Raw genomic sequence first — 135644 nt, forward strand, 5'->3', positions numbered from 1 at the left:
CCCTGGTTCGAACTATTTTGGTACTGTCTGACTTGTTTCTGTATTTGTTTCTTGGTTTTGCTTCCTCTTTTTATGATTGTAACCCCTTACTGTGGTTGATTCTATTTTTTCAGAGATGTCAAAAAACAATGATTCTATGAAGGCCTTAAAAAAGGCAAGAAAGGCTGCTGCTGCTCAAAATATCTTGGCCAAGGCAACGAAAAAGGGATCTTCTCAAGTTCAGATGAAGCCGCCCATGCCGAGTTCTCCTGGGCCGAGGAAGGTGATTCCCACTCCTCGGGTTCGCCTGGCTGACCCTCCGCAGTCTTCTGTTGCTGCTTCTGGTGCTCCTCCCAACAAGAAACAAAAAACAATTGAGCCTTTCAACCTTGATGCCCCTTATTTTGACGCGGTCGAGTTCGTTGATCAGCAGATCGGTCCTTACGGTGTCCTCCCTATGGATGATGTATCGCTCCTTCGTCATTTGGATTTTATAACTCGGAGTAGTGTAAAAATGGCACATATGGGAGCTGCCTTGTACCGAACTGCTCAAAATCTTCCTTTCCATGCCACCAAAGCTTTTATGGAGGAGGCAAAACAGGAGTTCGATCAGATGAAGGGCTTGAAAGAGGAGCTTGAGGTAAAGGTGGCTAAACTGGAGAAGGATCTGAAGAATAAGAAGGCAAGTTCCCTTGCTCTGGCGGCTTCTGTGCGGTTGGCCGAGGACACTGCATTGAGGCATAAAGACAGCTACGTCACATCCTATTGGGAGGGAATGCGTTTGAAGGAGGAGTTGGAGAATGCCCGAGCTGATTACTCTGAGCTCCAGGGTCATCTTGTTGGCAGTGTGAATGCTGTTTACGAGAACTTGAAGGAGCAGGTTCGAATTATTGCTCCCGAGGCCGATCTTACTCTTTTTAGCCTGGACAATATTGTGAGGGATGGTAAGATTGTCCCTGATGACCAGGATAATAACGACGTCGAACCTCCCCCTGTGCCTTCTGCCAAAGTGTTAACTTCCACAGTTCCCCTAGTTGAGGTCGGTCAATCCGTTTCTGACCCGGACTGTCAGATCTTGAACCGGGATGATGGTACCGTGGATGCTGTGCCTATTCAGACTCGCCCTCCTTCTCCTCGTATTGATGCTGCCGAGAAGGCTCTTGATCTTAGCTGATTTTTCTTGGATGTTTGTGTAGATAGCCCGACTTGTGGGCTTTTAAACTCTTTATCTTGTAGTTTGAATATTTTGCTGATTGTTGATACTCCTTCTGGTTGCTTGTTTAGCAACTTTTTATTTTGAAAAAACAACTAGTAGCTTTCAAGCTTTTGGGCTTGGCCCTGAGGCTTGTTATAATATCGTATTTTATATCATGCTTGTTTGCACTTGTCTTGGCATCTTTCTGGGTTTTGAGAATGCTGGAGCCTTGATGCTCAGCCTCTTTGGATTGCTTTGTACTTATTGCTTGTAGCTTAGATCCTTTGAGGTCGTGGATGTGTGGCTCCAACTTGTATTTCGGTTCTCTTACTTGTATTTATTTCTAGCAATCCCTAACCGATTTCTTTACGTTGGTCCTCTTTCCAGTTATTTTTGTAGTCCTCTTTTTTGGACCTTTGTCGGGTCTCTTTCAGGGACTACTTTTATAACTTCTTTGTGGGAGACCGACTTCTTTGCGTCGTCTTCTCCAAGTTATTTTTGTAATCCTCTTTCTTGGACCCTTGTCAGGTCTCTTTCAGGGATTACTTTTATAACTTGTTTGTAGGAGATCGACTTCTTTATGTCAATCTCTTCTAAGTTATTTTGTAATCCTCTTTCTTGGACCCTTGTCAGGTCTCTTTCAGGGATTACTTTTATAAATTGTTTGTTTGTAGGAGACCGACTTCGTCATGTCGATCTCTTCTAAGTTATTTTGTAATCCTCTTTCTTGGACCCTGTTCAGGTCTCTTTCAGGGATTACTTTTATAACTTGTTTGTTTGTAGGAGACCGACTTCGTCATGTCGATCTCTTCTAAGTTATTTTGTAATCCTCTTTCTTGGACCTTGTTCAGGTCTCTTTCAGGGATTACTTTTATAACTTCATGTTTTGGGCCGACTTTGTCCTATCGGGCCCTTCTAAGTTAAAGTAATCCTCTTTAATAGGGTTGGCCAGACCTCTTTCCAGGGTTTACTTATAACTTGGGTTGACTTGGTCCGACTTCTTAACGTCGGCCAGTCTTTTAAGTTATTATTTAGCAATCCGTAAGACCTCGTTAGGTTCTTTTTCCGGATCACTTTCGATAACTTCTTGCATTATTCTACTTTCATATTTGCCGATTTGTAGAAGGTGGTTTCTATCTTTATTTGGTCGACCTTTAGATGAATCACGCTTTCATCTCTATTGGTCTTTATCGTGATCGTGCTGTGAATATGTTTTTCACTTTCTGCCGATCTGTTGCCTTATAATCAGACGATGAATGCTTTAGATTAATGCGTCTTGAGAATTTGTAAAATATCTGAAATATATTTCATTCAAAGGAAAAGTGCAAATATATACATGCGGGAGTTTTTCATCCCTGTAATTCGGATGGTTTGTAGGTCTTAGCTTGGTACCTCATTAAAAAACCTTTTCAGGAAAAAGAGTGTACCTTATACCAAGATCCTTTATCATTCCTAACTATAGTACCTTCTTAGGTTGCAGGCGTGCCATGATCTGGGAAGCTCTCGTCCATCGAGTTCGGACAGTCTGTAGTAGCCCTTTCTAAGTACTTCTATGACTCGGTAGGGTCCTTTCCAGTTTGCTGCCAGCTTTCCTTCTCCAGGTCGAGTTGTTCCGATATCATTTCGAATTAGAGTGAGGTCGTTTTTTGCAAAACCTCACGGCACTATCTTTTGATTATATCTCGAAGCCATTCGATGTTTTAGTGCTTCTTCCCTGATCCGAGCTCTTTCCTGGACTTCCGGGAGTAGGTCGAGTTCTTCCCTTTGTAGTTGGGAGTTGGCTTCTTCATGGTAGTGTACTACTCTAGGCGACCCTTCCTCAATTTCTACCGGGATCATTGCCTCTACTCCGTATGCTAGTCGGAAGGGTAATTCCTTTGTGGTGGAATGTGGCATTGTTTGATATACCCATAGGACTTGTGGGAGTTCCTCAGCCCAAGCTCTTTTTGCATCCTGTAATCTCCGTTTTAACCCGGCCAATATGACTTTGTTGGCAGCTTCAGCTTGTCCATTGGCTTGGGGATGTTCGACGGAGGTGAACTGGTGCTTTATGTTCAAATCGGCTGCTAATTTTCTGAAGCCTGCATCTGTGAATTGGGTGCCATTGTCTGTGGTGATGGAGTATGGGACCCCGAACCTTGTGACAATGTTTCTATATAGGAATTTTTGACTTCTTTGAGAAGTAGCATTAGCTAGGGATTCTGCCTCGATCCACTTTGTAAAGTAGTCTACCCCTACTATGAGGAATTTAACTTGTCCCGATCCCTGAGAAAAGGGTCTGAGAAGGTCGAGTTCCCATTTTGCAAATGGCCAAGGTGAGGTTATGCTGATGAGCTCTTCTGGCGGGGCGATGTGAAAGTTGGCATGTTTCTGGCATGGTGAGCATGTCCTTACAAACTCTGTAGCTTCCTTTTGTAGAGTTGGCCAATAAAATCCCGCCTAGAGTACTTTTTTGGTGAGAGCTTGTGCTCCGAGATGATTACCACAAATGCCACTGTGTACTTCCTCTAAAACTTCCCTTATGTTGGAGGTCGGCACACATTTTAATAGTGGTATTGAAATACCTCTTTTATATAGGGTGTTGTTTATGATAGTGTAGTACTGAGCCTCCCGTTTTAACCTCTTTGCCTCCTTTTCATCTGTGGGGAGTGTTTCTGTTTTGAGGTAATTAATTATGGGGGTCATCCATCCTTGATCCTGACTTGTTATGGATAGGACTTTTTCCTCTTCCGAGATTGATAGGTTCTGTAGCATTTCCTGGATGAGGCTTCTATTGTTGCCCCCTGGTTTGGTGCTGACTAGTTTTGAGAGTGCGTCAGCTCGGGCATTTTGTTCACGGGGTATGTGGCAGATCCTATATTTCCCGAGTTATCCCAGTTGTTCCTTGGTTTTATCCAAATACTTTTTTATGGTGGGATCTTTGGCCTGGTAGCTCCTTGTTATTTGTGAGGTGACTACTTGTGAATCACTGAAGATGTTGAGTTTTTGAGCTCCAACCTCCTTAGCCAGCTTCAAACCAGCTAGTAACGCTTCATATTCCGCCTGATTATTTGAGGCTGGGAACCCAAATTTGAGGAAAAGCTCAACTTGGGTTCCTTGGTTGCTTTCTATTATCATACCTGCGCCGCTTCCAATCTTATTCGAGGAACCATCCATGTAGAGATTCCATTCTGTGGGGGTTTCCAGGGTATCTGTGAATTCTGCAATGAAGTCGGCTAAGTACTGTGATTTGATGGCTGTCTCAGCTTCATATTGGAGGTCAAACTCGGATAATTCGACTGCCCATTGTAAAATTCTGCCTGCTAGATCTGTTTTCTGCAATATCCCTTTTAGGGGCTGGTTGGTCCGAACCTTAATGGTGTGAGCCTGGAAGTACGGGCGAAGTCATCGAGATGTCAGTATGAGAGTATAGGCAAACTTTTCTATTTTTTGGTAGTTCAGCTCGGATCCCTGTAGCGCTTTACTAATGAAGTATACATGTTGTTGCCCTTTGTCGTCCTCTCGAACCAGTGCTAAGGCTACTGCCCGACTTCCTACCACAAGGTACAATACGAGTGGTTCTTCCTCTCGTGGTTGAGTTAGGATAGGTGGTCGTCCCAGGAAACTTTTGAAATCCTGGAAGGCTTGCTCGCATTCCATTGTCCATTCGAACTTCTTTTCTTTCCTTAAATTGGCAAAAAGGGGGAGAGATCTTATTGCTGATCCTGCTAAGAATCTGGATAATGCTGCCAATCTCCCGTTGAGTTGTTGTACCTCTCTGTCACAAGTTGGACTCTTCATGTTGAGTATGGCCTGTCATTTCTCTGGATTTGCTTCAATTCCCCTTTGTGTGAGCATGAACCCTAAGAATTTACCCGCTTCTACTGCAAAGGTGCATTTTGCGGGATTGAGTCGCATGTCATGCTTCCTTATAGTGTCGAACACTTGGGCCAGGTCAGACAATAATGTCTCTTCACTTTGTGTCTTTATTAACATGTCGTCCACGTAGACTTCCATGATTTTTCCGATATGATTTGAAAAGACTTTATTCATTAGCCTTTGATAAGTAGCTCCTGCATTCTTGAGATCGAAAGACATCACAATGTATCAGTAATTTGCTTTTGGTGTTAAAAACGAGGTCTTTTCTTGATCTGGCAGATACATGGGGATTTGATTGTATCCAGAATATGCATCCATAAATGAGAGGTATCTATATCTGGAGGAAGCATCTACCAGAGCGTCGATACTTGGGAGTGGGTAAGGATCTTTTGGGCAGGCTTTGTTGAGATCGGTGTAGTAGTCGGTGCACATTCGCCACTTCCCATTTGATTTTTTCACCAAGACGACGTTAGCTAGCCATAGTGGGTACTTTACTTCTCTTATGAATCCTGCCTCCAGTAGTGCTTGTACCTGTTCTTCCACAGATTGGGATCGTTCTGGCCCAAGTTTTCTTCGTCTCTGCTGTACCGGCCGAGATCCTGGATAGACCGCTAACTCGTGACACATTAGCTTGGGGTCTATGCCTGGCATGTCTGCAGCTTTCCATGCGAAGAGGTCAACATTATCTCGTAAGAACTGTATTAGTGATTCTTTTGCGTCTCCCTTCAGGATCGTGCCAATATTAGTTGTTTTGTCCGAGGTGTCTCCGATCTAAACTTTCTCTACTTCACCTTCGGGCTGTGGACGGAGTTCTTCTCGTCTCTGAACTCCGCCAAGCTCAATTGTATGGAACTCTTCTCTTCTGCCTCTAAGGTTTAGACTTTCGTTATAACAGCGGCGTGCCATCTTTTGATCTACTTTTGTCGTAGCTATCCCTTCTGTAGTTGGAAATTTCATGCATAGATGTGGAGTTGAGACTATTGCGCCGAGTTGATTTAGTGTTGTCTGACCTATTAAGGCATTGTAGGCTGGACTCACGTCGACCACGATGTAGTCTATCTTGAGTGTTCTGGATTGGTTCCCTTTTCCGAAGGTTGTATGTAGTGACACGTATCCCAGTGGTTGTACTGGGGTATCTCCCAGTCCGAACAGGCTGTTCGGGTATGCTCTAAGCTCCCTTTCTTCTAAGCCGAGCTTGTCGAAGGCAGTTTTGAATAAGATGTCGGCGGAGCTCCCTTGGTCTATTAATGTACGGTGGAGATTGGCGTTTACCAGTATGATGGTGATGACCACGGGATCCTCGTGTCCTGAGATGATACCGGATGCGTCTTCTTTGGTGAATGTGATTGCAGGGATGTCGGATGCTTCCTTCTTCCCTTCGACATGATATACTTCTTTGAGATATCTTTTGCGGGATGATTTGGAGATTCCTCCTCCTGAAAATCCTCCGTGTATCATATGGACATATCTTTCTGACATACGAGGTGATCGCTCAGTTCGTCTGACATCTTCATCCCTTCTTCTCTTTCTTTGTTCATCATCTCGGGTGGCCAGAAACCGATCTAGTTTTCCTTTTCTCACTAGTTTTTCTATGACATTTTTTAAGTCGAAGAATTTGTTGGTGGAATGCCCTCGGACTCAATGATATTCAAAGTATTCGTTCCGATTTCCTCCTCCTCTTTTGCCTTTGAGTGGTCGAGCTGGGGTATCTTTTCTGTGTTACAGACTTCTTTGTATAAATCCACAAGGGACACCTGAAGAGGGGTGTAATTATGATACTTTTTTATTTTTTCCCCTGTTCGATCTTCCTTCCTCTTGGATTCTTTATCTTTATCTCGGTAGGTGAAACCGGATCTCGAGGCTTCTCCAAGTCGGGAATTTTCTTCCATGTTGATGTACTTCTCCGCCCGCTCTTGCACCTCATCCAGAGATGTGGGGTATTTCTTTGATATAGATTGGCTAAAAGGCCCCTCTCATAGGCCGTTGATGAGGCCCATGATAGCGGCCTCTGTTGGCAAGCTTTGTATATCTAGGCACGTTTTGTTGAATTTTTCCATGTAGTTGTGAAGACTTTTCCGGTCTCCTTGCTTGATTCTTAATAGACAGGGGGCGTGCTTAGCCTTGTCTTTTTGGATGGAGAATCTGGCCAAAAATTTTTTGGCTAGGTCGTCAAAGCTTGAGATGGACTTAGGAGGTAAATTGTCGAACCACCTAATTGCTGTCTTCGTGAGAGTCGTTGGAAAAGCTTTGCAGCGAACAGCGTCTGAGGCGTCGGTGAGGTACATTCTGCTTCTGAAGTTGCTGAGGTGATGGTTGGGATCTGTAGTGCCATCGTACAAAGTCATATTTGGGAGTTTGAAATCCTTAGAAATTTTAGTTTTCATGATTTCCCTAGTGAATGGATCTTGATCTTTGCGTGATTTGTCCTCAGGGGTGGTCCGGGTAGCCTTTGCTTTGAGATCGGCTTCGAGTTGTAGGAGTTTATCTTCTAATTCTCGACGTCGCCTTACCTCTCTTTGTAGATCCTTGCCAATTTCTCGTTGATGCTGGCTTTCTTTTTCAAGTTGCTTTAAACGATCTTGAAGCGCTTCTATTACTCCTGAATTTGATGAGTTTTTGTCTCCGTTAAATTTCAGAGTATCTTTTGGTGTAGCATCCGCGTTTTTGTGCGACGTTCTGTCCTCTAGATCTGAATCATGGTCGTTGTCATGGTTGTCCGCCATGGTGATGGGACGACTTCCAGGATCCCCGGCAACGGCGCCAATGTTCCGAGGGTTACCTGTAATTGGAGGTCGATCTCGGACGAGATCTTCTGTACTGGTCGGTGCTGACGTGTTCGGCTGGTGAGTGACGGCCAGAGCTGTCATGTCCGACTTGTTGATCTAGCTGCACTACTGATCCTTTGTCACTGGAGGGTGGGGGGTACCTGCAAGAGACTCCGATGCTTAAGTTAGCATGGGTATTAAGCAGATTTTTAGTAGAATAAGAGTATGAGTTATACCTAGGTGTCCCAGTGTATTTATAATGGTGTAGAGTGACCTTCTTAGATAAGATAAGTTAGTTATCTTATCTTATCTTCGAGTGAGGTCAGCTTATCTTCAAGGAAACCGCCCTTATCTCTATAGGCTTGGACTTCCTTTGGATTTGGGTCGTGTTCCTCTATTTGGGCCATTTACTGAGCTTTTCTGTAGATTCGTCCAAGCTCTTTTAAGAAGAGGTCGGATAGCCTGACCTGAAGAAGTCGGTCGCTTTGTCGCCAATCATCCCGGGTCAGATAGCTCGACCCAGGGTATGAACACCTTTAAAGTTCTACTTTATAGTACAAAAGTAGTTGAAGATCAACAATAATACCATCTAATGTCAGTTTACAAACATAACTTATTATTATTATTATTATTATTATTATAAAAATAAAGGGACATAAATAAATACTTCACTAGGTACCAAACGTTTAAGAATTAAGATGATGATTCAAAGTTAAAGATGCAATTGTAGTCCAAGTAAGCAAACAAAATATCTTTGTCAACACACCAATGTCCCTAATTTATAATGTTAAATAGTATAAGTATAATTAAACTACCCCAAATCTTAGATTTCACGCACAGAGAATATTTATGGTTGAATTTTACTTAAATAATAATACTTATTGTTACGGCCTGGCCCAAACTATTTGCGGGCCAGCCCGATCCGAGCACCACCCGACTCGAACGGTCAAGAGTGAGGCGCTCAGTCGTCGACCCGGATACGTGTCCCTGATAGCTTTGCTACAGCTATACGAAGGAAGCCTCGAAGAAGGTGGGCCTGTCCTTGTAGGACCCACCTCTGACACGGTATATATGGGGAAGGTCCTACCCTTCCCCCAAGGTACGACACATACCTTTTTCTCACATTTTCACCTGCACACTTGACTGACTAGAGCGTCAGAGTGTCCTTGCAGGTGACACCCCCCTCCTCCACACAAAGAGCTCAGGACGTCGGTTACTCAGGTTTTGCCCCACACGACTCGCATCCAGGCCACGCCTCATCACACGATCCAGAGATCCTTTCGAACCGTCCGGTACACGACCTACCGAACATTGGCGCTGTCTGTAGAGATCCCAACAGCGCCTGAATGGAGACCGCAAGGGGCCCCGGCGGCACAGGCCACGAGGCCGACCACAGGGGGGAGACCTCGATGGCTTCCACCGAGGAACGCACGAGATCCCGATCTCGCGAAGGACGCCCTTTCGGGGGACCTGGCGACAACCAAGCCAGAATAATGTAAGAGCTGCGCCACAGGATGCAGCACCTGGACCGCCAACTGGCGAATCAGGAGCATCGCCGAAGCTCTGAACCAAGCCGCTCCCGATCTCTTTCGAGAAGCCACTCCCGAGAAACGCTCGTCCCACGAACGAAGTCCGAAAGCTCCCGGGAGGAAGAGGAACAGCTGAGAAGGCACCGTGACCCCTTCATATATGCACGACGTGAAAGGAGGCGTACCACGGAGCGAGGTCGGGGAAATGGCGAGGAGAGACCAAGAAGAACATGGCGACCCGTGATAATGGGCGCCACCCCATTCCATCGTTCCATCTTCGAGGTCCGGTTGCCAAAGCATTTTGACAAACCAATGGAAATGAGGTACGACAGAACCCAAGACCCACAAGAACACCTCACGGCCTTTGAGGTCAGGATGAACCTGGAGGGAGTGGGAGACGAAGTGAGGTGCCGCGCCTTCCCGGTTACCCTAGCCGGGCCTGTGATACAGTGGTTTAACAACCTCCCCCAAGGCTCAGTGGCCAGGTTCTCGGACATCAGCCGCGCTTTTCTGGCCCAATTTACAACCAGAATCGCAAAGGCAAAACACCCGATCAATTTGCTCGGGGTGACTCAGAGGCCCGGCGAACCGACCAGAAAATATTTAGACCAGTTTAACGACGAGTTCTTAGAGATCGACGGACTAACCGACTCGGTAGCTAGTCTGTGTCTGACGAACAGACTCCAAAACGAGGACTTCAAAAAGCACCTAACCATGAAGCCGGTGTGGACAATGCAGGAGATCCAAAGTGTAGCCAGAGAATACATCAATGATGAAGAAGTCAGTCAAGTCGTGGCTGCCAACAAGCGGCAGCCCTTTTACAACCAACCCAGGCAGCACGGTAGCGGGGAGAAACAGAAGGAACACGCCAGAGACGGCGGTCCGAGCAAGACGTCCAGACAGTTTCCTCGGATTGGAAAGTTCACCAATTACACCCCCTCACTGCACCAATCATGGAAGTTTACCAACAAATAGCTGAGAAGGAAATTTTGTCGAAGCCCCGACCTTTGAAGGACTGAACAGGGGGGAACAAGAGCCTCTACTGTGATTACTATAAGGGCTACGGGCACAAGACACAGGACTGCTTCAACCTGAAGGATGCGCTGGAGCAAGCGATCAAGGATGGAAAGCTAGCCGAATTCTCCCACCTCATTAGGGAGCCGAGGAGGCAGAACCGCGACCACGAGGGGGAGGACAAGTCCCGGGCAGTAAAGCGATGACACGAGCCGGAGGACAACGACCATGGCCTTACCATAGTGAATGTAGTAACAGCAAGAAACGCGGCACCTAGGTCGAAGTCGGCACACAAGAAAGATGCCAAAGTCCTGGCAGTCTCCTCATCCTCTGCGCGAAGCCCCAAGAAACTTCCATCCGTTTCGTTTGGCCCGGAGGACCAATAGTTTGACGAGGTCGCGGAAAGCCCTCCCATGGTCATCATGGCCAGAGTGGGAACCGGCCTCGTCAAGCGGATCCTTGTAGATACTGGGGCAGACTCGAACATCATGTTCCGTAATGTGTTCGACGCCTTGGGCCTGCGGGACACTGACTTAAAGACCCACCAGCACGGCATTGTAGGGCTTGGCGACCACTTCATCAAGCCGGATGGGATAATCTCCCTGCCGATCTCGGTGGGGGCAAGGCCAGGGAAAAGAACGGTAATGGCTGAGTTCGTGATCCTACGAGACTCCACCGCCTACAACGTTATCCTAGGGAGGAAGACCATCAACGACCTAGGGGCAGTCATCAGCACAAGGATGCTGATAATGAAGTTTGTAGCTGAAGATGGATCGGTAGGGTCTGTAAAAGGAGACCTGGAAACGGCAGTCGCTTGCGACAATGCCAGTCTCTCATTAAGAAAGAAATCCAAAAAAGCATCAGGAGTGTTCCTCGCCGACTTGGATGCCAGAGTCAGCGACAAGCCGAGACCCGAACCAGAAGGGAACCTGGAGAAGTTTAGAGTTGGCGACACGGAGGAGAAGTTCACCTTCGTGAACAGAAACCTCCCTCACGAGCTGAAGGAACCTTTAGTGAAATGATCAGGGCCAATGGCAACCTATTTGCCTAGACACCAGCCGACATGCCGGGGATAGACCTCAACTCATGTCGCACCATTTGGCCGTCAAGCCAGAAGCCAGACCAGTGGCTCAGAGGAGGAGGAAGATGTCACAGGAAAGAGTAGAGGAGGTGGCCAAGCAGACGGCCAGCCTCCTCGAAGCAGGATTTATCCAGGAACTTGACTACTCGACCTGGCTGTCGAACATAGTCCTGGTAAGAAAGCACAATGGAAAATGGAGGATGTGCGTGGATTATTCTGATCTCAACAAAGCATGTCCCAAGAATTGCTACCCCCTACCCAACATTGATGCACTTGTCAACGCGGCGGCGGGGTACCGGTATCTGAGCTTTATGGATGCTTATTCCGTCTACAATCAGATACCGATGCACCGGCCAGACGAAGAAAAAACAGCATTCATAACGCCAGGAGGAATCTATTGCTACAAGGTAATGCCCTTTGGCTTGAAGAACGCGGGGGCCACATACCAAAGGTTGATGAACATGATATTCAGCGATCTCATTGGAAAAACGGTGGAAGTCTACGTGGACGACATCCTATCCAAGACCACCCGGCCCGAAGACCTCCTAAGCGACCTGAGAAACGTGTTTGCGGCCCTCCAACGACACGGCATGAGGCTTAACCCTCTCAAATGTGCCTTTGCCATGGAGGCCGGGAAGTTCCTAGGATTTATGATAACCCAAAGCGGGATGGAGGCCAATTCTAGAAAATGCCAAGCAATACTCCAAATGAAGAGTCCGGGCTGCGTCAAAGACGTCCAAAGACTGGTGGGAAGGCGCACTGCGCTATCTCACTTCCTTGGGGCGTCGGCAGCAAAGGCCCTGCCTTTCTTCAACCTTATGAGAAAGGGGATAGTATTTGAATGGACCCCGGCATGCAAGGAAGCGTTCAATCATTTCAAAGAGATCCTTGCAACACCACCTGTACTCGGTAAGCCCGTGGTCGGAGAACCACTCTACCTGTACCTAGCCATAACGGAGGAAGCGCTGGCAGCGGTCTTGGTGCGGGAAGAAGGGAAAGTTCAGCAACCAATTTACTTTATGAGTAAAGCGGTGCAAGGAGCAGAACTTTGGTACAGCAAGTTGGAGAAACTGGCACTAGCACTCCTGACCTCTTCCCACAGACTACGGCAATACTTCCAAGGTCACCAAGTGGTCGTGAGAACAGATCAGGGAATTCGTCAAGTGCTCCAAAAACCCGACCTAGCGGGAAGGATGATGACCTGGGCCATCGAGCTATCCCAGTACGATTTAAGATATGAGCCTCGACATGCGATTAAGGCACAAGCAATGGCAGACTTCCTGGTGGAAGTAACCGGGGATCCAACCGAGGACGCGGGCACACGGTGGAAGCTCCATGTGGGCGGAGCCTCCAACTAGAAAGTCCAACCGGAGTCATCTACGAACAATCGGTCAAGTTCGAGTTTCCCATATCGAACAACCAAGCGGAATATGAAGCCCTTCTAGGGGGCTTGATCTTAGCTCGGAAAGTCGGGGTCATGAGGCTGGAAGTATGCAGCGACTCACAGGTCGTCACCTCGCAAGTAAACGGAAGCTACCAAGCCAGAGACTCGCTGCTGCAGAAGTACTTGGAGAAGGTCAAAGAACTGAGCAAACAGTTTGAGGAGGTCATGGTCTAACACGTTCCGAGGGAAAGAAACACACGGGCAGACCTCCTATCCAAGCTAGCAAGCATGAAACCTGGAGCCGGCAACTGGTCCCTCATTCAAGGCATGGTAAAAGAACTAGCAGTTGCCCTCCACCTGAAAAAGATAAGCCCCTCCTGGATGGACTCCATCACTGATTTCTTGCAGAATGGCAAACTCCCTGAAGATGAGAAGGAAGCTAAAGCGTTGAGAAGGGAGGCAGCCAAATATACAATAATACAAGACCAACTGTTCAAAAAGGGACTAGCCAACCCTTGCTGAAGTGCCTGCATCCCAACCAGATGGACTACGTACTCAGAGAAGTCCATGAGGGGTGCTGTGGTCACCACATCGGGGGCAAAGCCCTAGCAAGGAAGCTCATCCAAGCCGGATATTACTGGCCATCAATGATGGAGGACTCCAAGGAGTTCGTGAAAAAATGCGTCAAGTGTCAAGAGAATGCCAACTTCCACAGAGCACCGGCCACCAAACTGAGCCTACTGATGTCCTCCCGACCCTCCGCCCAATGGGGAGTCGACCTCTTGGGACCTCTCCCGGTTGGCCCGGGGCAAATCAAATATCTCATAGTCGCCATCGACCATTACACCAAATGGATAGAGGCCAAGCCACTGGCCACTATCTCCTCATCCAATTGTAGAAAGTTCATGTGGAGACAGGTGATAACTCGGTTCGGCATCCCAGAAGTCGTCATCTCAGACAACGGGACGCAATTCACTGACAAGAAGTTTGTAAAGTTTCTCACTGGTTTGGGCATCAAACAGAAGTTCTCCTCGGTAGAGCACCCCCAGACAAACGGGCAAGTCGAGTCCGCAAATAAGGTCATCTTGCTGGGCCTCAAGAAGCGGCTGGACAATAAAAAAAGGTGCATGGGCCGACGAGCTTGCCTCAGTCCTCTGGTCTTACCGTACAACCGAGCAGTTTGCCACGGGAGAAACCCCCTTCCACCTGACATACGGGGTAGACGCAATGATACCCGTAGAGATCGGCAAGCCGAGCCCACGGTTACTTCTCAAGGGGGTGGAAGAAGCGGTAGAGAAGGACCTAGTAGATGAGACCAGGGAGATGCCCCATTTGTCAGAAGTAGTACTAAAGCAAAGAATGGCCTTGCGCTACAACACCAAAGTGCTCAAGAGGGAATTCGAGCCAAACGACCTCGTCCTACAGTGCAACGATATCGGGCTACCGACTCAGGGAGAAGGCAAACTGGCGGCGAATTGAGAAGGCCCTTACAAAGTCAAAGAAGTGATTGGTAAAGGCGCCTACAAATTGGAGAAGCTCGATGGAAGGGAGGTCCCGAGAACTTGGAATGCAGGTAACCTGAGAAGGTTTTACTCCTAGCTCAAGCACGCGGGCCAGGCGATCTAACGAGCTTAATTATTTACCTTTGTACTCGCCATGGTAATAGACTTGTTTAATTACCGATTATTGCTTACTTGTCAAAAATTACCTCTCTATTATTTTTTTTCCTTTCTTTCTTCCCTACTTACATATCACACGACAATGAGTTCCACAACGCATTAAACGGAACCGCGATACGGCACCCCGGGACTGATCATCCCGGGAACCACCTAAATCAAAGCCATAACAAACGGCTACAACGATAGCAAGGCCACGACCTGGCCTTGCCGAATTACCAACACGACGGTAAATAAACATGAGCGAAAGCTCACGCTGACATAACGGTAACAAAACAAAACGAAAATGCTACCAGATAAGCAAAGAAGACGATAATCAAAAGTCGACCAAGCAACTCAAAGTATAACAAAGTAAGCTTCACAAGTTCTACAACAAAACCACAAATCCATACAAAAGCATAAGGTACAAGAGCACATTTCCTAGGCATCTCAACAATCTTGCCATCCTTGATCGTCTTGAAAACTCTAATTGCCGACGTGTCGAAGTCGGGAGCCACGATCTTCACCCGGGCCTTAAGGGCCTCATTAGTCATGAAGATTGCGCTCTTCCCCTGCTCTCTGGTCTCCTTATGCTTCTTTTTGAGCTCCTCAACCTCAGCTTGAGAGGCCTTAGCCGACGAGATGGCCACGTCGCGTTCTTTCTCCAAAGCCACCACCCGACCTTGCGCGGCACTGAGTTGACTCTCCAGAGTCATCTCCCGCTCGGTCAAACGGGACACGGTGGCATCGGAGGTCTTCATCTTCTCCTCGGCAGACGCAGCTTTCTCCTCGGCAGCCTTAAGCTTTTTCCCCGTCTCGGACAGCTGCTCCTGAAGTGTTTCAACTTGAGCTTTGAATTCATTGTTGGCCTTGGCAGCAGTCTCGAGTTTCCTGCGTAGTGACTGCATCCCCGACAACTCGAACTCGGCCTTCCGAGCTATTACAGCTCCGCGGAGAAGCGTACGGTACATCCACCTCGCCTGCCCCGCAAGCTCGGTGCCGAGGAAGTGATCTTCCATGTCGGGGATCAGTTGGGAGTCTATGAAAGCCCCAGCATCGAAGTTTCTCTCCATCGCGGTGAGAGCTCCTTCAGGACTGAAGGATGCCCTCTGTCTTTTGGGAGTGGGGATAAGCTTCAAGTCATCATCCTCTTGTTGGGTGGAGGACAAATGCCCAACGCCGGCCGTCTCCTCGGGAATAGGGGAAGCATGCGCCCCGACAGAGTTTTTGTCGGACATCTCAGCGTCACGAGTTGAAGGCACCGTCTGATCTTTCTTCTCCTCAGAAGGGTTCTCCGGCTTCCCATCAACCTTTTCGTCGGCCTTCTCCTCATCACTGTTCTCCAAGAAGGTCTTGTACAAGCCCTCAAGCCCTGTCACCGAAGCAGACATCTCCGCTGAAACAAATAAGCAACCAAGTTAGTCATGAAACCGGCATGAGCAAGTAAAGCAATAGCAAAAAACACAAACCGGCATGAGCAAGCAATAACAATGCAAAAACACAAGGCAGAGTAACTCACAAACATAATTCCTGGCGACCTCCCGGTCACCCATAAGGAGGTGGGAATTCACATGGTTCTTCCCAAAAACGGCCCACAACACGTGTAAAATCCCTATAATACCCTTCTCTTTTTCTTTTCCAAACCAAAATTCTAACCCTAATTTTGACATAACACACTTCCTCACACACTCACCAAAACCCTAGCCGCCCTTACCCCTTCCAACAGCAAAACAAAAGAACAACAAGGGGAAAAGAGAAGAGGGGGAGAACCGGAGAGGGAAGAGAAGAGGAAGGAAGGGAGGTGGCGCCGGTGGGCGTTACTGCCACCGTCGCTGCCGTCGTGTCGTCGCGAGGAAGGCCAGAACCGAGGGAGAGAGAGAGCCGCACAAGGAGAAGGAGGCGTCATCGTCCCGTGTCGCTGTCGTCATCGTCGAGGTCTTCATCGTTGTCATCCATGGAGGTTGGCAAACAGAGGGAAGACGCGCCGTTCAACCCAGAGCCGCCACGGGAAAGGTCGTCGCCATCAAGCCCAGCCACCATCGCCGCCGTTCGTGCCTCTATTTCACGCCGCCAGATCTGTCGTCGGGAGAGAAACAGAACGCGCGTGGAGAGAGATGTGGTCGCAGGGAGGTTCTGCCACCGTTGGATCTCCGCTGCTGCTGCTGCCATGGCCGCCGCGCCTCTGCCGCCAAGAAATGCCAAGGAGGGACCGTCCGCTGCTGCGTTGTTCCTGTCGCCATTCGGATGTACCTGAACCAAGTTGTTGTTGCCACCGAAGCTGAACTGTTCCTGTCATTATCCCGATCCAGCCTTTTTCCTTGATTCTGCTCTAACTTTCATGTCCTATTATGCCACCATTTAATTTGTCTTGTCCTTGTATTAATTCGATTTTAGTTTTGCCTGTTTTAGATTTTTGGGACTATCGCCAGCTCCATTTTGTTGCTACTCCGGTCCAAATTTTGCACTCATTCGTTTTATTCTACTTCAATCCTCCTTATCTTGAATTCGATACTCCGGGTTGGGTCTCTTCGGTCCGTTAGGACCATGCTGTGAGTAGGCTTTACATTTATAATCGTTAAGCTCTTAGCTTATGCTATTATCAGTTTTTAATTATATTTATAAAACTATTATTGAAGAACTTTGATTTGATTATAACAATTGATTTATTATAGCTGAATAATTCTTCTTATGAAATTTATATATTAGAAATTTTTACATGAGACTATATATATGTTTGATAAAGCTTTATATTATTTTAGAATATTGATTTATTCAAATATATACTTTTGAAGTATTAAAGTATTTGTTGGCACTCACTTAGAAATTATGAAATATGTTTCTATGATTGAAAAAGTATGATTTGAAAATATTTCTGATAAGAAAGTATTATCTGATTGATTTGATTCGATACTTTATATATTTGAGAGATTAAAGATTTATTGTATTTGAAACTATATGTTTTGAATTGGTTTGGGAGGCTCGTATTAGAAAACCGTAGTTAACGGCGGTTATGACGTTAACTTAGATGCATCTGACTCAGACTCCAGCTAGCAGGGGTGTTGCTAGCCTAACGTGTAGGCCACACGTTAGATCTGTTATTCTATTAGGACACACAAGAGGAAAGGGCTACCCATAGAGGTGGAGCCGCCCATGTGTGGACTTTTGATTTAATTTCTGTATGAGAACTCCCTTATTGATTCACCTATTATTATCAACTATTACTTTCTAATTAATATTACTTTGATAATAATATTTATATGGTATCATGTGGATTATAGATGTATTGTCTAGTCACTGAGTTGCAAAACTCACCCCGTTTTCTAAAAATATTTTTCAGGAACAAATATTTGACTATGTGAGACTTTCTATTCAAGAGTAACGGTCTACAATGAGTACCTATTCTTTGTCGAATTCCTAGAAGTGTATGCTCCATATGTCACAGGCAGGATCCAATCATTTTTAGTTATTTTAATTTTTTTTGTCAAAAATATATAATTATTTATTTTAGAACTTGTAAAATATTTGTAACTTGCTTATTCAACTTATATTTGAGTATGTTAGGTTTGCTATAGGTTTATTTTCCTGAGCTCCGGTCATGACTCATTTTGGGGTCGTGACAACACGTCGGCAATCCTCTTATCCACGACAGACATTCCCTTATAAGTCACCTTAATAAAGGTGTTAGACCCCACCCCGAAACTCCAGTACGTCGGGATGAGGCGCTCCCCCTCCAACGACAACAAGAAGGGATGGCGACCTTTAACCGGATGCACCTTAAAATACTTGTCTTTGAACCCATGATAAGAGTCCTCGAACAAGCCAAAGATCTTCCGACCCTGGGCAGATCGGAAGGACATGAACCCCTTCCTCGCTTTCCCCTCCTTGGAAGGATTCGTGAGGTTGAAGAAAAAGAGAAAAATATCAACAGACACCAGCAGTTCTAGATATTCACATACCATCTCGAAACAGCGGATGGAAGCCCAACTGTTCGGATGCAGCTGCGACGGCGACACGGATATCCGGTTAAGGAGCGCCATTTGAAAGGCAAAAAACGGGATGCGAACCCCCACCTGGGTGAACATGGTCTTGTAAAACCAGATCCAGTCAGCAACCCGGGGGGAATGGAAATTAATTTCGTATAATCGTTCGCTGGGGAAAGGAACAAAGACGTCGTAATTGGCTTCCTCGTCTGTTCCTCCGCACAAGTACTCACCTTGGCAGAACTCCGTTAGCTCCTCCTCGCCCATCTGGTTTGGGGAGTCCTTCACGTCGGAAGTTACCCAGGCGTATGGGTCATAATTCATGGCGGAGGGAGAAACTCGAGAAACGACGCGAGGCATACCTACAGTGGGGATACCACTCGGTTAGTCTATGAGGTCAGGAGTCCGGAAAAACCCAGAAACTACATTTAAGCCTATTCAATAGCTAAGATCAAGCATGGTTAAGGCAAAACTCAAACAAAAGCCTACCCTGGAATGGTAACTCCCTTTACGCACCTACTTGACACTAAAGACTATCTAGCATATAAATCAAACAAGCAGCAAACACGTAGCAACAAGCACGCAGAAAAACCAATAAAAAAGATAAGAGAACCTTGAAGCAGAAAGAGAAGGGATTAATGTTTACCTAGACTAGTTGTGAAGACTTGAAAGGGAAAGAAATGCACAAAGATGCAGAAATGATGCTTTGGGATATTGGGAGAGAAGAAGATGAAGATAGGAGAAGCGAGAATGGGAGAGGAAAACAAACGCAAACTGTTTAAAACTGCTACGCAAAGCGCAAAAGGACTGGGGGCAAAATGGTCTTTGTGCACAGGTTTTTCCAACCCATTATGAGCATTTAATGCTCAGTGTGAGGAACGAGGCGACAAACGGTCACCTCAGCAACGAACAGACACGCGCGTAAGAGGCACGTCTCCTCCACGGGCGGCCGACCTGACGACAACACACGAAAAGAGATAACACGCCACCAACAACCCTCACGACTATTGCTGGCGAGTTGGGGGCATTGTTACGGCCTGGACCAAACCATTTGCGGGCCGGCCCGACCCGAGCACCACCCGACCCGAACGGTCAGGAGTGAGGCGCTCAGTAGCTGACCCGGACACGTGTCCCTGACAGCTTTGCTACAGCTGTACGAAGGAAGCCTCGAAGAAGGTGGGCCTGTCCTTGCAGGGCCCACCTCTGACACGGTATATATGGGGAAGGTCCTACCCTTCCCCCCAAGGTACGACACATACCTTTTTCTCACCTTTTCACCTGCACACTTGACTGACTAGAGCGTCAGAGTGTCCTTGCAGGTGACACCCCCTCCTCCACACGAAGAGCTCAGGACGTCGGTTACTCAGGTTTTGCCCCACACGACTCGCATCCAGGCCACGCCCCATCACACGATCCGGAGATCCTTCCGAACCGTCCAGTACACGACCTACCGAACACTTATATATTCTGTCTCTTCAATATTAATTACCCATTACTGATTATTATTTTACATCCCTCAATAATAAAACCAATAATTCCCAAGTTTGGGGATTCTTGTGGTTGTGTTATTTTTTTCTTAATTATTATATGTATAATTTTTTATATTTAAAATTTAAATATTTTCTTTTAATTTGTTCTTTTGTATACAATATAAATAATTTTTATTTATTTTCTTAAAAATATTATTTTTTTTTGTTTAAGGATAATTTTTTTGTGGTTATAAAATTTGTCTAACTTGTCCAAAAATAGAGATAGAGTGCAAAGTAGAACTCACTCTTTTATTTTTGAATCTTATATGTAAATGTTAGGCACTATAAAAGATACCTCTATTTATAAATACTCTTAATTTATCAATTAATTAATATCTATTATCTATTATATATTCTAATTTTATAACCAAAATGTGTCATATATTATTTTTTATTGTAGTTAAAATCAAAACTTTTTCTCCAAAATTAAAGAATTCTCCTTTTCTTCTTACTAATTTTACAACCAAAATATATCACATGTCACTCCCTCATTATAACTGAAATTAAATTTTTCCTTCCAAAATTAAAGAATTCTTCATTCCTCCCTACTAATTTTACAACCAAAATGACATGTCACTCCCTCATTGCAATTGAAATCAAAATTTTCTCTCCAAAATTAAAGAGTTCTCCCATCCTTCCTCTTTCTTTCTCTATCTCTCTCATTCCTTTAAGCACTTTATCTATTTTATATATAATTATCAATATTAATGACTAATTACTAATTTGACAATTAAAATGTGTAACATGACATTCTTTAATTGCATTAAAATGAAAATTAAGGATAAAAAACTATATTAAATCAAATGGAAAAAGAATTTACACGATTCTACCAAAACCAAAAATGTGACATGGATACAATTCGAACTAGCTAAAGCAATAGTAATTCGAATCATCTAAATTCGAATTAGTCCTCATCAAAGTAATTCGAATGGATACAATTTGAATTATGCATGATTAATTCAAGGAGTAATTCGAATCATATTAATTCAAACTACATGTGACCCACACTAGTTCGAATTAAGCTGATTCGAACTAGCCACCATTTTGACAGCCATAGTAATTTGAAACAGGTTGATTCGAATTATATATGCATGAGTATTAAGCGAGTTTGAATCAAATTAATTCGAATTATACATGCATATAGTATTAGGGTAATTCGAATCAGAGTGACATAATTTAAATAAATTTATTAAAAAAATTAATAATTTAAAAATAAAAAAATATATATTTTATTCTATGCATTAAAAATAAAACTATCAACATATTTAATTACGAGTCTTCTTCAAAATATTTATGAGCTATCAATTCGAATTTCATACAATACTCTTTCGCCCATTCTTGATAGTTCATAAATATTTTAAAAAAAATTTGTAATTAAATATTTACATTATGATGATCACATGACAGCAGCATATTGTTGCAACTTGCAAAGGTAAAATGAAATTAAAAAAAAATATGGACTCTGTCAATATTAATAAAAAGCGAGAATATTAAAGTTTACTATTATTTGTTATGATCCCAAGTTCATACTGAGAGAAATAATGATAAAAAATTATTCGATATTTCATTAATATGATCGTGATGCGTTATTAATAATTTTTTATCCTTAATATATCTAACTAGAGTATCAAAAACTCTATTGCATTTTTTCTTAGAAAACAATTACGATGTTAATATAATTTAATGTAACATTAAGCACATTATAGTCTGAAATAGATAAGTCTTATAATTTGAGTTTAATATAGTTTTTTTATTTAAATAAAAATTTAAAATTAAAAATAGACTCTTTTATGTTAAGAAAATTATAAAATAATTGCATCTAAAAATTTAATAGATTTTAAAATAAAACAATAATAAAATACTACAAAATTAAGCGAGCAACAAGAAAAGATTGTTTGATATAATGTATTACCAAATATAAAGTTTTTTTTTATGCAATAAAAAATATATCTGTGAAAAAAAAAAAACAAAAAATGATTGTTTATTTTTTAAAAGAGTAAAGAATTAAAATTTGAACGTTGTATTTAACTACGCAAAAGAGTATTTTTAAAGGAATGAAAATGATGAATTGTTTTAGTAGAAATTTTGAACTTAAGGATAGTAATGGAAAGTTACAAAAATGACGTATTGTTTTAGTTGCATGTGTTATTATTATATTAACCTTGTTCAGAAGAAAATTTTGAAAAAAGATTAATTGAAATTTTTTGTCTTTTTCAATCTCTAACTTCTATATATACCTCAATCTCCTTCTTTTCTCTCAACCAACCTTATTGTAATTATCTCTACTATAAGCTTCATTAACTGAATTATTTTTTTAATTTATTTATTTATTATTGTTATCTAGATTTTTTTTTATCAATAGTATATGTAGGCTTATTTGTTATAATTTTTTTAGTAAGAGTACATAAAGAGTACATAATATATAAAGTGTAATAATTTAATAGATATTTTTAAGAAGATTGTAGAACAATGGCTAATTTGTTGGTAGAGATTTCAGGGACTTGGCCTTAAATTATAAAGTCACAACCACTACCGAAGTATACGAGGTGAAATATGTCGTAGCAACAATATACTCCTACAGATAAGAAGATTAAAGAGGTTAGTTGAAGGCTAAGAATGATCCACATTCTTTCACCCCAGCACCAAATGATCAACTATCCAATTTCTAACTATGCAATTCTATCTGCTATAAGCATCGAATTGTTTTCTTTTTTTTTTAATTAATTTATTTATTATTGTTACCAAGATTTTTTTTTTATGAACAGTACATGTAGGCTTATTTGTTATAATTTTTTAGTAGGAGTACATAAAGAGTACATAGTATATAAAGTGTAATACTCAAAAGATATTTTTAAAAAGATTGCAGAACAATGGCTAATTTGTTAGTGGAGATTTCAGGGGACTTGACCTTAAATTATAAAGTCACAACCACTACCGAAGTACACGAGGTGAAATATGTTGTAGCAACAATACGCTCCTATAGACAAGAAGATTTTAGAGGTTGGTTGAAGGCTAAGAATGATCCACATTCTTTTACCCAGCACCAGATGATCAGAAGCTGCTTTAGACTGCTTCACGGGGTCAATATATTTTGCATTTCGAGCTGACTACTAGACAGCCCATCCTGGACCCCAAATTTAGGGGGATCACTCTAGGTAACCACGATATATATGTGGTGATAACAGAGATGATAAATGATGTAGAATACCAGAAAAATACAGTGAGTATAGTCCGCAATTATAACTTAGAAGTTCTGAGAGGATCGTTTGTGGACGTGATGTTGAGGAGGCACCAGCTAGAGATTGCTTCAGCAGGTGAATGGGCTCTGCGTTTCGAATTTAACCCCCTTACTTGTATCTCTTTGTTTCCTCCCAACCAAATTTACTGCAATTCTCTCTACTATAAGCTTTATTAACTGAATTATTTTGTTTCTTTTAATTTATTTATTTATTATTGTTACCAAGATTTTTTTATCAATAGTAGATGTAGGCTTATTTGTTATAATTTTTTTAGTAGGAGTACATAAGGAGTACATAGTATATAAAGTGTAATACTCAAAAGATATTTTTAAAAAGATTGCAGAACAATGGCTAATTTGTTGGTGGAGAACAATGGCTAATTTATAAAGTCACAACCACTGCCGAAGTATACGAGGTGAAATATGTCATAGCAACAATACGCTCTTATAGACAAGAAGATTTAAGAGGTTGGTTGAAGACTAAGAATGATCCACATTCTTTTACCCCAGCACCAGATGATCAGAGGCTGCTTCAGATCTTCACGGGGTCAACACATTTTGCATTTCGAGCTGATTGCTAGACAGCCCATCCCGGGCCCCAAACTTAGGGTGATCACTTCAAATAACCACGATATATATATGGTGATAACAGAGATGATAAAGGATGTAGAATACCTGAAAAATATAGTGGGTATAGTCCGCAATTATAGCATAAAAAGTTTTGAGAGGATCGTTTGTAGACGTGATAGAAGCACCAAATAATTTACCATATACTTAGTGTGTGTTTGGATTTCAGTTTGTAAACGAGAGTTTGTATAAAATTGATTTTGCAAACTTGATTTTGATGAAAAGTAAGTTTGTGTTAAAGTGATTTATGTTTGGTAATTTTTATATCAAAATAGATTATAGTAAAGTAAATATTGTTTGGATTACACTATTTAAAATTACTTTTAGATAAAAATTACTAAAATAGACATCAACTTAAATAAATTTTTATATTATTCTATTATTTTAATTTAGATATTTAAATAGATATTATTAATTAATTTTATAAAAAAATTAATATTTACTTACTAAAATAAAAATAATATATAAAAATTGGTAAAATATATTTTTATATCAAAAGCAAAAATAATATATGAAAAATATATCAAAATATATTTTATTATATTATATTACTTATAAATTTTTAGTACTCTTGGTACTCTTTTATTTAATATTATTTTAAACTATAAATTTTAATTATTTATAATTTTATTCTTAGTTATAATTAATATTTTATTTATTTTATTCTTTTTAATGGGATTAATAATTTATATTATAACAAAATTATAATAATAAATTAATATACAAGAATTATATTTACAAATTTTAATAGTCAAACAAAAAATAATTTTTTTATACAAACTCAAAAGTAAAAATTTAATAAAAAATATAATTATATATTTAAAATATTTGAATACTAAAGAGATTACAAGTAAAGAAATAAAGGGTAGAATTGATAAAAAAAATAAATTCAACACTAACGTGATTTTGTAAACGCAGAAGCTACAATTTTTAGCTTCTTGTAAACGCAGGTTAAGAGGCAAAATCACTTATGGGTTCAGAGTTTTAAAGAGTTGCCAAACATAAAGATGATACGTTCAAAGCACCTAAACGAGCTTTTCTCTTCTCCAACGTGAACCCCAAACACACCCTTACTTGTTGGAGATTGCTTCAGCTGATAAATGAACTCTGCGTTTCGAATTTAACCCCCTCCCCCTCTCCCTCCCCCACCCCCACCCCCACTCCCACTCCCACCTCTACAAAGATGATTTATCATATACTTGTTGGAGATTGCTTCAGCGGGTAAATGAACTCTGCGTTTCGCCCCTCCCCCTCCCCCAACTCTACAAAGAACACTTCCTCAAGCTCTCAGGGGGAGAACACCCTCCCTAACTTTTCGGAGAACCCCCCCCCCCGGGGCTCTCCAGATTACAATTAATGGTCAAGAAAGAAGCCCAGCTAACAATTCATGGTCAAGAAAGAAGCCCCCAAGAAAGTACAATACCACTTAGTGTATTTACATATTATGTATTCATGGCATGCATCTCATATAGAATATAAAATATAAAATTTATCAAATTATGTATGCATTATCATTATCATATATTATATTAATGCAGTGTGCTTTTTTTTTTTTTCATTTATTTCGCTTCATCTCATATCATAAGATCGTTTCTTTATTAATTTGTTCTAAAAAAGATAAAGTACACATTTAATAATAGTAATAATTTGTTCATCAAAAAATAAGAATGATTCTAAATGAAACTATATTATCTGCTTGTTTAAAATTTTTAGCCCTTGATGGATGGGAAATTGGAAACACTGAACAAGCTCAATTTACCAATATGTAACAATATCTACCAATAGCTACAAGAAAATATCAGAGGCATTCAAATCGCTGCTTTGGTGATGAATAAAAAGGAATATATTCATACATCAACCAACAAAATCACGAGGATAATATTTCATAAGAAGAGTTCTAGGATAATATTTCATAAGAAGAGTTCTAGCATCAACAAACAAAGTTCCAACATCCACTTAAAAATAAGTAAAAAAGTTCATTTCTAAAGCTTGTTTAGTTTTTCTCAACGGGAATGTTAATGTTGTGTCTCCTGCAAGCTCATGTTCTCCAATGCCAAATTTGGTGCCTCCCAGGTTGCATTGGCCACAAGATTTCCATCCTTAATCTTGACAGGGCTAACCTCAGAGAGAAGGTCCAAGCATGGTGCTTCACAAAACACTCCAAGCAGGGAGTGAGCCTTCCAATACCCTAAAAGAATCTGTTCGGTGACATCACTCGATGGATCATAAGTTGAAGCCTGCATCATTTCAATCAAACAAAACAAATCAAGATTGACATTAGTCAATCGTACAATGAAAAGATCAACTGAAAAGGTAGATGATTATACATACAGGGTATCCAGCTAATGATGATACATCAGATTGGGGATGACAAAACTTCAATTTCAACTTGTCAATCTCATTGTTTATCATACTGGTGTATTGTTGGGACAAGTCAAACGTGCCAGATACATTGTTAGAATTCAACCACAGTCGAAAGATCCAAGTTAAAGCATCCATGGCAAGGCGATGGCCATGGTTGGTGGTGAGATCGCAGGAGAGAGCAATGTGGGTGCAGAGGGCTACCAGGTTGAAGAGAACAGAGGCCTTCTCCAAATGGATGTTATGTTGAGAAGAGTCCTGTTGCGGGTCAATTGCATTGTACCAAACAAAGATAGGTGGGTTGGGTGAGCCATTCATAGGAAAGAAAGGCTCAATCATGCAAAGGCATTTGAAATAACGGATGAGGCAGTCACGGCGAAAGGGCAGAGAAAGGTCATCACGCAGCATCTGATTGTGCAATTTGTGTACCATTGCGACAAGGCCTTCTACTCTCTTTGCCATGCTCTCAGAGTATTTGAGGACAAAGTAACTGCGCAGGGACTCGGAGAGATTCAAGGGCTCACTCTTCTTCAAAGGAAGGAGTGCATGAATATGTGAGAACGGCGAAGAAGACAACGAAGATGAGAGAATTGCCGAATTTGTTGGATAAGGAGGAGGCATGTCCCATGGGTAAGCCACCAGCTTTCCATCCTTCATAAGCTTGAAAGGATTGTACTCTGAGAGGATGAGGTCAATGCATATTTGTTCATTTTCTGGTAGCACGGGCATCATCGAGCCCCTGCAAAACCCTCTAACTAATATCTCAGTGACACATTCTGCATCATGATCAGGAGCACATGATGTGACCCATGAGTATACATCAGGTCCCTCGGATTCGGGTAGGAATGATGATTTCCTCCTCTCAGGAACCTCCGCCTGAAAAGAATTTCATCTTCTGCCGAAGATGAGTTACCCAGGTTTGGTCAAAAGAGTAGACATGTTTCCGTACAGCCGCACCCAAAACCTTAGATATCACTAAACATGCACTCAAATAAAGCCCATGAACCTACATCATCATCATCATCATCATCATCATCATCATCATCATCAAAATTAAAAATAAATGTAAAATCAATCAAGCGTCAAGACTGACCGATACAAACTCCCTGGCACATTCGTGTTTTTGGAAAGCGTTACTGGCGTCGTCGTTGTTGAGTTGTGCTGTAATTCGAGCTCGGAAGCCTGAGCGGGGAAGAGGTAGTGCAGAAACTGCGCGAAGAGGGGAGTCAAATCGAGGGTGGCGGTGACCACGTCCTTGGCAAAATCCTTCCAGAGTATGTCGAAGAAATTGGCGGCAACTCTGAAGGCGTCCATTGCAAGGTGACGGCCAAGGGCGGTGGTTCGGTCGCAAGAGGCAGCAATCTGGCTGTGGCTGGCTCCAAGGTTGAATAAGAATAAAGGCAGCAATCTCCCCTTTGTGGGTTTTATTAACAACAATCTAAAGAAAGATGAGAACAAGTAACTTGGTCGCAACATATAGTTTTATAGGAACACACACATATAACAAGGGTGTTAAATACTATGTTACACAACAGTTTTATTTATATAAGATAAATCATTAGTTAAGCAACATAACAATCATGACAACACAATTACCGAGGGTATTGCAGTAATGATGCTTGGCACACATTGATACAGTCATACAATGGCTTTGACAATAAGGGAAGGGTACTGGAAACATGTTTGTCAGAACTAGAAGACAAAAGAGGGAGAATGTCATCAGAAAATACCCTTCCCACGTCTTTAAGATGATAACAGCAAACGAATACATGAACCGTGAACACACGCGGCACTTATCAGTGATCACTACTTTCAGACACGTTTCTTTCACAAAAAAGCGAAAATGAACTGAAGATATTACAGAAACTAGAGAGTCAAACGGAGCAGTAAGTAAAATCACAAATTACATTTACGTCTCATACACATGAATTAGCTAAGAAAATTAAAAATTGCCACTAAATCCTATAAAAGATTTATCTCGCTATCCTTTTTAAAAAAGGGAGAGTGAAAGGGGACTCTACAGAAAGCAGTTTCAGTTCAGACAGTGTACACAGACTTGTTAAAGTCTTTGCTTCACCCGCCTCCCATTTATGTCGCTGCCATCAAGGAGTACATCATTCCTGTGCTTGAACATGAAGTCCGAATGCTCAGTGAATCTAGCCACATACTCCAATAGCTCTGTCAGAACAGAAGGGCAACTTTCCTTCAAGTAATCAAACCCATCAGTTTGCATCACGGCTGAAAATCCCAAACGGGGGAAATACTTAGTTGATGAAGAAATAAAGGTGAATCAATATTTCTATTCAAACCAATCCAGGTTTACTAAACATAAGAATTTCCAGCACTAGGCACTTACTATTTACAATCCCTAATAACCATATTTATCTATTCTAATATTTCGTGAGCAAAGAAGTAGAAATCCAGGGAAGAAAAGCACACCTCTGAGGTTTTCGGTGGTTGCAATAAACTTGAGACAGACTGCTTTTAGCTGAAAACAATGGTGCTGCTCTGCTAAAGCTAAAGTCGTAGCAACAGTGTTTATTGCAACATCTTCACATAGACTCGCTTCACACATCATCCTAAGCCTCTCTAAGGCATACCGATCGGCTGCTGCTAGAAGATGTTGAGCCATCAAGGTTGTTGCCCATTTTGTGTTCAACCCAGTGAGTTCGTGCAGATCAGGTAGAGTGTCCCAGTACATAAAATGAAGCAATGCCTGCAGAAAACATTTCACAAATCACAACAATAAACAAACCCCGAGTCCCAGATAGCCAGACTATAGCCCAGAGCATATGTACACCCAATCTCCCCCCCCCCCCCCTCCCCTCCTTCTCCCTTTTCTCTTGTTTACAGGAAAAAAAAAACAATGCACACAAAAACACACAACGCCCAACAAAAAATATAAGAAAAATGCTACTTGTCCGTTAAAATTCAGTCTTTTAGTCAGCCTTTTTAAGGATTTATTATTATTTAATTAATTTGAATACCCACTTTCACGTACTAATTTAAAAAAAAATCAGGTAAGTTACTTGTTTTTTATTTTCTCTCTCTTCTAAAAGATGAATAAAGGAGAATATTTAAAGGATACCTAGTTGCACTGAAAATATAATAAATATGCTAATGCCCAAAACCCCAAGCATTCGGAAACACAAAGCAAATTGAAAAAGAATCACAAAAAGCATTTAATCATACCTTAAAGACTGGAGCCTCCATATCTTCAACTTTTATACAATCGGTATTCTGATCTTTCATAGGACCAAAAAGTTGGGCTCTGAAAACGGGTGATCGTGCAGCTATTACCAATTTATGGGCTGCAAAAATTTCTCCATTCACTTCGAAACTCACATCAGTTCCTCTTCCGCTTTGCAGTAGTTGACCAAATTGCTCACCAATGTTGGATGGTGGAATTGCTATAGAATAGATTCTAGGGCCTTCTGTGCGTGATCTCACAACACCAACACTACAATTCACAGATAGACAATCGTCTTTAACGTAGTCAGATGTCTCTAGAGCCATTCTCTTAAAGAACCGTTTGTAACCCCTGAAACACACAATGCCAAACTCTCAATCAGCATTTCCCAAACTCTTTCGACTGGCTTAGAACAAGCACTTGTGTGTGCATGGGTGCACATAAACCACAAATGAGACAAATAAGGATCTGGTTGTTTTTATTTCATTTTTAGTGTTGTCTATTTCAAAATTTTGTAAGCTAAACAGGAAGAACACAGTAAAAGAAATATAAAAAAAAATGTTTTCACTGCCTCCTTCATAAAAAACAAACCCCAAAGGCGGAGAAAATTTAGAAACATGAAATGAAAATAAAAACCAATTAGGCCACAAATGTTCCTGTTACATCATGCCCACAAAAAATCATACCAACATAATTGATTTAGTGACAAATTTGCACATTATTGAAGTAATTGTTTTGCATGCAATTACTCCTAAACAACATGCGAATCACCTCTTCCTCGAATTAGTATTCCATTAACCATTTCCATAACATCAACACAGATAGCCCGGTCACACAGCTGAACCATCCCCATAAACATATGAAACGCATACCAAATGATCAGATCACGTAAAATGGTAACCCAACAGCATCATTCAAAACAAAATAGATGGGTGATTTCCCAAGGAAGAAGTACTCAAATTACTTAAAATCAACATAATAATTCACTTATTGTAAATAAACATAACAGCTATCAGTCACAGTTAAACACCACAAGTTAACATACATGCACAGTGATCGAAACCAATTCAAACGCCACACATACCGAAAACATACTTCCAAACAATAATTACAGGAACCACAGGTATAAAATCGATATAAATCCACAACTATATAAATGAAAACAAAGGCTGAGGTAAATAAATCAAGACTAAAACCTTTTTTCTAAATCGCCAAACCCCAAACAAAAAAGACATAAAATTGAACATACCACATGCTCCCCCGGTACTTCAACGTGTACGGCCCGCTTTCAAGCGTCCTCTCGAAATGGCTATGGACCTTATGCCTCTCCTTCCCACTCTGATCCAAAAGGGTCAGCTCAAAGAGCGCCCTAACGTCGGTGCCGTCGCTGGCGAGAGCGATGAATAGAGAAACATAGGTGGCATTGTCCTCAACGCTCTTTCCATCAGGGTAAAAGTAGATCGCCCAATCGTACCCACCAACCGAGAACGTATCCGAGGCCACGTACTTCCCAATCCCAATCCCCTTCGAGAGAGAATACCCCGTGATCTTGAAATGATGAGACCCCCTAACTGTTTCGGTGACGGAAGTAGACGACGTCGTTACCGGAGCTGAAGACGAAGACGGCGATGCGGACTTGGAGGACGGCTTCGCGGTTTCTCGGAAAATCTTACCCATGCGCGAGAGCCACCGTAGCTAAATCGATCGAATTGTTCGGAAATTGACGCCGATCGAGGGTTTTGGGACGAAGTGGGAATGGGAAATTCGGGGCGCGGATTACAGTATGTGAGTTTGATTGAGTGAGTAATTGGACGAACTTGGTGAGAAAATCTCGGGTTCCAATAGAGGAATTGTCAGATTCTGGAAGCTGAATTTCTAGGGTTTCGAATTTGGGTTCACGGAACCGAAGAGAGGGGGAAGACAGAGAAGGAAAGAATAGAGAGAGAAACACGAAACTCAGAAATGAAATGACGAATAAAGGCTTCACTCAGCATGGCCTTAAATAATAATAGCTTTTTTTTTTTATTTCTTGCAGGGATAATAAAAATGAATTATTGGGAACTAGGAAGACGCGCATCTACACGACTCACGTGTTTATTTTAAACGTTATTAGTAGTAATCATTTTTGTTTAAGCTCATTTCTTACGTAGTGAATACTGAATAGTGCATCTTTCTTTATAATGCTACAATTCCTTTGTTTTTTACTTTCTCTTATGTTTGCTCTATTTTCCCGTGGTAGGTTAACAAATTAGAAATTGTTAATACGGTATTAAACATATTTAATATATATTTTAAAATTTAATATAATTGTCCATTCCAATATTTAATTAATTTTAATTATTACAAAGAAAAATTAATAACATATATGGTACAAAATAAAAATATAAATCAAAGTATATAAGAATTTTTTTTTTCCATACAAATAAGTTGAAATGTGTATATAGGGATTTAGAGTTAGTTTGGTAAAGTTTTTAGTTTTTGAAAATAATTTATTTGAGTTATCTATTAAATATAGTGTTTTAAAAGTGATAGTATTATGTTGTAATTTAAATTAAATATAATTTTTTAAAAAGAATACATAAATAAATATTCTTTTTAATAAGTATAAGTAATAATAATTATGTTTAGTAAAATGGTTCTTAAAATTTAAATAAATTATAATAGATCTAAGTATAATAATAAATTTTAAATATTTATTAATATATAAAATTATATTAGATTTTTCATTTTTTGTTAAACATCAATTATCTTTAAGAAATATATCCAACTTTTAAAAGCTTGTAAATATAAACATATGATTTTTTATTTACTAAATACAAAATAAAATACTTGTATTTTTTAAAATGATAAATATTTTTTTGTAAAATTGTTATCAAATCAAGCCCTAATCTATAATAAGAATTATGTAATATTTTGTTGTGATAGGATTATGAATTACTTCTTTCATTTTAAATTAATTGTCTTTTTAATTTAATTTCATTTTAAATTAATTATTCTTTAAAATTTTAATATTTATTAATTAATTTATAATTATTTTACTCTCACATGTTTATTGAAAAATGAATACTAATAGAAATTATAATCATAAAAGAGAAAATATATAATGATTAATAAACAAAGAATACTAATAGAAAAAATATAATGATTAATAAAATATGCTTTTATCTTTGCATTTAAATTTGTAACTTTTAACTATTAATCAATTCGAAAAAAGATTTTTTAAAACTAGAAAATTAGTAAAGTGAGAGAAATAATTTTATTATATATGAGTTATACAAAAAAATCTTTCGCAAAATTAAAAATGAGAATTTAATTACTATTAAACTTATATATATTCTTATTTTTTATATTTCATTTTCATTACTTTAGTGAAATTTAGTCCGTATCATATTACCTTTTGATTGAAGAATAATGAAAAAAATTTTACTTGCTTCTCATCTTACCAACCTTTCAATTTTAATTTATCTAACCCAATTTAATTATATCTTTGCTTAAGGAAAATATATAAATAATGAGCGGCAGAGAGAAAGAGTAATGAGAGTTGTCATTTACTGAGTCCAATTTGGATTATGACGCTCTTCAATGCCATTGGTTCTCTCGTTTTTGGAAGTTTCTGGAATAAATAAGTGGATCTCTCGCCTTCATTTATTTTATTTTATTTATTACTGTTTATTTTGGTCAATACAATTTTTGTGCAGCTGATTGGTCTGATGTCACCAAAAAACGAACTTGCATAAAATCTCCGGAGATTTGAGGTGGAGGAAGCGATAGAGCAGATGGGGTTCTGACGGAGAAACCAAAGGAGGGAGCTTTTGGATTCTTAGACCACCAAATGCTTCAGAGACTCTGTTTGATGGCTTCTCATGGTTACCTTCCAGGCCTTGTATTGCACCCAGAATTTTCCTTCTCCTCCACTAATACCAAAGTAAACATCCATTTTATGACCTTAGAATTTCTTCAAGTTTTGAAATTTTGATGGTGGTTGTGAATTTTTTGAGCTGTTTTGTTTTAAAATCTCTGTAAACTTTGTATGAATTCTTTTGGTATGTTTGGTATTTTGGATGGAAGGGACACGTGGGAGGGTAATTATTTTAATTTCAAATAATTTCAAGTTTGATTAATTATAAGAAGTTTTACTATGATGAATGATTGGATGATTGATTTGGAGGCTACATGATAAGTTTTCTCTAGGTTCATATGATTTTAAACAATTGTTTACTCAAAGCAAACAAATTTATGCTCCAAACTCCTCCATCCAAATTTGGTTGTAGTTATGATTGTGTTAGAAGTTGTATACAGCTGTAGATAATGAATCATAACTGATGTATGGGATAAAAATTTGGGGTTGAAATTTCATGGATGACTCTAAGATGCCATTACTCCGGAAAATTGCATATGCATGACCATTTAGTTGTGTGCTTGTGTATAGTTATTCATCTGTTTATCTTCTTTTTATGGTAGGTTTGTCAAACATCCTTGCCTGCATTAGGAGCTGCACCCGACATTATCACATATCGATATCCTTGTCTTAAGTCGCATCCAAATGAGGAGTCACGGAAATCTAGAAGTGAGCTGCTGGATTACAATCAGCTTATCAATGTTGAGTTCTCAGCTCAAAGGCCGATATTTATTGACATCCAACGTATGATATATCCAGCCATTTTTACCGTTTGCTGTTTCTTTGATGATGTATAGTTATTTGAGTGTTAGCAGGACTTTGTTCCCACCTTGTGTTGCAACTGCTCACTGCTGTTTAATCTTTTATTTTATTATTCTATCTCATTTTGTATAGACTAATTATGTGGCGAAATCGACTGTTGGCTTGCCACAATGCCTAAAGTCCTATTTGTTGATGTACTTGTCCAGTAAACACATCAAATTTCAACATCTCTGATTGGTTCTTGTGATTTGATGACCCCCAATATTTGATTGAATGTGTCATTGACCATCAGGGATGGAGTGTATCATCTTTATTTCAATTTACCAATGAGATGTTAAATCCAATGATCAATAGATTAGACATTAGAGTGATAACTACAGATTAGATATCAGAGTTACAAGATTGGTTTGTTCTCTCGGTTATTATGTATTTTGCACTATATTGCAGATGATAAAAATTCAGTTGATAACCATGCATGTACTCTCTTCAGATGCTAAAGATGATTTATGCTGCTAATTTTTCTAGTATTATCTTATTATTCTGACTTCTGAGTAAGATCATTTGTCAATGGTTGCAGCGAGCTGCCCAAATCCAGTACTTCTCAGCTCTGGCATTGTCGAACAATGCACAAAGCGTGATAAGATCTTGCAGGTTCTACAGTCCAGGACTGCTGAACAAGGCATAGATGGAGAAAATTTATCTCTGTTATTGGACTTGACAAAATTGCAATTGCCAGGCATTGATAAAGCGCAACGATTGTCATCTCCTTTCTGGCCAAATAGTGAATTCTACATCCCAAAGCCTTTACTGGAATTTGTTCAAGATTCAGCTATTACTTCAAAGATTACAGTTCATCCAGATGGTCAAGTCACATTTATGGGTTCTGCGATTGAGATGAAAGATTTTCTTGCTGCAGTGGCTGAGTCATACATATTGGAAAATTCGCATAAGGGGGAAAAGAAGTCTATGCTTGTTCCATACTTTAGTAGGTATAAAATTCAACTTGTTTAATCTTAAAATATTATCCTTTCAAATGTTGATAGGTACCGGTCTTTGCATGTTGAAGTCATAATGTTGTTAACTCTATTGTGTATAAATTACAACCAGTTGAAAAATTATGTCCATTAATGTGTAAAATTGTGTGGCTTAATGATGAAGGATAAAAATCCTAGCATCAAATCCATAGCACTCATATAAATTTATTATGGAGTATTGGTGTTTCATATCACTGCATGTTCGATAATGAATACTAATTAGTTTAAACCAATTTCTTTACTTTATGTTCAATCTCTGGATTTGATGGCCTATCATTGCTAGTTTCATACTGATAAGCTGACTTTTGCTGATATTCAATATTATTGACAGGGGCCAATTCTCCTTGAAGATTGAGTCTGCCTTAACTGCTCCATTAAAGAGGTATGTAAAATATACTTTTCCTAGCACCTGTTTTCTGACTTTGGAAGGGGTTTGATTTTTTCCAATAGGCAAACCATCAATCTCTATCGTCCAACCTTGGAAGTTTAGCATTTAAATTTAAACTACTGAGATAGTTTGACTATTAAAAGTTAACTCAAGAAAACAGAAGTATGTTTCACACAATGATTAAATAATTTCTAAGGTTCTTCAACTTATGATTTAGCCATATGGTGAATTGTTGATGAAGAAATATTTACATTTAATGGTTGTCTTTTGCTTAGCAGTCCTGAGAAAGTCAAAATGAAGCCATCTCAGAAAAAGAAAAAGAAGCTTAGCACCGAGAGGGATCTCTACAAGAGGAACGGCATGCATGCATGCGAGAGCCTTCTGTCATTGATGGTAGACAAGAAGCAACGCCGGCAAACAGCAATGCTCTCTTTGAAGAAATCTGGCCCTGAGCTTTCCGAGCTGCTGACACAATTCTCTGCTGGTATTGCTGGGACCGGCCTCGCTGTCCTGCTATCTGTTATGTGTGAGCTTGCATGTGGAAGGATCCCCATTTCTGCATCTAAGATGTTCAATACAGTGTTTGGATTTGCATTGGTTTGGCTTTCTTGGGCAGTAAATAAGCTAAGGGCTACAGTAGTCAGCATTAGCAAGAATGCAGGGAAGTCAGGATCAAAAGAAGAGGACATGTTTCAGAAACTGGACAAGAGCATACAGGGAATCTACTGGAGCGCCGCAGCATTGCTAGCGGTTGCAGTGCTGAGGCTTGCTTGAATTGACCGACTACCATTGCCAGATACATGAAGAGTAGTTTGGACAAGTTTTACTGCCAAAGCTAGGTGGCTAATGCAGTTATGTATATTTCTGGTTTGATGTTTATGCCTAGCTGTGAAGGTTGAAGCTAATAAGCTAAAGCCTTAGCTCGATTTTTAAGTTAGTTCTAGCAAGAGATCTTCAAGGAACAATGTATATGAACACTTAGTTGTTATTGTTGATGTTATATGTAACATACAATTTTGGAACGTAATCAGTGTTAATAGAACCATGTTTGATAAATGCTAGTTTGCACAGCCAATTAAAATCAAGTCTTTGAATCTACTTGTGTTATATTGTTACTCCTTCTGGTATATCAATTCTCAAATTTTCATACAAAAAGGAGCACGTCTTGTAATGGAATGACTTAAAAGGCACAAAATTTGACTTGGAGTATGACGAATTAAAATTCAACGGTATTGTCTAACAAAAATGATTAACATAAAATGATGCTAAAATATATGCTAACAGATTATTTTTGTGCTGTATTATGCAAACCACCACTTACAAATTGAGAATGATGGCACAAGTGAAAGCTATACTTTCTTAGTTTATGATGAATTTAGTCAATTAACCAAAATATAGGACATCAATATATTCATCCAGTTTTGTAAACAAAATCTGTTACTAATGAGCATTATTGTAAAAGAGAGAGAAATGATTCACAAATTATTTTTAATGAAGCAGGAGCAGTCTGCAGCAACCAAGAGAACGTTGACAAAATTTAAACTACAAAAATGAACAATTAAGGTGAGCTTCTCTAAAATTTACTCAATTTCATCCAAAACAACTGCTAAATATTTTAATTCATTGCGACGTCGTCGTAATTTGAAGATAATAGTCAAGTCTCAGGGCTTCCAACCCTTTTTGAAGAATTGAAGAACGGCATGCATATTAAGTCAGTACTTTTGACACCACACCTGCACCAACTGTTCTGCCTCCTTCTCTCAAAGCAAATCTTTGTCCTGAAAAAACAAACAGCAATTGGCAAAGCAAAGTTTTAACGCTCCCACCATAAAATACACTAGATTATTCAATGGGGAAATAAACGAGCTACAAAGGCTAAAGTAAAAGAAAAGGCAAGGATAACATTGTATAGCATGTGGATAATGTGGTTAGGTAGCAACAGGAACAGGTTGCGATGATAAATTCCTCTTGAGCTACAGTTTTACTGACCTTGTTCAAGTGGAACAGCTGAAATCAATTCGAACACAGCAGTCACGTTGTCTCCAGGCATAACCATCTTAACATTTCCGGGCAATTCTACTTTTCCAGTGACATCAGCAGTTCTCAAGTAAAACTGAGGTCTGTAGTTAGAGAAGAAAGCAGTATGTCTCCCACCCTCATCTTTTGTGAGTACATATATCTCCGCCTCAAACTTTTTGTATGTTTTTACAGAACCAGGCTTGGCAATAACCTTTTTTTTAATACAAATACATTGTCAGATATGTGGTTGAATGTGGGGTTTCACGTTGCATACACAAGCACTAAGAAAGGGAAAAGTTTGATAATTGCAACTAACCTGACCACGTTGAATGTCCTCACGCTTCAGACCTCGAAGAAGAAGACCAACATTGTCACCAGCCTATGAAAATATAAAAAGACACATTGGTTTCACAAATGCCATGTGAGAAGTCATTGTGGATAAATATGCAAATCACTAACCTGTCCTTGGTCTAAAATCTTCTTGAACATCTCAACTCCAGTAACTGTTGTTTTAAGAGGGCCACCCTGAACAGAAAAACTCAGTTTTAGGACCCACCACTACATAGGGCCATCTAAGAAAAAACCATTACATCACTAAATTTGCAAATAAAGAATATTAAGACAAAAATTCAGCAATTGTCGTTTTAACAAAAAGGAATGCATTAGAATTAAAAGAATGTCAAAACCCAGGAAAAGCCTCGGTAAACATACCTGCATTAGACCCAAAACCTCCACTTCATCACCAACTTTTATGATTCCTTGCTCAACACGGCCGGTGGCAACTGTTCCTCGTCCCTTCATGAAAAAATAAATTATAAGGAAGCTGAAGTAACATTCTGGAAATCATAGCTTAAATCACAATGTGACTTTCAAATGTTCAAGAGCAAACCAAAGAAGATTTTCATGAGCACTAAACAGCATTGATAAAAAATGTATAAGTAAATTTTGACACTGATTAAAAAAAAAAAGGGGGGGGGGGGGGGGGGGACAAAGAATCAACATTTAACTATCGGCCTATCGGGTTAGTGCTCAAAATGGTTCCTAAAAGATCACACATAAATCAATTTGGTCCTTCAAAGATTCTAATTTGTACTCTCAAAGATATCCACAAGCATACTCGGTTTGTTCATTAACTTCTTGTTGATGTGTCACTAATAACTATTGACATGTAACGTAAAGCTTGCCATGTATTACGTTCTTAACGTGCCACATGACACTTAACAGTGACAAGTCAGCAGCAAGTTAATCAAAGGATCAACCTGACTCACATTAGTATCTTTCAAAGATCAAATTGAAGCATTGAATCTTTTAGGAACCAAATTAACTCATCTATAATCTTTCAAGGACCAATTTGAACATTAACCCCTTAACTATCATATCCAATATTCCAATTGAAAAAAGAGATATGCAAAAAGTGTTCCACCAACAAGAAGGTTAAACTAGCCATGACTAAAATACCAAAGAATCAAATATTGAAAGAATATTATTACATGTTCTTCCCATATTCAATTTATTCGGCTTAAAAAATCCATAGGAACTTTAAGTTCATTCCCATATACCTGAATTGAAAAAACATCTTCAATGGGCATAAGGAAAGGCTTGTCAAGTTGGCGAACTGGGTCAGGAATGTATTCATCTACAGCATCCATTAATTTTAGAATGGCCTTTCTTCCAATTTCGTCATTTGTACCCTGTAAAGCAGACAATGCTGAGCCTCTGATGATGGGGATTTCATCTCCAGGGAACTTGTAGAAGCTTAGAAGCTCTGCCAGATTCATAATTAACATAAGCAAACGTTCGAAGACATGGAAAACAGAAATCTATGCACGCATACTATTTACAAATAAGGCAAAATCCTAGAAAATCACCCTACCCCGGAGCTCCATTTCTACAAGTTCTAACAACTCTGGATCATCGACAGCATCAACTTTATTCAAAAAGCACACCAGAGAAGGCACACCGACCTGCACATATCATGTCAAGATATTAATATGGCAGAAGGTAACTCAGTAGCTAAAAGTTTACTTGGATTATGTACAAACCACTTCAGTAGGGTACCTACTTGGCGAGCAAGAAGAATGTGCTCCTTGGTTTGGGGCATTGGTCCATCAGGAGCAGATACAACAAGTATTCCACCATCCATTTGTGCAGCTCCTGTAATCATATTCTGCACGATGGCTAGTTGTTATATATGTGCATAGTCCCACATGCACAAAATTGCAGAAGCATAACTTATGCATTAAAATCAAGTCAGGATAAAAATTATCTTGTGATCCACACTTAAATAAATAAATAAGAATCATCTCATTCCACCACCTTGTCATACTAGTAGAAGTGTGGAACAATCCTAGGTAACAACTCAATCACTCTTTTACAACTTAGTTGCGCAATTTCTGTTGGGCAATACTAATTATAATTAACATTTTTCCATTAAGCAAACGTTTTAAGCTTACTTTGACATAATCAGCATGTCCAGGGCAGTCAACATGTGCATAGTGTCGTTTAGCAGTCTCATACTCAACGTGTGCCTGAAAATTTAAACATTGAGCAAGTACATATCATAAGGGCAGGAATTGTAAAATGAACTAAATTCACTGCATGGCCACAATGGCCTGCCAAAATGAACAACGTTATGTCCCAACCGTTGCAATTGTAATTCCTCTCTTCTTCTCTTCAGGAGCCTTATCAATTTCATCAAAGGCTATAGCCTTAGCTTTTCCTTCATCGGCTAAAACCTGATCAAAGGTAAGACGAAATAACTCCATAAGATAATCCTTTTTTTTTCAAATTTAAATTACTATAGCATCGTGGGAATGGAAAAGGACTAGCTAGACAAAACTTGAGTAAGATGAACAGCATGATGATAATGAAAATGTAGAGTAAGATGGAACTGAAACCTTGGTAATTGCTGCGGTGAGTGTAGTCTTCCCATGATCAACGTGCCCAATAGTTCCAACATTAACATGGGGTTTTCTGTCAGCAAAAGAAACCTCAGAGCAATAAGAGGAAATGTAAAAGGCAACTATTTGAGACTTCTGACATGAAGTAACCAAAAGGCTCTTTACAATCACAGAATCACATACTATCCAAACAAATCCAAGAACCCATTCATCGAAGTTCAAATCACACCATAACTCTACTTTCACAAGTAAAAATCTAATTTTTCCTTTCATAAAGCATTAAGTTAGAAACCAAGCACAATGTTGGGAACACCATGAGAGGTGAAATTGAAGTATTAAAACTTACGTTCTGGTGAAGGTGGCCATGGATCTCCACCAAGGATTGGAAGAAGAATAAGAAGAAGAAGAAGGAGAGAAGTTGTCATTTGAAAAAGGGGATTCAGAGAGAGGGGGGAAGGGTCTGCAACAAGAAGAGTAGATTTGAGAAGAAAATGGGAAGATTCGCCTAGAACTTGAATTCCTGAGAGCAATAGTAGCCATTGGAGCTTGATGAGGATTTTGACTTGTGAGTGACGAGAGGGAGAAGCCCTAAAAGAAGAAGGGGGAAGAACAGAGAGGCGAGGGTTTTAGGAGAGAGAGTGAGTAGTGAGTAGTGAGCAGAGAGGTGAAGTTGCAGGGTTTTAGTTTTTAATGGGCTTCCGACACCGACCCGAAATTTTCGTGTGGCCCAAATCTTGCAACTGTGTTTTTTTTCGGACATGGACAGAGAAAAACTACTAACAACCGTTTAGTTAGTTGGGTCACAGCACTCTTTCTTTCTTTCCAAAGTCAAAATCAGGCTTCTGCAGTCCGCTTTTTAATTTGCATATGGATGCACATATAGTGTAGGATTCTAATATAAGGGTGGGAAGTGTTTCACAAGTTTGTGGTGTCAGAGGAGAAACAATTCGGATCCTCCGAATTCTCAGCACAACACGGACTCTTTGAAAAACGTTGCTTCACAAGTTTTTGGTTCAGGGGAGATTAGAACTCGGATCCTCTGAGTTCCATACAGTTCACGGACCCTCCGATTTGCATTGCACCAATCGCATGGTCCGAGTTAAGGAACCCTGCACACGCGTCGCGCTGTTGTTGCTCCCCGAAATGGTGCCCTGAAACCAAACAAATACCCTTCAACCCTCTCTCACCATCCGATTACAATTCACTCTCACATTTCACTCTCAACTTGACATTCTTCTTCCTTTCTCTCTGTATCTGCGTGGAGCTTTGCATGGTAGATGAGAAATAATCATGCCAAAAAAATATAAAATTAAAGATGTTGATCGATCTGAGCTTCATATTATTCATTATCTCAGTGATTCTGATTATGTAAGTTTTTTTTTTATTTTTAAAATTTTATAAATTTTTTATATTTATAATTAATTATTATTGTTAAAAATTTAATTATTAAGATTGTTGTTAGAAATGCAATTTAAGAATATAAATAGAATGATAATTATTACTATTTTTCAATATTTGTTAGATTATTCTAAAATTTTTTTTACAGGTTTTTAATTATAAATATTATTATTAGAAAATTCATTATTATTATTATTCTTGTTAGTTTTCGAATATAAAAAAGTAAACAGAATGATAAGGTCTTTTAGTAAAGAATATAATTTTGTTTTTAATTTTTTATTAATTTTTAGTATAATTATGTTTAAAGAACGTTAATCATTTTTAAATATTTTTTAAAAAATTAATTATAACTGTTATGGATGAAGTTAAATGTTATTATTATTGTGAGAAATTGTTAGTACTGAATGATTAGTAGGATTATTTTTATTAAGGCACGTTAGATTTTTTATTATGAGAATATTTAAATTTTTTTAATTGTAGTCATCATTATTAGTAAGTTAATTGTTACCGTTGTTAGAATATGAATGATGGCATATACTGATTACTAATATTTTTTATTATTGATGATGATAAGTTAGTAATTGTTAATTATCTTACTAATAATTTGTTATATTTTTTGTAGAAATTAAGAATGTTGACATATAACCATCCAGTTCCTCCGGATCGGTACAACGATAGGGTGGAGAAGCATTTACGACTTACCGGTTTCTATCATGTATCTCAGATTGGGATAGTGCAGTGTCAGAAAGCATTGGTAAATGCTCTAATCGAACGTTGGCACCCAGACACACATACGTTTCACCTTCCCATTGGTGAATGTGCCGTGACTCTTGAAGATGTGGCTCTAATTCTTGGTCTTCCCACAGATGCTCTAATTTTTTATTTTATTAATATTTTAAAATTTGTATTAAAAAATATAATAATAAATTTATAATATTAATGTGAAAAACAGTTAATTTATCATAATAAAAACACTCATTTAATTTACTCTCTCAGCACTTAAAAATTTCTCCAATTTTCATAGCTATAAAGTTGCCATTGAGTATTATATTTGAGACTAACATATAAAAAAAATATATGGAAAAATTTGTTTGCTTATGAAAAATATAGATAGAGAGACACTTTTTTACCAACTAGCAGATATAATATCACTGTTCATCAAATTGTATCATTTTCTAAAAGCTACTAAAATAAATAATAAAAACGTCTAATAATAAGGAGATTAGAAAATTTGTGCTTGAAATTCTAAACAATTATGTTTCGTCTACATAAATGTTTTAGTAGTCTCTGTGCCTTATATTTGGTCAAAATTCTCTATATTGGATAATAATCAAGAAAATAATGATTATGATTATTAAGCGCAATAATAGTCTCTAGAATCCGGAAAATACATCTATATATATTCTCTTAACTTACAAGTATGGTAATAAACATTAATCAACGGTGGAAGACTCCAAAGCAGAACAGAATCTTTGGAAATTGGAAATGCTTTGTTATGTTTCTACGAAATGACTTCTTCTTTTCTTGAATTAGAGCTAGAGAAACATACATTTGCATGTTACATTTATATATAATAATAATAACTTCATTTGATTTAAAACATGTGGTAAAACATTTTTAGTCAAAGAGGCCACTCAGATAAACACGCCTAAAACGTCTTTTTTTAAAGATGTTTTCATATTGTGTTTTAATTGGTTTCTGTATAATTTATTCGGTGTTCCTCATCACATATTATTAAATTTCTCAAAAGATTTTCTTTCCAAAAATACTAAAAAATATTTAATTTGGACTAAAACAAAAAAAGTAATAGATTAATTATTAGATTTTTTTAAAAGATTATTTACATAAAAAATATATCACATTCATAAATATATATATATATATATATATATATATATATAAAACAAGCTCAAGCGTTTAAAAATTTTTATAAATAAAAAAAATAATTAATTTATATTCGTACAATATATAAAATAATTACTATATTATTATTATATTATAGATTAAGATTCACTAATTTAATTTTTTTTATTTTTAATATAAGTATTAGAAATAAATAAATTTTTTATAATTAAATGTAGTGTAACAAAATATATATAATATTAATTAGTTCTTAAAAATTTTAAAAAAATAGTTTCTCATTTTAGTAAAATAACTATTTATTAAAATAGACAAATTAATTATTTTCTTTTCATATACGGTTTTTTTAAGACATAAAAGTAATTAATTAGGACATTGATTAAGATAATTAAAGTCACTATTTCATTAAATTTTTAATTTAAAGAAAAATCCTAGTTAATTTTGGTATAGAAATTTCGAATTTAAAAACATTGATAAAAATTATGTTGAATTTTGATTTATTTGATTTTCATTTAAATTAATCACTACATAAGTTAAAGTTCTGTTTTGAAGTTATATTCGAGCTTTAATCTGATTTTTAAAGTTTCAATTTACTTAGTTTGATTTTTTAACTTAGGTATCCGTGACTCATATTAGGGTTTTAAGTGTTTAGTTGAAAATAAAAAATAAGGTAAAAAAATTTCAATTGTCACATCAAATAGTCGCTAGAATGTATAATGTAGTAGTCGTTAGTCCATTTTAGCATGTCGTTAACGATTTTGTGAGACAGTGACAAAAATAAGATTAGGAACCAATGTGAGTCATAACTATTAAGTTGGGAGACATAATTGTTAGAACTGATTAGGAACCAATTGGGAGACATAATTTGTTGTTGCTTGATTAGGAACCAATTGTGAGTCATAACTATTAAATTGAGTAAATCGAAATTTTTGAAATTAGATTGAAATATAATTGTTAGAACTGAACCAGTGATCGAACCGATCAAGCTATTGGTTCACTAATTTATTGGTTCAACTGATAAATCACTGGTTGAACCGATAAAACTGGTCCCACGTAAATATAAAATATAAAATAGTTAAAAATTTAAAATTAAAATTTGAAATACATATCTTCACTAACATTTTATGAAGAATCAAGTCTCAACTTCTAAAAATAACTAATATAAAAAAAATTATAAAATTTTAATACTACAATAATGTCTTATTTTGACACAATAAAAAAATAATTAATTCACAAAGCCTATCATCTAACTATAATATCAGTAGATTTTAACACTAACATCAAAACAAATAACCTTAATCACAATACTAGCAATAAAATAGATCAAGTAAATTAATAAATTTTTAGTGAAATTTATATTTATATTAATAATGGTATATAATTAAAATATAATTAATTTTAAAAATAGAAAAAATAAAAATTAAATTAAATTAGATATTTATGTATACTATATAATTAGTATTTGTCAAATATAGTACTTAGAAGTGCAATGGCTAAGTGGCAAGTAGAGGTTACTTTTGCTCCAAGGTTCTTGGTTCGAGACCGGTTTGGTTAGACCGGTTTGCACCGGTTCTTACCAGTTCACACCGATTTTATTCCTTATCGGTTTTTACAACTATGGATATAATAATGGTAATTAAGTTGACAATTCAGTTGTTTTAATGGTAATTAAAATCTAATAATAGTTTATAATAAAAGAAACATTCTTTTGCAACAATGAACCTATAGTAATAGTTAGGGGTGTTCATAAATTAGATCATATCCATATAAATCCATAGTATTTATCCGTATATGATCTGTAATTTGAGAATATGATCTGATCTGTAAGATGATCGGATTGGATCGAATCGGATCCACACTCTAATCAGATAGAAATAAATATGTTTAAATTAGATCATATCCATATAAATCCATAGTATTTATCCGTATCTGATCTGTAATTTGAGAATATGATCTGATCTGTAAGATGATCGGATTGGATCGAATCAGATCCACACTCTAATCAGATAGAAATAAATATGTTTAAAAAAGTAAACAAAAAAAATTATTGACTTTTTTTTATAAAAATAAATTTTTTTATATTTTTTATTTTATGGATATATTTGATATCTGATCCAAACATAAAAAGTGCGAATATCGAATTTGATCTAATGAGTTTAGTGTGGATTGGATCGAAATTTCAGCCATATCCCATCTGTAAACACCCCTAGCAATAATAACTAAAAAATTATAATGATTATATTTTTAACTAAGAGGAAGTGCAAAAAAAAGTACTAAATACAAGAACATTTAATCAAATATTAAAAAAAATTTACTTTAAAACATACGGTTGGACTTTTTTTGCTCATATATAATAATAATAATAATAATAATAATAATAATAATAATATGATAATTGCTTTGTATATCACACAAATATAAACGTTTTTTTTTCTATGACCTTAAGAAAGGTTTTGTAAGTCTCTAACTTTGTTGTCGATTTTTGTAGTGTTAGCTCTCATATTATCAATTTGATTCATATATAATTCGGATGATAAATTATTTGGTGACGTGCTTTCTTTTTTACTGTGATATACTTGTTTATTATTATTATTATTATTATTATTATTATTATTATTATTATTATTATTATTATTATTATTATGTACATTAAAAAATAACAGGCCAAATTATTGCCATAACATAATAGAAGTATGGAAGTTTATCATTCTTCTCTAATAGAGGAAACAAAATTCTTTTCAATAATTTATTTAACGTTTAGTAGAATAAAAATAATTTTTATTAGAATAAATTTTAGTATGAGTTTAATATTTTTATTCATCATAAAATATTTATAGAATTACTCGTAGATAAATTTTGGAAAAAAGAAAAAAACCATGATTTTTAATTTTATTTTTAAATAAACTTTATTTTTAATTTTAAAATAAATTTTATTTTTATTTTTTAATAATATTAATTTTTTACCGTATATAATTATTCAATTATTTTTTAATCATATATAAATAAATTACTCTTAATAAGACTTTTTTGTGTTATTCAATTATCTTTTTTTAAAAAATAATTAATTATTAAAATAATTAAATTTTTCACAACAAAAATAATAAAAAATTATGAATGAAAAAAATTAACCATCTTGATACTTTTTTGTATTTTTATTCATATTTTAAGTATAAACATAAATATAATTTAATTATATTATTTATGAAATGTGACTATAGAAGTAGATAAAATTTAGTTATATTACTTATATATAGTTTCATTGTATTGTATTGCTTATAAAGTTAGATTATAATTATGACAATAGAATTGTTCTTGTATTTTTATATGTGTGACTAATTGGTGGTGTTAAAACATTACTCTTAATTATAAATAAGGTTTATAATTTAAAAAATCAAAGACTCAATTAAAAAGATACGAAAAAAATGATATTAAAATATTCTAACTCTTTAAAATAAAAATATTTGAAATTTAATTAAAAATTATTTAAAATTTAAACTCAATAAAAATTTATATTCAATGTGTTTTGTATTAAATATATTTAATAACCTATTATATCATATTATATCATATTGGTTGAAATTAGTTTTTATAATGTTAATTTTTTAATAATACTTTATTAGAAAAAATCATCTTTTCAGAATTTTTTAAAAACTAATTAATATTATATATATTTTATTACAATATATCTTGTTATAAAAAAATTATTTATTTCTAATGCTTATATTAAAAATAAAAACAAAATTTAAATTAGTAAATTTTAATCTATAATATAATAATAATATAGTAATTATTTTATATATTATACGAATAAAAATTAATTATTTTTTTATTTATAAAATTTTTTAAGAGCTTTTATATATATATATATATATATATATATATTGATGAATGTGATATATTTTTTTATGTAAATAATCTTTTAAAAAAAATCTAATAGTTAATCTATTACCTTTTTTGTTTTAGTCCAAATTAAATGTTTTTTATTGTTTTTGGAAAGAAAATCTTTTGAGGAATTTAATAATATGTGATGAGGAACACCGAATAAATTATACCAAAACCAATTAAAACACAACATAAAGACATCTTTAAAAAAAGACGTTTTAGGCATGTTTATCTGAGTGGCCTCCTTTTAGTCAATTAAACTCAGCATCTATTAGTGCTTATTACTGTATACTACTACTCATGCACCAAGACAAAAATTAACTAGCTATAAACTTTATAACATCTATTAAAAAAAAATATATCATTATTATATATGAGAATATATATGATGTTGACAAACAAGTACTCTTAAAAACCGGTCCGGTTGAGTGCTGTAACCGGATAAGGAAGAGAGCCGTTTCGAACCGGGTTGAACCGGCCGGTTTTGATAAAAACCGGAAAACCGGCGGTTTCTGGTTAACCGACCGGTTCGGAAATGTTTTTTTTTTATTTTTTTTTCTTTTCCAAAACGACGTCGTTTTGGTTTATTTTAAAAAAAAAAAAAAAAAAAAAAAAAGAAAAGTCCTACGGCGCCTAAGCCCCCCACCCCAGTTTTCAGTTTTCACTTTCCCCTTTTCCCCCCAAGGCCCCAACCCTAACGGCGCCTAAGCCCCCCTCAGTCCCTCACCTCACTCACCCAGCCCCCAGCCCCCAGCCGCCCGCCGTCATCCTCGTCGTCTCACCGCCGGGCGCCGGTCTGAACTCTGAAGGAACCAACTCAACCAAGGGAGTAGGAACAGGACAGAGACAGAGACAGATACAGACCCGCGACGGCGCCACCCGCGAACTCGCCGTTGCCGCGAAGTCGCCGTTGCCGCCCAGTCGAAGTCGCCGTTCCATCGCCGTCGCCCTCGCCCAGTCGAACTCGCCGTTCCAGCGCCGTCGCCCTCGCCCAGTCGCAGTCGCCGTTCCAGCGCCGTCGCCCTCGCCCAGTCGAAGTCGCCGTTCCAGCGCCGTCGCCCTCGCCCAGTCGCCGTTGCTTTTCCGGTCGAACTCGCCGTTGCCTCACCCTTCTGCTCTGTGACTCTGTGAAACAGGTAAGCTCCAGTTGATTGTTCTGTAATATGCTTCTGCTAATCTGCTCTGTTCTGTAATATTTCTGTAATATTTCTGTAATATGCTTCTGCTCTGTTCTGCGCTAGAAGTTTAATGATTGTTTCTGTGAAAAATGCATTACACCCGCTCTGTTCTGTGAAAAACTTACTTTGTTTCTACACTTCTTGCTGACTTGCTGTTATGAATATGAATATGCTTGTTGAAATTGTTAAGCTGAATATCCTTGTTGAAACTTGAAAGCTTGAAATATGAAATTGTTGAATATGCTTATTGAAATTGTTAAGCTGAATATCGTTGCTGACTTGTAAGTTGTAAATTTGTTGTTTACTTGTTTTGTTGATTTGTACTGGAAATATGAAACTGTTGAATTATATGCTTGATTTGAAATTTGAATCTATGAAATATGAATATGTTTGTCTTGCTGAATAGGGAATTTAACTATTTAAGCATTTAAGGTTGCTGTCTTGGTGAATAGGGAATAGGAACTAGGGAATTTACTAATTTAGGATTGTTATTGTTTTATAATTTTGCGGTTTTGCTACTCCATATTCTTTTAGAATGTCTGCTGCGAATACACCATCAGAAACACCATCTTCGCAAGAACAAGGATCAACTGCTGATGCATCAATCGGAACCCAAAAAAACAATAATAGAGCAAAAAACGATCCTGCATGGGGTCATTGTAAACAAGTTGTGGAGTCTGGAAAAACAATTCTGCTATGCATATATTGTGAGAAGCTTATTAGGGGTGGAGGAATTCATCGGTTTAAGCTTCATTTGGCTGGAAAAGGAGGAGATGTTGAGTCTTGTCGAAAGGTGCCAGCTGCAGTGAGACACCAATTCCATGAAAGTATTGAAGAGCTTCGAAGCAAGAAAAGAAAAACTCAAGAACAATATGCCGAAAGTTATAATGCTTGTGATGATGTTGAAAGAGAATTTGACGAGATCGAACGTAATGAGATGCAACAACAACAAAAATCCAGGGTTCCAACACCTAACTCTAGAAAAGGAAAACAAGTCAAAGGTTTACAATCCTATTTTCCACCGGCAACAACACCCGGAGCTCAACCAAGTATCAAAAGCGTTCTTCAAAGCAAAGAAATTGTGGAGAAGTGTGATATTGCTATTGCGAAATGGATGGTGGATGCCTCTGTTCCATTTAATGCGGTTAATTCAGCTTACTATCAGCCAATGATTGATGCTATTGCAAGCATGGGTGCAGGGTATAAAGGGCCAAGTTATCCAAGAGTCCGTGGGTATTTGTTGAGTAAATTAGTTGAGGATGTGAGGAAAATGATTGATGGTTATCGTGAGATTTGGAAGCAAACTGGATGCACTATTATGGCCGATGGATGGACTGATCGTTGTAGGCGTACTTTGATTAATTTTTTAGTTTATTGTCCTAAAGGAACTGTTTTTCTAAAGTCGGTTGATGCTTCTAATATCTCAAAAACTGCTGAAAATTTGTTTAAGTTGTTTAGGGATGTTGTATTGTTTGTTGGTCCTGAAAATGTTGTGCATATTGTAACGGACAATGCTGCAAACTATGTTGCTGCGGGAAGGTTGTTGGAGGCTGAGTTTCCTAAATTATATTGGTCCCCTTGTGCAGCTCATTGTGTTAATCTGATGTTTCAAGATATTGGGAAGTTGCAAGAAGTGAGTCAAACTGTGTCACAAGCTTCACTGATCACTAAGTATATCTATAATCATTGCTATCCACTGTTCTTGATGAGAAAGTTTACAGGTGGGCGGGAAATACTTCGTCCAGCTCCAACTCGGTTTGCTACTAATTTCATTGCTTTGCAAAGTATTTTAGCTCAAAAGGATCCTTTGAGAGCTATGGTGACTTCTAGAGAATTTACAAGCTCGGCTTACTCCAAAGAAGCCAAAGCTAAGAAATTCGTGGATCAAGTCTTGGATTCTAAATTTTGGAGTCAATGCACTGATATTGTTAAGCTTACTGAGCCACTTGTTCGTGTTTTACGTATTGTGGATAGTGAAGACAGACCTGCCATGGGTTTTCTTTATCAAGCTATTTATAAGGCTAGAGAAGAAATGGTGAAGAGGTTTCAGAAAAGAAAGAAGGTTGTTGATCCTTATTTGAAGATTTTGGATACCCGTTGGGATGCACAACTTAAGAAAAATCTTCATGCCGCTGGTTATTGGTTAAATCCAGTTATCCAGCTTTTCGATTTAATGCTGGAGAATTTGAAAAGCACAAAGAAACGATTTCTGGCTTGTTGGATGTCATTGAGAAATATGCTTATGATGATCCTGTACTGAATTCTAAGCTGACAAGTGAGAAGAGGATCTTTAAGAATGCTGAGAAAGATTTTGGAAGACCCTCTGCAATACGTGAACGAACCACTGTTATGCCAGGTGAAATTTCTTCATAAATTTGGTCTTTTACTATTGTGATGTATTAATTATGTGATATTATGATTGTGATAAATTATTTATCTGTTTTTTTATGTTAAGATCAATGGTGGGAATCTTATGGTTGTGGAGCCCCAAATTTGCAAAAGTTGGCTATTCGTGTTTTAAGCCAGACTTGTAGCTCTTCAGGTTGTGAGCGTAACTGGAGTATTTTTGAACACATTCACTCAAAGAAGAGGAATCGGTTAGAGCATCAAAAACTTAATGATCTTGTTTATGTTCATTACAACTTAAGGTTACAACAAAGGTACTTTTTTTATTGTTTTAAGTTGAAAGCATTATTTTAAAATCTTAATCATCACATGAGTAACGAAATATATTGATAACATAGGAACCAAATGAGAAACCAAGTTTATGATCCAATTTGTCTTGATGCATTTGAGGATCATTCGGAATGGATACTGGAAGATTCACCACCATTTTTAACTCCTGAAGAAATTGATGCTTTACGAAATGATCTTGCAAATATGTCTCTTCAATCACCTTTAGATGATTTAGGTATGCTTTTATTTATTTATGAATTTTGATCAACTATGATTTTTGTATGCCTTATAACATGTTTTATATTATTTTTTATCTTGATTTGTGAAACATTATCTATAATGCTAGATCAATTGGATTTGGAAGATGATCGGGATGAAGATGGAGCTAATAATTCTGTGGAAAATGCAAATCAAAATGAAACCAATCAGGATGTAGCTCCACATTTGTCAGATGAAGAGCAACTTGCCGACTTTGAAATCACTCCTTGGATTTAGTTTATGAATTGTTATCCATATTGTGTTTAATTAAGATACTAATGTACTAGTACTAACTACTTTCATGTTTATCTTTGTATTAGTTATATTTAGACTTTGAAACTTGGTTGTTTTTAAAATGTTGGTGAAGAACTAACGATATGTATTTTGAATTTATTAATTTTATGACTATTTTTAGTATTTTATATTTTTTATTTATGTGAAACCGGTTTTATCGGTTCAACTAGCGGTTTATCGGTTGAACCAATAAACCAGTGAACCAGTGACCTGACCGGTTCGATTACCGGTCCGGTTCTTACAACTATGTTTAAGAGACAACAAAGTTATAGAATTTTCGGGTGCTCTCCACACAACATCTATTATATACACATAAATAGAAATTAATTAAGAATCAAGGTTGGGCATATTTGCACAATCAAAAACCAAAACCTAAAAACAAACATAATATAATGTATATACATTATTAGCTGTTATAGGGAACAATAAAAATCAGGCCATTAATTTTTAATTATCATATTTGGTATAGCTACGTTAAAAATTCACATAAAAATGTTTAGAATTATTTTTACATGAATATATAAATTTGAATATTAACAGGGCAGGTGTCATCTAATTAAATTCAATAAAAAGATATTCAAATAATTCTTTTTACAAACAATTTTTATCGTTTTTTCCTTTTATTTTATATTATTTAGATTTAACTAAACCAAATATTTAGTTGAATCAAATATATATAAAACATGTATTAATATTTTATCTTGAATATTTATGTGAAAATTACTTTAAACATTTTAGGTTTTTTATAAATAAGTATAATGTCAAAATTAGAAAAATATGATATACAAAAATCTTACCACATACAGTAAAATAAGAAGAAAATAATTATATACTAAAATAAACACAAAATATGATAATATTTTGACGAATAATATTAATACACATTCAAATTTTTTATGAAATAAGTTTAATCAAATTAAATAATAAAACTTGAAATAATAATATTTATAATTTACCTATTAATTCATTTTTATTAATATTACACTAATTTAATTATATTTAATTAACAAAAATATTTAAATATATAGAATTACTTCTTATAAGCAGAAGTTTAAAATCATAAAGTCCAAAATTCCCATTTTCACCGTAGATTTAATTCATTTTGTTAGGTTGTTCAAGAGGAAGGAAAATGATATGAGCGATTCTTTGAGGGAGATCTACCGAAAGAATTGGAACCCTGCTGAAACAAAATGCACCAGAGACATAGGATTCAGGGATACTTAGACAACCTAGTCGCATTGAAAGTATATATATAACAAATAAACTTATATCTATCGTTGATAAAAAAAAATTAGATAACAAGTTATTACACCTTATATATTATGTACTTTTTATGTACTCCTATTAAAAAAAATTACAATAAATAAACCTATATCTACTATTAATAAAAAAAAAAGTTAATTTAAGTAGCATACATCCTAATAAATACAATCAAATCTAAAAATAAAGAGTTAGGGTTTATTTAACTCGAACTTGAGGTATTTGAAATTCTTTCACCTATACTATTTTTTATTTTTTTATTCTTCTATTAGGGGATAACAAATACCTCCTTATATCTATTATATGAGTTCGTGTTCTTTTACATTCTAGCAAATAAACTTAACTCCGAGTGAAATAGGAAGTTTCATCTGCTTTATTTTTTGTATGACTCTCTAGTGTTCAGCATTTTAGCTTAATTAAAGATAATGTCCAAGAATGTTTAACAAGCATTCTCCAAGAAACTTGAAAAGAGAAGAAGAGGTTTTAACAAGCAGAAAAGGGGATAACAAAGAGAAGAATAAAAGAATAAAAAGTAATATAGGTGAAAGAAGTGTTACTTAGATTATTTTTTATCAATAAAAAATATAGGCTTATTTGTAATTTTTTTAATGAGAGTACATAACGAGTACATAGTATATAAGGTGTAATAACTCAATAAATTTTTAAAAAAAACAAGTTTTATTATTTTCAAAATGAAAAGAACTTATTTTACTCGCTCTTAATCCCTTAGCAACCATTAAACCATTAACTCTCTCTCTTATTGTTTGGAAAAGAAGTGTTATTTAGATTTTTTTTTCTCTTAATCCCTTCGCAACCATTAAACCATTAACTCTCTCTCTTATTGTTTAGAAAAGAAGTGTTATTTAGATTTTTTTTATTAACAGGAGATATAAATTTACTTGTTGTAATTTTTTTAATGAAAGTACATAAGGAGTACATAATATATAAGGTGTAATAATTTAACAAATATTTTTTAAAAAATTTTTTATGTGAAAATTACTTTAAACATTTTAGGTTTTTTATAAATAAGTATAATGTCTAAATTAGAAAAATATGATATACAAAAATCTTACAACATACAGTAAAAATAAGAAGAAAACAACTATATATTAAGATAAATACAAAATACGATAATATTTTGACGAATAATATTAATACACATTCAATTTTTTATGAATTAAATTTAATCAAATTAAATAATAAAATTTGAAATAATAATATTCATAATTTACCTATTAACTCATTTTTATTAATATTAAACTCACTTAATTAGATTTAATTAACAAAAATATTTGAATATATAGCATTTCTCATTATAAGGATACCATCTTAAACCTTTTAATTAATAGTGAGTTGTTTTCCACCTGAAAGTCATTTGTGTTTTTGTCTTCTATATATATACATGCATTTAGTTTGGTTGATGCAAGTGCAATGCAAGTGGAACCAAGCTTCCTAAACTTTCCCATTATGTGATTATTCTTCGCAACTAACCTTTGTTTATTTAATTTCTCCAATTAAATTTATATCAAACCCTCTCTTTTTCTTGGAATCAGATGCTATTAGCTGCCCCCTTTGAAAACCTTAACTAGTGTGTGTGTTTTTGTTTTTTCCATCTCAAGAACTTCGCCGCCAAAATTGCCTTTAACAATTCCTATCATACAAAAATAATAGGTAATAGTAGTTAAAGTAGTGTCTGTCAATTTCTACCACATCACATTCCATTGGAAAAGTTCTATATATAATTATATATGATTAGTCGCTGTTAGGAATCTTATAATTAATTAATATATATAATTAAAGACAACATATAGTTTCTGCTTATTACACGTTAGATTCCAAGGATCACAATTGAAAACGTGTTTTCTTTTCAAGTAATGTTATAACGTGTATTTACTTTCCATATACACCAATTAAATTAACTTACATATTTAATTATTTGATTGATGATTAATATATTGATTTAAATACAGTTTTACTATAACAACAAATAGACTTATATGAGTGTGACTAATTGGTGTTGTGACTTGTGAGTTAGCTCGGAATATATTATATTAAATTGGTTAGGTAGACATTACCAACATTAATTGTACACACCAAATTAAAAAAAAAAAAAAGTGTCTACTTATGTATACTTTAGATATTATTATATATTATCAGTATAAAAATTTTACACAAATAATTAAGAGAAAATCTAGGGCCAATATTTTTATCAAAATTTAGTCAGCATTTAACCACTAAAAGAAAAGTGAATAATTTTACATTGTTTGATAAAATCTCATACCATTAAAAATATCAATAATAATTAATTAATGACTACAAATTATAAAATTTGTTGGCCATAAACTCTAGCACTCCTCAATAATCAATTATATATTGTCGTACATAAATAAAAATAATTAATTTTTTAAATTATTATTTAAAATTTTACATCTAAATAAACAAATATAATTGGATAATCTTATAGACTTTAATTTTTTATCCTCCAAACATATCCAAATTACACTCATATATATTTTATTTGGTTTTTAAAAGTGTCTAACCAGACACATTAACATAGTACTTTTTGCTTGACAATATTTGTATTTCCTCTTTATTTTTTGTTATCTCATTCTTTTTTCTTCTTTGAAGCTCCTAAGATCTTTCCACCACCATCTTTAATTTCAAATATTATAGACCCCATCTAACACTATAAAAGCACCTCATTATGCACCTTCTTGTATTACAATCAAGTCACACTACTACAATTAACCCATAATCATCACTAATTAAACACTTCCAAGCACCAAACACTACCATTAACCATGGGTTGTGGAAACTCCAAAAGTTCATCAATGTCCAATAATAAGGTGCATGGCCATAGTAGTACTAGTACAACAAAATATGGTTATTCATCAACTCAAGCATATGATGATCCATCAATAACAACCACCAAAACCAATTATGTTCACAAACCAAGAGTGATGTACTACTCTGAAGAACAAAATGATGATGACACTTTCAATGAGTACATTCAACGTGCTGGCCAAAAGATTAGAACTGGTGGCTCCAAGAAGATTATTGATCCGGAATTTATTAGCAACACTTCTTCATCACCAACTACTACTACTGATGAACAAGATGTGGCTAATAATACCAATTATTATTATTTTGATAAGGAAAAGGAAAATGATCAGCAGTTTTCTGACTTCATTCAGATTGCTAAGAAAAAGCTGAGAACTACTTCAAGAGTTGGAAGGAATAATAATGGTTCTTTCAAAAGAGGCTAAAGATATTTTTGTCCAAGATATTATTATTATTATTTAGTGGAGTAGTAATGTGGCCTAGCTACTAGGGCATATACAGTAGATACTTTAATTTATTCTTCTTCATTCTTCTTAGCTTCTTATTAATAAATTGGTGAGTTGTGGGGAATATATAATTTGGATTTGATTTTTGTGTGTGTTTGGGGGAAGAGAAAAGAGGGGGGGGGGGGGGGGGTTTATATATAAGATTATTGTTTAGGAAGATTTCCTATTTATTTTGTATGAAATATGTACACCTACTGTGTTGTTGATTGATTATTGGGACTTTAATTTATATATTTTACCTTTGAATAATAATATAATCATATTATTTTAATAAAATTGAGTTAGTTTGTGATTAGCTCACTAATTTACTTAAGGAGTCACTTAAATAAAGACGTTAAAAACATCTTTTTTTAAAGATATTTTTTAAAATTAAAATTTAACACATAAAATAAATTAAATTGTATTATTTTTATTAAAATTAGACCGGACAAATCAATTTAAAAAAAATTAATAAATTAAATTTTGAATCGGTATAAATTAATATTTTTTATAAAAAATTACTATAATATCCCTATTATAAAACACAACTAAAATATTCCTATTATATATATATATATATATATATATATATATATATATATATATATATATATATATATATATATATATATTCATTTTGAAAACTTTAATTCTAACCCTATAACGATAGAGAAGAAAAGGGCTAGAATTTAGAATTTTCAAAATTAATATATATAATAAGAGTATTTTAGTCATTTTATATAATAGAGATATTGTAGTCATTTTTTATAAAAAATAATATTAATTTAGACGGATTAAAAATTTGATTCACTATTTTTCATTCGATCAAATTAATTTGTCTCACCTAATTTTAACAAAAATAATATAATTTTAAGTGATTATATATGTTAAATTTTAATTATTAAAAAACATCTTTAAAAAAAAGATGTTTTCTACATCTTTATGAGAACATTCCTTTACTTAAATAATAAATATTAAAAATTTAAATTTTGTCTTATATATATAATAATTTATTCCGACAAATTAATCTTTATTTTTAGACAGTGGATATCATGGAAAACAAATCATGGTATTATTTCTACTTTTCTGCATAATTGAAGCTGTCAATTGATTGTAAAGGTTTTGATGATGTTTGATGTAACGCTCGGAAAATGAATCTTATTTAAAAAATAAATAAATAAAATAAAGAAAGGTTGCTTCGGGTAAAGATCTAAAAAGTTCGAAAAACTAATAATAATATAATAAGGTTTATATGCATGCATGCATGTTCCATTGATAGAGACTCAAGGGAACATGGCTAATATAAATGTATGTTATAAAAAAGTGAGAACTTTGTCTAACATTTTTCTCCGGTGCTCCTTAATTTCATCGCACATATAACTAGCTAATGGGAATTATTGAGTTTTGTTAAAAAAAATCCGGAAAATAAAAGAAAATTAGTCCAAAGCAGTTTAAAAAATTACTTTATTTTGTTTTCAGTCATTTATTTTGCATTTTTTTATTATTATTTGAATAATTAAATAATATTATATTAAATATAATAGATGTATAATTATAAATATTATATATGAATAAAATTATGAAGGTAAATTAAATAACATTTACGTCTTTTTTTTATTGATGTTCACAGTATTCTATTTTTAATTTGACAAGTTAAAAATTAATTTATCATAGATCTAAATTATATTTAAGAGTTTATTACTGAACAATGAATTGTATGTACAAAATAGATCAGAAGTCGAACTTTTGATATTTATCTAAGCGAATGAATCAATCGATCAATTTAAATTGGTTTATATTAATTTCTTGTTAGTATTACTGAAAATTTATATAAGAGAAGAGAACAAGAAGAAACTCCGAAAATTTTGTATCAATTACACATATACGTATTGGAAGGGAGCCATTTAAATAAAGACATCTAAAATATTTTTAAAAAAAATATTTTTTATTAATTAAAGTTTAATACATATAATCGATTAAATCATATTATTTTTTATCAAAATTAGGACAGATAAATTAATTTGACCGAAAAAATAATGAATCAAATTTTGAATCGATTTAAATTAATATTATTTTTTATAAAAAATAACTATAATATCCTTATTATAGAAAATAACTAAAATATTCTAATTATATATATATATATATATATATATATATATATATTAATTTTGAAAACGCTAAATCCTAAATCTATGACGATAGAGAAGTAAAGGGTTAGAATTTAGGATGTTCAAAATTAATATATATAATAGGAATATTTTAATTATTTTTTATAATAAAGATATTGTAATAATTTTCTATAAAAAATAATATTAATTTAGATCAGTTTAAGATTTGATTCATTATTTTTTTAGTTAAATTAATTTGTTTGACCAAATTTTGACAAAAATAATATAATTTAATTAAATTATATGTATTAAATTTTAATTATTAAAAAATATATTTAAAAAAAAATATTTTAAATATCTTTATGTGAGTAACTCCCAAGTCCCAATTGAAAGTGCTATGTCATTTATTTATAGCTCTGAGGAATGGATGTGAGCGAATATGTTAAGACAAATTAAACTAAATTTCCTTTAATTTCGCTAAGATTCCTTCACCCATATATGCCTATGATAGCTACGATCACATATAATTTAATCACATTATTACTACAGCTACAGTATATTCTGTACATCCTTGTTTTTTCATTAGCCACAACAAAATCATTATTACGACCTCGTTACTAAAGCTTGAGAGTTGGGATATTTAATTTGCTATAATCCAAACTTTATAAATAAACATTTGATTTGTGGATGGCCGGCCTATTTAATTTCTGAACAATACACTGATATATCCTCTTATAGCTAGGCCTCTCCTTTGATAATAAACGTTATCCACTTTATAGTTCCCTTTTTCATATATGGGTATATATGGTATAAATAACGTATCACTTTTCAACACAAGTGCATCGTATAATATAAGAAAGAAATTATTAAATAAATGCAAGTACGCAACCTATAACGTATATTGAACGTGATGCTTGGAAAAAAGTTAAACTACTTATCCTCCTAAACTACCAATTAGAACATAATTGTTACACAAAACATACGTTCTTTTTTCTTTGTGCAAACATAGAAATTATTATTATTATAATTATGATTCCGTTTGTTTTCTCGCACGCAATATTATTAGAGCCAGATTAAAAAAAATAAAAAAGAATAATATTTATAGATTCTTATGTTCTTTTTTGGTTGTATAGGGGAGATTAATATAATTATAAAATTGTGGCCGTAATTTCAACACTAGTGAGTTGTTGTCCATACCAGAAAGTTGGTATTATTATTACTTGTTTGTGTGGAAACACGTTAACTACGTGGAAGACTCGCATAAATGTGATTCTTGCAACTAAGCTTTCTTTAATTTCTTGGTTTAAATAATTTTTCTCCAATACTGCGAGTCTTTGTTGAATTTGAATCTGATACCATCCAGGTGTCACTATGAAGAAAACACTAATTATATTTCCTCTTTAAATTTCTTTTTCATATAGAGGACCAGACCAAACTAACTAAACAAAAAATGGCAACAAGAACATGAGATGTATGGAAAATTCCATAAGGGAATAGTTGTACTTAGCTTGTTTAGTTAGGAGTGTAGTTAGGGACAAGAAGGAATTGATCCCTGCCATCCCATCTCTTGGAAATTTAAGAGCAAAGAAAATAAGAGAGTTCTCTCATTAGTCAATTGAGAATCTTATTTCAAAAATATAATTATATGCTTGTTTGTCCTATGAACTTAGTTTAATAGAAAAAAAAATAGAGCAATGATAGATGTTCAGTTAATATTATTATTTTTTATCAGTATTTAGTCAGTAATAATTTATATATATATTTATAGATATTTTACATACAAAAAATATAACTAAAATTTTGTATACACAAATTAATATAGTTTATATTCATATTTTTTAGAGTTTGTATATATAAATAAGTAAAATTTATCTGTTAAAAGATAATTTAATGTTTGTGTTGACCAAATGATAATAAAAAATATTAAAAATTAGTGACCCCAAAAATTTCTAAAAAAATTTATGAATGATTGTATATTAATTATGACATTTCTTTGTGTAAGAGTCTTTTTTTTATATTTACATAAATTTTGCATTAGATGATAAAAATTATAATAATATATTATAAAATTATTTATCCTAAAAATTTAGATAGAAAAGAAAATATATAAATAATGTTATATATGTATATAAGATTCTTTCACAAAATATCATGAAAGAAGAATGGGAATTTGTGACAACTATTTAAAGTATGATATGTTTGTTCATTAATAAACAAAAGGGGTATGTTAAGTAATCAATGACTTTTTTGAATAACATGAACAACCACCAATCAAATAAAAATACACTATACTTTTAAATTACCCACCTAAAGTTTAATATTAGAATAACCATCCGTACACCTAGTGAAATAAACATCCGATATATCTATTGTTCACATTGTTTAGTATTTTCATTATCTACCTATAATTTTTCTAAACGGAATGAATATATAATCTCCTATCATGTAGTGGATTTGATTATTTTTATTTTTGTAGAGTTGATTCAAAAGATGAGTATTATTCTTTCTATACTTAGCCCTTTAATAAAATCTATAAAACTGTGCTATAAAATAACACCTCAACCTCTTCCAATATCCACACACAAAAAAATCATTGCATACTTCTTCTTCTTCTTCTTATTCTTCCATGGAAAAGAACAACACCAAATCAAGCACTAGCACCATATGTAGCAAAATCAGGGAAGCACTTTCAAGCTACCCTGCTTTCAGAGCCATTCATCATCGCCTCAACAATAATCAGAATAATAAGCATCAACACAACCACCGTTCATCAGCACCAAACTCCATCACAATCACAAAAAAACATGCAAATAATAGTAGAAAGATGAACAAAGAAGGAGGAAGAGGAGATCAACAAGGTTCATTAATCCCCATCAACTATGATTACTCTAATAATAATCATAACAAGGTTGTTGTTGAACCTCCAAAGCAAGTAGCAGCAGCAGGGAAGAACCAACCTGCTTCATCAACAAACAACAACAACAACAAAGGAGTAATGAAGATTCAACAAGAGACACTCGATCTTAATGGTGCTTTCAAAGAGTTCATTGATCGTGTTAGGAACGGAATTAACGGAGCTGAGCACACTAATAACAATAATAATGCTGCTGGATCCGCATTATCATCAAATCATGAGGCTAATAAGAAGATGGAAAACCAGAAAGATCACCATTTTTCTGAGTTCATTCAGAGTTCTAGGAAGAAGCTCAGAACAACATCAAATATTGCTTCCTTCAAAAGAGGGTAACTATATATTATACCATGTTTCACTAGTGTATGTGCATGTAATAATTAATGTAATTAATGTTGAGTTTGGCATAAAAAAAATATATAAGATTCGTTAGTTGTTGAGTGGATTCAAAATAAGCTAAGGGCCCTCTTGCTTGTAAGTTCTATTGGATTATATGTTTTCTATATGAAGTTTTCTATTTTTCTTACAATTTCTCATCCTCTTCATATTTCAAAGGATAATGCTCATTACATTGTTACTGATGATGATAATAATAATTTGGATTTAGTGTTTTCATTCTCTATATGATTAACATCTATATGTTAGTGTTGAGGAGTGTTGAAATTAGTCATACATAAAAAAAGTAAGAAAGAGTGAGGAGTTTATAAAATGAGAGACTCATTAACTTAATATCTTAAGGTTTTGAGTTGGATGTGATATCTTCTCATCTTATATTCTCTCACTTAATTCCTCCCCGCGGTTAGTCCAACACTATCATATTCGTTTTTCTTTCTTTTTCTCTTATATTTACCCTATAAAAAAAATACTACATGATGACCAATATTTTCCGGTTATAATTCATAAGCTTATTTGAGTCTCTTCAAAATTTTAACCTATAGTGTGGATAAATTTTTTTTATAATAGCATTATTTATTTATTGATGGTGAAAAGTAGTTATATTTATTGATGTGATAATATGTAATTAATTGTATGCACAATAATTTTTGAAATATTAGTGTTTTTAAATTAAAATTATTTAATTAATTAATTTTATAGATAGCAATATTTTGTAAAACTACATTCATTATTAAACCGGTGTATTTAGAAGTTCAATGATTTTAGGCACCAAATTACATTAATTTTTTTTTTCTTTTTGGCAGAGCATCACACACTTACACATACCACATACACTCACATACATTTAAGGATTTTATCATTACTTAATCATATTCGAATTCAGATGTAAGACGTGTTTAGCCACTTAACTAAAACTTTATAATATGTAGGTAGGAATGATAAATGGGTTGAAATTTATCGCGTTGATTCGCGTAATCTGCCAAAAAAGATGGGTTAAACTAGAAATTTGAAACCACCAAACTTAAAAAGTCCGTCTAACTTGCACCGTTTATGGGCTTTAGCAGATTTTGGCGGAATAGGATGGACTTTTCCGATGAGTCTGGCATTTTTTTGTCAAGACCTTTTTTTTTTTAGGGTAAATACCCTTTTCGACCCCTGAGCATTTTAAGTTGGGACATGTCGCACCTTTATCATCTAGAAACCTCAACCAGGTCCTCAACCATCAACATTAGTGGACGTATCGACCCCTATGACTGGTTGCCAACAGGTTGCCCGGATGATGTGTCAGGTGGAGGCTGAGTTGTCAAATGCAGGTGCCACGTGTCACTAGAAGTTGTTGCAGGGACTAAAAACCCCTCCCTGCCCAAACTGTTCTCAGCCCCATCGGCAACACCCTCCACTCACCACCCCCTCCCCAGCACTCCTCCATCACCGCCACCGCCGCCACCATTACAACCGCCTCACAACCTTCGTAACTCATGCGAGTCCTCCACCTCTTCTTCTTCCACCACAACCTCCCAAAGCTTCACCCAATGGAGGTTCTCTCTCCCGATAACACCTTCCACCACCACTACCACTACTCCTCCGCCACAACAACCACCACCAACGCCACCACTGCTTCTACTTCCCAACAATTTTGAAGAACTCTTTCACCTCTCCGAGCTTTAACTCACTACCACCGCCTCACAACCTTCGCAACTTATACAAGTCCTCCACCTCTCCCCGACAACACCTTCCACCACCACTACCACTACTCCTCTGCCACAACAACCACCACCAACGCCACCACCGCTTCTACTTTCCAACAATCTCGAAGAACTCTTTCACCTCTCCGAGCTTCAACTCACTACTACCGCCTCACAACCTTCGCAACTCATGCGAGTCTTCCACCCTCCCTGCAACTGAAACGGCATCGTATGTGCTAGGGTAAGGTGTTCATATGTGCTGTTGAGGAGGGTTTGGGACAAGAGAACGTTCTAGAAGGTCGATAGTTACGGCGCGGTCGGATTCGGAGCCGGTTGTGAATTGAAGCTCGGAGAGGTGAAAGAGTTCTTCGAGATTGTTGGGAAGTAGAAGCGGTGGTGGCGTTGGTGGTGGTTGTTGTGGCGAAGGAGTAGTGGTGGTGGTGGTGGAAGGTGTTGTCGGGAGAGGTGGAGGACTTGCATGAGTTGCGAAGGTTGTGAGGCGGTGGTAGTGAGTTGAAGCTCGAAGAGGTGAAAGAGTTCTTCAAAATTGTTGGGAAGTAGAAGCGGTGGTGGCGTTGGTGGTGGTTGTTGTGGCGGAGGAGTAGTGGTAGTGGTGGTGGAAGGTGTTGTCGGGAGAGAGAACCTCCATTGGATGAAGCTTTGGGAGGTTGTGGAGGAAGAAGAAGAGGTGGAGGACTCGCATGAGTTGCGAAGGTTGTGAGGCGGTTGTAGTGGTGGCGGCGGTGGCGGTGGTGGAGGAGTGCTGGGGAGGGGTGGTGAGTGGAGGGTGTTGCCGGTGGGTTGAGAACAGTTTGGGCAAGGAGGGGGTTTTTAGTCCCTACAACAACTTCTAGTGACACGTGGCACCTGCATTTGACAACTCAGCCTCCACCTGACACGTCATCCAGGCAACCTGTTGGCAACCGGTCACAGGGGTCGATACGTCCACTAATGTTGATGGTTGAGGACCTGGTTGAGGTTTCTGGATGATAAAGGTGCGACATGTTCCAATTTAAAATGCTCAGGGGCCGGAAAGGGTATTTACTCTTTTTTTTATAAATTTCTATGACGTTATTAATCTATAAGAGGATGAAACTGATCTAAGTTATATTTTGGATTATATTTTATGTTTGATTGATTATAAACTTAAAGATGTTTAATTATATGTTTTTGACAATGTTTGTTTTGTTTTGGACAATAATAATTTTATTATTTTGTTTTAAAAATTTTGGTTTAAAATTATATTTATTACATATTTATAATTATAAAAACTTTAATATTTATGAGTTAAGAAATTATAATTTTTTTATATCTTTAGAAATTATAAATTTATTAAAATAATTATAAAATTATATATATTATTTAATATTTAATGGTTTATAAAAAAATAAAAAGATTTGGCGGAGTTGACCCGCCGGTCAGTCAGCCCACCGTTAGGCCGAGCGGAAAAGGAATTCAGGACTTTTTTTTTTTTTTTTTTTGGTCATGCAATTCAAGACCGTTTGTCACCCTTAGTTTGAGTGTGGATGACTGCCCCCCTTTTGTTTTTTGGTCTGGGTGGACTCTCCACTTGTATGCTTGATTTTTGTACAACCCGTTAAGCCCATTTCACTCGCGGATATAAACCCTTCAAATGACCTTCAATCCTGACCAAAAATATGACTTCCAATGTAAGGTCCAAAAAACAAAAAAAAAACATTTAATTTGATTCATGACAGGGCGCAAAAGCGCCATTTGATCCATGTCTATCTACGGTTTTGTTGTTATATTTAGCAAAAATGATTTGGAGGGTCACATAACCTTTCAAAAAATTAGCATTTTTCAAACCTTTTGTTTATCAAGTATAAAATACATTCTAAAAAAAAAATTGCCCATATATCCGTGTAAGACATTCTGATATTGATATATAATTTGGTATATACTAAAAATTAAAAATAAACCCTGAGGAGACAACAACTTTTAGCATTGAATTAATGGCTTAATATTTTGGCCCCATTTATAAGAATATACCTAAGGTGAAGAAGTTGATTCCTCTAGAAGTGTTAGATTTTTCCATAGTGAACTGAAAAGGGGAGAAAAAACTCACATTTGTCTTATACTGTTATACAGCCATGAGACAACCACCCTTCGCTTCCTAATTATAATGATCATATGTTTTATGCATATTAAGAGCAGAAGTATGACTTTGGTAAGTGCTTCCAAGTTCCAACATTTTTTACCACAAAAAAAGTTATTATTGTTATAAAATAACTAAATAAATAAATAAATAAGAGGTAACAAATATAAGATAAAGAAATATAAAGAGAGAGGAATAAGTATTGCAACATAAAGAGAGAGAGAGGGAATTGTTTATTGCTTGTGTGTATATTGCATGAGAATTAGCCTCTTATTTATAGGCATACAAAAGGTAACATTTTCAACCTTTATTAAATTCAATCTCTCTTGAGAATGGACATCCACCTATTCAATCTTATCACAACACTCCTCCTTGGATGTCCATTTAGGATTATGCCTCGTTAAAACCTTACTAAAAAAACCCAATGGGAAAAAACTTTAGTGAAAGAAAAAGAGTACAATATCCTTTGTGATGGGATTGCCTCATTAAAAACCTTGTCAAGAAAAACCCAATGGGAAAAAAAACCTGACCAAGGAAAAAAGAGTACAGTCTCCCCCTCTTGCCGACATTATTTTATATCTCGAAAACGGCGCATCCCAATCTGATGTACCAATCTTTCAAAAGAAGATTTTGGGAGTGACTTTGTGAATAAATCTGCCAGATTATCACTTTAGCGGATCTGTTGGACATCAATTGTCCCTTGATTTTGAAGATCATGAGTGAAGAAGAATTTGGGAGAAATATGCTTTGTTCTATCACCTTTGATATATCCGCCTTTAAGTTGAGCAATACATGCTGTATTATCTTCAAACAGGACAGTTGGAGCTATCTTCTGATCAATCAGTCCATATGAAGACAGAATATATTGGATCACACTCCTCAGCCAAAAACACTCGCGACTAGCTTCATGTATCGCTAGTATTTCAGCATGATTAGAGGAGGTTGCTGCTATCGTCTGTTTCGTGGACCTCCATGATATAGCTGTACCACCATACGTGAATAGGTATCCTGTTTGAGATCTCCTTTTATGTGGATCAGACAAATATCCAACATCTGCATAGCCAACTAATTGTGACTTGGATCCATAGGGATAAAACAATCCCATATCAACCGTTCCATGAAGATATCGAAAGATCTGTTTGATTTCACTCCAATGTCTTCTGGTTGGAGAGGAACTATATCTTGCTAGTAAATTCACTGCGAATGATATGTCAGGTCGCATATTATTGGCAAGATACATTAGCGCTCCAATGGCACTAAGATATGGTACTTCAGGACCAAGGATATCTTCATTCTCTTCTTTAGGACGGAATTGATCCTTTTCCACATCTAAAGATCTTACAATCATTGGGGTACTTAATGGATGTGACTTATCCATATAAAATCTTTTCAAGATCTTCTCTGTGTATGTCGCTTGATGAATAAAAATTCCATTTTTTGTATGCTCAATCTGCAGGCCGAGACAAAATTTAGTCCTTCCAAGATCTTTCATCTCAAACTCTTCCTTTAGAGTTTTTATAATTGTTGGAATCTCTTCAGGAGTTCCAATGATATTTAAATCATCAACGTACACAACAATTATAATGAATCCAGATGCAGATTTCTTTATGAAAACACGTGGACAAATATCATCATTTTTGAATCCATTTTTGGCCAGATACTCAGTAAGACGATTATACCACATTCGTTCAGATTGCTTTAAACCGTATAAAGATCTTTACAATTTAACTGAGTATAACCCCTGTGAATATTCATTGGATGGTTTAGATATCTTTAGTCCTTCAGGGACTTTCATATAGATATCCCGATCTAATGAGCCGTATAAATAGGCTGTTACCACATCCATTAAATGCATATGCAGTTTATGATATGCACATAAACTGACCAAATAACGCAATGTTATTGCATCCACTACAGGGGAATACGTTTCTTCATAATCTATACCGGGCCTTTGTGAAAAACCTTGTGCCACAAGTCGGGCTTTATAGCGCACAACTTCATTTTTCTCATTTCGTTTTCTCACAAATACCCACCGATATCCAACAGGTTTTACATCTTCTGGTGTACGGACTACAGGTCCAAAGACTTCACGTTTTGCAAGTGAGTCTAATTCAGCCTTCATGGCTTCTTTCCATTTTGGCCAATAATTTCTTTGTCGACATTCTTCAACTGATCTTGGCTCAAGATCCTTACATTCATGCATGATATTCAATGCCACATTATATGCAAATATTTCATTGACAATTATCTTATTTCGGTCCCATTTCTCTCCTGTAAAGATATAATTTATCGAGATCTTGTCATTTTCACAATTTTCAGGTACCTGAACGTCTTTTGGCGTTATATCTGAATTTTGGACAACTGCAGGTGTCTTTACAATGTCTTTTTCAACAGGAATATTTACCTCTTTTCTCTTTCGAGGATTTTTATCTTTGGAACCGACAGGCCTGCCACGCTTCTGGCGTGTATTTGCTTCAGTGGCTATTTATCCTACTGGGACATCAATTCGAATTGGGGCATTTTCCGCCCTGCCACGCTTCTGGCGTGAATTTGCTTCAGTGGCTACTTGTCCTACTGGGACATCAATTCGAATTGGGGCATTTTCCGCTGGTATATAAGATTTAGTTATCCTCTTTGTATCGGAAAATGCATAAGACAATTAATTTGCTATTCTTTGCAAATGTATAATCTTTTGAACTTCTAGTTCACATTGCCCTGATCGAGGATCTAAATGCATCAACGATGATGCATTCCAATTAAGTTCCTTTTCAGGAAGCTTATTCTCTCCCCCTAATGTTGGAAATTTTGATTCATCAAAATGACAATCCGCAAACCGGGCTTTAAATACATCTCCCGTTTGTATCTCAAGATACCTCACTATAGAGGGAGAATCATATCCAACATATATCCCCAATTTTTTTTGGAGTCCCATTTTGGTACGATTAGGTGGTGCAATGGGAACATATATCGCACACCAAAATATTCTTAAATGGGAGACATTTGGCTGCTGGCCAAAAGCTAATTGCATAGGAGAGAACTGATGGTAACTCGTTGGCCTCAAACGAATAAGTGTTGCAGCATGTGAAATAGCATGCCCCCAAACCGAGGTTGGGAGATTTGTTCTCATAAGTAAGGGTCTAGCAATTAATTGGAGGCGTTTAATAAGTGATTTTGCTAACCCATTTTGTGTGTGAACATAAGCTACTGGATGTTCAACACTTATTCCATTAACCATACAATAAGCATCAAAAGTTTGGGAAGTAAATTCACCAGCATTATCAAGACGGATTGCTTTGATTGGATTTTCTGAAAATTGTGCTTTTAATCGAATAATTTGAGCTAGTAATCTCGCAAACGCCAGGTTGCAAGAAGATAATAAGCACACATGTGACCATCTCGAAGATGCGTCTATTAGGACCATAAAATATCTAAAAGATCCACATGGTGGATGAATAGGTCCACATATATCACCTTGAATCCTTTCTAGGAATTCAGGGGACCCAAATCCAATCTTTACTGGTGATGGCCTTAAAATTAACTTCCCTTGAGAACATGCAGCACAACAAAATTCACTAGATTTAAGAATCTTCTGGTTCTTTAGTGAATGTCCATGAGAGTTTTCAATAATTCTCCTCATCATGGTTGTTCCCGGATGACCCAATCTATCATGCCAAGTTATGAATTCATTTGGGCTAGTAAACTTCTGGTTTACAATGGCATGTGATTCAATTGCACTAATCTTGGTATAATACAATCCAGATGAAAGTGAGGGTAACTTTTCTAATATAATCTTTTTATTTAAATCATGAGTTGTAATACATAAATACTCATGATTTTCCTCATTCATTGTCTCAATATGATATCCATTTCGGCGAATATCTTTGAAACTCAACAAGTTTCTTAGAGACTTCGTAGATAATAGTGCATTATTTATTATAAATTTTGTTCCTCCGGGAAACAAAATTATAGCTCTTCCGGAGCCTTCTATCACATTGCCCGAGCCAATAATAGTATTAACATACTCTTCTTTTGGCACAAGATGGGTAAAATATATATCACTTTTAAGAATACTGTGCGAACTTGCACTATCCGCAAGGCAAATATCTTCAGAATATGTCCTTACCATTTTTCTTCAAACACAAATGATAATAATAATAAAATGAGTAGAAGTACATACACAATAAAATTATTCACATGAATACTTAACAAACACATACATATATCAAACTATTCCATCATTGATCAAATAGCCAATATTTCCTTTAGAATCCTTAAAGAAATTAGATACATCATAATGAGTGGTAGAATTTTCATCATTTGAAACAAAATTTATTTCCTTTCTTTAAAGATCAATTAGGTGCCTTGGGGTACGACAGGTACGTGACCAATGGCCCTTTCCACCACAACGGAAGCATTTATCCTCAATTAATCTATTTTGCCCATTGTTCATTTCTTTATCCCACTTCTGGTGAGATCCTTTCTTGTGAACATAATTTATTTTCCTTCCATAATTTTTCTTGTTATCAAAATCTTGCCATTTGCCTCTTCTGGGGTTATAATTTGCCGCATTTGCTTCAGGAAATAGGGCGGCGCCAACTGGGCGCGCTTCATGATTTCTCAAAAGTAACTCATTGTTGCGATCAGCAACAAGTAGGCAAGAAATTAACTCAGAATATTTTTAATTTCTTTTTCTCGATACTGCTGCTGCAGGAGCACATTCGAGACATGGAAGGTCGAGAAAATTTTCTCTAACATATCGGGCTTGAGGAAGTATCACATGATTGTACCTTTCTTCAAGGTCTTTCCACAGATCTACAGGATCTTTTAATGTGGGATATTCATTTTTCAATCATACTTCAAGATGATGACGAGGGAAAATCATAACTTTGGCTTTATCCTTCTGGAATGTATTATTTTCAGCCTTAATGGTATCTTCAAGATCCATTGAATCAAGATGGATTTTAACATCTAGTACCCATGATAAATAATTGTTTCCAGATATATCAAAAGCATTATATTCAAGATGAAAAAGATTCGACATAATAAAAATTTGTTACCTGGAGTCTTCCTAAAATTTGGTTAGAGCATCGTGCTGATAACGTGTTATAAAATAACTAAATAAATAAATAAAGAAGAGGTAACAAATATAAGATAAAGAAATATAAAGAGAGAGGAATAAGTATTACAACATAAAGAGAGAGAGGAAATTGTTTATTGCTTGTGTGTATATTGCATGAGGATTAGCCTCTTATTTATAGGCATACAAAAGGTAACATTTTCAACCTTCATTAAATTCAATCTCTCTTGAGAATAGACATCCACCTATTCAATCTTATCACAATAATTATTTAATAGTTATTAATTTATATTTTTAAATATTATAAATTTAATTTTATTTATTTAGTTAGTAAATTAAATTTTATATTAGTAAATTTAGCGTTTTTCTTTTTTTTTTTTACTTTAATCTAATACGAGATTATATATATCTCTTAAATTATTAGTCATTGTAGAGAGATTAAAAATGTACTAAAATACTTTTGAATTTGGTAAGGAGATTTAATGAGTTTCTTTTATTACATAAAAAATATTACATAAAAAAAAATAGATAAAAAATTGAAAATTTTTTTTTAAATTTTTAAACAATGATATGAATAAATTAGATTAAATGATTTTTTTTGTTATATAAAAAAATTAAATAAAAAATCAAATAATTTTTTTATGTTTAATTTTAACTTATTTTTTATTTTAATTTTAATTTTTTTTATTCAATTTCAATACTTATCTATCCTTCTATGTATTCTTTTATAGGGTAATGTTAGGTAGACAAAAAAAAAGCTAGAATTTGTCTTATTTAATATTAATTAATTATTATAATAATTAATAAATGTTAAATAAGACAAGTTATGACTATTTTTAGCTGATTTTCTTTGATTATCAAACATTTTTGTTATATTTTACCCTTAACATTTTGTAGAATAAATGTCTATGATACACTGCTTTATGGTCCAGTATAGTTTATTATTAGTAGCAGGCTTATTATTAGAAGTTCGTCAGGAAAATAAGAAGTGATTACTGATTAATTAGCAATATAAATAAGAAGAATATAAATATTTGTTTTTTTTTTTTTGTCGGTAGATTGGACAACCTTTAATTTTAGGTACACAATACACATTCACATATTCTTCGTATACTTACCATTTTTTTTTCTCAGTTGTAATTAGTAAAACTCAAACTCGAGACCTTTGAAATAAAGAGGGGACGAAATAGCGTGTGAGATATGGCTCATCCACGGATTTATACCTTCATGAGGGGCTCCAAGCCTCCAACTCCATTCAATTTTATTTTTTAATAATATATGTATGATTGCGAACTGTGTTAACTCAATACAGCTTCTAATGGTCTACGGATATATGTATTGGTGTAATGTTTTTTTATTTTTTTGAGTATCAAAAATAATTGAAAATGATTAAACCAACCGTTTTTTAATATAACATAAAATAGTTAAAATTGATGATGGGTGTTTTGTTGTTAATTATATTTTATTTTAATTTAAAAAATTGTTTGCCTCAGTTAGTTTAACCATTTTCAATTCAACTATGTTTTATTTAACAGAAATTAATTTTGACCAATAACAAAAACATGCCACATGTTATGTTCTTGTTGCCTAATCATAATACCGAGTCCAAAGTATATTTACATGGTAAAATTCAATTATTTTTATATAAAATTAATAGTTAAAAATTATGGAGTAAATTATTCAATTATTGATCTCTTATATTTAGAAGTAATTTTGTTTTTGTCTTTAAGATTTAAAGTGTCTTATTTAAATACAAAAAAAATTTATTTAGTTTTAATGTAGTCTCACTATGAAGTCAAAATTAAATAATTAACGGAATGTCCTATATAATAGCAGTACCAGTACAATAACAAAGTTGATAATTTAGAGAACAAGTATAAGTTCCAGAGGCTCAAAATCAACCGTGGATGCATCAATATATTTATTTATCATTCTTCTTACAATTTAAATAAAATATTTTCTATAGAACTAAAAAGAATGATAAATAAATGTATTGATGCATTCACGGTTGATTTTTTATCTCTAGAACTTGTACTTATTTTCTAGATTATCAACCTTGTTTTTGTACTTCTGTTATGTAGGACATTTCGTTAATTATTTAACTTTAAACTCACAGCGGGACTACATTATATTGAAATTCAATGAAATTTTTTTGGATTCAAATAGGACACTTTAAACCTTAAGGACCAAAACAGAATTACGCACAAACATAGGGAATCAATTTAGTACTTTACCCAAAATTATATTAAATAATTTAATATATTTGACTAAATTATCATTTAATAAAAAATAAATATTTTTTTATTTTTAATATTCTTTCTGTGAGACATAGCACGCCTTAATCATTCTTAAACTTTAGCCAAAACCCCATCAATAAAGAAAAATAGACAAATCGACATCTGCTATATAATGATAAACAGTTGTCTCTCTAACATTTTGGATTAAATCTAATATCTCAATTAACAATAACAAATGACAACTCCAAATGATTACAGGAACTAAAAACCCGTAAAAAAAAAAATTAAACAAAAACCCTCCTCTTCATCTCTTACTTGTGCAGTCCACATCTTAATCTCATCTCTTCTTCACACGTAGCAGCCCTCTCCTCATCAACCATCATCAGTTCTCTTGATCACCATCCTCTGTTCGCCACAACCACCACCGCCTGCGAGCCCCCTTCCCTCCTCCTCTCGTCCTGCTTCTCCTTTTTCTTCCTCCTCTTCTTTTCTTTTTTCTTCGGCCAATCACCATTATCTTTATCACCATTGTCATCGAGGTTTTACTTTTACCACTATCACCGCCGCACCATCATCGCTGAACCATCCTCTCTTTTCTTCCTTATTTTTTCTCATTTTTTTTCTCTTTTTCTTTATCCATCACGCCATCTTCACAACTACCATCTTATTCTCCTTTTGTTTCACCACTAGCAATCACCACCACTGTAGATCCCTCTTCCTCCTCTTCTTTTTCTTCTCGCGCTCACCTAGCCTTCCACAATAGCTCGCCCTTGTCTCTCTCTCAAGCTCATTGAACCAGAGCTCAACAGCCACTGTTTGCACCCTATCTTCCTCTCTTTTGTCCTTTTCTGCTTGCCGCCAGCCACCTGCTCTGTTGCAGTGTCTTCTTTGTCCCTTCTCTTCTTATTTTCCTCCTTCTTCTCTCTCTAGCTCTCCAACTCTGTCTCTCTCATTTACAAAACCTTTAGAGTCGTAGCAGTTCATTTTTTTGGAGTTGCATGAAGAAAATTTTTAATTCCTACAACTATTTAGAGTTGACACTTGATATTTTTAATTGACACATACATTAGATTCAACCTGACACATCACACGAGCAATCGTTTGTTATCCGGTAACAAATATTGATCTATCCATTCTTTTTATGGTAGGGGCCTGACTGAAGTTTAATGATGATTAAACTATGTTATGTCTCACGAAAAAAATTAAAAATTAAAAAAAATATTTATCTTTTAATAATTCTCAACTACTATCAATTTCATACGAAAATAATATTTATTTTATTTGATAAAGTTCAGAAAAATAAAATATAAAATTTTCCTTAAATCCAAATTTCTACTAATTAATATGATGTCTCATCAGGAACATAATTTATCAAGAAAATATAGCAATTAAGTCTTAGTACGCAATTAGCATAATTAAATGAGATAATTGGAGAGGCACGGAGCAAGTGGTTACTGTGATTGTGGCTAATAAGTATGAAACGACATCGCCCAACAAAGACGTAACATGTCGTTTTCTTTGCAAGACAAGTCCATTCCAAATTGTATATTAAGCTATAGTCCTCTATCAAGCTATTATTATTGCTTTTGCATGATTGCGTCTGCTTCCATCATTTTAGCCAAATAATAATAATAATAATAATTTGATTTTAACATATTAATTATTTAAAATATTTTATACAATTATTTACTTATATTATTTTGAATAATTATTTATAACATAATAACTTTAAAAGATAATTAACTTTATTAATATAATAATACATAATTAAATACATATAATATTTTTTTTATATTATCATCACTTAAAATTAAATTCCGAAAACAAATGCAGCATCCTTTGCAGTGCGTATCAATAATTCAAATAGTTCTCAAACTTCAGCTTTGGATAAAGGGCACATATTTTTAAAGGAAGAACACTAGAAAATTATTAAAATTTATTATTTTAATCGTTAATTAATTATTAATATTTAAAAATATGAATTAAAATATATTATTAAATTATTATATTAAAAAAATTAAATTAATAATTAAAAATAATGATTAAAAATAATAAATTTTAATATTTTTTAATATTTTTATTTTTTTTATAAAGTTCGGCTGCTAATTGCTCATTATAGTTGGTCGTCATTTATTAATACTTCAGTATTAATAAAATTCTTTAATAATTTAACAGATGATAATGTTACTTTGACTAAGTTATTTTAGTAATTAAATTCAATCAAATTAATCAAATAATCTATTGGTACAATAAAAACCAGTTAAAAAAAAGGATATACATAACAAGGAAAAAAAAAGCTTATATGCATAAAAAGAAGAAAAAACTTAATTAAATTTAATTGTTACAAAAATAATTTATTAACTCAACATTTTTCTTTAACAAAATATGAAAAGAAAATCAATTTTTAAATAAGTGTCATAATTGAAGAAACATTTTGTCAACCTTCCATTTACATAGTTTATGATATTTTGTTTAATATTTTACATGTTATATAGTTAACAATACCTTTTTCAAATAAATTAAATTAATCTTTTAACACGTCCAACTTAAAATACCTACATCAGTTGACTGTCTCTTAATATACTTTTCATCAGTTCGATAGAATAAGGATTATATAATCTGTTGCAAATTAAAGTCTCATTTAAAAATTTTTTGTTGGGCACTTAATTGAATAAGTAAACTACATTACTACCTGCATGGTTGCATTTTCAAGAGTGATCCTATATATAAATATTTCAAGTGCACCGGGGAATAGCGATACATATTACATCAGTTGTTTTAACCGTTGATTTCAATTAATATATATTATATATATTTTTTATAATTCAGATCAACGGTTAAAACAATTAGAATACCGATACTATCGGTGCACTTAAAATATTTTCTATATATACAACCATGGAAAACTTGCTAAAAAAGAAAAGGAGAGAGAGATGCATGGACGGTATTTTTTAACAAGAATATTATATAAACAATTAGTTTTGATAAATACACGTGTTAATTAACCATTTTTGTTAAAATGTATAACATAGATTACATAATAAGTTTAAAATACATATGTTTATTACTTCTAAAAATATATTTGTAAAAACTATTATTTACAAATATATTTTATAATTAATAAAAGAATTTATTGACTATTTACCGACAACTTAAGCGTCGGTCATTTTTTAATTTATTATTGACAACTGCTATGACATACATTATTAATATTAATTTGTTTTACCGACAATTTTATGTCATTAGTAATATTTGTCAAAAAAATATTAATGCGTTTTTTTCGCATCTTTTTACCGATAATTTAACTGCTAACAAATGTGGAAATTCAGGTGCAGTCAACTTTACGTGAAATTGATACTTGAAAGCCGTTAGATGATTTGACTAATTTGACTAAATTTTTATCTAACGACTCTCAGATATCAATTTCACATGAAGTCAACTTCACCTGAATTTTCACTTTTTTTATATATATTTTTTAATACTTTTTCTCATATATTTTTTAACTAATTACTATATAATCTAGATTTTCATGTAGGAGTTGCTATCAAACTTTAAGAACCAACATATGTAGGAATTCAATTCAACTTTGGCGAGAGTTTTCTTTCACGAGAAAGGTCAATGGATTGATGATGATAGTTGTTGCCTCCGACGATTGATGAACTTGGAAGAACAAGAAACCATTTTGCATATACTATATATTTTCAATGGTTGAAATTAATAAATTAAAGTCTCTAGAAACTAAACAACATTGAGTTCTTTATGATGCTTTTAGAAATTTTTGTAATCCAAGAGAATCAAGCAACGCATGATCTGCAACGGCATGCCTAACGTAATGGTACACGAGAGGCACGTAACGTAATCTAGCATTTTCCAAAAGTAAAACTATATATTGATAAATATTCAACTTTAGGATAAGCTTTTTTCCCTTAAATAATTAATACTATAGGACAAATTAAATATATGTTGTCATCACATTGATAGTCTTGAAAAAGCAACTAAAGCAATGGAGAAACAATTCACAACAATGATAAATTCTTAATTTTTAACTTCAACTATTTTTATATTTAAATTTTACGATAATACTACAAGTATAAGCATTTTTTAATCAAATTCAATTAAGTTGGTATAAGCCCAAAAAAAAAACATTCATGTACATCATTTCTCTTTTTTCAAACTTCTGCAACATAGAAAATTTCTCATACAACACAAATTTATTGATACAGTATAGAAATGCACATAACACATAAATATTTGCACATAACACAAACTTTTATACATAGCACATAAATTTTTGCTGTGAATGTATTTTATTAGTTCAATGAGTCAATATTCTGAGTATGTGATTCTCCAAAAATTTGTGTGCTACACACCAAAATTTCTATGCTATGTATCAAGATTTCTGTGTTGTACATCAAAAATTTATGTATTGTGGTAGTTAGTTGGGTGTCAATATTTTGAACATGTAATTCTTAAAAAATTTATGTGTTATGCATTAAAATTTATATACTATACGTATTTTTTTGGTTGGGTGTCAATGTTCCCGACATGTGATCTTTCAAAAAATTTTGTTACATCAAAATTTATGTATTCTAGATTTCTAAATATATATAGCAGAAGAAGAAGATGAAGACGAATAAGACAATAATGATGATAATAATAAAAGAAGATGAGGGGAACAAAAAAATTTACAAAAAGATAATAGTGGGAGCAAGTAGCGACAACGATGGTGATAACAGTAGCGATGATAACAACAACATAAAGAAAGAAGTTCGTAAAAGAAAACGATAATAACGCTACCAAAAGAGAAATAAGAGGAGGAGAAAGAGAAAAAAAATGAAAAAAAGCAATAATAAAACTCACATATGTAAAAAAAAAAAGGCGCACGATGACTTTGTTAAAAATTAGATTTAAAAAACGCTTAAATTTTAATAACATGATATGTACTATGTTCATACCTTGATCCAACACTAAGGTCCAAATCTAAATAAAAGGCCCAATCCAAAGATTGATCTTCACTGACCTCTTCAGAAGAGGTCGGATTCGACACACACTCCACTCTAAGGAAGTCGGGATCAAAGGTTAGCTGGCAGATAACCCTTATTCAAATAAGTAACTGCCTCTAAAATCTCTCAACCCACTTTCAGGAGTCATATCTCAACTTCCCTAAGATAAAGAGACGATTATCCGTCTAAAAAGGTGGAACTACTTCAACGATGGTTATTGGTTCACCACTATAAATACACTGACACTCTTCAGGTATCTCTAAGTTCCAATACTCTCTAAATCTGCTAAAACCCTTTGCTAACTTAGACATCAGAGTGTCTTTGTAGGTACCACCCCCCATTCTTTCACATACACAAGTCGAACGACAGCTCCCAGACGCAATTCTAGTAAGAGACTATCTCCATTCAACGCGTGGGCCAGTTTCACAAGCCCAACCCATTAACTTCAGGTTACCCACGTAACATAGTATACTATTCCCATTTGAACCTTAATTAATGTATTATTTAATAAGTATAAAACCATTTTAACACAAGGTATAATATATGTAGTTATATCATTCATAGTGTATTCTCCTTGGTATATCTTTCCAAGAAAATGGTATTCCTGTCTTTTCTAATAAGATGTCTGAATGGTATATTTTTCTTTTTATTTATATAAAATATATAATTTTTTAATAAAATTAGAATAATAATTATCGAAAAGTACTTTGATAAAATAGACTAAAGAATAAATTATTTTAATCTTGTAAAGAAGGGTGTACTTTAGGCATCTCATAGAGAAAGAAAGTCATTATTTTTTATTTTTTTGAAAAAAAAAAAAAGAAGATCCTAACAAATTATATCGATAAAAAGTGGAAACAATGATTTGCACTAAAAATTATTTCAACTCTTGCATGCCTACCAAAGTTGTTAAGGGACAAAGCTTTAGTGACAAGTATCTTTGCTTCATCCGAATTAGTTTGATAAGTTTGCCACTTTGTGCATGAATGGTTGTGATGAAATAACAAGGCATCTTTTGTGGCACTTGCAAATGTTGATGCCAAAAAGGGTTCTACATATTTCGATGGTCCCTCTAAGATTTGAACCACACACTACTCTCTTCTATGATGTTCTCTCTTCGATTCTCTATATCTCAAATTAAAGTTCCCAAAGATGTTGGCACACAAGCATATTAAAAGTGATGTGAATGTTGCGTGGATATGAGTGACGACTCGTGTAAAAAAAAAAAAAAAAAAAGAGGAAAAACCTTATCAAATTGGTAAAAATTACTCATTCGTATGAATACAAATTATTTCATGTTTACATTCACAATAAAATGTCATAAACATTATAATTAAATTAGATTCATATATAATAAGAAAATGAATAAAAATATAAAAATAAGGTGGTAGTTAAAATTTGGTATTTATAAAAAAATTAATTATTTTCTTGCAAAATTTTATATTATTCTATTATAAAAAATTTGATTATATTATCGATAAAATATTTACATCTATGTGATTATTAATTTTTAATATTGAATCGAATCTGTATTGTACAAAAGAGTGTTAAGAGACTAACAAATTTTGTGATTTGTAATTATTAATTAATTATCATTATTTTTTTTAATGAGATGAAATTTTATTTAATGATGAGATTTTTTTTTTTTTTGATTAAGTGTTAGACAAATTTTAATAAAAATATTGATTCTTTAGATTTTTTTTTTAATTAATAAAAGGGGTCCGATACTCCGATCCATTATGCAATGCAATGGATTTGATGTTATTACGTATCAGTCGCTTTTAAATAATGACTATATATCATGGATAATAATGCATGCATTTCTCGCATAAATTAATTTTAAATGGCTTTTAGGTGGTATAATTCATCAAAAAGGTTGGCTAAGATAATCTATATGGATATACGTTAATTGGTTTGCTTTTTAGTTTCGGTTCAACTAGGTATCCTTTAAATATGGTACAATTTTCAGCTTTTTTTTACAGTAATTCAAAAAAAATAAAATTAATACATCTAAAAATTGTAAATAGATTTAGTGTCTTTAAGAATTAAATTTATATTTAAAATTCAAATTATATCAAACTAACATTTAAAATTTAAATCTTAAATTTCTGTTTTAAATTTAATATAATAATATTTTATAATTTAAATACACATCTAAAATTCAAATTACTCAAAATTTAAAATTTAACTTTTAAAATTCTAAAAGTTTTTTACTTTTTAGAATGGATTAACTCTGACGGGTGCAAGGAAATTATGATTAAGTTCTATTTATAAGAGAAGATGTAGTTGGTATAGTCATAAAAAATTGTTTTTAATTTTCAATTATAACACATCTAATAGTATAATATTATATACAAAATATTCTTAAAACACATCTAAAATGATAAAAATCTAGTTTTTAGATATAAACATTTTCAAAATTATTAAATTCTAGTTTTTAAATAAAAACATACATAATACAATTAATCTTTTGATTTTTGATTCAATAAAATGCATCTAATATTTATTATTTAAATTATTGGTTGGATTTTTTCGTTACTTTTCAATGATAACACATCTAATAGTATGATATTATATACAAAATATTTTAAAACACATCTAAAATCGTAAAAATCTATGATGTGTTATAATCGAAAAATAACAACACAATTTTAAATTAATTGTTGATTATAATAATTTTGAAAACTAATAAGTATCGAAAAAATTCAACTAATAATTTAAATAATAAATATTATATTCATTTGATCGAATAAAAAATCAAAAGATTAATTGTATTATTAACGTTTAAATTTAAATATTTAAAGTTAGCCTGATTTTGGATGTGTTTTAAAAATATTTTGAATAAAATATCATACTATCATATGTGTTATAATTGATAAATAACAACAGAATTTTTATGATCATATCAACTACATTTTCTTTCTTAAACTCCAGATTTTTTTGTGCTTCTTTGCTCAAATTACTTACCTAGAAAGTACTTTATTTGCAACAACTTTATTAATAAAATTAAATAAGATCAACCTTGTTCCAATTAAATCAGCAGAGTGTTTTTATGTTTAAATTAAAATATAATTAAAAATATTGAACATGATATTTCTTAACAAATTACATAAATACATGTGTAAAAAATAATCATACCTTTCACCAATGCAAAATGAGAGAGTGCTTCAGCTGGAAGGTGGTGATAGTCTTTACCAATGAAGATGAGATAGAGAATTCAGCTGGCAGCGTCCTTTTTGGTTTGGGATTCACTAATGCGTGTGAATGTCCCGTAGAATAAGGAATTTAAAAAACTGTATCTGTTATGTGAAGTTACGAAAGTAAAGCAAAGTCACTGTAACCACCAATGAAGTGGGTAGATTTTAAAATTTAAATTTAAATTAAAATCTAATTATAGATATGCATCTACAAAATAGGAACATGCTACACTAAAAAAATAATTAAATATTATTTAAATTTGATTAAAAGCTAATTAAAGGCTGATTAATATTGTACAACTAGCATTTCCCTTTTAGTTTTTACAATATTAAAAGTCAGAGTAATCACGCGTTATAGAAGAAAATATATACAAATTTTTGTAATTTGGACAAATAGAAAAAATAATGTTACTTGTTATTACAATCTGAAAAAAGTAATTTGTAATTTGGACAAATAGAAAAAATAATGTTACTTGTTATTACAATCTGAAAAAAGTAGAAGAACCTGTAAAAAAAAAATTAAAATCCTTAAAATTAACCTGTATAATCCATTTTGAGAAAATTAACATTCTTGAAAAATATATACAAACTTTTCAGACCATTTTCCTCAAACTAATTCTATTATGCTATTTAGAATTAGAAGTTGATTATATATTTATAAAAATGATGTACTAAGCAGCATGTCACAGTAAATTTTAGAAGGTTAAATTTAATAGTGTTTGTAGAGTTTTCTAGAGTTTTTGAGAATGCTCTAAATGGTTCCGGAACGTTCTAGAATGTCCTAGAAGGTCCCGGAATACTCTAGAAGGTTCTAGAATACTTTGAAAGACCATAGAGTATTCTAGAAGAGTGTGGATGTATATAGGAGTATAAAGAGTAGTATGGAAGAATCTATAAGTATTTAGAAAGTTATTGTACGATGGATATTTGTAAAGAAGGTTCTAGATGATTAATCTAGGCCGTTGATTAGATTTAATCCTAACCATCAATTGAAGAGGTGGATGGCTATAAATAGGAGGTGAGAGTTAGTGTGAATGTGCGTGAATCATTTGTAACTAACATTTGAGCAATAAAAAGTTCTTTCTACCAAAACTTTATTTTTCTTGTGTTCTCTTATATTCTTAGCTTTCTTGCTAAGTATTGAGGATTAGGCTGATTTGGTCTTAGTTCAAGAGATTGAGTAAGTTCGAGTGCCGACACGGTAGCGTTGAAGTGTGTACAAAGACCGTGACAAGCAGCAAACTAATCCCCGTGTAAGAGTCAAATAAAGAAGTTTTTTAAAAAATGATATCATATAACACCCATATTTTAGAAGTGAGGGAAGACAAGTTTTTTAATTTGATATCAATGTCAATAGCATCACGGATCTCTAAAGTATATGCTTAAATATGATGCAGACTTATGTCACGAATGTCTAGTGATGATGTGAACATATATATAGGACACAGAAATGCTCTTGAAATTTGAAAAATCAACATCTAAAATCGATAGACCGCTTTTTCTCTTTATTTTTGTCTGTTTAACTTTTTCTAAAATTAAAAATTATGTTGAACTAAAGCGATTAAAAAAACGGCCCATTATATGATAAAAATATTCAAATCAATATATTTTAAAAAATATATAAGGCATATCAAACCAATATATGTAACATTTTTATCTATAATCCAAATTATTATTTTTTTAATATATATATTTTTATTTTATATATAAGTGATATAAATTAAATTTTCAACTCAACTCAGATCAGACTTAACATTTTAAATATATATTTCTTTGTGCGTGCGTGATGGAAGGTCATAGACATTAACATTCAGGATGATTTTAACATAAATTTCTTGTGCGTGTCTCTTTACTTTTTGGCTAATTTTTGTTTTTACAAAAAATTATATTTGAATAATATTTATGTATATTTTCTGGGTTAATAGTCAAATTAGTCCTTAAAAGATAAAGCATTTTTTAAATTCGTTTTTGAAAGATTTTTTCGATTAAATTGGTCATTTAAAAATTACGAATTAATCATATATGTCTTTCAATTACTCTACTCACAATTTTCGTCAACAATTGATGATGTAAGATGTTAATTGATAACATATGTGACACATAACATGTTCAATTCGTTGACTAAATATGTTTACGAAAATTTATCAATTTAGTTACTAAGTCATATTCGGAATATAATTTTTGTAATTGGGAAAAATGACAAAATTAATAAATTTTCATAAACATATTTAGTTAATATCCAATTAGACATATCATGTATTATATATATATGTTATCAATTAATATTTTATAACATCAATTTTTGAAGAAAATTATGAATGGAGTGACTGGAGGACAAATATGATTAATTCACAATCTTTGAAGAACCAATGTGATTGAAAAAAAATTTTAGGGATGAATTTGAAAAATGTTTCAAGAACTAATTTGACTATTAACCCATATTTTTTGTTATATTCTTTTAGAATATAAAATATATATTTTATTTTCTCTTATTTTATATCAACGTTTTTACAGAAAATAAAAATGCATTCGAGAAATGTATACAAAGTTAATTTATTTAATATTTATCAAATAAAAAAGTTAATACTTATATTATGGATCAACATTTTTTTAAATAAAGATGTCAATAAAATAAAAAGTAACGGCGTCACTTTTGAATTGAGATTTGGATTTTTGCATATATAAAATTACAAATTTAATATTAATTATTTTTTTTTTTACTTTATCTATCTTTTTGTTTAGAAAATATCTTTTCATATAATATTATATAAATTAAAAATGTCAATTTTAATATTATTATAATAACATAACTTTTATTAAAAGTTAATTTAGATACATTAATAATATAAAAAATTTTATATGATATGAAATTAGATTTATGTGTTTAAATAATTTTAAGTAATAAATTTAAAAATAGTTATTACTTTTTTAATATAACAAAAAATAATTTTAATACACTGATAGAATAAAATATTTTATATAATAATACATTTACATATATAAAGTGTATCAAAATTAAATGCATATAATAATATACGAATAAATAATTATTTAAAACTCTTTTATACAGTCAATATATAAGAATGTTTTTTTAATATTATTGAATATATAGTATAATAATAATATATAATTAGATAATGGTAAGAATTTCAGTTACAAAGTTTTAGTTATACATAAATTATAATATTTATCATGTTTCTAGCTGCCATACAAGAATCTTATTAAAGAGCTTCTTTAAATTATAGATAGAAAAGAATCGAATAAAGATGGCAAGTATTAAGAAAATGAATAACACCCAAATTAAATATGGATAAATAGAAGTACAACAATGCTAGGAAACTAAGAGCTACTAGCAAAAAATCAGTCAAATATTTTTGGGTGAATTTAAAATTTATATATAGATGGTGCTTATATTAGATATTAGGATATTTTTTCTACTAAGTATCAGAATATTTTTTTTATACTAAATGAATATTCTTTTATATATTTTATAAATTTTTTTATACATTAAAAATCGAGATTATTAAAAGTTCTGTAATCTCTACTCATATTTCTCCAACGTATTATTCAAAATTTTAATTTGAGATAAGAAACAATTAATATCAAATATTATAAATTAAAAATAAATAAAATTAATTAAATATAATTATAAATTAATTAAATTATTTATTTTTTGTCTGATCACCTCTTAATTTCATATACTTTTCTATAAAAGTAATGGAAGAAAAGTGGTAATGTCTTTGTCATATGTATTTTTCCATTTTCCGCCAACGCATATAGTTATCACTTCGCATATACGTAATATCTATATGAAAATTAAATTTTAAATTTATTCCATTTCCCAAGAGCACGGTTCTATTTTATTTATTTATTTCGATCATCCTTCAAATGTGTAACTTATATATTAATAAAGGATAAAGTTTTTGTCCTAATATATTTGAGTCAAATTTTAGTCTTGTCCTAGTAATAATATTTAAAATGATTTGTTTTTGTTTCTAAAATTTTCAGAGACTCAATGTTGCCTCTTTGTTAAATCCGAAAGAAGAATAATCTAATATACTTAACTAGCAACATATATATTGTAACAATATAATTAGTTAAACAAATATATTAATTTTAAGATCTTTATTTCAACATGTATAAACATTATTATTATTTTTTCTTTTACCTTTAAAACAACAACAGTACGTTAAAATATTCACACATACTAAGAGAGAAGATTATCTGATCTTCTTAATATATAACATTTCTACTACACACTAATTATATTAAGTATTTTATTCATATTTAATATATAGTAAAACAAAATTGAGACTTAATCTAAATATATATAAATGTTAGATATTAAAATGATATTTTAATTATTGTTACAGATAATTGACTATTCACAACTATATATATTTGCGTGCCAACTGATGTTAATAGGTATAAATAAATAAATAAATTTCTTATAAGATTTACATGATTATTATTATTATTATTGAACTATTTCTTTGCACGATTATATTCATTTTTCTATATATGGAAATGTCAATTACAGAATAATTTAGTGCGTGGTGGCAAATGGCAATGCAATGAGCATTTTGTATCTTTTGTGCAACTTGAACTGATACCTCATCTGATCTTGGGAATAGTTAATAGCCTATTGTTTTAATAAATAAATATTAATTTAGTATCTTTTAAATTGTAGCTGTCTTTCATTATTTTAATGCTTGAATTATTATTATTATTATTATTATTATTATTATTATTATTATTATTATTATTATTATTATTATTATTATTATTATTATGTTGCAAAATATGAATCAAAGTAGTGAATGCTTTTATTTATGTTATTTTGATATCATGATGACAGTTTATGTGACTTCTAAGCCAGCAACGAACATGAATAATAATTAAAATAATCAAATTATTTATTAAAATTCCTTTAGAAAGAACTAAAATAGACCCTGTCAACCAAATTTGAACATACTTTTTTATTCATATATCCTACAACTGAAATTATGTGAAATGCTAATATGTTATAATTAAGGCGACAAATAAATAAATAAATAAATGTTATGACATAGCAACAAAAATAAAAAATTAACTTTTGACATGATTTATTTACATTTTATATTTTTAAAATTTCATTAATTAAAACGACTTATAAATACAATTTAGAGAGTTAATAAGACACCATTTTATGTGTTTGTGTATAGAAAAAATTCAAAGTATACTAAAAATATCAGTGTTCTAATTATTTTAACTGTTGATATGAATTATAAAATATATATATATAATATATATTAATTAAAATTAATAACTAAAACAATTGAAACACCGTTATTTTCTGATACACTTAAAATTTTTTCCTATGTATATATTATTGTAGTTTGTTTGGTTCCAGAAAACACGAACAACTAACCACCACTATTACGTATTAACAAGAGCAATACCAAAGCTCAAGGTCTCCACTCTCCACCAAAAACAAAAGTGGTTGTAAGTTGAATCAAAGCAGCATTACTTAGCATTCCAATTTCTAAATTGCCTTACTTTGAACTTCAACAGCTACTACCATATCTCATTTTTTTAGATAAATTAGTCACATACTATCATATTTCATATTAACACTTAAGAGACTACTTTAATAAAGATACTAAAAATATCTTTTTTTTTTAAGATGTTCACACATGTTATATTATTATTGGATATTTTTATTAAACCGATTAATAATTTATTTTTTATTATAAACCAGAATAAAATTGGTTTATTATAGTAACAATAATAAATCTAATTGTCTGCATTATAACTATTAGACCCGATTTGATCCGATCGAATTATACCATATAAATCGAATATCTTTAAATTTTTTGGTAAAAAGACAATTATATTCCTGGTTTTTTGTTTTTCGGACATTTAAATCCCTAAAAATTTAAAAATACAATTAAATCCCTAAAAAAAATTAGATTTATTGTTATTGTTATAAAAAAAATCGATTTTATTCTAATTTGTTAAGAAATTCAAAAATAACCGATTCATTAATACGTCTAACAATAATACAATACATAAATATCTTTACAAAAAGACGTTTTGCGCATCTTTATGGAAGCATCCGCTAACACTTAATATACAACTTTTAAATTTTAACAATTATAATATCCAACTAATTAAATATACATTATTCAAATAACAGTATTTGACATAAATATTTGGTCTCGAGTCTTTACCAGGGTGGAGGGGTGTGGGACCCTTGGTCAGCTTCGCTCGGCAGCCAGTGATGTGAGAACCAAGAATAGAGGGCCTGAAGTGGGCCCCAAAGTCACCACCCTCACAATGCTCCTTTCTGTTCAGTCGTGGTGCAATTGCATAGACCCCGACCCATTGGGAAAGGGACCCACTTCTCTTCTCGCCCTTTAGCTCTCTTCTCTATGTTTTTTATTTTTTAATATTGGGAGACTCAAATCCGTTTACCTCTAATAAATATGAAAAAAATATGTCATTTAAATTATTAATTGAATAAAAAAAATCCTACTAAAGAGATAATGGACTATTTATACAATATGTACAATAGGCTAAGAGTTACAAAATGAACATCTCTTATACTATTTAATTTTTAGATTCACCAAAAATCGAATTTTTGATCTTTCGGATCTAGAGTTCTAATACCAAGTCATGATACCACTCATTCCAAAAACTTCAGCTATTGAAAAAAATAACACTAATGATTATATATCTAATACTCCCTAAATCTTTATTGTGTATATTGTACAAATATTCTATTAGCTCCTCATTCTTTCCGGAAAAAAAAAAAAAAAAGACTTTGTTATTGGTATTTGGTAATTTTCTGACTTAAACCTCTTTCATGTTATTTTGCCAGTTTGCCACGAATACCGAACTGTACGGAGTTGGCACTCACACAAAACAACACAACACAACACACTCCCCTTTTTATTGTATTAAAATCCCACACTCTCTCCTACCCTTCCCCTATTCATAAACCCTCTCCTCTAACTTCTGCATGTGAAGCATTTAAAAAATCAAAAAAAAAAAAAAAAAAGAAAAAACCTTAAAACACAAGAACCTCTTTCAGACTTTCACTGTGTCTCTGTTTTTGTCTCTGTTTGCGTTTCTGAAACTCATAAATATTGGGACAAGCTTCCTTTCCTTTCCTTTCCTTAATTGCTTCGACTCTGATTCTCATGGCGGCTGTAACTGCTGCTATTCCTCGTACCGATCCGCCAATGGTCGTGTCGGATTCCTTCGCCAAGGACGCCATACTCGCCTGGTTCCGCGGCGAATTTGCTGCTGCAAATGCCATCATCGACGCCCTCTGCTCTCACCTCGCCGCCGCAGCCTCATCCTCCGACGAGTACGACGCCGTGTTCGCTGCCATACACCGCCGCAGGCTCAACTGGATTCCCGTCATCCAGATGCAGAAGTACCACTCCATTGCTGACGTGACTCTCGAGCTCCGCAAGGTCACCGAAAAGAAGACGGCGACGGCGGAGGAGGCGGAGGCGGAGAGTAATGGCGGCGGAGACGATGAGAAGGGGAAAGTGGAGGAGGAAGTGACGGAGAGTGTTGGAAATGGCGAAGGCGAAGGCGAAGCTCAACAGAGTCATGAGGAGTATGAATCTCCAGAGAGCGAGATTACTGATTCAGGTACTTTAATTAATTACAATTAACAATCTAATTAATTACATATCTTAATTCTTTCTTTTCTTATCCACGATTCATCCTTCTAAAAGCTTTAATTAAGCTTCACTTTTCATTTCTCCGCAAATTCATTCGCTGTTTTCATAAAGCAGGGATTTTTTAAATTTCCTCTCTCTAAAAAAAAGCACCGGTGATTTATTATTATTATTATTTAAACAATTTTTGTTGGTTTGTGTGATATTATTGTAGGGACGAAATCATGAAATTTCTGTGTATGTATATCTTTTCAAAGAAGCAAAATTTGTTTTATTTTATGACATCTTATTAAAAATTAGTAGTATATTGAATTAAATATATTAATACTCGAAACATATAAAAGTCGTTTTTATTTCATTCATCATTAGAGTTTAACAAAATTTGAACACGAGAGTAAATAGTATTATTTGACATGGAAATCAGATTTGTATAGAAATTGTTTATAGCAATAGAATCAAATTTAATTTTCGTTGTGCAATGGTAGACCGCAGACATCGTTCAACCTTTTTGATCCTCCATTTTCCAACACTATTCTTTTCCAATATGTAACTTTACGGGGTACTCTATTGTATAGATTAGAGTGGTATTAGAGTGGTATAGAGAGAATATAATTCTTTTTATAATTATTTTTTATTATTTTATTATTATTTAAAATATGAGTTCTATCTTTATTAATCTCTTTTTCATTCTATTAAAAGAAAAATCTGTGTAAATTTATATTTTTACCATATAATTCATCTAATTTTATGCTGAGCTACCCTGACTAGGTGGAACTTTTAGAAAATAACTAGAATTTATTGTTTTTATTTAATCATTAATTATTAATCATTAAAATTATGAGTTAAAAATATATAATTAAATTATTAAATTAAAAAATATTAATAATTAGAAGTGATGGTAAAAAATAAAGAACAATAAATTCTGTTATAATTGAACTTTCGATGTATGCTCTCTTCCTTTTTAAGATAACAGTCTCAATTTTTATTAAAAAATCAATATATTTAGATGATTTTTCTATTTAAATGTATTAATATCTTAATATATTTAAAAAGTATATAAATATTTATTTTTTAAAAAAGTGATTAATTTGACAAAAAATGATTTGTTAGTAAATTAATTTCTTTTATCTGATAATAAGATAGTAAAACAGTGAATGAGTAAATATTACTAATTTAAAAGAAATTAAAAGTTGTTACTTGATTATTGGATAAAGAAATTAGTTTTTAATCTTTTTCAACTGAAAAATATTGATTTATTTTTACGAGTAGTTATCAAATATTTTTTTAACTCGTTTTTAGCTGAATCGAATTTTTTTTATTGAATTAACTATATTTAAATCTAAATTTTTTAGTGGAAATAATTTTAAATATTTTCATGTAATGTTCCACCAGAAAGTATATTAAAATATTTTTCGTGTATCCCTTATACTTACCAAACGCATTTTGTACCGTTTGATTTTTGGTGTGTATATAATTTTTTCTATTGTAGAACAAATAAGTCTATTACTTTGTGATTTTCTTTTTTTTTTTTACCAAGATATATGAATTTGTGACTTTATATTTGGTGTGGAATTGCGATGATTTTAAAGTAATTTTAAGCTGAGAATGCAGTTCAAAGATTCTGTCCATAATACCGCTACATGTGTATTAAAACATTTCTTAATGTAAACAAAGTTGCATGTGAAAATAACGATGTTATTTACGCACCTAAAAAATTAGGATATATTTGATTTGTATTTGTATCTTTTATTTTTTATTTTTAGAATTTTATAAAGATGAAAAGCCAATATGAAAGTAAAATAGAAAATGAAATTCTATCATTTTTATTATTTTTTATAATATTCTAATAACAAAAAGTAGTAAAATAAAAGAGTCTTATTAACAAATACATTAAGATAATAATTTTTAAGGAAATCATAATTAAAAAATTTGAATAGAAAAATATAAACCTTTTAAATTTTGAAAAAAATAACATTTTTATTTCGATTTTATTAACCAATGCTCTTAGTCTCTTTGAACACCTTTTAACTAATTTCAAAACAAAAATAAAAAATATTTTCTCAAACCATTGTGCTTTTTATTTTTTATTATTTAATCGAAGAGGTGTAAGTCGATATCAATTATAATGTGCAAAATGTTATTTTATATTTAAAAGTCAATTGAAAGTAATATAAGCAATGCTTGGAATCTAAAAAGATTTTTAAAGAGATTGATTAGAAGAATAAATTATTTTAATTTTTAACAATAACCATATTATAATTTAAGAGAGAAAGATGGTTAGTTGGGGTTAATTCTCTAAAATAAAAAATTAATAGAAACAGGAAATAAAACAATTATTAATTAGATAATTTATACCATATACAGTTAGATTTTGAGTAAATGCTCTTTTCGGTCCCTGATCATTTATCCGATAAACTTCCCACCCCTTAAAAAATCTAAACATCCAAGTCGGTCCTTATCTATTTTGATATATGTTAGTTTGAGTAAATGTCATTTTCAGTCCCTAATCAGAAATTAGAACGTACATATATCAAAGTAGATAGAAACCGATTTAGGTGTTTAGATTTCTTAAGGGGTGAAAAGTCCATCGAACAAATGGTTAGGAACCGAAAAGGACATTTACTCTTAGATTTTTTTACTTTGTCAACCTTAATTTAGAAGAGCTTAATCCTCGTTATTTAGGTGTAGTGATGATTGACGAGGATAACAACGTTAATGAAGGAGAGATCTAGAGATATGAACAATGATTTTATTACAGGCGGCGGAAACATCATAGCAGACGGCATAATATGGTTGTTGACGTCACGTGACTGGTTCCATCTAAATGGTATCTTACCACGTGCGTGCGGCCTTCCCTCTCAATGGGGCTGGGTTGGATTGGTTGGATTTTAGAATATCTGGTAATGGTACCAATATTCTCTACTCTTAATTTAATCAACCCCCAATAATCCTGCCAGAGGAAAAAAAAAAAACATTGATTTTTCTTGTAGATTAATCATTTAATGCAACCTTGTTAACAAGTAAAAATTTGGAAGAATGTTGCATCATATTAGTACTTAATTTTGTGTGCATAAAAGTGAGATGTTTCTTATTACTTTGTAGTTTAATATGATCTTAGTAGTTTATAATTTATATTCGTCACCTCGTATAACTTTGTATCTAATCAACTTAGAATTTGTTGATTTTATTTTTTCAAACGATTTAATTCCTCATCAAAATCAAGGTGTCAAGTCATGCATCAATGAGCCGTGTTGAATGCGTTTTTCTTCTTCCTTCTACGAATAAGAATATGTTTTTAAAGATACTTTTTAAAAAAATCAAAATCAAAAGTAATTTTTTTATTAGAAGCTTAAAAGATTCAAGTTTTCAATACATTAAATATTTGATATGTTAAAAAGTTTTTTCTTAAAAAAATTATTCTAGTAACTTTGATGAATGTTCTTACAATCCTCTTAATATAATCTCTTATACTAGAATCTGTAAAAAGAATGTATACAAAGAATAATACAAAGATCATTTCTTAAAAAAAAAATAGTGATATTATGAAAACATTATATCAATATAACTACTAATTATAACTCTTCACGTGACGTTATATCAAGTTTTTAAACATCCTTTTTTATATCTACAAATATGTAAATATTATAAAAACAAATAAATAATATAGTGTTATGTGTAGAGTTCAGGGTAATAGACTAATAGTAACATGAGTCCTATCAATGGAAAGCAAGGGAACAAATGAATAACAACGGTTGAGAAAAGAAATTGGAAAGAAACACATGTTTAGGCAGCCAGATGTATTTATTTCATAGAGGGGACATGTGCTGCTGCCTTCCATAATTTTTTTTTTGTTTTTGATTTTTGAAGGAGCCATCATTCTTTTGTTTGTATTATACCATTATTGCCATGCCTAGACTCCACATCTCTTCTTCAATTCCCTTTATTAATTGCACTACCACCGTGGGGACATTGCTCATGACATGTGTTGCTGCGATCTCTTTCTAATTTATTTTCTTAATATTTTTTAAATGGTAAACAAATTGCATTTAATATTTTTCATTTAAAAGGATATGAGTGTTATATAGTGACAGTTTAGGTTAGTTTTGTCAAACATCTAGTTAAGCTCTCTGAGGTTGTCTAGTTTAACGGCCTAGTAGGATTTGACACCTGCAAGATAATCAGAGGTTCTACCAACTGGAATTCACAATATCTCTAATAACTAAATTTTGATAAGTGAATTTCTTTAGTACATATGGGTGGTGTGAACTCTTGAATCTATTTAACAATTGATAATTAAAAAGCATGTACTAAATTTTTGCTGGGTATTAAATTTTCGAAGATTTTCTTTGGTCTGATGAGCAGGATCTCAAGAAATGCACCCCAGTTTGACAAACATTAGCATATGTTCCAATCACGAAGAATGTGAAGGACGCTCATCACTGATAAAGTTGACAAAAGGTTTCCAAGCAAAGGAGTCAGTGAAGGGCCATATGGCAAGTTCATCAATTTTTTTCACAAACTAAATGCATTCTTTTATAAGTAAAACAGGTGGAAATTGCTAACAGAAAAAAATGTTCCAATTATCAGGTCAATGTTGTGAAAGGATTGAAGTTATATGAAGCCATTTTCAATGACTCAGAAATCTGTAAGCTGACTGATTTTGTAAACGAGATCCATGTGGCTGGCCAGAAAGGGGAACTCTCCGGTAAACCGACTAGAAACCGGTCAAACTGGCCGGAAACCAGCTGATTAATTTGATGCAAGCTGTCCTGTAGTCATTGTTTTCAGAATACTAATTGCAACATCACCATGAATAAATGTAGGTGAAACTTTCATACTATTCAACAAGCAGATGAAGGGGAACAAGAGAGAGCTGATTCAGCTAGGTGTTCCAATATTCGGGCAGATAAATGATGCAAAGAGTAAGAAATGATAAGTAGAAAAAACTTGATAGCTTTGGTAGAGTGGTGTGATGTGTAATTCTACTCACCCTTTTTGTTTTCATGTGTTTTTACAGGCAACATAGAACCGATTCCAGCACTTCTTCATGGTGTCATTGATCACCTTATACAATGGAAGTTAATTCCAGAGTATAAAAGGCCAAATGGTTGTATCATTAACTTCTTTGAGGAGGTATTGTTTTCCCTTTACTTCATTTATCCGGTGTCAGTACATTTTAGGAAGGTTGTACAACTGTATAAGCATCTGTTGCAACTATGAAATAACATAGCTATGTCTATAATTTTAGGGGGAATTTTCTCAGCCATTCCTGAAACCACCCCATCTGGACCAGCCTATATCAACCCTTCTTCTCTCTGATTCAACTATGGCTTTTGGACGTATCCTAATGAGTGAAAATGATGGGAACTACAAGGGGCCACTCATGCTCTCATTGAAGAAGGGGTACATATCAAACAACTTTACTCTTTGCAGTCCTAATCTTCCATTTATTATTTAAGATTCTATTCACAGTGCTGGATATGAAGGAAGAAATAGCTTCATCATGTAAGTGAATAATGTGAAATGCTATTATACAAGCTTTCCACAGGATGCAACTATACATGTTACAGTAATAATAACGCCCATATTATTCGGATCTTGCTTCTCTCCATTTCCTTTATCCTTTGGATAACAGAGAATCTTGCAAGCACTTCCAATTCACAAAATTATATTGTTTTTCTGCCTAGGAAAACTTAATAGCTATTTTGCATTTTCATCATTTACATAAAGGGTGCATTACAGGACCCCATTGTGATCCTTGATAGCTTATTTTTTCATAATATCTCTTCTCATTCATATTCAGTGGCTGCATCAAGAAACACCGATACGGTTGCCCTTAATGACAAAAGTGACGATAATATTCATCTTATTATGCAAACAAATTTGAGGCATCATGTAATGTGTATATCTTCTTCTAAAAGCAGATAGGTGCACTGTGCATATTAGATAATGAAAATCTTACTTTGGCAGGTCTCTTTTAGTGATGAGAGGAAATAGTGCAGACATGGCAAGGCACGTAATGTGTCCATCACCGAACAGAAGGATTAGCATCACCTTCTTTAGAGTGAGGCCAGACTCCAATCAATACCAGTCACTAACTCCTACCGTGACAAACGCAATGACTCTTTGGCAACCCGGCATTGCTAGCCCATATGCTGTGCCAAATGGAGCTGTAAGCAGCTATGAGACTATGGACATGATGCCCAAATGGGGAATACTTCATGCTCCAATGGTCATGCTAACAAACCCTGTACACCCTATGGCAATGAACCCTGGCAAACTTCCTGGTGGCGCTGGGACTGGGGTTTTCTTGCCTTGGAAGGTAGCATCCAGGAAACCTGCAAGGCATCTCCCACCTCGAGCCCAAAAGGGACGCCTTATGGCATTATCATCGCCAACCAATTCACATATGGGAGAGTCAACTTCTGAACCCAGCATTACAGTTGGAGGTTAAGGTAAGATTTTAGTTTAGAAGCAGCACTGGTTTCAAAGGAATGTGAATCAAGAAAGTTACCTTGGAACAGTGGAGGATGTCCATTTGTTGTACAAAGGAGCCCGATTGCTGCTAGAAGAGTGTCTTTTATCCATTTTTCACCCCTCCCCCGTCTTTTTCTTTTTGAACTTATTAGACGGATAGCTTATAAGGTATAAACTATAGAGTTCACAATAGGTTAGTATGTGTTCCAATCAGTTTAAGGATTTAGGAATCTAGCTTTCAAATGTGAAGAGTGTGAATTAAGAGATAGGTTATATTTTTCATTTTAAACATCAACATTATTCAAAGTTATGTTTATCTACTTAATACTGTGTTGGTACATTTACATATCAAGACAAGTCAAATATTTTTATTCGTTTCCAAAATTTCTGGACTGCCACATCTGATTTTCATACTATTTCTGGACTGCCACATCTGATCTTCATACTGTTTTAACCGAAATAGAAAGTACTGCTTTAAATGCTTCAAGTGAAGATTTTTGTTTTTTAATTACTTTCTGATCTGTCATCCGTCGTCTTCATACCTTCATTTTTTCACTCGGCAGGCACTACTTGATACGTTTATTAGTTTAGAGAGAACTAATATATTTATATAGGTTAAATGTGCTTACTTATTATACTTCAAACTTTCAACACACTGAAATCAAATGAACAAGTTGCTGGTTAATTGTTTCCATTGATAAAGCTCTTTAATATAACAAATTAGACTAACTGGAAGAGCTATTTAAAGAAGAGTATTCCAAATGATGCAACTATAAGTCTATAACCAATTCTGAATTTAAAAAGGATAATTTGCTGGCACTAATAATTACAACAGATCGATTAACTTATAAAAGAAATAGTAAGGGGATTGTCATGAAGAGTTATCGAAAATTCTGTTTGAAGTCATCATAATCTCATAAATATTCGAAACAAATGACATTTAAAAAGACAAGATAATCTATATAGAAACAATTGCTTTTCATACAAGAAGGACAAAAGAAATGACACCACTATTTCTAAATCAATTTATACATAAGTAGAAACAAAGAAAATGCTAATTTAATTTCACTTATCAAAGAATAATCATAATCACACTTACATAATTATGCCTCTCACCAGAACTCAGATCAGTGAGCATCAAGTGTCTCAAGACTTAACAGCATCATCATCATCATCTTCAATGTCCCAACTCAAGTCTTCTTCTTCCTCTGCAACACTCAGCCGCTTCCGCACATCAATTTTGCTTGGGCTTCCACTCCGAGGTGGACTTGTCTTCTTTTCATCAATACTACTGAGATCCTCAATCTCATCCCAACCGAGATCCTCCTCTTCCTCGTGTGCCGGGCTCTTACTTGCCTCAACCACCGAAGGTTTTCCATCATCAACTTTTGTTTCCACTATCACTTTCTCATCAGAACCAGCTGCATAATCACTATTCTTCCCAGATTCAACCACTTCCTTCACGACTTCCTTGCATGAGTTGCTTCCATCATCCGCCTTTTGAGCAATCACTGAACTCTCAACTTTAGTTTCCCCAACAGAATCATTGCCATGTTCCTTACTTTCACTTTGCAATGAACTATTCCCCCCCACTTCCACACTCAATCTCTTTGTTTCGACCACACCCTTTTCACCAAATTTACCACCTTGCAACTCAGAATTCCCCTCAATTGCCAAAGTTTCAGCACTAACCTCCTTATCAATCACACCCTTTGATTTACCATGACCCACATTCTCTTCTCCCTCCTCCTCCTCCTCCTCATCATCATCATCTTCAACATCTGTTACATCCCAACTCAAATCCTCCTCTTCCCTTGACATTGTCGTCACAAGTCTAGCCCTCACATCCTCAGCTTTCTTCAGCTTATACACCTTATAGAAATACCTTAACCAGAAACTCTCGTTATCCACGCTATTCGGAACAAGCCTCTTGTAAATACTCTCCATAGCCTCATTCTCACTAAGCAAACCCTCCAATTCCTTATCCTTCCCTTCCAACGAAAACCCTAATTTCCATTTTCCATACTCTTCCAAATCCTCAGGCTCATCAGTGTAAGTGCTAGCATCACCCTGAATAGCACGAATCTGAGCTTCAAACCTACTATACCCTTTCAAATTCGAGCTACTACCATCTTTGCTAGGGCTTTTAGTGCTTCTGTTGCTATTGTTATCGGAATCGAGATCGGCGGCTAGGATTGCTTCCTTACCTTGGGAGATGATCTGGGCCGTTCCTTTGACAACAGTAGATCCCAACTGATCGATGGCCTGGCCCACCGTCTCGAGGGAGCCATGGGCGACCTCGATCTCCTTCTTGAGTCCCGTGCCGAATTCTTGGAGGTCCCGGCGATACGTCTCGATTATCGATTCGGATTTGGAGGTTAGGGTTTTGATCAGGCCACCGAACCGAATCCACCCGCTGCCATCGACGCCGTCACTGTGGTCGGTGGTGGCCGTGGCGGCGTCGGATGAGGAGGGATCAGGATCGGTTGCGTTTTGCGGGTGAGACGCATTGTCGGATTCAGATTCGGATCCAGGGGGATCTGGATCGTCGGAGAGAATGGATTTAAAGAAATTCATTGAAGAGAGATTAGAGTAAACGAGAAATGTGAAGTTTCTGTTGATCCTGTTGCGATACGATGGGTGCGTATCTAACTCTAGTCTCTATATATACCTCTTGCGTTTGAAGGGGATGCTACTAAAATGCACGTGCTATAGTTTCTGAGTTAATGATGAAGCCCAATAAGGCTCAGGCCCAATATAAATGGATTAGCACATACACTTTTGTTTTTTAAAGTTTTCCACCAGATCTTAACTCTTAAGTTAAAAGGTCAATGATTGTCCTGACCAAAAAAAAAAAAAAAGAAGAAAAAGGTCAATGATTGTTGGCTTGTTGCGGATCTAAATAACTAAATTTTTAAATAGAATTTATCGTTAATGCAGTGGATTTCCTCATGTTTATTTAAACAGAAGTAAATTCACTATTTCAATAATTCAAATTGGTTATTGGCACAAAGACTTTGATATAAACTCACAAAATTGATAGAATTTGATTTACGTCAAAGGTATATATATAAAAAAAGAGGCATGCTACAGATACAAGTCTTTTTGACTTATAAGTCTTACAAGTTGCTATACATACGGGTCTTTTAATGCGTTATTCAACCGTTTCCTATTTTCAAATCACTACACTCACCATGTATTATTATGAACGACTTTTCTTCTTCTTCTTTCTCTTCCTCTTCCTCTTCCTCTTCTTCTTCCTCTTCCTCTTCTTCTTCTTCGTTTTTTTTCGATTATCATGGTTTCTGAAATCAAGCTTTGAAATCGTTTTGAAGATAATGAAACTTCAGAAATACACCCAAACGATTACAAAAATACACCCAAACGATTATAGAAATACACCAAAAAGATTACAGAAATACACCCAAACGGTTATAGGAATTCACCCAAACGATTATAAAAATATACCCAAAAGATTACAGAAATACACCCAAAGGATTACAAAACTACACCCAAATGATTTAAGAAATACACCCAAAATTTGTTGAAGTACACCTTATGCATAATTCAGAACTCTTTCTCTTTCACCTCTTCATCTTCTGCTGCTTCTTCTTCTTCAAAAACGATTTCAGAGTTTGATGTCAAAAAACAATGGAAATCGAGAATAACGAAGAAAGAAAACAGAGAGAAAAGCACGTAAATGAAGAAGAAGAGGAAAACGAGGAAGAAGAACGTGCAGGAAGAAGAAGAAGAAGGAGAAAGAGAAGGCAAAAAACGAAAGAAAAGGAGAAGAAAAAGAGTAAGAGGAAGAAGAACGTGCAGCAAGAAGAAGAAGGAGGAGGAGAAAGAGAAGGTAAGAAACGAAAGAAAAGAAGAAGAAGAAGACGAAGAGGAAGAAGAACGGTTCGAAGCGCGTTTTGAGCGTTAGTTTTAATTGGACTTGTAAGGCTTACAAGCCTTAATCGCTTGTATGCGAAGAATTTCTCTAAAAAAAAAGTTAACTAATTAATATGTTTTCTCTTTTTATTAAAAATATAAGAATAGAATTATTAGTTATATATTAACTAAAATTTAATGGTACTTAAGTTTTTTCTCAGCTAAAAAAAAAAAAAAAAATTGGAGAGGAATTGTTGGGTAATAGTGGGTCAGGTGGGTTCATTAACTTGGGTTTAGCCCTTTCAATTTTCTTTTTCCATCTCTCTTCGGACCAAAAAAAAAAAAAAAAGGCTCCATCTCTCTCACGGAGGTTTAGGGTTTATGGTTTTCAATCTTGTTCCTCCTTCCATTGAGAAAGAGAAAGAGAGATGAGAGGATTACAGTTACCGTTGAGCCAAACTCAGAAGGTTCGTCTCCAGAACGCTCTGCAGCAGCTGGAGTCGCTCTCCTCCAAGGTCAACTCCGATGCCTCCGTCACCGTCGCCGATTCCATTTCTGTTAACCACGAGGAAGGCGTCCTCAAGGGCCACGGAACCGCAGACATCAACGGCGACCTCGTTGCCACCCTCTGCGGCGTAGTTGAGCGCGTCAATAAGCTCGTCTATGTCCGCGCCCTGCGATCCAGGTAAACCGTAAACCCCGAACACCTTATCTCTCAGCTTCTCTACTCGCCAATCTCCTTTTCTTCTCTTATTCGGTAGTTGAATTGAGCAAATTGCAGGTACAAACCCGAAGTTGGAGACATCGTCATTGGACGTGTTGTCGAGGTAGGGAAGAAACTGCTTCGTAGTTCATGTTCATAGTTTCATATCTGATGTGGCTGTGGAAGTATTTCATGCATTTTTATCGATTGGATTATTGTCTAGGTTTCTCAAAAACGTTGGAGGTTGGAGATAAATTACAGTCAAGATGCAGTTTTGATGCTTTCTTCTATGAATATGCCTGATGGTGTCCAGGTATTGCATGAATTTCTGATTCTTTATTGGAAAAGTTTCTGCATAGCTTGCTAACTAGCAGATTAAGCCTTAACTAATTGTAAAAAATTACTTTGGTAAGTCATATATTTATCCACATCTGCAATAGAACTGTTGTTTCCACTTGTTACAATGTTGTCTATGTTAATAGGCGCTTCATAATGATTATGGTTATTCAATATTTAATCATTGTTAGTTTTGTACTACACTGATTTCTGCAGTTTTTTTTTTTTTTTTGTATTATCGAACTGACCTGGGCCTTTGGGATGCGCTTGGGTCCTTCGGGCAGCTTATAACTAATATTAAGCTTGATCATCTGATTTTTGGTGCCGTCTAGCCTCATAATATGTTGGTTGTATTGCAAAAAGATTTGAGATGTAATTTGTGTAAAGAAAAATTAATTGTGGTCAAAGAAATAGTTAAGGTCAGGGGTTCAACTGTCAGTTGCAAAACAGATATTGTTATCAGATGCAGTGTTTTTAAGCTTCAATATTTTTGATCCTTAAGATATTTTTTTCTATTGCCTTTTCTGCCTCACATAAGCTTGAATACCCCTCATTTGAAGTGATTCTTTCTTCTGCTAGAGACGGCGGACAGCTGTGGATGAACTAAATATGCGTTCAATTTTTGAAGAGAAGGATGTTGTTTGTGTAAGTACGATTTTATTATTTATGTCAAACATGGCTTGCATTTGGTGAAGGATCAGTTGATTAAAGTTCTAAATTATTTACATGATTACAGGCTGAAGTTCGTGGTTTCCAGCGTGATGGCTTACATCTTCAGGCAAGAAGTCAGAAATATGGGAAGGTTTGTTGTTTATACTTGGGAAACTTTGTAAATCATTTTGCTTCTTGTTTCCTCTCAAAAAGTATTAGCCAGTTACAGAGTAGGAGATGGTAAAGAAAAGTAAATGTATATGGAGATGGCCAAAGTTGACAAATATAAAACTATACTTCCAACTGCCTGTTAATGATTAAAATGTCTTGTAATGCAAATGACTTTGAATGAGGGAGAATGAAATTTTGGTTGCCATGGTACTGTCGGTGATTATATAGCATAGATTTTATTTAATATATTCAGGTTGTGTAAAATACATATTGAAATTATATCCTTAAATTTTATTACGTTACTAATGGCTTTATTGTTGTTGCTGATGCTGATGCTAATTGTTTACACTTTTCTGTCAGCTTAACAGAGGTCAACTGCTAACAGTCCCACCTTACTTAGTTAAGAGGCAAAAGCAACATTATCATCATCTTGAGCAATATGGTGTTGATTTGATACTTGGATGTAATGGATTCATATGGATTGGAGAACATATTGAAGCCAAAGATGACATGGTAGAAGATCAAGTGAGCCATTCCAATAGAAATTCAGCAAGTCTTGAAGAACAAGAGAAAAATTATACGGCATTGGAAACAAGAAAATACATATGCAGGGCTGCTAATGCTATTAGAGTATTATCTACTTTGGGTTTCAATATGACATTAGAAATCATCAAGGGAGTTATTGATTTAAGCCTTTCTCTAAATCTTGATATACATGATATGCTTGGTTCGGAGTTCTATGTTCAGGTTGCTGAAAAAGAGGCTGAAAGGAGAAGCTCAAGTAAAAAGAAGAGGTAGTTTGTAACATCGTGGTTGAAATGTAGCTCTACTAGTTTCATTATCTATTTTTCCTCTGCATATGGGTAAAAGAGAAGAAATCGTTGCAATGTACACTCTTTACCCAATTTAGTTGACGTTATTGAATGGTTGATTTTAGACAACAATTAAATAGTTGTAAAATATACAGAGTCCCAATAAATTGGGAAGACGAGTTGCATTTTTTTTTAATTTTCTTTTCAATTGTTAACATTAATATTTTGACCTTGATTGTTTCACAGCAATAAACCGAGCTCGTCGTGTTTAAGTTTCCTTACAAGTCAAGAAAATACTTTACAGCCATGGATACAACCATCGAAAATCTCACTGATGCAACAACATATTACATTCATTGACTGACTAATAAAATAAAATCGTGTCATATTACCTCTAGGTTGTTGTCGGTAACATTGCAATTTTCTATTTGTAGGTTCAAAGTGCAATGAGATGACAAAGTAGCAAAATGTTTGAAAGAGCCTATATCATATACATATTCATTTGATAATGGGAAACAACTATAAGGATGTGTCTAGCTCCTTTAGTATACCCAGAAGATGTTTTAATACAGAATTTCTTGCAAGAAATGTTGCATGTCTTTTATTGTGTGTAAAAAAAATAATTCCAAGAGAGAAACAAGAGACCAAAAATGCCTTGGTAACAGTTGACTGTCTACTTGGTTTCCTAGTCCGTTTTCTGCAACCACCCAAACTGCAAGTAATGTTCTTTAGATAACTATACATGAGAAACAGAAAGCTAAGAGCAAAAATGGATAACAAGAAAGTATAGTTACCTTCCAGGCATACATTCCAAAGAAGGCTATTGTATCTGCCGACCAAACAACAGCAAAGGACTTCCAAAAGAATGGGATTATAACATTGATCAATGGGATGAGGAGAAAAAGATAGTTGAGAGCTTCCTTCTCATTCTTTGAGCAGTCTCTAGCTCGTAGAGAAGGAATTGCTGCATAAATGGATTGTTGTGTTCATCAGAGAAGTTTTAGTGCTGATTGGCAATAGCATGTGATTTCAAATCCAAGTTACTAGATTGGTAGGTAAGTATAAACTTACTGAACATCCAAATGGACCACATTCCCATTAATCTCCAAATGTCAGGTTCGTTTGAAGGGAATATCAGATTGAAAGACAAAGCTCCTCCCAACAACATTGATACATAACCTTGAACCTCAAAAACAGTGTACAATGCAGTTCCAGGCACTGCAGGATTCTTTGTAGCCGTGGAAGCCCTTGGTGCAAAGGTAGCTGCTGTCTTCTGAGCTACCTGTAATGTATAACACACACACACACACACACAAATAAAAAATAAAAAAAAAATAAAAAAAAGAAAAAAAGAAAAGAATTTAGCATACAATATTCAAATTATAATTTGGCACTCTAAATTACCCACTACATTATACTTTCAAGTGCATAATCTCAAATTAGAAAATCAACTTGCAACATTAGACACTTGTCCAAATCCAGAATTCAGCAAGGAGGATGGACCTTTTCAATCTCCAAACTCAAAATTAGACACGTACCAATGCCCACATGCAAAGTTTGAAACTTTGGGAATTCATCACTATTATACGCAAAAATCTTTAAGAAAGAAATATTTTTTACGAAATGGGCATCCTTAAAGAACTGTGTTTAGATATTAAATTAAAGGATGCGGGAAGTAACCTTTTTAAGCTCCTTGTCGATGGGAGCAGAAGAAGAAGTGGAAGTGGTAGTGGTTCCTTCGGTAGCATCGGATTCCAATTTGAGCTCCTCCTCTGAGAGTGGGGATTGGGATTCACCATCCAGTGTTTGTAAGCGTGTGTCTACCTCATCGGAAGTGGCACGTGCAGAGAGCGTGCCGCGGAGCAGAGAGTGCGGCTGCTGCTGAGGGAAGAAGGTGGTTCTGATGGTGGAATGGAACCTAGGAAGATTTGTATTCACATGGGGAAGGCCCGAAATGGTTGAAGGGGGTGAGAAGAGAGTGTTCATCGGAAAAAATTTGAGAAGATAAGAATTTGGTGGAGGTGGTGGAAGCTTGGTGGTGTTCCTACCCTATTCTTTTACCCATTTAATTAACTCAATAAATTATTATCTTCGTTTTTATATTATGGATTTATAAGTAATACTAATGTGATTTTATATGAATAATTTACGTATAACAAAATACTCCTCAGTTAATATTTTAAAGTTTAAACTTTAAACTTTCATAAGTAAAAATATTAATTTTTTATTTTATATGAATATAAAACCAAACATATTTATTCAGATATAAATTTACTGACATTTTGAATTTTCATAACTAAAAATAGTAATTTTTTTTATAACTAAAATATTAAATATTATTCACTGATTTGCATTATAAATAAAATAATATATATAATTGTAGTAGCCGAATTTTCCATGTAGTCGATATGTCCGAGTGGTTAAGGAGACAGACTTGAAATCTGTTGGGCTACGCCCGCGCAGGTTCGAACCCTGCTGTCGACGTTTTTGTTTTTCCATTTGATAAATTTCAGAACTATTCTTTTTTGTACGTTTCTAAATTCTAATAGCCCCACATTTGCACAATGTTTTATTTTCTGTTATAATATGATCTCTTAGCTTGGACCCATCATATTCAGATGTCTGCTATGGTGGGATATCAAACACGTTCTCAAATAACTAACACAACAAATACAACTCCATATTTCTCTATCCTTCATATAAAAAAATGGACCCTATTATTGCAATCATTTTTAATATTATATTAAAATTATGAGCACAAGGCACACGAGTTATGAAAACCAACCAGAGTTTTGGGTTCTCTATAGCCTTTGTGTACTTCAATCATGCTTCTTCATTAATCATTAATGGTCCTCTTTACCAGTTATGTAGCTTCATTAGCTGTAATTGTAGCCTTAATTCATAGACAAAAGCTCTGTCCATGATTCGGATAAGATAAGATCAATGAGCTTAAGTCATGAATGCTCTGCATAACATGGGTATCCAACTACCTCTCTTTCAAGTTTGAGACTTTCAGCTGGAAAAATAATAATAATAATAATAGTAATAATAAAGTGACAGTTTTATTTGGCAATTGACATGGAAATTATTCCCTTTCAAAACTATCATTGAGTGTAATTCTATTCTAATAATTGTGGATGACAATATTCTATTCTAATAAAGTGCTACTTTCAATCATTTTGAGACTCAAGTTCTTAAGGCTCGAAATTATACTGTCCTTGGCTAAAACAATCTAATTAACCTGTTCATTCGTTATTTATTTCATATTTATTTCTTAGCGTTGTTGCAAATTAAAATTAATTTGGCAACTTTTCCCCCCTTAAATTCTGTCACTATCATAAGAATATGTAGAATTATTATCTCCCATAACTGATTATTATTAATAATGGTGTAATGAAACTATCTGAAAGGAACATCCAACGACCTGAGTAATTAAAATATGATATCCCAGTATGTGACAATCAAGAAGGAATAAAAAGTTTGTCAATAAGTATATATCTTTCTGGGCTGTTAACACCAAATTTATGCAATTGGCATCTTATTTGATACATCAAATCCAAGTAGCCCCACGTATTAATATACAGCAATAAACATACACTTCTCATCTAGTGTCTCTTTATTTATGGATCATCATTAACTATATTCGTGGATAATAGGGACATTATTTCCTTTAAATTAATTAATTAATTACCAATTTCCAATTATGTTATTCAGGCTGACATACATACTCATCAGCCTGTTGGGCTCTGATTCATTGCTCCTTTTTTTTTTCCACAATTGTTTCTACATAAAGTGACAATTACATTATCAAAATAAATATATTAATAAATAGGTGAAAATATATGTTGGTATTATTCTCATTCGTTTAATTTTAAGGTATTTCGTTACATCACCTACAAGTTAAACAATTGAGCATGATAATAACATGGTTGAATGAAACAACTTCATATAATTATTGGATTAAATCTCATTAGATTATTCGTATTATTATACTTTTCAATAATATTGCCAATTGTCATGGCGGTCTAGATGTGAATGTTTATACTGTACAAATATATAGGTATGTCATCATATTCTTTTGGCTCTGTATGTCAAGAAAACCATATAAATCAGTACATAAAATGATTAAAAGGAGGATTAAATATTGAGAAAGTATTATATTGCCAAAATAAAAAACAATAAGAGGCATATCTTATCTTATTACATGATGCATATCTAATAATACGTATTTTAACATAATGAAAGAAAAGTAGTAATTATTTTAATAATCACAAAAAATATATGCTAAAATTAGCTATCAAAATCAGTTATTATCATTATATAATACATATTAAAATAAATTAAACTATATATATTTTTTTGTATACAAATATGTGGTAACTAATTTTAATGTATATATAATATTTTTGTTATTCTAATAGTGATCTAAACTCATCAGTGAACTTCAACTAATTGATGAATGAGGTAAAGCTTAACATCAACTCGCATATAGGTGTTATCTACATTTCCGATGAAAATAATACTGTAAGATCGAGAGTAATGTAACCTTTCAATGTTACTTAATTATTGAAATAATAATTATAAATTTATGATTGCATTGGCATTATATTATAACGGCAGTGCAGATGGTTTTGTATTTTGAGAAGAAGATGTAGAATTTGGATGAGGGTTCCTAGGCCACCCACATTACAATTTACAAGTCACGTTGAATGGGAATTTTCATTTCATTTCATGTCATGGGAGATGGGTACGCCGGGTTTCAAGTGACGTGGCGTTCCAAACAAGAATCTCACTGGTCAATACTCAATCAAGAGCAGATCAGAGTTGTTGCCCAATTTATTTTATGATGAAAATTCAAGTTCAGTCGACTTCACGTAAAGTTAGTGGTTGAGAGCTGTTAGATAGAAATTTAGTCAAATCAGTCAAATTATCTAACTACTTTCAGTCATCAACTTCACATAAAGTCGACTGCACCTGAATTTTCAACTTATTTTATTATAATAATCATACTAACTACTACTATTTGCTTTGCTTCATTCACTATTCTACTATCTTAATAAAGAAATACTTAATTATAACATTTTTAGTATTAATAAAACTATAACGAATTATAATTTAAATGACATCATCTTTTCTCTCACTTAAAAGTTTTGGATTCTAACAAACAAAAAAAAAACTCAGAGTAATGAAAACAAAAGAAAGAGTATTGGTGGTGAAGTGAAGATACACAATGAAGAGTTGAATGAGAGCATAAATAATGTCCTTGTAAGTTGTTACCTGAGTTGAAGGGTAAAGGACAGGAGAGCATCCAATAAACGACCATCTTTTCTTTATTTCTTTCTGGATCGGAGCAGTTGGGGTCTCATAGTGGCAACCGCAATAATATGCCATGCCAAATTTATGTTCTTTCATTTTCCTTTTGTTTCTCTTCTTAATAGTGGAATCTCCCAATTGACCCTACCAAATGCTATGGACTAAAGGGGCAATGTCAATCCCCTTCACCAACTTTTTACTATTACTTAATAATACAACCTAAATTAATATCAATTTCACAAACAAAAAGTATTCAATCAATAATTAAATATCAAATAAATTTAGTTAGAGACTAAAATAATCTGTTCAAATGAATCATGTTTCTAAGATAATTACTCATCTAAAAATCTTTTTATATGAAAATAATAATTAATATATTAATATATATTAATATGTGTTTAAATTATTTGTATAGAGTGCCACGTGTCAAAAGCTCATTTTCCAGGAAAGACACCCACCCTTCATGAGTAGACCGGAGCCTAAAGACACAACACAACTAGATAGCACCATATGTATATTCTAATCTAATCTAAACTATGACACATATAATATTATAATCCATTATTATTTTCAATTGTGTAGGTATATTATAAAATTAACTATTAAAATATTAAATATATATTAAAAATAAATTATAATATTTTGTAAAAAAATATTAAAAAATTATCAAAATTTATTGATTTTAATTATTATTTAGATATTAATATTTAAAAATATAAGATAAAATATATTATTAAATGAAAAAAATTAAATTAATAATTAAATAATAATAATAAATAATAAATTATGATCGTTTTTAATATTTTTTATATTTTTATATAAATATATAACGATTGAGTTTAGATTTTTAGTAAATAATTGTAATGTACAAATAAATATTGTATTATTTTTCCTTCCATAATTGTACTACTTATCCGATGATGAGAAAAAAAGGCAACACAGAGAAACTTGAAAAGCAGAGGAAGTGGCTGTTATTCTCCAAGCAAGTAATCAAAACATGATGAAGCTCCTCTGCCGTCTCTGTTCGCACCTCCGGTGGTCAAAACGGCGCCGTTTCCGCAAATCGAACCGAAACAAAAGCACCCTAACCACCAGCACTTGTTCATCAGCATTGGTTCACCCAAACAAGAAACCGCAGAAACCAATCCGCGTAGCAACCTTCAACGCCGCACTCTTCTCCATGGCACCAGCAGTCCCCACCAACAACGACGAAGAACAAAACGCGCGCTGTGATCTCAAACCCAAAAGCATTCTCAAGCACTCTCCTCTTCACCCAATAACTTCGGTTGTTCCACCACCGGAACGTCAATCGAAGCTGAGAGTTTCCATCAACCTACCAGATAACGAGATTTCGCTTCTGAGAAGCAGACAATCGAGCTTCTCGGAGCACGAGAGAGAAGGAGGAGGATCTTCTTGGCGATGGAGAAGCGTGGTGATGAGACAGTGCAACAGCTTCTCCGGCGTGGAAGGGAATGATGTGTACGGAATAAAGAGCCGGAAGACGGTGCTGGAGGTTCTGAGGGAGTTGGACGCTGACGTTTTGGCTTTGCAGGATGTGAAGGCGGACGAACAAAACGACATGAAGCCATTGTCGGATTTGGCCAAAGCTTTGGGCATGAACTACGTCTTTGCTGATAGCTGGGCTCCTGAATACGGCAACGCCGTTTTGTCCAGGTGGCCCATCAAACGCTCCAACGTTCAGAAACTCTTCGACCACACCGATTTCAGGTTAATTCACAAAATCTTACAGTATAATACTTCTCAGAAATGTTTTCGTACATTAAAATTAAATTACCTAATAATATACGAAGAGTCAGCACTTTTGTTAAATTCTCGCCAACACTTAACCATCAAAAGAAAATTGAATGATTCTATATCATTAGATGCAATCTCACATCATTAAAAACATCATTGATGACTAAAAGTTACAAAATCTGCTGGCCCTAAACTTTCTCATAATATATTTATGTATAAATAAATATATAAATTAATTTATTTTTAATATATATTTTATATTAATAATTAATTTTAATAATTAATTTTAACGTGTGTATATTATAATTAAATATTTTTTAATATAAAAACAAAAATTAAATAGAATAATACATATATTTATATATATATATATGCATAATAAATATTTTTTAACGATTTAAATATAAGACAAAAATAAAAAAAAAAATTGTTGGATCACTTAAAATTTCTCATATATATATATTTGTTGTGCGCCTTTTTACGGTTTCTTAGCTTGAGTGTACTTCGTTGAAGCTTCTTCATGGCCCTGTGCCATATCTAAGCAAAGCGGAGAAGGAGAAAAAAAGTTAGGGTCACTTATCTTTTCCCATAAAAGTATCCAATCATAAAATCTATAAAAAGAAAATAATAATAAAAGGCAACTAGAAGTAGATGATGATTATTTTGTTTTTCTAATTGTCGTAGTAATGTAATGGTTTTCGAATGATCTAACTCGGGAAAGTGTTAACGTGTTCCTAATGATAGCTGTATGCAGCGAGGCATGGATGGATCCCACACCTAACCCTTAAGCAACTGTGTCTTCTTCTTCTCCCTCTCTCTCTCTCTACACTTGTTTCTTTTCCACGCCTTTTAGATATTTTAATTTTGTTTTCCGCTATTCTCAACGTTCTTGTGAACACATTTATAGGTACAATAATTTATTACCAACACTTTTTAGACCGATTCAGTGCTTATTTTATTTTTTCTCCTCCGTACCACAATTTTGGGTTGGTTCTGGCTAATGAGTGCTGTCTGATTCCTTCTCATTATTGTAACAACTTCTCAATTAATCAACTGCCATTCTGATTGTTGTTAAAAGATTAGTTTGCTAATAGGACAGCCTCAAGAATTAATAATTATCCTATGGCATTAAAAAATTTGTCCTATTTCATAAACTCACTCAAAGTGAGGATTAATTTATTAATTACATGCTACTTTGAAGGCTAAAATAATCATAAGTATAATTAGAGAGTTAATTTTTTTCAGCTATTATCAACTAATCTTTTTAAAATAATTTTTGTATCTTAAATTCTATTCTGAATTTTATATTTTAAGACCAAAATTCTAATTATAAATCCTCCACTAAAAGTCAATAAATTATCGGAAATGTTTAGTAGCCATCATTTCTTTATATTCATCTAAATGTCTCGGATTCGAGTCTAACTCCTATCTTTAGGGGAAAAAAAATCCTCCACTAAAAGGTTTAAAGTTCAAAAAATATTTTCATAATTAAATTTTTTTAATGTTAATTAATAAATTTTTTTTCCTATACTTATTCTCATTTTTCCACAAACAATGCTGCCTCACTACAAGGAGCATAGTTTAGTTTGGCAATGAATGGTGCCATTTGAAGAAGTAGGTAGATATCGACCTTGCCTAATCTTAAAGAAGAGTAAAAATATTACAAACTCTTCTTGCTATAACTGAAGCAAGAAAACTTTTCTTACTTCACTCCAAAGCCAGCTTCTTGTCATTGACCATCTACTAGAGAATATGATCATGGGAATATTAGTGGAAATCTAGCTTGTGAAAGTTGAAAATTAAACAAAATACAACAACAAAAGACTCTGAATTCTGGTGGGTTAGAAATAGATTAGATTAGAGAATATGATTGAGCAACAAGTGCGAATGTGACTAATTTTATTGGCAACAGGAATGTTCTGAAGGCCACCATCGATGTACCTGAAGCTGGTGAAATGAACTTTTACTGCACCCATCTTGATCATCTTGATGAGAATTGGAGGATGAAGCAGATTAATGCAATAATCCAGTCTAATAATGATGAGCCTCACATCTTAGCTGGAGGGCTTAACTCACTTGATGAATCAGATTACTCACAAGAAAGATGGACTGATATTGTTAAGGTATATTTTTATACATAAGCTTTAAAGTTTTAACCATAGTCAAATGTAAATATGAGAAATTATAATGGGGTTAATGTCCAAATTGGCCTCCTAATAAGTCACACGATAGTCAAATTAGTCATTAAAACATTCCATAAATCAATTTAGTTTACATCCAAAGGGATTATAATTGGAGATATCATTGTTTCTATTACAGAAGTTTCTATTAAAATAGAAAATGACCTATTTTAGAATGTGATTTGAAGATTGATTTACGTAATTGAAATTAACTAAAGATTTATAGCGAAACCTAGAAATCGATCACTGATTCAATCTGAGTAACTCCAGAGGATATACCTCAACAGAAAACTAAGAGTAATGATACAAACTTAAGTCAAGTTAGTCCTATGTATGAATTGATATTATTTTTTTCCTTTGTTTTGTTTTTCAGTACTATGAAGAGATTGGAAAACCAACACCAAAGGTTGAAGTGATGAAATATCTAAAGAGTAAGCACTACACGGATGCTAAGGACTATTCAGGGGAATGTGAATCTGTAGTGATGATTGCCAAAGGACAAAGTAAAACAAGAATACCTTAAGCTTTTAATTATGTGACATACATTTAATCAATTTTTGAAAACTCTCTAATCCTCAAAATTATAATGCAGGTGTGCAAGGGACATGTAAGTATGGAACAAGGGTAGATTACATATTATCCTCATCAGATTCAACATATAAGTTCGTAGCAGGGTCCTATCTTGTGCTTTCTTCCAAAGGGACTTCAGATCATCACATAGTCAAAGTTGATGTGGTTAAAGAAAATAATAGCATTCTAAACAGTAGTCCTCTTCAAGAAGAAAACAATAATGTAACAAAGAAGCAGCAGAGAATGAAAACACAGCCAAGTCCATCAACTTGTATATGGAACAAAAACACATACGGGAGAGATATTGATTGAGTTTCTTATTTTCCTTTTTCTTCTCTTTAATTTGCTTACATTAATCATTGCTGAATTTAACTATAGTTTTGAAGATGGGGCAGTTCAGTTAGTTTTAATTTGTTCATGCTTCCTAATCCTCTAATCATATATGTTCTGTATAAATCTGTGTTTCCTAAAAGACAAAAGATTTACAAGATTATTGAGAGGCAAAATGTTATGTCTTACACATTTCTCTTTATTTATTTCTTTTGTTAATAAGCGCCGCATTGCTTTCATAACATAATACAAATGGGGAATAGTAGAAGGCTAATATTTTTAGTGTAAAAAGAAAAAAAGAAAGTTGATTAGTGTTAATTCAAATATAAGGTAAAAACAAAAACTATATTGATTAGTAGAATAAAAATATCTAAAGAATCTTCTGATAGAACATAGGTTATAGTCAAAGAAGTCACAAAACTTGGTACTTGCATTACCATGGGTTGCTGCTGTTTTAGTTTTACTCAAAGAAGTCAACACCTTAGTAATTGATGCTATTGATTTAGAGAAACTTGACATTAACTCCAACATTAATGAGTCAAAGTCAAAGACTATGGACCATGATCAAGGCACATATAAAGATAGGTACATAGAACAGAGAGAACAATGTCCCAAACAAGATGGCAGAAGAGGAATCCATCATAGAGAAGGTGGAAGAGTACACCAAGAACGCAGGGTTTCACCAGTTGGAAACTCTACGCTCAATCCTTCAACACAATTCAAAAGTGCAATATCTCCAACCATTTATCTCTCATCTTGATGTGAATACTTTCAGGAATATGGTGCCTCTGTCTTCCTATGATGACTATGTTGACTACATCAATCAAATGGCAGAACATGGAAAACAACATCATGATCCTCCTCTTCTCTCTGTTGATCCCCTCCTCTGCTTCTTCTACAGGTTCCAATACTGTTCTTTTTCTTGTTGGTAAAAACTAAAAACCTTCAGTGTTTGATGTTGGATTTGACCCTTTTCTTTTTTCTTTTGTCCTTTTAATCAGCTCAGGAACAAGCTCCATGAAGCCCAAATTGATCCCTTATTTTGATTCAACCCTTTCCCAAGCTGCATCCTTTATTGCTCACAGAGGCAGCACTGCAGTTCTTCACAGGTAAACTAATCTAGTTTCCAGAATTCGATGAGACAAGAAATTACTTATTACAAAATCTTAAAATGTTAGGAAAAATACATGAATGGTTATATACCTTGTTAGAATTCATGATAATAACTCAAGAATAAATTTGATATTCAGATATTATTATTCTGATGCTTCTGTGTGAATGTACAATGAAGAGTACCTATTTATGAGATATAATGGCTTTGATACCATGCTAGAATTCATGATAATAACTCAAGAATAAACTCGATATTCAGATACTGTTCTTGGAATGGACAACAAGGAGTACCTATTTATAGAACAAGATACAATCTAATTGTAATAACAAAATTACCTTAATGTCAAACTAAATAAACATAAAATCAATAATAGATATATCTAATGCATACAGGTTCTTTCCTCCAAGGCCAGGGATAAACAAGATCCTTTGGTTTCTCTATGCTGACAATATCACAACTACTAAGTGCGGCTTCAAGGTTATGGCTGCATCTTCTTACTCTTTGCAGAGTGGTAAGGCCAAACCTCAACAACTTGCTGTCTATTCAAGCCCTCCACAAGTGTTTCTTGGATCTTTTGTTGAGCATCAAATGTATTGCCACCTTCTCTGCGGCCTAAGGAATCTCGAAGCAATCGATGCTATTCGAACCCCTTATGCTGTAGGATTGGTTAAGGCTTTTGGCCTTCTAGAGTCCAAATGGGAGCAGCTTTGTGATGACCTTGAATGTGGCTTTCCAAGTATTGAAAATTCAGATGTGGCAATGAGGGAACCTGTGATTAAAGCACTTGGAGGGCCTCAACCGGAATTGTCAAACAGAATAAGGTTGATCTGTGGAGGTAATAATGATAATTGGGGTGGTATTGTTTATAGATTGTGGCCAAATATTCGTTATATAAGGTGTGTTTGCACTGGAAGCATGATGCAGTATTATCCAAAGCTGAAGTATTATGCAGGAGAGGTACCTATTGTTGGAGGAGATTACTTTGCTTCTGAGTGCTGTGTTGGCATAAATTTAGACATAATGCAACCTCCTGAGACGACAAGATTCGTGATACTTCCAACGGCTGCATACTTTGAGTTTCTTCCATTTAACATGAATGAGGAGAGCAATGATGCTGCTGATGAAACAGTGGATCTTAGCAGGGTAGAGGTAGGGAAGATGTATGAAGTGGTTGTTACTACTTATAGAGGATTCTATCGCTATCGGTTAGGGGATGTAGTGAAAGTTGTTGGATTCTATAACAAATCTCCAGAAGTAGAATTTGTGATGAGAGCACCTAAAACTCATGCTGAGATTCTAACAGAGAAGGACTTGGTTTCAGCAATCGAAAACTTTCAACTTGCAGTAAGAGGTGCCATGATGAAAATAGAGATAGTTGAGTTTGCAAGTTTCTTGGACCAGGAATCACAGCCAAAGCAGTTGAAGGTGTTTGCAGAAGTTCAAGAGGAATCTGATTTCATGGAGGACAAACTAGAAGAGTCAACAATGATATTGAAAAGGTGTATTTCCTCACTTGAAAGTGGCTTTGGAGCTTTGTACAAGGTGGAGAAGGATAAGGGTCAAGTAGGGAACTTAGTGGTATTCATTCTAAGGCCTGGAGCATTTGATAAGTTATATGAAGTAGCCATTAGAAATGGAACACCAGCTAGTCAATATAAACCACCCAAGATTATAAGAAATCATGAAATTGTCACACTCTTGCAAAAATATAGTTTTGTGACATTGAATGATATTTAGTTTATAAGCAGCATTGAATAATTTACTTTTCTGCAGTATAACTTATGATTGTAATCATGTTCATCTTTTTGCCTTTTGATGTTAAGAGAAACTAGATTAGCCACAGAATGCACAGAAAAATAAAATATTAAAATTATTTAAGATATATCAGAAGCAATATCTTAATACTTCTGATATGATTATAACAACAAAAGTATTTTAAGGCCTTAGATAGGCCAATTTTTAGAAAGAATACAAATGATGAGAGCAAACTTGATTGTTTTCATGGATATTAGTTTGTTTCTCAAATCTTCTTAAACATAATGTTGATTACACTCTTGAAAATGTACATCAACTTGTCTCCCAAACAGTTTATCATTCGGTTACATTACACAATTTTATCAGTATGAAATGAAAACAAGTTCCTTTTAGATGGTGAATGAAGATACTAAAAATTTTTTATTACTCTTACATATCATCTAATATCACACAAACTAAACTTTTCCAAGAGCCTAACAATTCCTCAGCAACATTGTTATTGGTTTCATCATTCATGTTAAATGGAAGAAACTCAAAGTAAGCAGTATTTGGAAACAACACATATCTTGTAGTCTCAGGGGGTTGCATTATGTCTAAGTTCAAACCAACACTACACTCAGAAGCAAAGTAATCTCCTCCTATAACAGGTACTTCTCCTGCATAATACTTTACCTTTGGATAATATTGCTTCATGATTCCAGTGCTAACACACTTTATATATCGAACGTTTCGCCACAATCTATCTGCAATTCCACTCCAATCATTACTATTATCTTCACAAATTAGCCTTATTCTGTTTGGTTTAATTAATTAAAAAAATAAATTAAAAAAATCTTTAATATAATTGCTAAACAATCTCAAACATGTGACATCCATCGTATTATTTAAGTGTAAAATTCGATTTTAATATAATGTATAACAAATTAGCGTATTCTACAAAGGAAATATTAAGACTATTTTTAGTAGAGAACTCATTTCTGTCTCTAAAATGTAACTCTAAATCAATCTTTACGTCATAAAAATATATAGAAACTTAAAGTATCTCTCTTTTTTATTAAGAGGAACTAACTTTAGTTAATTAATTAAAGTAATTAAAATTAATGTACTTACTATCTTTTTTACAATAATATTATTTAAATTTATAAATTTAAAAATAATTCACTATTAAAAAATATTAACATTAAAAATAAATTCAACGGCTAATTTTGCAATGGTTAGTTTTATAAATAAAAATAAACAACCTAACCAAAAATTATTTTGTAATATGTAAAAATTAAATTAATTATAATTTAATATAACAATATACATAATATGTAATAATAATTTAATACAATTTTTTATATTAATTTTGATTTAAATAATATTAATTATAATTTAATTATTTAAATAATATTAAATCATAATTATTATAATGTATTATGATTTGTTTTAACGTATTCAAATTTTAAATTTTATAAATTAAAAATTATTAAAACAAAAAATAAAAAATCTCTTATTAGCTTAAAAGGAGGAGGGGGTGGGGGGAATAGCTGTTGCAAATGCAATTCGAATTCTCTGATTCCTAACCGTATCATATCCTATATCCTCATTCGCCGCCGACATGAGCAACGAGAATTGGCAGTTGTTGAACCCGGAAACGGTGCTGTCAATCCCACTGAAGAAGACTGATCTGGTGGAGCTGTACTTGCCGTTACGTAACTTGGTAGCCTCAAAATACTCCGAGAGCGATGCACAAAAAGTTGAAAGCGTTCTGCAAACTCTGAACAAATGCCGCATGGACATGGTGGAGCGTAGAGGGGACCTCTCCCTTCCCATGCAACGTGACTGCCTCATCCATTACTTCAAATGTCTTTGCATGGTTGAGTCACTCTTCACCTCTCTCTCCTCCGACGCCGACCCCATCATCTTTGTCTGGTACGACGCCTTCAACCCTGAGCACGAGGATGGGGTCTCCTCACAGCGCAACGGCATCCAATTGGAGAAAGCCGCTGTTGTCTTCAACCTTGGAGCCATCTGCAGCCAGATTGGTGCCTCTTGCGACCGTACCACCGCCCTTGGCCGTCACCTTGCAATGGAAGCCTTCAAAGTTGCCGCCAATTTCTTCTACAAACTCTGGAAGGCTTTTGCCAAGCATGTGGTCTCCGCCACGCTCGATTTGACTCTATTCTTCGCGGAGTTTCTGCACCGTCTCTTCTCCGCTCAGGCTTCCGAGCTCGAATTACAGGAGCAACTCAACAACAACGACGCCGGTTACGCTCTCCAACAACACCGATGTGCCCTAGCGTTTGCATCGGTCAGTCTTTACTCTTGAATTCTTGATTGATTTTACATTTATTTTTTCATTCTAGTGATGATGATGATGATGATGACGATGTAGGTTTATGAGCATTATCATAGAGCATATGAACTGATACCTCCTGATTCGGCAGCACGGAAACATGTCGACTCTTTTGACCAAACCTGGGTAACTCATCTTTACCAGAAGGTGACATTCTTTCAGGAGGAGGCTCGTCAGAGGCAATCATCCATCCTAACCGAATCCGAGCGACCTTCTGTGTTCTCAAGGGTCCAATCTTGTGCTCTTGATCATGATGCAGAATGTGTCACTGAGATATTAGTTAGAGGGTTTTGCAGCATTTCCAGGCACTCGATATTCAAGCCACGACAAATATACGTTGACCTCATCCTCTCGGAGTACAATCCTTTTAAGCTTATGAAGGATGGAAAGCTGGTGGCTTACCCATGGGACATGCCTCCCCCTTATCAAACGGATTCGGCAATCCTCTCATCTTCGATGTCTTCTTCGCCGTTTTCACATATGCTTGCATTCCTTCCTTTGAAGAAGACTGAGCCCTTGCATCTCTATGAATCCCTGCGCAATTACTTTGTCCTCAAATACTCTGAGAGCGTGGCAAAGAAAGTAGAAGGCCTTCTCGAAATGCTACACAAATTGCGCAATCAGATGCTGCGTGATGACCTTTCTCTACCCTTTCGCCGTGACTGCCTCATCGGTTATTTCAAATGCCTTTGCATGATTGAGCCTTTCTTCCCTATGAATGCCTCACCCAACCCACCTATCTTTGTTTGGTACAATGCCATCAACCCGCAACAAGACTGTTCTCAGCATGACATCCATTTGGAGAAGGCCTCTGTTCTCTTCAACCTGGCAGCCCTCTGCACCCACATTGCTCTCTCCTGCGATCTCACCACCATCCAAGGCCATTGCCTTGCCGTGGATGCCTTAAATGATGCTTTACATTGGCTCAAAAAACTGATTTTTCCGTCTAAGAAGGCATCTGGCACGATTGACTTGTCAGAACTATACACCCGTGCGATAAACAATGAGATTGTCAGCTTGAAATCCAAATTTCCTCATCCCCAATGTGATGTATCCTCATCACCTGGATATCCTGTATGTAAAACTAACTACCTTTTTCAGTTGATACTTTCTTAGTACAATTGATTGATGTCAATCTTGATTTGTTAAATTGTTTGATTGAGATGATGCAGGCTGCAGCTTCTGATCCGTTGGCATCTGGGCCTTTAGCTGAGATTCTTGTTCAATCCTCGCCACCTGAATTTCGTGGGTCGAAGATGAAAACCTGCCCGAGTGACAGTGACGTCATCGGACAATTTCTTTTAGGGTATTATAAGGCTCACTTCCTGCTTCAAAAGGTATGTGAAGCACCATGCTTGGACCTTCTCTCTGAGGTTAGCCCTGTCAAGATTAAGGATGGAAATCTTGTGGCCAATGCAACCTTAGAGGCGGCATTGGAGAACATGAGCTTGCAGGAGACACAACAGTAACATTACCGTAGAGAAAAACTAAACAAGATTTAGGAATGCACTTATTTACTTTTTTAAATTGGATGTTGGAACTTTGTTTGTTGATGCTAGAACTCTTTTTGTGAAATATTATCCTCGTGATTTTGTTTGTTATGTGAATATATTTCTTCTTATTCGTCGACAATTTGTAGTGATCTGTATGCCTCTGATATGATCTCGTAGCTATTGCTAGTTATTGTTGCATATTAGTAAATTGAACTTATTCAGTGTCTCCAATCTCCATCAAGGCCTAATAATTTTAAACAAGCAAATAATATCGTTTCATTTAGAATCATCCAATATCACACAAACTAAACTTTTCCAAGACGCTAACAATTTCATGATTCCTTAGAATCTTGGGTGGTTTATATTGACTAGCTGGTGTTCCATTTCTAATGGCTGCTTCATATAACTTATCAAATGCTCCAGGCCTTAGAATGAATACCATTTAGTTCCCAAGTTGACCTTTAACCTTCTCCACTTTGTACAAGGCTCCCAAGCTACCTTCAAGTGAGGTAATACAACTTCTCAATGTCCTAATTGATTCCTCTTGTTTATCCTCCATGAAATCAGATTCCTCTTGAACTTCTACGAACACCTTCAACTGCTTCGGCCTTGATTCTTGGTCTAAGAAACTTGCAAACTCAACTATCTGTGTTCTCATCATGGCACCTCTTAGTGAAAGTTGAAAGTTATCAATTGCTGAAATCAAGTCTCTCTCAGTTAGAATCTCAGATGCAGCTTTAGGTGCTCTCATCACAAACTCCACTTCTGGAGAAGAATTATAGAAGCCAAGAATTCGCACTACATCACCTAAACGATAGCGATAGAATCCGCCATAAGTAGTAACAACTATTTCATACATCTTCCTAACCTCTACACTGCTATGATCAAACATTTCGTCAGCAACATTGTTATTGGTTTCATCATTCATGTTAAATGGAAGAAACTCAAAGTAAGCAGTATTTGGAAACAACACATATCTTGTAGTCTCAGGGGGTTGCATTATGTCTAAGTTCAAACCAACACTACACTCAGAAGCAAAGTAATCCCCTCCTACAACAGGTACTTCTCCTGCATAATACTTTACCTTTGGATAATATTGCTTCATGATTCCAGTGCTAACACACTTTATATATCGAACGTTTTGCCACAATCTATGTGCAATTCCACTCCAATCATTGCCATTATCTTCACAAATTTGCCTTATTCTGTTTGACAATTCAGGTTGAGGCCCTCCAAGTGTTTCTGTTACAGCTTCCCTCATTGCAACATCTGAGATTTCATGACTTGGGAAACCACGTTCAAGATCATGACATAGTTTTTCCCACTTGGACTCAAGAAGGGTAAATGCTTTGACCAATACTAAGGAATATGGTGCTGCAATTCCATCTATAAGGTCAAGATTCCTCAGGCCACATAGAAGGTGGCAATAGGTTTGTTGGTCAGCATGTTAAAATCTGTATGAAACATCATAATAATTTTGTTAATTTCAGATTCAGTAACATTTTAGACGTCTAAAGCAAACAGTAATCAGGCCCAAGGCTCAGAAGAGTGTTAGTGCTAAGACCATAGCAGCTGCAACCAGTGACACAGTATCTAGATTATTCAAATTTATTCCAACACCGGGATTGAAGCAGTCTACGAAAAAATGATGCTTTTAAGGATTTCAATACCATATTTTATTACGTTGGAGGAAATAGACTTTTTGTTGTTTGGGTTGGTTTGGTTTAGTCTAACAATTTGAGACATTTCAATCTAAAAATTTTGATAATCAACACAGATTAAAACTTGCCTAAACAGCCACTACATACATACAAAACACAACTACAACTACCAATGCCCTCAATTATTATACTCCTAAACAAAGCAAAAACAGTATGCTTCTTCACAACTTGGCTATCCTCATTCTTCTTCAACAACAGATCCTCCAACTGCTTCACACTCTCTCCTCAAAGCTATCGTTTAACATACATATTAAGTCATTTAAAATTAGCATGTCTTGGAATTCGGGACATTTTTTGTGACATGTGAAGGAGAATTTTCAATTTGAGTGTCATGAAAGGGAGGATTAGAATTTTGCAAGCTACCAGGTCCAAATATATCAATCTATGTTTTCAATGAAAACAAAAAAGGGCAATGAATATTAGGGGTGTCCGCGGATCGGATCGGATATGACCGAAAATTCGATCCGATCCGCACAATTTTCATCGGATCAGATCGGATATGTTATCCGCACTTTTTAGTGCCGGATCCGATCCGATATCGGATCGGATATCGGATATATCCGCATAATTAAACATTCTCTTTTTAATCATATTTCTATGTAAAAAAATTTGATAAAAATATTTCTTTCATACTTTTAAACTTATTTATTTCTAAAATATTTTTAATCAAACTCTCTCTAAATAACAAAAATAAAATAATACAATATATGAATAATAATTACTAACTAAAACATACAAATAAGTAAATATAATACCAAATATATATATTTATTTATTTTTTAATTATTATAGTGCAGATCTGCGGATCCGCGGATCGGATACGCGAATGTAGAGCAGATATCCGCGGTCCGATCCGCAAAGAATGCGGATCGGATACGGATATTTACCGCGGATCTGTGGATACGATCCGATCCATGGACACCCCTAATGAATATATTTGAGGGTAATGTCACCTATTATAGATCAGATAGGTCTCCAAACATTTGGTTATCAGATAAATATGTCCCTATAGAAGTATAATCATCAAGCAGATAGGTCCCCTCGAACAGGCAGATAGATCCCCTATAAAAAAAACGTTGCTGTTTCGCAACTCTGCCTTCCATGGTGGGAACGAATTTGCCCTCCACGAAACGACGTCGTTCGCCTCATAATCTAATACGACACATATCATCAGCAACATTGTTATTGCTTTCATCAGCAACATTTTGTCAGCAACATTGTTATTGCTTTCATGATTCATGTTAAATGGAAGAAACTCAAAGTAAGCAGTATTTGGAAACAACACATATCTTGTAGTCTCAGGGGGTTGCATTATGTCTAAGTTCAAACCAACACTACACTCAGAAGCAAAGTAATCTCCTCCTACAACAGGTACTTCTCCTGCATAATACTTTACCTTTGGATAATATTGCTTCATGATTCCAGTGCTAACACACTTTATATATCGAACGTTTCGCCACAATCTATGTGCAATTCCACTCCAATCATTACCATTATCTTCACAAATTAGCCTTATTCTGTTTGGTTTAATTAATTAAAAAAATAAATTAAAAAAATCTTTAATATAATTGCTAAACAATCTCAAACATGTGACATCAATCGTATTATTTAAGTGTAAAATTCGATTTTAATATAATGTATAACAAATTAGCGTATTCTACAAAGAAAATATTAAGACTATTTTTAATAGAGAACTCATCTCCCTCTCTAAAATGTAACTCTAAATCAATCTTTACGTCATAAACAATAAATAGAAACTTATATCTCTCTTTTTTATTAAGAGGAACTAACTTTAGTTAATTAATTAAAGTAATTAAAATTAATGTAGTTACTATCTTTTTTACAATAATATTATTTAAATTTATAAATTTAAAAATAATTCGCTATTAAAAAATATTAACATTAAAAATAAATTCAACGGCTAATTTTGCAATGATTAGTTTTATAAATAAAAATAAACAACCTAACCAAAAATTATTTTGTAATATGTAAAAATTAAATTAATTATAATTTAATATAATAATATACATAATATGTAATAATGATTTAATACAATTTTTATATTAATTTTGATTTAAATAAAAAATTATAATTTAATTATTTAAATAATATTAAATCATAATTATTATAGGGAAAAGCTCAGTATACAAGCGATTAGGGCTTGTAACTATTACAAGTTCATTAACGCCTAATCCACTAAAACGCGTTGCAACTCCTACGTCACTTACACGCGCTATACAAAGATCCCGCATTTGTATAACTACCAAATTTAAAAGATTTGTTTCCTTCTTTGTTTTCCTTCTTTCCAAAATTCATCGTTCTTCTTCTCGCGCGTCTTCCCCTGGTTTTTCGATCGTTCTTTTCTTCTCCTTTCTCATTGGTTTGTTCTTCGTCATTGACGTTAGTTCTTCTCTCTGTAACTCCAGCTTCGTTTTCTTTTCGATTTTCTGGTTTCTGAAATCAAAGTTTGAACTCGTTTTGAAGATAATAGATGATTCAACCTCAGATTGTCAGCTGAATCAGGGCGAAGTGGAGCACAAATAGGAAGGAAAACGAGATTAAGAATCAATTGATTACATGTAGCAAAGAGGAAAAATGAAACCCTCATAGCAAAGACTCATTTGATAGGAATTGGAATGATTTTCTGCTAAATTTTGGTCTTGTGGACAACAAGTGGCTTTCAGGTAGTGTTGGGTTAAAATATGCAGCAGAGGTGTAAATTTAATTTTTTATCGGGTGTATTTATAGTCTGTGTTTGGGTGTATTATGCAGATCTCTATGCAGACCGTCATATATGGGTTCCAATCTATTTGGAATTCTGGATCACCACTTCATATTATAGTACCTGTAAATCAGACATTTTGAATACACCAGAGAGAGTTTAATTAATTTTGGTCTTGTGGACAACAAGTGGCTTTCAGGTAGTGTTGGGTTAAAATCTGCAGCAGAGGTGTAAATTTAATTTTTTATCGGGTGTATTTATAGTCTGTGTTTGGGTGTATTATGCAGATCTCTATGCAGACCATCATATATGGGTTCCAATCTATCTGGATCACCACTTCATATTATAGTACCTATAAATCAGACATTTTGAATACACCAGAGAGAGTTTAATTAATTTTGGTCTTGTGGACAACAAGTGGCTTTCTGGTAGTGTTGGGTTAAAATCTGCAGCAGAGGTGTAAATTTAATTTTTTATCGGGTGTATTTATAGTCTGTGTTTGGGTGTATTATGCAGATCTCTATGCAGACCGTCATATATGGGTTCCAATCTATTTGGATCACCACTTCATATTATAGTACCTGTAAATCAGACATTTTGAATACACCAGAGAGAGTTTAATTAATTTTGGTCTTGTGGACAACAAGTGGCTTTCAGGTAGTGTTGGGTTAAAATCTGCAGTAGAGGTGTAAATTTAATTTTTTATCGGGTGTATTTATAGTCTGTGTTTGGGTGTATTATGCAGATCTCTATGCAGACCGTCATATATGGGTTCTAATCTATCTGGATCACCACTTCATATTATAGTACCTGTAAATCAGACATTTTGAATACACCAGAGAGAGTTTAATTATGGAAAAAAAATTTACTTATAATTGGATCAAATATATTTATATCATGTGTTCAATTTCTTACAAGAGTATATAACAGTTACATTAATCAGTGACAATATCATTAGAATCTATCTGACAAAATGGACTCAATAACAATGAGGATGGCCTGGACAGTCTTATTGCATCACTTCTCCTTGCTCATATTTCTGAATTTCTCACTCAACAGATGGGTTGCACACTTTAGGTCCTTGATTTACTGTAAACAAAGCAAAATTAGAGTTAGATATATTTCTATTATGAAAAACTGATTTGATCGAAGACATATATTTGTTCTTACATTTTTTTCAGCTTGGTTTCTGCCTGCCATTTTTTTTGAAATGAAAAATACACCCATAGATATCAGTCAGATATCACTCAAATACACTCAAATGATTACAGAAATACACCCAAAGGATTACAGAAAATACACCCAAACGGTTACAAGAATTCACCCAAACGATTATAGGAATACACCCAAAATTCGTTGAAGTACATCTTATGCATCATTCAGAACTCTTTCTCTTTCTCCTCCTCATCTTCTGCTGCTTCTTCTTCTTCAAAAACGATTTTACCATGAAAAATCGAAAAAAAAGAGAAAACAGAGAGAAAATACGTAAATGAAGAAGAAGAAAAAGAGGAAAACGAGGAAGAAGAACGTGCAGAAACGAAAGAAAAGGAGAAGAAGAAGAGTAAGAGGAAGAAGAACGTGCAGCAAGAAGAAGAAAAAGAATTTTAGAAACCATGAAAATCGAAAAAAAAAAAGAAGAAGAAGAGGAAGAGGAAGAGGAAAAGGAAGAAGAAGAAGACGAAGACGAAGACGAAGACGACGAAGAAGAAGAAGAGAAGAAGAAGAAAAAGACGAAGAGGAACCGTTTGAGTGCGGCGCGTGTAGTTACGCTCCATTCAAAATGAGTTAATGCGCGTGTTAATGAAGTTTGGGCTGATAACTTGTAAAACTTGTACGGCCTTTTTACTTGTATGTGTAGCAGGCCCATTATTATAATGTATTATGATTTGTTTTAACGTATTCAAATTTTAAATTTTATAAATTAAAAATTATTAAAACAAAATAAAAAATCTCTGATTAGCTTAAAAGGAGGAGGGGGTGGGGAGAATAGCTGTTGCAAATGCAATTCGAATTCTCTGATTCTCTGATTCCTAATCGTATCATATCCTATATCCTCATTCGCCGCCGACATGAGCAACGAGAATTGGCAGTTGTTGAACCCGGAAACGGTGCTGTCAATCCCACTGAAGAAGACTGATCCGGTGGAGCTGTACCTGCCGTTACGCAACTTGGTAGCCTCAAAATACTCGGAGAGCGATGCAGAAAAAGTTGAAAGCGTTCTGGAAACCCTAAACAAATGCCGCAGGGACATGGTGGAGCGTAGAGGGGACCTCTCCCTTCCCATGCAACGTGACTGCCTCATCCACTACTTCAAATGCCTTTGCATGGTTGAGTCACTCTTCACCTCTCTCTCCTCCGACGCCGACGCCGATGCCGATCCCATCATCTTTGTCTGGTACGACGCCTTCAACCCTGAGCATGAGGAAGGGGTCTCCTCACAGCGCAACGGCATCCAATTGGAGAAGGCCGCTGTTGTCTTCAACCTTGGAGCCATCTGCAGCCAGATTGCTGCCTCTTACGACCGTACCACCGCCCTTGGCCGTCACCTTGCAATGGAAGCCTTCAAAGTTGCCGCCAATTTCTTCTTCCAACTCTGGAAGGTTTTTGCCAAGGACGTGGTCTCCGCCACCCTCGATTTGACTCCCCTCTTAGCGCAGTTTCTGCACGCCCTCTTCTCCGCTCAGGCTTCCGAGCTCGAATTACAGCCACAACTCCTCAACGACGCCCGTTACGCTCTCCATCAATCGGTCAGTCTTCACTCTTGATTGATTTTACATTTATTTTCTCGTTCTAAATTTCTAATGATGATGATGACGATGATGATGTAGGTTCATTTGCTTTATGCTAGAGCAGTTACACTGATACATAATGTTTTGAGAGCGGCTAAACTGAAACATGTCTACTGTTTTGACCGAACCTGGGCAACTCATCTTTCCGAGAAGGAGGGATTCTTTGGTAACTCATCGATGCATTCTTGGAATCTGGCTCAGGCAGAGGCTCCTCAGAGGGAATCATCCATCCCAGAGCAACCTGATGCAGAATGTGTCGCTGAGATATTAGTTAGAGGGATTTGCAGGCGCTCGATACCCAATCTACAACAAATATACGTTGACCTCATCCTCTCAGAGTACAATCCTTTCAAGCTTATGAAGGATGGAAAGCTGGTGGCTTACCCATGGGACATGCCTCCTCGTTATCCAACAGATTCGGCAATCCTGTCGTCTTCGATGTCTTCGCCGTTGTCAGGTATTCTTGCATTGCTTCCTTTGAAGAAGAGTGAGCCCTTGAATCTCTATGAGTCCCTGCGCAATTACTTTGTCCTCAAATACTCTGAGAGCGTGGCAAAGAGAGTAGAAGGCCCTCTCGAAATGCTACACAAATTGCGCAATGAGATGCTGCGTGATGACCTTTCGCTACCCCTTCGCCGTGACTGTCTCATCCGTTATTTCAAATGCCTTTGCATGATTGAGCCTTTCTTCCCTATGAATGCCTCACCCAACCCACCTGTCTTTGTTTGGTACAATGCCATCAACCCGCAACAGGACTCTTCTCAGCATAACATCCATTTGGAGAAGGCCTCTGTTCTCTTCAACCTGGTAGCTCTCTGCACCCACATTGCTCTCTCCTGCGATCTCACCACCATCCAAGGCTGTCGCCTTGCCATGGAGGCCTTAAATGAAGCTTTAAATTGGTTCTCTCCACTGCCGGGTGAGTCTAAGAAGGCATCTGGCACGATTGACTTGTCAGAACAATACACCAGTAAGATAAAAAATGAGATTGTCGGCTTGAAACACAAGTTTCCTCATCCCCAATCCGATGTATCATCATTACCTGAATATCCTGTATGTATACTCATCTAACTTTTCAGTTTATCTTTTCTTAGTACAATTGATTGGTGTCAATCTTGATTTGTTACATTGTTTGATTGAGATGATGCAGGCTTCAACTAATGATCCGTCGAGTGATGTCACTGAACAATTTCTTTTAGGGTATTGTAAGGCTCACTCCCTGCTTCAAGAGGTATGTGAAGCAGCATGCTTGGACCTTCTCTCTGCGGTTAGCCCCGTCAAGATTAAGGATGGAAATCTTGTGGCCAATGCAACTTAGAGGCACCAAATTTGGCATTGGAGAACATGAGCTTGCAGGAGACACAACATTAACATTCCCCTTGAGAGAAACTAAACAAGCTTTAGGAATGAACTTTTTTACTTTTTTTTTTTTTAATTATTGGATGTTGCAACTTTGTTTGTTGATGCTAGAACTCTTGATTTTGTTGGTTGATTTTGTTCATCACCAATTTGTAGTGATTTGTATGCCTCTTATATGATTTCGTAGTTATTGCTAGTTATTGTTGCATATATTGGTAAATTCATTGTATACCCAAAAAAAAGATCTAAAATTATTAAAGTCAGTTATCTCTTTTCAGAAAGTTTATTATTCAATTAGGCAAAATGCATTCCGAAAATTAAAATCCGAGAAAAGTTAGCTGCTGAGAATGATCCAAACATGCAAGATGTTGTTGCAACTGAAGAAGGGAGTGGGAGCCAGTGGAGTTTCCTCCCAAAACCATCTCATCATAAGTTTGTTTAGTATCTGACTGAATCTTCAAACTATCTGCCTAAGACCGAGGATATGATTGGGAGCAATTATGCATCTCTTGATTTGGAAACGATGCCAATGGAACAAACATGATCTTTTGTAAAGATCCTGGAAAAGCTTATACCTTTAAAACTGAAGTTCATTCTTCCAATGAAGTAGACATTGGCAAGGCAGGAAAGTCAGCAAGACTGAATGTGTATTTGAATTAGCATTTTCAAATCTAAGTTGAGTGAATATGAAGAATTGCGTTTCATTGCAACGTGATTTTGTTTGAAAAAATTTCCTGCAAGAAGTGATTTTGACATAGATGTTGTTTGTATAGTAATATTAGGGAGCAAAGATTTCACAATAATTGTACTCTAGTTTCTTCTAGTTGTTTCACTATTTCTTGGTTAAATTTGCGGCTTATAAATGTACATAGAATGAATGATACCCAAATAAAGATTTTATTCTCTGTTTTCAGCAAGTGGAGTATTGGAGACCTGCTGAGAGTGAAGTCCAGCAGGAATCAATGCAATTTGAAAGTACTCAACATCATCATCCCCTCTATCGTGAGGTCAGTTAATGCTTTAACAAGCATAATATACTGTATAGTTTTTATCATTTGAAGACTTTATAATAATGATTTCCATTAATCTTGTGCTAGACTCCTGCTTAATGGACACCAGAAGCAAGTGGAGATAATCCTAATGTTTCACAGCTTGATCCATCAGTAATGGCTGGCACACCTAGTTTCCTTCCTAAACCAGGAAGAGGCTCAACAGCAAGACAGAAAGCCAGTGACCGAGTAAGTCAAGTATGCCACTATTAGTTTTCTCCAGGCATACAAAATTTGAAGATCACATGCTGAATTCAAATTTTGGATATTGCAATGTTTTTAACTTTTAACACAATTTATCTTCATTAACCATGAATTCTACATCATAGCAACGCAGGCAACGAATTGCTGAGCTGAAAGCACCACACGACTTGCTTCCAAATCAAGAAGAGGTAATTTGTAGTAAGTTGTCAATGCAACATGGTGATGTGTTATCCTTTCCCTTGGAAAGTTTTTCAGTGAATAAAGTGGCAATTAACATAAGAATACCTAACCTGGAATAAGATATCTCACTGCTGAGAAATAAGTGACAAAATGAAAATAAAGATTCTAAGTAGCTTTTATTGGTAGGTTCTGCTTTAAGAACACGGAATACTTAAGTACAACATCTTGATTGTTGCATGCATGAAATAAAACAGCCCTTTCAAAAATATCTCACCATTCTTATCTTTGAGCAATACTTTGGCAGATCATATATACTTAATCTCATTTATATCAATAATTGATTTTTAATCTATAAGGTAGTCAAGCTTATATACTGGACGACGTTATTGACCATGTTAAATATTTGCAGCTTCAACTAAAGGTACCTATTAACTTTGGATCATCTCAATTTTCTCAGCCTCATTCATTCTCATACATATGTAACGGCTGTGCTAATGATTATGATTGTGCTATCATATCAAATGAATTAAGATGATGTCAGAATGAACAAACTAGAAGTTTGGCTACATGCAAACACAAAATGAGACTAAATGATTTCTTTCCCCTTGAAAGAACTATCCATCATTTAGGAAAATAATAAAATTGGGCATTGTCATACTATTAGACCATTAAGCTTCAGGCTTTTGGTCCCTAAATCAAGCAAAGTGGAGATATAGACTAGACTTGAATTTGTTAATGTGCAAATTAACGTAGCATATGTTCCTTACAGGAACTAAGTGGAAATAGACTGCAAGCTGAATCAACTGCTATACCACTTGTTTTCCATGAGGTATATGTCTTGTCCTTGCACACAATCACTATGAATGTTCTAGCCCAAATTCTGTCCCATAGGAAATATCAAATATCTGCCCTCCAGAGTGCCAAATTCACTGACTCGAGATCTTGTTTTGTTTGATTAGGAGGGTTATGGGCATTATATTCACCAGCAGAAGTTGAATGAACCACTTGAAGAGATGATGGGGAAACTGCTTGAAGAGCATCCTGTATCTGCCAGTGTATCTGCCAGTCAGCTGCTGGAGAGCAATGGTCTTGTCCTGCTGCCTATGGAGTTGGTTCAAGACTTGCACCAATCCACGCAAATCTTCGGCAACGGCAATGCACTTGTCCGAGTTCGACTAGTCAGGCCGGCATGCACCATAAATCGGAGACAATTTGACAACATTAGTAGCTTACTAGCTCTAGGTATTAGTAGACGATCATCTTCTTTCGTTTCATATGGAAAGTTTAGAAACTCTTTTCTATATGACCTTTAATTACTACACTGCAAGAAGATATTGGAATGTGCATTGACATGTATGTATTCAGTTTATGTCTATAGACTATATACTAACTCCCATGGCCATGCATATAAATGCGGAAATTCATTAACAAATCCATAGCTTAAGCCTATAGATCAAAATGCTCTTTTGAATAAAGTTAATAATGGTAACACATGCAACTAATAACACACACATGTCATGATCATAATGAAATATCTAATAATTCTTTGTCATTATCTGTCCAATATGAACTTGGGATCATAACAAATATCAATGCCTTTTACTAATATTGGCAAAGTTTATATTTTTCTTTGATTTGAACCAAACGACTTTAATTTCATTTTGCATTTTGCCTGCTAATTTGACTAAAAATAAATTTATAGATATACTGAAATACTGATCCGGTGGAACTGTACTTGCCGTTACGTAACTTGGTAGCCTCAAAATACTCCGAGAGCGATGCACACAAAGTTGAAAGCCTTCTCCAAACTCTGAACAAATGCCACATGGACATGCAACGTGACTGCCTCATCCACTACTTCAAATGTCTTCACCTCTCTCTCCTCCGACGCCGACACGTCTTCAACCCTGAGCACGAGAATGGGGTCTCCTCACAGCGCAACGGCATCCAATTGGAGAAGGCCGCTGTTGTCTTCAACCTTGGAGCCATCTGCAGCCAGATTGCTGCCTCTTGCGACCGTACCACCGCCCTTGGCCGCACCTTGCAATGGAAGCCTTCAAAGTTGCCGCCAATTTCTTCTTCCAACTCTGGAAGGCTTTCGCTCCCAAGAACGTGGTGATTTGTATGCCTCTTATATGATTTCGTAGTTATTGCTAGTTATTGTTGCATATATTATTGGTAAATTCATTCTATACCCAAAAAAAAAAAAGATGATCTAAAATTATTAAATTGAGTTATCTTTTTTTAGAAAAGTTTATTATTTAACTAGGCAAAATGCATTCCGAAAATTAAAATCCCAGAAAAGTTAGCTGCTGTCTGCTGAGGATGATCCAAACATGCAAGATGTTGATGCAACTGAAGAAGGGAGTGGGAGCCAGTGGAGTTTCCTCCCAAAACCATCTCATCATAACTTTGTTCAGTATCTGACTGAATCTTCAAACTATCTGCCTAAGACAGAGGATATGATTGGGAGCAATTATGCATCTCTTGGATTTGGAAACGATGCCAATGCAACAAACATGATCTTCTTTTGTAATGATCCTGGAAAAGCTTATACCTTTAAAACTGAAGTTGATTCTTCCAATGAAGTGGACATTGGCAAGGTAGGAAAATCAGCAAGACTGAATGTGTATTTGGGTTAGCATTTTTAAAACTAAGTTGAGTGAATATGAATAATTGGGTTTCATTACAACGTGATTTTGTTTGAAAAAGTTTCCTGCAAGAAGTGATTTTGACATAGATGTTGTTTGTATAGCAATATTAGGGAGCAAAGATTTCACAATACTTGTACTCTAGTTTCTTTTATTTATTTCACTATTTTTTAGTTAAATTTGCGGCTTATAAATATAGATAGAATGAATGATACCCAAATAAAGATTTTATTCCTGTGTCTTCATTAACCATGAATTCTACATCATAGCAACGCAGGCAACGACGTTATTGACCATGCAACTAAAGGTACCTATTAACTTTGGATCATCTCAATTTTCTCAGCCTCATACATATGTAACGGTTATGCTTATGATTATTATTGTGCTATCATATCAAATGAATTAAGATGATGTCAGAATGAACAAACTGGAAGTTTGGCTACATGCAAACACAAAATGAGATTAAATGATTTCTTTCCCCTTGAAAGAACTATCCATCATTTAGGAAAATAATAAAATGGGCATTGCCATACTATTAGACCATTAAGCTTCAGGCTTTTGGTCCCTAAATCAAGCAAAGTGGAGAACATTAAAATAAAGTAAAGGACCATGTTGCAGCGTTTACAAGAAGAACAAAGGGTTTGGTCAAGTATATGTCAATGTGCAAATTAACGTAGCATATGTTCGGTCTCATAATATGATATCTTGTACATAGCATTACTAAGCCACCTTGTATACTATTTAATTTTTAGAGTAAAAATAGAAAATTTGTTTGGTCGTGAAGACAATATTTAAATTATTATTTTATTTTTGGTAATTTTTATTGTATAAATTTTAAGTGGAAAAAATAAAAAATAAAATCATACGATCATATATCATATTTAATTTTATCCAGTGTTAAAAGGGGTTGAGAAAAATCATTCTCCAACAAATTGGTGCACTAAAAAAAATTGCTAACCTTGCCAAATGCCAATGCCAATGCCATAATGGCAGTTAAGGTTACTAGATTGGGGAAATTTAATTATTTTATTTGTTTAAGCGTTTAAGGAATTAGCCTTGCCAATGCCATAAATGTTTCAAGAACATTAGTTAAGTTAAGAGAATTAGACATTTTATTTCTTTTAATATTTTAGAAACAAAAATATATTTTTAATTATTGAAGACTTGAGTTTTTAGCTTTTCGAAACTAAACTTCTACCGCTTTTGACTCTTTAAATGGTGTTTTAAGAACATAAGTTAACCAAAAATTTTATATATATATATATATATATATATATATATATATATATATATATATATATATATATATATATTCATTTTAATATGTCTATATTACGATAATTACAGTAGTTATGATATTTTAAAAAATATTATTAAAATTAAAATAATATTTCTTATATTTAATAATTTTTTAAAAAAAGTATTATCAAAATTAAAAAATATTATTAAAAAAATATAATTTAAATTTTAATAATACTTTATAATTACCGTAATTACTATAAAAATAAATATATATTTTAATAAGATCTCAAATCTAACTGTTAAAAATGGCCAATACAAATGTTTACTTTCATGATTAGATGTGCATGCATCTTAAACTTTTGAGATAGAATGTGTAGAAAAATTGTTTTAATTTCTTGATACAGTATAATAGAAATTAAAGAACCTTTATATATACTCATATATTCCTATGGTTCTCTGGTTTTCTAATTCGGGATTTGTCTTTTCTAATGTTTTGTTTTTTCTCAATGAAAAAGTAAGATAAAAGGACACTGAAAACCTTTACTAAGTATACAAAAGACAAAAAATTCAACACACACAGAATGAAATACCAGGTTCCAGCCGTGAAAACAGCAATTATATAATTACCATGTTGGTTAGAACTATGGAGTGAGTCCCTGTTCATATAATAAGTGGTTAATGATTGCTGATATTTAATGCACATATAGTAATATTTTCTGGTTGGTATTATCTACTTGACTTTGCACAAATCAACGTACAATAAAATTCATTCTTATTGTTCCTGTCCAGTAATCTGAGCCGAGCTATAACTTTTTCTAGTGCTGAAATATAACTCCTTCTTCCGTGTGTATGGAATTTTCTGTTCTAAGAGCACAGATGCCGAGCTATATTTCAGCCGTCAAGTGTATGGAATTTTCTGTTCTAAGAGCACAGATGTCGAGTTATACTTCAGCCGTCAAAGAACACTGGAGGAGGTTGGGACCTGCAAAGAGACTCCAACGCTCAAGTTAGTAAGAGTATAAGATGAATATCAAATGACTCAGAATGAATAGTGTTGTGTACCTAAGATTGGAGGTGGACGTATTTATAGAATTATTGTGATACGATTACTCTGATGAGCTGTTATTTAGTGGGTCTGATAACTGCTTTTTAATGAGCTTGTTTAGAGAGATTTGCGGAGAGATTCCTGTGTCATCTGGGTTGGCACGTAGTTATTTGATTGTATATGATAAGTTCGTTAGGAGAGCAAAACACGTACTCTCCACGTACTACTGCACGTGTGTATTTAGTTTTAACCAGATTGATTCCGATTTATAGTCCTGAGTCGAATTATAGCCAACAGACGGATCACTTATATTTGTGCAATAATTCAAAGATAAATAGAGAATTTAACATAAACAGATGAAAATCAAGAAAGTACTAGAGAAAATCAAAATACGACTACAAAATCAAAAAATGTACTAGAATATGCTGTAGTCGCTATCACCAAAAACGGATGATATTGCTATCACCAAAAACGGATTTAATTGCAATATCATGCCAACAATAACATTTACAGTTAATATGCTCGGAAGGTACAAAATTATTTTTTAAAAAAAAAAACTTTAAGTAGGCCCCATTTTTGTGCCATCTCATCATTCATCAGGGTAGTTATTTGATTGTATAGGATAAGTTCGTTAGGAGAGCAAAACACGTACTCTCCACGTACTCCTGCACGTGTGTATTTAGTTTTAACCAAATTGATTCCGATTTATAGTCCTGAGCCGAATTATAGCCAACAGACGGATCACTTATATTTGTGCAATAATTCAAAGATAAATAGAGAATTTAACATAAACAGATGAAAATCAAGAAAGTACTAGAGAAAATCAAGATACGACTATAAAATCAAAAAATGTACTAGAATATGCTGTAGTCGCTGTCACCAAAAACGGATTTAATTGCAATATCATGCCAACAATAACATCTACAGTTAATATGCTCGGAAGGTACAAAATTATTTTTTAAAAAAAAAACTTTAAGTAGGCCCCATTTTTGTGCCATCTCATCATTCATCAGGGTAGTTATTTGATTGTATAGGATAAGTTCGTTAGGAGAGCAAGTTCGTTAGGAGAGCAAAACACGTACTCTCCACGTACTCCTGCACGTGTGTATTTAGTTTTAACCAAATTGATTCCGATTTATAGTCCTGAGCCGAATTATAGCCAACAGACTGATCACTTATATTTGTGCAATAATTCAAAGATAAATAGAGAATTTAACATAAACAGATGAAAATCAAGAAAGTACTAGAGAAAATCAAGATACGACTACAAAATCAAAAAATGTACTAAAATATGCTGTAGTCGCTATCACCAAAAACGGATTTAATTGCAATATCATGCCAACAATAACATTTACAGTTAATATGCTCGGAAGGTACAAAATTATTTTTTAAAAAAAAAACTTTAAGTAGGCCCCATTTTTGTGCCATCTCATCATTCATCAGGGTAGTTATTTGATTGTATAGGATAAGTTCGTTAGGAGAGCAAGTTCGTTAGGAGAGCAAAACACGTACTCTCCACGTACTCCTGCACGTGTGTATTTAGTTTTAACCAAATTGATTCCGATTTATAGTCCTGAGCCGAATTATAGCCAACAGACGGATCACTTATATTTGTGCAATAATTCAAAGATAAATAGAGAATTTAACATAAACAGATGAAAATCAAGAAAGTACTAGAGAAAATCAAGATACGACTATAAAATCAAAAAATGTACTAGAATATGCTGTAGTCGCTGTCACCAAAAACGGATTTAATTGCAATATCATGCCAACAATAACATCTACAGTTAATATGCTCGGAAGGTACAAAATTATTTTTTAAAAAAAAAACTTTAAGTAGGCCCCATTTTTGTGCCATCTCATCATTCATCAGGGTAGTTA

General features: G+C 34.0%; 15 protein-coding genes, 1 non-coding gene and 1 pseudogene across 19 annotated transcripts; 11 read left to right on the top strand and 6 right to left on the bottom strand.

The window, feature by feature from the left end:
- Positions 1-25565: 25565 nt before the first annotated feature.
- Positions 25566-27887, bottom strand: LOC107645362 (uncharacterized). 2 transcript variants are annotated; one of them, XM_016349373.3, is made up of 3 exons: positions 27289-27887; positions 26166-27201; positions 25634-26071 (listed from the first exon to the last, which is right to left on the bottom strand). In XM_016349373.3, exons 2-3 carry the CDS (start codon positions 26925-26927, stop codon positions 25850-25852), a joined length of 984 nt encoding a protein of 327 aa, XP_016204859.1. In that variant the 5' UTR covers positions 26928-27201; positions 27289-27887; the 3' UTR covers positions 25634-25849. The 2 variants fall into 2 exon arrangements, with proteins under 2 accessions (XP_020959383.1, XP_016204859.1); XM_021103724.2 differs by having other exon boundaries at positions 25566-26071; positions 26166-27584.
- A 24-nt stretch (positions 27888-27911) lies between these two features.
- On the bottom strand, positions 27912-31468 carry LOC148554427 (BTB/POZ and MATH domain-containing protein 2-like). The gene is made up of 4 exons (XM_016349372.3): positions 30635-31468; positions 29388-29736; positions 28635-28911; positions 27912-28433 (listed from the first exon to the last, which is right to left on the bottom strand). The coding sequence occupies exons 1-4, from the start codon at positions 31060-31062 to the stop codon at positions 28255-28257; spliced, it is 1233 nt and encodes a 410-aa protein (XP_016204858.1). The 5' UTR covers positions 31063-31468; the 3' UTR covers positions 27912-28254.
- A 1450-nt stretch (positions 31469-32918) lies between these two features.
- Positions 32919-36563, top strand: LOC107645363 (uncharacterized). 2 transcript variants are annotated; one of them, XM_016349374.3, is made up of 5 exons: positions 32919-33310; positions 33847-34027; positions 34623-35034; positions 35411-35461; positions 35746-36563. In XM_016349374.3, exons 1-5 carry the CDS (start codon positions 33218-33220, stop codon positions 36239-36241), a joined length of 1233 nt encoding a protein of 410 aa, XP_016204860.1. In that variant the 5' UTR covers positions 32919-33217; the 3' UTR covers positions 36242-36563. The 2 variants fall into 2 exon arrangements, with proteins under 2 accessions (XP_016204860.1, XP_020959384.1); XM_021103725.2 differs by having other exon boundaries at positions 33038-33310; positions 35743-36563.
- A 287-nt stretch (positions 36564-36850) lies between these two features.
- LOC107645360 (GTP binding Elongation factor Tu family protein) lies at positions 36851-41050 on the bottom strand. The gene is made up of 12 exons (XM_016349371.3): positions 40733-41050; positions 40384-40459; positions 40129-40221; positions 39940-40014; positions 39549-39653; positions 39360-39450; positions 39046-39251; positions 38198-38281; positions 37946-38011; positions 37803-37865; positions 37457-37697; positions 36851-37245 (listed from the first exon to the last, which is right to left on the bottom strand). The coding sequence occupies exons 1-12, from the start codon at positions 40924-40926 to the stop codon at positions 37175-37177; spliced, it is 1365 nt and encodes a 454-aa protein (XP_016204857.1). The 5' UTR covers positions 40927-41050; the 3' UTR covers positions 36851-37174.
- Positions 41051-49239: 8189 nt separating this feature from the next.
- Positions 49240-51875, top strand: LOC148554428 (uncharacterized; annotated as a pseudogene).
- A 9304-nt stretch (positions 51876-61179) lies between these two features.
- Positions 61180-62067, top strand: LOC107647894 (uncharacterized). Its single transcript, XM_016351943.3, has one exon. It carries the CDS (start codon positions 61256-61258, stop codon positions 61874-61876), a length of 621 nt encoding a protein of 206 aa, XP_016207429.1. The 5' UTR covers positions 61180-61255; the 3' UTR covers positions 61877-62067.
- Positions 62068-88133: 26066 nt separating this feature from the next.
- LOC107645365 (RNA demethylase ALKBH10B) lies at positions 88134-95788 on the top strand. Its single transcript, XM_016349375.3, has 7 exons — positions 88134-88898; positions 93290-93420; positions 93515-93632; positions 93751-93849; positions 93945-94060; positions 94176-94330; positions 94898-95788. The coding sequence occupies exons 1-7, from the start codon at positions 88436-88438 to the stop codon at positions 95379-95381; spliced, it is 1566 nt and encodes a 521-aa protein (XP_016204861.1). The 5' UTR covers positions 88134-88435; the 3' UTR covers positions 95382-95788.
- Positions 95789-96285: 497 nt separating this feature from the next.
- Positions 96286-98080, bottom strand: LOC107645366 (BSD domain-containing protein). The gene has a single exon (XM_016349376.3). The coding sequence runs from the start codon at positions 97979-97981 to the stop codon at positions 96551-96553; it is 1431 nt and encodes a 476-aa protein (XP_016204862.1). The 5' UTR covers positions 97982-98080; the 3' UTR covers positions 96286-96550.
- A 1516-nt stretch (positions 98081-99596) lies between these two features.
- RRP4 (ribosomal RNA processing 4) lies at positions 99597-102147 on the top strand. The gene is made up of 6 exons (XM_016349377.3): positions 99597-99965; positions 100062-100107; positions 100207-100296; positions 100899-100964; positions 101056-101121; positions 101502-102147. Exons 1-6 carry the CDS (start codon positions 99709-99711, stop codon positions 101937-101939), a joined length of 963 nt encoding a protein of 320 aa, XP_016204863.1. The 5' UTR covers positions 99597-99708; the 3' UTR covers positions 101940-102147.
- Positions 102148-102421: 274 nt separating this feature from the next.
- On the bottom strand, positions 102422-104075 carry RPH1 (resistance to phytophthora 1). Its single transcript, XM_016349379.3, has 4 exons — positions 103634-104075; positions 103025-103235; positions 102748-102917; positions 102422-102665 (listed from the first exon to the last, which is right to left on the bottom strand). The coding sequence occupies exons 1-4, from the start codon at positions 103937-103939 to the stop codon at positions 102639-102641; spliced, it is 714 nt and encodes a 237-aa protein (XP_016204865.1). The 5' UTR covers positions 103940-104075; the 3' UTR covers positions 102422-102638.
- A 280-nt stretch (positions 104076-104355) lies between these two features.
- TRNAS-UGA (transfer RNA serine (anticodon UGA)) lies at positions 104356-104437 on the top strand. The gene has a single exon. It is a non-coding gene; the product is annotated as a tRNA-Ser (tRNA).
- Positions 104438-108118: 3681 nt separating this feature from the next.
- Positions 108119-112293, top strand: LOC107645371 (DNAse I-like superfamily protein). The gene is made up of 4 exons (XM_016349382.3): positions 108119-108994; positions 110934-111144; positions 111575-111704; positions 111794-112293. Exons 1-4 carry the CDS (start codon positions 108264-108266, stop codon positions 112081-112083), a joined length of 1362 nt encoding a protein of 453 aa, XP_016204868.1. The 5' UTR covers positions 108119-108263; the 3' UTR covers positions 112084-112293.
- Positions 112294-112623: 330 nt separating this feature from the next.
- On the top strand, positions 112624-115055 carry LOC107645370 (putative indole-3-acetic acid-amido synthetase GH3.6). 2 transcript variants are annotated; one of them, XM_016349380.3, is made up of 3 exons: positions 112624-113002; positions 113103-113210; positions 113608-115055. In XM_016349380.3, the coding sequence occupies exons 1-3, from the start codon at positions 112722-112724 to the stop codon at positions 114950-114952; spliced, it is 1734 nt and encodes a 577-aa protein (XP_016204866.1). In that variant the 5' UTR covers positions 112624-112721; the 3' UTR covers positions 114953-115055. The 2 variants fall into 2 exon arrangements, with proteins under 2 accessions (XP_016204866.1, XP_016204867.1); XM_016349381.3 differs by having other exon boundaries at positions 112634-113002; positions 113108-113210.
- A 1515-nt stretch (positions 115056-116570) lies between these two features.
- Positions 116571-118889, top strand: LOC110263531 (uncharacterized). Its single transcript, XM_021104924.2, has 3 exons — positions 116571-117263; positions 117348-118382; positions 118481-118889. The coding sequence occupies exons 1-3, from the start codon at positions 116571-116573 to the stop codon at positions 118775-118777; spliced, it is 2025 nt and encodes a 674-aa protein (XP_020960583.1). The 3' UTR covers positions 118778-118889.
- Positions 118890-119243: 354 nt separating this feature from the next.
- On the bottom strand, positions 119244-120062 carry LOC110263097 (putative indole-3-acetic acid-amido synthetase GH3.6). The gene has a single exon (XM_021103732.2). The coding sequence runs from the start codon at positions 120060-120062 to the stop codon at positions 119244-119246; it is 819 nt and encodes a 272-aa protein (XP_020959391.2).
- Positions 120063-125239: 5177 nt separating this feature from the next.
- Positions 125240-127564, top strand: LOC107645372 (uncharacterized). The gene is made up of 3 exons (XM_021103729.2): positions 125240-125991; positions 126073-127086; positions 127184-127564. Exons 1-3 carry the CDS (start codon positions 125314-125316, stop codon positions 127349-127351), a joined length of 1860 nt encoding a protein of 619 aa, XP_020959388.1. The 5' UTR covers positions 125240-125313; the 3' UTR covers positions 127352-127564.
- A 368-nt stretch (positions 127565-127932) lies between these two features.
- Positions 127933-130138, top strand: LOC110263096 (uncharacterized). Its single transcript, XM_088489841.1, has 7 exons — positions 127933-128037; positions 128307-128367; positions 128512-128630; positions 128771-128843; positions 129182-129246; positions 129595-129654; positions 129788-130138. The coding sequence occupies exons 1-7, from the start codon at positions 127933-127935 to the stop codon at positions 130136-130138; spliced, it is 834 nt and encodes a 277-aa protein (XP_088345967.1).
- The last annotated feature ends 5506 nt before the right edge of the window (positions 130139-135644 follow it).

This window comes from Arachis ipaensis, chromosome B6 (genome assembly GCF_059453495.1).
Source record: "Arachis ipaensis isolate K30076 ecotype BB chromosome B6, ASM5945349v1, whole genome shotgun sequence".
Classification (NCBI taxonomy): Eukaryota; Viridiplantae; Streptophyta; class Magnoliopsida; order Fabales; family Fabaceae; genus Arachis; species Arachis ipaensis.

Coding starts and splice junctions, on each gene's coding strand:
- LOC107645362 (XM_021103724.2), bottom strand. CDS start 26,927: ATGATGCCCGTGCTACCAGAAAATGAACAAATATGCATTGACCTCATC. Junction 26,072..26,165: donor CATCATTAGCTGGATACCCT/GTATGTATAATC, acceptor GAAATGATGCAG/GCTTCAACTTATGATCCATC.
- LOC148554427 (XM_016349372.3), bottom strand. CDS start 31,062: ATGGGTAAGATTTTCCGAGAAACCGCGAAGCCGTCCTCCAAGTCCGCA. Junction 29,737..30,634: donor AAGTACCGGGGGAGCATGTG/GTATGTTCAATT, acceptor TGTGTGTTTCAG/GGGTTACAAACGGTTCTTTA. Junction 28,912..29,387: donor TGGAGGCTCCAGTCTTTAAG/GTATGATTAAAT, acceptor TGTTTTCTGCAG/GCATTGCTTCATTTTATGTA.
- LOC107645363 (XM_021103725.2), top strand. CDS start 33,218: ATGCTTCAGAGACTCTGTTTGATGGCTTCTCATGGTTACCTTCCAGGC. Junction 33,311..33,846: donor TCTCCTCCACTAATACCAAA/GTAAACATCCAT, acceptor TTTTTATGGTAG/GTTTGTCAAACATCCTTGCC. Junction 35,462..35,742: donor TTAACTGCTCCATTAAAGAG/GTATGTAAAATA, acceptor TCTTTTGCTTAG/CAGTCCTGAGAAAGTCAAAA.
- LOC107645360 (XM_016349371.3), bottom strand. CDS start 40,926: ATGGCTACTATTGCTCTCAGGAATTCAAGTTCTAGGCGAATCTTCCCA. Junction 39,252..39,359: donor TGTAGAAATGGAGCTCCGGG/GTAGGGTGATTT, acceptor TGAATCTGGCAG/AGCTTCTAAGCTTCTACAAG. Junction 37,698..37,802: donor AGGACATTCAACGTGGTCAG/GTTAGTTGCAAT, acceptor ATTAAAAAAAAG/GTTATTGCCAAGCCTGGTTC.
- LOC107647894 (XM_016351943.3), top strand. CDS start 61,256: ATGGAAAAGAACAACACCAAATCAAGCACTAGCACCATATGTAGCAAA.
- LOC107645365 (XM_016349375.3), top strand. CDS start 88,436: ATGGCGGCTGTAACTGCTGCTATTCCTCGTACCGATCCGCCAATGGTC. Junction 93,421..93,514: donor AGTCAGTGAAGGGCCATATG/GCAAGTTCATCA, acceptor TCCAATTATCAG/GTCAATGTTGTGAAAGGATT. Junction 93,850..93,944: donor GCAGATAAATGATGCAAAGA/GTAAGAAATGAT, acceptor GTGTTTTTACAG/GCAACATAGAACCGATTCCA.
- LOC107645366 (XM_016349376.3), bottom strand. CDS start 97,981: ATGAATTTCTTTAAATCCATTCTCTCCGACGATCCAGATCCCCCTGGA.
- RRP4 (XM_016349377.3), top strand. CDS start 99,709: ATGAGAGGATTACAGTTACCGTTGAGCCAAACTCAGAAGGTTCGTCTC. Junction 99,966..100,061: donor GTCCGCGCCCTGCGATCCAG/GTAAACCGTAAA, acceptor AGCAAATTGCAG/GTACAAACCCGAAGTTGGAG. Junction 101,122..101,501: donor GAAGTCAGAAATATGGGAAG/GTTTGTTGTTTA, acceptor CTTTTCTGTCAG/CTTAACAGAGGTCAACTGCT.
- RPH1 (XM_016349379.3), bottom strand. CDS start 103,939: ATGAACACTCTCTTCTCACCCCCTTCAACCATTTCGGGCCTTCCCCAT. Junction 103,236..103,633: donor TCGACAAGGAGCTTAAAAAG/GTTACTTCCCGC, acceptor TATACATTACAG/GTAGCTCAGAAGACAGCAGC. Junction 102,918..103,024: donor GTGGTCCATTTGGATGTTCA/GTAAGTTTATAC, acceptor CCATTTATGCAG/CAATTCCTTCTCTACGAGCT.
- LOC107645371 (XM_016349382.3), top strand. CDS start 108,264: ATGATGAAGCTCCTCTGCCGTCTCTGTTCGCACCTCCGGTGGTCAAAA. Junction 108,995..110,933: donor TTCGACCACACCGATTTCAG/GTTAATTCACAA, acceptor TATTGGCAACAG/GAATGTTCTGAAGGCCACCA. Junction 111,145..111,574: donor GATGGACTGATATTGTTAAG/GTATATTTTTAT, acceptor TTTGTTTTTCAG/TACTATGAAGAGATTGGAAA.
- LOC107645370 (XM_016349380.3), top strand. CDS start 112,722: ATGGCAGAAGAGGAATCCATCATAGAGAAGGTGGAAGAGTACACCAAG. Junction 113,003..113,102: donor CTCCTCTGCTTCTTCTACAG/GTTCCAATACTG, acceptor CCTTTTAATCAG/CTCAGGAACAAGCTCCATGA. Junction 113,211..113,607: donor AGCACTGCAGTTCTTCACAG/GTAAACTAATCT, acceptor TAATGCATACAG/GTTCTTTCCTCCAAGGCCAG.
- LOC110263531 (XM_021104924.2), top strand. CDS start 116,571: ATGAGCAACGAGAATTGGCAGTTGTTGAACCCGGAAACGGTGCTGTCA. Junction 117,264..117,347: donor GTGCCCTAGCGTTTGCATCG/GTCAGTCTTTAC, acceptor ATGACGATGTAG/GTTTATGAGCATTATCATAG. Junction 118,383..118,480: donor CCTCATCACCTGGATATCCT/GTATGTAAAACT, acceptor GAGATGATGCAG/GCTGCAGCTTCTGATCCGTT.
- LOC110263097 (XM_021103732.2), bottom strand. CDS start 120,062: ATGAGGGAAGCTGTAACAGAAACACTTGGAGGGCCTCAACCTGAATTG.
- LOC107645372 (XM_021103729.2), top strand. CDS start 125,314: ATGAGCAACGAGAATTGGCAGTTGTTGAACCCGGAAACGGTGCTGTCA. Junction 125,992..126,072: donor GTTACGCTCTCCATCAATCG/GTCAGTCTTCAC, acceptor ATGATGATGTAG/GTTCATTTGCTTTATGCTAG. Junction 127,087..127,183: donor CATCATTACCTGAATATCCT/GTATGTATACTC, acceptor GAGATGATGCAG/GCTTCAACTAATGATCCGTC.
- LOC110263096 (XM_088489841.1), top strand. CDS start 127,933: ATGATCTTTTGTAAAGATCCTGGAAAAGCTTATACCTTTAAAACTGAA. Junction 128,038..128,306: donor GAAAGTCAGCAAGACTGAAT/GTGTATTTGAAT, acceptor CTCTGTTTTCAG/CAAGTGGAGTATTGGAGACC. Junction 128,368..128,511: donor GGAATCAATGCAATTTGAAA/GTACTCAACATC, acceptor AATGGACACCAG/AAGCAAGTGGAGATAATCCT.